The sequence below is a fragment of the Salvia miltiorrhiza genome, chromosome 4 (assembly GCF_028751815.1).
Source record: "Salvia miltiorrhiza cultivar Shanhuang (shh) chromosome 4, IMPLAD_Smil_shh, whole genome shotgun sequence".
NCBI lineage: Eukaryota > Viridiplantae > Streptophyta > Magnoliopsida > Lamiales > Lamiaceae > Salvia > Salvia miltiorrhiza.
In genome coordinates this window covers 28439059-28580290 of record NC_080390.1, presented here as the reverse complement: position 1 = coordinate 28580290, position 141232 = coordinate 28439059, and the positions used below count along the sequence as shown (strand labels likewise).

The 141232-nt window shown below is 37.8% G+C and overlaps 14 protein-coding genes and 2 long non-coding RNA genes across 22 annotated transcripts; 5 read left to right on the top strand and 11 right to left on the bottom strand.

Moving 5' to 3' along the window:
• Positions 1-3580: 3580 nt before the first annotated feature.
• Positions 3581-7031, top strand: LOC131019615 (TPR repeat-containing thioredoxin TDX). The gene is made up of 10 exons (XM_057948205.1): positions 3581-3810; positions 3919-3952; positions 4831-4986; positions 5054-5141; positions 5229-5309; positions 5407-5471; positions 5577-5717; positions 5845-5949; positions 6167-6197; positions 6561-7031. The coding sequence occupies exons 1-10, from the start codon at positions 3701-3703 to the stop codon at positions 6884-6886; spliced, it is 1137 nt and encodes a 378-aa protein (XP_057804188.1). The 5' UTR covers positions 3581-3700; the 3' UTR covers positions 6887-7031.
• A 6332-nt stretch (positions 7032-13363) lies between these two features.
• On the bottom strand, positions 13364-17050 carry LOC131019614 (uncharacterized). The gene has a single exon (XM_057948204.1). The coding sequence runs from the start codon at positions 15707-15709 to the stop codon at positions 14846-14848; it is 864 nt and encodes a 287-aa protein (XP_057804187.1). The 5' UTR covers positions 15710-17050; the 3' UTR covers positions 13364-14845.
• Positions 17051-19316: 2266 nt separating this feature from the next.
• Positions 19317-22120, top strand: LOC131019613 (TPR repeat-containing thioredoxin TDX-like). The gene is made up of 10 exons (XM_057948203.1): positions 19317-19617; positions 19947-20104; positions 20203-20376; positions 20452-20539; positions 20627-20707; positions 20788-20852; positions 20980-21120; positions 21210-21317; positions 21556-21592; positions 21695-22120. Exons 3-10 carry the CDS (start codon positions 20230-20232, stop codon positions 22021-22023), a joined length of 996 nt encoding a protein of 331 aa, XP_057804186.1. The 5' UTR covers positions 19317-19617; positions 19947-20104; positions 20203-20229; the 3' UTR covers positions 22024-22120.
• A 73-nt stretch (positions 22121-22193) lies between these two features.
• On the bottom strand, positions 22194-25131 carry LOC131019612 (ABC transporter G family member STR-like). The gene is made up of 4 exons (XM_057948201.1): positions 24530-25131; positions 24273-24452; positions 23917-24185; positions 22194-23832 (listed from the first exon to the last, which is right to left on the bottom strand). The coding sequence occupies exons 1-4, from the start codon at positions 24866-24868 to the stop codon at positions 22194-22196; spliced, it is 2427 nt and encodes an 808-aa protein (XP_057804184.1). The 5' UTR covers positions 24869-25131.
• Positions 25132-25403: 272 nt separating this feature from the next.
• LOC131019609 (CBBY-like protein) lies at positions 25404-55997 on the top strand. Of its 3 annotated transcripts, XM_057948195.1 has the most exons (9): positions 25524-25954; positions 26364-26434; positions 26681-26839; positions 26989-27055; positions 27286-27381; positions 27458-27504; positions 27584-27664; positions 27738-27889; positions 27925-27996. In XM_057948195.1, exons 1-8 carry the CDS (start codon positions 25577-25579, stop codon positions 27859-27861), a joined length of 1023 nt encoding a protein of 340 aa, XP_057804178.1. In that variant the 5' UTR covers positions 25524-25576; the 3' UTR covers positions 27862-27889; positions 27925-27996. The 3 variants fall into 3 exon arrangements, with proteins under 3 accessions (XP_057804179.1, XP_057804178.1, XP_057804180.1); XM_057948196.1 differs by having other exon boundaries at positions 25404-25954; positions 27738-27996; XM_057948197.1 differs by lacking the exons at positions 27458-27504; positions 27584-27664; positions 27738-27889; positions 27925-27996 and adding exons at positions 55520-55566; positions 55646-55997.
• Positions 44846-49343, bottom strand: LOC131019611 (ADP-ribosylation factor-like protein 2). 3 transcript variants are annotated; one of them, XM_057948200.1, is made up of 8 exons: positions 48933-49285; positions 48657-48784; positions 46922-47132; positions 46708-46818; positions 46401-46563; positions 45783-45863; positions 45626-45690; positions 44846-45228 (listed from the first exon to the last, which is right to left on the bottom strand). In XM_057948200.1, the coding sequence occupies exons 3-8, from the start codon at positions 46984-46986 to the stop codon at positions 45222-45224; spliced, it is 492 nt and encodes a 163-aa protein (XP_057804183.1). In that variant the 5' UTR covers positions 46987-47132; positions 48657-48784; positions 48933-49285; the 3' UTR covers positions 44846-45221. The 3 variants fall into 3 exon arrangements, with proteins under 3 accessions (XP_057804183.1, XP_057804181.1, XP_057804182.1); XM_057948198.1 differs by lacking the exon at positions 45626-45690 and having other exon boundaries at positions 48933-49343; XM_057948199.1 differs by lacking the exon at positions 45626-45690 and having other exon boundaries at positions 48693-48784.
• A 4373-nt stretch (positions 55998-60370) lies between the features above and the next one.
• Positions 60371-61674, bottom strand: LOC131019608 (uncharacterized). The gene has a single exon (XM_057948194.1). The coding sequence runs from the start codon at positions 61363-61365 to the stop codon at positions 60574-60576; it is 792 nt and encodes a 263-aa protein (XP_057804177.1). The 5' UTR covers positions 61366-61674; the 3' UTR covers positions 60371-60573.
• A 4153-nt stretch (positions 61675-65827) lies between these two features.
• On the top strand, positions 65828-67555 carry LOC131019607 (protein FAR1-RELATED SEQUENCE 4-like). The gene is made up of 2 exons (XM_057948193.1): positions 65828-66960; positions 67033-67555. The coding sequence occupies exons 1-2, from the start codon at positions 65882-65884 to the stop codon at positions 67538-67540; spliced, it is 1587 nt and encodes a 528-aa protein (XP_057804176.1). The 5' UTR covers positions 65828-65881; the 3' UTR covers positions 67541-67555.
• A 3548-nt stretch (positions 67556-71103) lies between these two features.
• Positions 71104-75116, bottom strand: LOC131023239 (uncharacterized). The gene is made up of 7 exons (XM_057952780.1): positions 75030-75116; positions 73495-74331; positions 72851-73414; positions 72041-72793; positions 71874-71969; positions 71627-71791; positions 71104-71543 (listed from the first exon to the last, which is right to left on the bottom strand). The coding sequence occupies exons 1-7, from the start codon at positions 75114-75116 to the stop codon at positions 71118-71120; spliced, it is 2928 nt and encodes a 975-aa protein (XP_057808763.1). The 3' UTR covers positions 71104-71117.
• A 1453-nt stretch (positions 75117-76569) lies between these two features.
• On the bottom strand, positions 76570-83288 carry LOC131019606 (uncharacterized). Of its 3 annotated transcripts, none has more exons than XR_009100353.1 (13): positions 82940-83288; positions 81825-82044; positions 81134-81226; positions 80961-81062; positions 80247-80414; positions 80069-80157; positions 79752-79873; positions 79480-79661; positions 78990-79274; positions 78389-78536; positions 77941-78313; positions 77064-77740; positions 76570-76799 (listed from the first exon to the last, which is right to left on the bottom strand). XR_009100353.1 is itself a non-coding variant. In XM_057948192.1 (13 exons), exons 1-12 carry the CDS (start codon positions 83116-83118, stop codon positions 77952-77954), a joined length of 1884 nt encoding a protein of 627 aa, XP_057804175.1. In that variant the 5' UTR covers positions 83119-83288; the 3' UTR covers positions 76865-77740; positions 77941-77951. The 3 variants fall into 3 exon arrangements, 2 of the variants coding, with proteins under 2 accessions (XP_057804175.1, XP_057804174.1); XM_057948192.1 differs by lacking the exon at positions 76570-76799 and having other exon boundaries at positions 76865-77740; positions 77941-78088; positions 78155-78313; XM_057948191.1 differs by lacking the exon at positions 76570-76799 and having other exon boundaries at positions 76865-77740.
• A 2257-nt stretch (positions 83289-85545) lies between these two features.
• Positions 85546-86916, bottom strand: LOC131023238 (uncharacterized). Its single transcript, XM_057952779.1, has 3 exons — positions 86788-86916; positions 86354-86617; positions 85546-86280 (listed from the first exon to the last, which is right to left on the bottom strand). Exons 1-3 carry the CDS (start codon positions 86914-86916, stop codon positions 85546-85548), a joined length of 1128 nt encoding a protein of 375 aa, XP_057808762.1.
• A 205-nt stretch (positions 86917-87121) lies between these two features.
• LOC131023237 (uncharacterized protein At2g29880-like) lies at positions 87122-91009 on the bottom strand. The gene is made up of 3 exons (XM_057952778.1): positions 90779-91009; positions 87830-87910; positions 87122-87745 (listed from the first exon to the last, which is right to left on the bottom strand). The coding sequence occupies exons 1-3, from the start codon at positions 91007-91009 to the stop codon at positions 87122-87124; spliced, it is 936 nt and encodes a 311-aa protein (XP_057808761.1).
• A 5679-nt stretch (positions 91010-96688) lies between these two features.
• LOC131023236 (uncharacterized) lies at positions 96689-97819 on the top strand. The gene has a single exon (XM_057952777.1). The coding sequence runs from the start codon at positions 96689-96691 to the stop codon at positions 97817-97819; it is 1131 nt and encodes a 376-aa protein (XP_057808760.1).
• A 418-nt stretch (positions 97820-98237) lies between these two features.
• On the bottom strand, positions 98238-102623 carry LOC131019605 (MA3 DOMAIN-CONTAINING TRANSLATION REGULATORY FACTOR 1). Its single transcript, XM_057948190.1, has 4 exons — positions 102209-102623; positions 101811-102098; positions 100361-100455; positions 98238-100234 (listed from the first exon to the last, which is right to left on the bottom strand). Exons 2-4 carry the CDS (start codon positions 102073-102075, stop codon positions 98456-98458), a joined length of 2139 nt encoding a protein of 712 aa, XP_057804173.1. The 5' UTR covers positions 102076-102098; positions 102209-102623; the 3' UTR covers positions 98238-98455.
• A 19273-nt stretch (positions 102624-121896) lies between these two features.
• On the bottom strand, positions 121897-124793 carry LOC131019604 (uncharacterized). The gene is made up of 3 exons (XR_009100352.1): positions 124636-124793; positions 122814-122893; positions 121897-122209 (listed from the first exon to the last, which is right to left on the bottom strand). It is a non-coding gene; the product is annotated as an uncharacterized LOC131019604 (long non-coding RNA).
• Positions 124794-131290: 6497 nt separating this feature from the next.
• LOC131019603 (uncharacterized) lies at positions 131291-134207 on the bottom strand. The gene is made up of 3 exons (XR_009100351.1): positions 134052-134207; positions 132221-132300; positions 131291-131621 (listed from the first exon to the last, which is right to left on the bottom strand). It is a non-coding gene; the product is annotated as an uncharacterized LOC131019603 (long non-coding RNA).
• Between the last annotated feature and the right edge of the window lie 7025 nt (positions 134208-141232).

Below are 141232 nucleotides of genomic sequence, written 5' to 3'. Positions count from 1 at the left end.
TGGATGCCACACAGGTACTCATATATGCCTACATTATAAATGCTTTCGAAGCTGTTGATCAATGAAGTGTTAACCAATTGTATTTGCATGTGCATGTCATTATGCCTATATTGATAGACGACCGTTTCATTACCTGTAGAGTGGATATGCTCACGGGTAACTATGACGTCTTCGACGCTCAGTGGTTCAAAACGTTGGCGCAACCGCGCCGGACCCAGCTGATCCAACTGAAGCCGCTGCAATGCCTTTTTAGTAGGCTGCTTGACGTGGCTTACTGGTTTGAGAGGACGAGGATTGTCCATAACCCAATAGAGAACCTCAGCTGGCGTAAATTGAACATCCGCTACGCCGATATGACTGAAGTGTTTCACCAGCCTGACCAGTGCAGCTCTGGTGTCTATGCGTGCATGTCTGTGGAGCATTTGATTTCAGGGTCGCCGAGCATTACGTGGGGCGATCAGCATGCCACTGACTATAGGCGCAAGATAGGCAGTAGCATCTACGAGTTTTGCATACCATTAGATAGTTGATTATGTAGTTTTGACATTTTTATGACTATTTTATGAAAAAACAATCCTAGTTGCATGATATTTGAATATCTGTAATTCAATATTTCATTTCACTTTTTTTATCAATTGCATCTTACATAAAACTGAAAAATAAGCTTAAAACACCAACAAGCCTCCCAAAAATGAAGGTCCGGAGGCATAAGCCGTTGACCAAAACGTCAAAGGCTTTTAGCGCCGGCTTATCATTTTTGGGAGGCTGGTGGGTTTTTCAGCTTATTTTTCAGTTTTATGCATGACAAAGGCTTCTTAAGTTATATTATGTCATGTACTCAACTTTTATTCTAAACATTATATGTTTGTCAAATTTCTCAGTCATAATTACAACTCATAGTTGCCATGACATGTCAATGGTGGTCATAACTATAGAAGTCTAATTTCTATTTACAATCTGTAAAATCTGAGAGTTGAAAAACTTCTAAAACATCATAAAAACTCCAAAACTCCAACAAGCCTCCCAAACATTTGTGTTTGCGATCACTAGCCGCCCGTAAAATTATGAACGACTTTTGCTCGTGCACTCAACTTTTTGGGAGGCTTGTTCAAGTTTTATAGTTTTTATGTTCCCTTACATATGTTGCAATTGCTGATCCAAAAGAAAACCATTTATTATTATCCTTCATGAACATATCAATTAATCCAATAAGTGTGAATATCTGTAATGTTATTTTTCACTTGGGTATCAATTGAATCCTATATAAAACATGTAATTAATATGAATTAACCAACAAGCCTCCCATAAATGAAGGTCCTTCGGCACAAGCCGTGAACCAAAAAAGACAAAGGCTTGTTCTTAAGTACTATCATTTTTGGGAGGCTTGTTGGTTAATTCATATTAATTCCATGTCTTACACATAATAAAGGTGTAATAAGGTATTTTTAATCCAAATGAATAACATTTATCGTACTTAATAATATCAACATGAACTAAATACAATAGGAAATTTATCTACTCATCGCCAACCGTACCCTTGCATGCTCTACGTGTGTGACCAGACTTGTTTAATATCTTCATAAAATACTTTTATTATTAAAATAATAACTTATTTCATAAATATAATGTAAAAATAACGATACATATGTTATAAAATATCAATACGAAGGCAAAAAAAATATTTATGTATATTGTGAACAAAAATAAAATTACAAAGACAACAGAGTAACAAGCTTCCCATAAACCCTAGCCTCTTGCAAAAATAACCCGCGGCTTATGCAGGAGGCTAGGGTTTATGGGAGGCTTGTTACTCATTTGGCTTTAGAATATTTTTTTTTCACAATATACATAAATAGGAAGAATATGAGATAATCACCATGAATATAATGTAAAACATGCTATTTTCATTAAAACCAACATACAATCAAACATGAAAACGATAATTTATACGAAGAATATGAGATAATCACCTTTTGAGGCAGAAATTCAACAAAAATTGCACCACCTCTCGCAAAAAACCACTTCTCAAATCTTTAGGGATCTATTCTTCAATTTCTTCTCTAAACTCACGAAAATCTATGAGTATTTGAATTTATGTTTTCTCATTCACACATGCAGCCTTTATAAGGACTAATATTAGATTCCTTAATACAAATTCACGTGAAATGTATTGTTCATTTAGTACAATTCAACCTATTATTTCATGTGTAATGGAATGCATGCATAAAGTGAGCATTAAAGCCCCACTACCATCCAACCTTTTGCAGAGTCACCTTCTCTTACATTTCATGTCAGCATGTACTTTTTTCCTGAAAAATTAACAAAAAAAAATACAAATACAAAATAAGGATATGTATGTTACGATGAAACATTCGTGACAATGGGAAAAATTACAAAATAATATATATTGTGAAACTAAAAAATATTTCCTACCTAGCAGACCAACAAGCCTCCCAAAAATCGTTCGCCGGAATCACTAGCCTCCGGTGAATTTACACGAGGCTAGTGACGCCGGCTAATAGTTTTTGGGAGGCTTATTACATTTTTAGCTAGATAACATTATATTGGTTCAGAATATATGAGGTTGGATATTTTTAATTGATAATTTCCTATTATTTTATGTGCAATTCTATAATTTTATGTGTAATTTTATTATTTTATGTGCAATCAAATCATAGATAAATTGAGTATTATTACCCCCACTATAATACAAATTTTGGCAGATTCACTCTCTCTCATGTTTCACATCTATGTGTACTTTTTGTACTATAAAAAAAATGAAACTTAAAATTTATAAAAACAATGATACATATGTTATAAAATATCAATACGAAGGCCAAAAAAATAATATTTATGTATATTGTGAACAAAAACAAATTTACAAAGGCAACAGAGTAACAAGTCTCCCATAAACCCTAGCCTCCTGCAAAAGCCGCGCGTGAAAATACCTCGCGGCTTATGCAGGCGGCTAGGGTTTATGGGAGGCTTGTTACTCCATTGGCTTTAGAATATTTTTTGTTCACAATATACCTAAATTTGAAACTTTTTTCCTGCGTATTGATATTACGTAGCCTATTTTGTCAAATTTTTCAAACCTACAGTACATGAAAGTGACGTGAGTTAGCAATTAATGTCATTTTCTCAGATTTTGAACAATTCTTAACTACCTATCTTACACAATTGTACTTGTGTAAGAAAGGTGTAAGAACTTTTGCAAAATTCAATGCCTACCTATCAACATCAATTGTACTTTGGGTATTTTTCATAGACATATTATATGGGTGGGTAGTTTCCATAGACATTTTTTAATATATAATTGAAGTTTTCAAAATACTTCATCTGCTTGTCTAAAGAAAATTATCCGCATGAGATAAGTCATCTTTTCGTCACCAAATTTTGTATATCGAGATATTTTATGAAAAAATTTGAATGTTTGAAATTTTTTAAGAAATAAAAAAATTCGGAACATTTTAAAGAAAACGATGAAAATTTGGGACATAAATCAAAAATTTGTCAAGGCCTGGCCCAATTGGTAAATATCCAATGGCCCCAATTCGGACAACCCGACGACCCGCTTTACGCGAATACTTCTAGAACTGGAGCATTTATTCTAGTTCTACAATTTAAACATTTTGAACAAGAAAAAGATGCTCATAGAATAGACTCATAGTAAACGCAAACAATCAGAGGGGGAAAGAAAATGGACGCGGAAAAGGTTGAAGGATTGAAGGGTTTTGTGGAGTATTGCAAACAAAACCCATCTGTGTTGCACTCTCCATCTCTTGCATTTTTCAAGAATTTTCTGCAAAGGTGCAAGCTTTTTTTTTTTTGTCTTATTATTTTAATAAATGGTTTTTTACTTTAATTTTTCTGGAGAAAGATGAAGTTTTAATGGGTTTATTTTTACTTTGTTTTCAGTCTGGGAGCTCGAATTCCGGCTTTTGGAGAATCGGTGAGCTACCCTCATGAGCAGCATCTTGTTTTTCTGTATTGATTATGCTGGAGTTAATTATTCCCATCTGAAAATTCTTGATTTTGTGTGCGCGTGTTAAGGTTCAAAAATGGAAAATTGTTTGTTGGTTTTGGATGTGGAGTTGTTTGGTTGGATCTTGGAGTGAGTTTAGTTTGATTGTGAATTTGAGCTTCGATGTTAGAAGTATTTGAATTGCTAAGGTGATTTGGAATGAACTGCATTAGCTTATTATGCCTGGCTTTGATAGTTTGAAACTAGTTGCAAAGGGATGCCATTAACAGAGTGGTTGATTGTTGCGGAAATTGGAAGTCGGATGAACTCTTTAATACTGAGCATTATTGACACTGCCTCTATAATTTCATCATTGGTTACTTCCGATTTCTTGAATCTCTGAGCATCAACTGTTACAAGTTTAGTAAAACAATTGAGTAGTAGTTATTCTATTCATCAGATTGAAAATGGCACGAGGTTTATGTACTAACTTGATTTTAAGTTGGTTAGAAGGTGGAAGTGCCTCCCGGAAAAAAATATGAAATCAGTTACCCAGCTAAACAGCGGCTCACACTTTGAATGCTGGAAGACTGAGTTTATAATCGAACATGTTTTGTATTCATTCACTCGCTGTTGGTCACGTTTCTTGGGCTTTCATTGATGATCTTTGCGGGTTTGTGTATTTCTGCTATTAAAGGCTAAACAGAAACATAAGAGAGGAACTATTTCATTTTCGAAAATGCCAAGTCATATAATTTTGCATTATGCCGAAAAATATTGTCATAGAACAGAAAAATAGTTTTATAGTTTGGAAGGCCACTCTTTAACATTACTGCAATTCACCGACGACCCCAAACCTGATGCAGGGCAAAGATGGCGAGGATCATGAAGATACAAAGCCATTTGAATCTAGGAAGCCCGACGTATCAATGGATGATATCTCAAATGACGACATTGTTGAATCTGATGTTGAGTTGGATAATTCAGACGCTGTTGAGCCTGACAATGATCCTCCACAGAAAGTCGGTAGCTCAAAAAACTCTGTTACCATATGCCCCTTTTACATGTTTGCTTACGTTATTATTACAGATGGGGGACCCTTCTGCTGAAGTAACAGAAGAAAATCAAGAAGCTGCTCAGTTATCGAAAGCAAAAGCTATGGAAGCAATTGCTGATGGTATGCAATTTATAAAATTTCTTATATTGAATAAGTAAATATTTATTGATAGTCTAATTGTTGCAAATGCTATTGTACCAAATTCAGGCAAGTTTAGTGAGGCCATAGATTACCTAACCGAAGCAATCTTGTTAAATCCAAAGTCGGCAATATTATATGGAAATAGAGGTAATTCTCATGCTTGTGAACTGTACAAATTTTCGTAGGAGATATTATGTTTAGACTGTATTGACATTCTGATATTGGTCTGAGATTCCCTCTTCAGCAAGTATCTTTATAAAATTGAAGAAACCAAATGCTGCAATCCGAGATGCTGATGCTGCTTTACAAGTATGTGTGATCTCTACTTATGTATTGGTTTCGAGCTTGACCTGTTTATGCTTTAAGGGTTAATCAACTCACCGTTTAAGAAGATTATTTCTGTGGTTTGTATAGATCAACCCAGACTCGGCTAAAGGATATAAAGCGCGAGGGATGGCAAGAGCAATGTTGGGCTCATGGGATGAAGCAGCTCGTGATTTGCATGTGGCGGCAAAGTTGGATTTTGACGAGGAGATAGGACTGGTGCTCAAGAAGGTTAATTATCCCTCATATCTCGATGGCATTGCTTTCTAGTTTTTTAGGCTTCATTTTCCTTTCTCGATTGCTATCTAGCAAGTTAAAGCTGAGTTGACTTTGATAATTTTTGCTTAAAACTTTTCAGGTTGAACCCAATGCAAAGAAAATTGAAGAGCACAACCGGAAATATGAACGCTTGCGCAAGGAGAAGGAGCTGAGAAGAATCGAGCTTGAGAGGAAGAGGCGTCAAGTGAGTCCCAGCCCTTTTGGTTATCGTAGCATTTATTTATACATAAGCGAGTACTAAACATAATACATTCGTCAAGTTATATCTAATCATACAAATTTTATGGTTGCATTTTTACTGGTAGCATCTGCAGCTCTATCTTTACATATACTCTCCAGATCTCGTTCGTCGTATTCTCTAGTTCTAAATAGATAATTCCCTTCTTTTGATCTTGTTGCAGGATGCTGAAGCTGCTTCTGTTTTAAAAGATGGTATATCTACATATGCTCTTGTCTTATATTTCAAATGCATGTATTTATGTGTCGGCTATTGATCAATGAAAAGGTTTTCGTCTCAGTAGATCTCATGCTAATCTCCATATCTATTACTATTGCATAGATATATTATAATTTCAGGTTATAAGAATCAACCTTTTTGTCTCGTAAATTGCAGGATGATTGCTGATTTGTTTGTATCTTGTTTCGTCTTCTTATACTCGTATGTGACCGAACTTTAGGCGTCCGAATTAGTTGCATTAGGTTCCATTTTTCAAGTTCTTTTACGGTCTAAAGCTCAAGATCTTTAGTGTGCTAAAATTCTAAACCTTGACACGTGTTCGTCTCGTTTGGTTGCAGGAGAAATCATCGCGATTCATTCTGGTAGCGAGTTGAAGGATAAACTCAATGCTGCTTCAAAGACATCGCGCCTCTCAGTTCTTTACTTCACTGCAACATGGTGTGGCCCCTGCCGTTACGTCTCCCCTGTTTTCACGAGCTTAGCAGCAAAGTACCCTAAAGTTGTTTTCTTGAAAGTTGACATCGACGAGGCTAGAGATGCTGCTGCTGAATGGGGCATCAGCAGTGTCCCGGCCTTCTTCTTCGTCAAAAACGGTAAAGAGGTGGATCAAGTCGTCGGGGCCGACAAAAACGCGCTCGAGCAGAAGATTGCTCAGCATGCTTGATAGTCTTGATTTCTTGATGCGATGTCTACAATAGAAAAAATGTGATTGTGATTTCCCTTTTTAGCATGCTTGATCTTTTTCCCCTTTAGGATGATTGCAACTACATTTATGAAATCTGGCTATTGCAAATAGTTTGCCTTTGTTACGTTGCTGCATAGTTAATACATGTAAAATATATATTGATGATGTGCGATTTAGTTCATAGTTAGAATGTAAGGAATATCTTCTAGGTCGAGCCCATCGTAAAGAGCTTGCAAGTGAGGCCAATTTCTCTATTAGTGCGTTTTCTTTGACTGTTAATTTATCATGAGAAAATGAAGGATAAACAAAATTTCACCCTTTAAATTCTTCCTTTTTTTCCTCACATTTTCTATTTGACCCTTACTCATTCCTCATTTACACTACAAAGGAGAGTGATAATATTATCCTCTTTTGTAGTATAAATGAAGAATGAGTAAGGGTCATGTGGAAAAAGAAATGAAGGATTTAAAGGGTGAAATTTTGTTTATCCTTCATTTTCCCATGATAAATTTACAACCAAAGAGAACGCATCCTAAGTTTTTAGACTATCACATTGCATATGAATGCATGTAATGTATACTAATAGAAAAAGAGCTTATGGCAGTCTAAGGCACAACTTGTGGATTGTCTATTTTACTCTTGTTACATATTTTATTTTAAGGTTATTTTACATATTATATATTTATGAGAATATATTAATTCATTAGATATTACACTAAATCGATGTGATATATATTTATAGCTATTGATAAGGCTTATAAATATATCCAATAAATAATCTAATAAAAGTAATGAATTAATAGATTTTCTAAAATAATAGATTATTAAATAAAATAACATTAATTACACATACAACATACGTTCTTTCTGCTAATATATCTAAAAGTAGCAGCTACATCACTTATTTTGACATTTGTAATGTATCTAAGCTATTGTTGCACATGTGCGGTCCTCTGTGAATCTTGAAGGGTTAAGTATCAATACATCTTTAACATCAATATCCTTTTTACGTTGAGCACCCTATATTAGACTTAGGTTGTGTTTGTTTTTTATCCCTCTAAATGGAGAGATAATATAAATAGATGCAGCAATCTCTTGGTTGTCGACTGCCCATCGCTTACATGCAGCAACGCCACCAGCTTCTTCACCGCCCCGCACAACAGCATCTCCTCCAACACCTTAACCTTTTAGACTTATCTTATGATATTAATTGTGTATATATTTATCTATATAATATATATTTAAATTTTATTTATTTATTTTTGAATAATTATTAAAACTCTAGATAATAATTACTCCCTCCGTCCCTAAAATAACTTCCTCTTCTTCCATTTTGGGACGTCCCCCAAATAACTTCCTCTTTCTTTCTTTCAATTTTTGGAAACCTACCCCACCACTAATAATACTTTATTTATTCTTACTTTTCACTTTTCACCACTCTCAATACTAATTATAACACTTTTCACAACTTTCAATAATAATTATATCACTTTTTATCCACTATCAATACACTTTACAACTTTTTATTAAAACCCGTGCCGTCCCCAAAGAGGAAGCCAATTCAGGGACGGAGGGAGTATGATTTTATTTTTGGTTAATTTAATATTCGTAAATTTATTTTAAAAGAGAAAAAAGAATGGATCCGGGTCGGGACTCGAGACCCTGTGAATCTAATGGATCTGGACATGAATCTCATTTTTTTGAACCTAATGAATTTGGACCGGATCCTGACCTAAGTAAAAAAATACGGATATGAATTTGGACCAAGTAGGATTCGATCTAGGTCCACATTTGAAGTTGGTGATGCTGCTGCATGTCGGCGGTAAGCAGTCGACGATCAAGAGATTGAGCGTGTGCGAGCTGACAAAGTGTAAGTTGGAGTCGATGAGTACGGGGAGCAGTTAAGTTGATGCCAGAGGTGGGTACCAGGGGTTGCTGAAATTAAAAAAAAAAAAAAATTAAGGTGCAAGGTGCAATTAAACCCAAACGTTAACGGACACTTAACGGCGTTAGGTCAGAGGGGGGAATTTGCACCCTTTTCTCGGAGTTCAGGGGTTTAGTTGCACACACAGTGAGTAAGAGGGGTTATACGCTATAAGGGCTACTACTTCGGGGGCCAATCTGCACCTTTTCCCTAGATATAAATTAATCTCTTCAAGTGGGAGCTACATATTTTATATCTTGTTTGGTTTGAATGATAATACATTTATCTCTCCCTTTATATGTGGTATAAAATTATACCACTCTTTCTTAGGTATAAAATTATCCTTTTCCCAAGGGATAAGGGGCTGCTCGAAAAATTATACCACCTGCCCAAATTTTTTCATACATCAAAGCAAACGAGGTATAAGGTGGTAAATGTAGCTTATCCCTCTCTTATACCTCAAAGTGAACGCACCCTTAGAGTTCAATTAACCCCTTAATGTTTTAAATTGGGTTCAATTAACACATGCACCCTAACGACTGTCAAATGCCGTTTGTTTAATTTTATATTATTTTATAAAAGGTGGGACATTTACGCGGCTATCAAAATTCCGAAAGAATAATTTGTATTGTACTCCCTCTGTCCCACGAATCTTGACACGTTTGGTTTTGACACGAAAATTAAGGAGTTGTAGATTAGTGTTTTAAGTGTGTAGTTAATAAAGTATAGAAGTGATAAAGTAGGCGAGAAGGTAATAAAAGTGATAAAGTAGGAGAGAGAATGTAATAATTATTACCTTATTTGGAAATGTGTCAAGATTCGTGGGACGATCCAAAAAGAAAAACGTGTCAAGATTCGTGGGACGGAGGGAGTATAATTTAGTAAAAGAGAAAAACATATAGTGAATTATGAATGTCAACTCAAGAGAGCAGCAGCTTGTCCTTGTTCCATTCCAGTAATGGTATCATATCATACAACGGCCGCTCTCGCAACAAAAATGCAAGAGTTTCCCCTGTGATCCCGCAAACCCCAAACACCAGAAACAGTATCCGTTCTCCCATGACCACCACCCCAACTGCACCACCAGCTGTCGGGAACAACTCCACCGTGTAGATAAACAACAAGTTATAAGTCCCTACCATCTCAAATATCCGAAGAATTCCACACACCATCCGAATCTTCCCTCGACAAGGCAGAAGGCGCCGCTAAACCACTGCGTCCCGATGCTCAGTGGCTTCCGCCCGAACTTGTCAAGCAGAAACATCGGCATCTCCGCCACCCTGTTCAGGTGGAGGTTGGTGCCTAGGTTCACCACGTAGTAGCCGACAGAGCAGAAGAAGTTCATCGCCACCGCCAGGAACAGACGGATGCGGGTGAGAGGGCAAAAAGACTACCTTTTATAAAATAAAATAAAATTAAAATTAAAAACATACGGCGTTTGATAGCCGTAGGGCAGAGGGGTTAATTCAACTCAAGTCTAGTATAGGGCGTTGGATGTGAAAAGGGTGTGTATTTGATACTTACTCCAAAATATTACTCTCTTCGTCGCTAAAAATTGTGATCCAATAGAGATGGCACAAGTTTTAAGAAAAAATGTGGTAGTTGTCTTTGAGTGGAGATTGGGTCTCACACTTTTTTGTAAATAGTGAGAGAGGAAATTTGTGAGATCATTTTCAAATAAAGAAATATCACAATTTTCAAAGACGTATCGATATAGTAATAAAATCACAAATTTCCTCCTTAAAAAAATAAGGTCACAATTTTTAGGGATAGAGGGAGTAGTAAATAATGCACTTCTTTTTTACTAAGATAATTAATCTTGAAAAGTAAAAATAATTGATATAAAGATGGACAATCAAATAAACTTTTTGATAAGTCAAATAAATTTATTTTGTACTTAGTTACAATTCCTTCCTAAAATAATACTCCATCCAGCTTTTAGTATCCATCTTTCATTTTTTGGTTGTCCCACATTTTGGTATTCATTTCTATTTTTAATAAAAGTATGTGAGATATTTGCTCCACTTTAATTATTTTAACACTCATACCCTTATTCCACTCACAACACACTCAATCATTTTATTAAAATTCGAGTCACTCTCAGATGTATACTAAAAACTGAAACGGAGGGAATAATGCTTAAAATCATAAATTATTAATTTGAATTATAAAAGTTTAAATAATGAGAACAAACAACAATGTAGATACCCTAGATTCAAAAGACTTAGTACATAATTTTGAAATATTAATAAACACATAACGTCCACATCGGTTAAGTATTGTTGAGCGGTGTAGTTTATAGTTTGTAACATTTTAGGCACCATCTCCTCAATAGCCTGGTTTTTGAGGATAAATAATTAAGTTCTACTTAAGGTATTATAACAGTTGTTTGGTTGAATTTGCATAAATATTGGGCCAAAGTTATGGAGATTGAGCTTGAAAAGATTGAAGTAAATCTCAATAGGATTTCGTAGGTAATTACGGTTTGAAAATCGAACATGAAACGAGAAAGAACGACCTGAAAAAAAAATTGTGCAAACTAGAATTTGTACGCGGCCAAAACACGAGCACGTTTTTCTAGGGCGGAGGATGCATGGGACAGACAGAATTGGAGGCTTTTGGGGTCTTATTTTGAGCCAGACACTTAGAAACCTAATGTTTATCAACTTCGAGCCTCTTAACCTCAATCCACAACTATAAATACCCCCTCAAGCTCTTTAGAAAAGATCTTGTTTCATATTTTTATAACTTTATTTTGTTGAGATTTTGGAGGAGATGAGAAGATCAAGGATGATCAAGTCGGAGGTTTTCAAGACCTAGGAATTTTTTTTGCTTGTTTATGATTTAATTTTTCTTTGGTCATAGTTTACTAGTTTATATGTCTACGTAATATTCGTGTATCCTAGAGTTAGAGAGTAGATGGATGATAGTTTTTTAACGTGATTTTTATTAACTGATTATGACGAAAGTATCATATTTTCCGTGTACGTGGTGAGAATATTATTCCCTTCGTTCTGGCTATCTTGAGATCTTTTTTTTGGGCACGGAAATTAACAAAGTAGTGTTTTATATGTAGGTGAAAAAGTAAATAAAGGATAAACTTTTTCCAAATAAAGAAATGTCTAAAAACATGTAAAACGCCCAAAATGAAAATTGTTTCTGTAACACCCCATATTTTTACCCTATGAGTGATAGTATTGAGACTCTATTATGAGCATCGAGATATTAGCAGTAGCTTAAGACCGAGATGAAGTTTCTCAATAGATTGAGATATGAGTATTCTAGAATTCCGACAATGGAGCTAGTGAGTGAATTACTTTGAGAGAATGAGTTTTTATAGAGATGTTGATTGAATTAAGAAGAGATCATAGTTTCTGTTTCCGATTAAGGAAGCGAAATTATTATTTTGAGATGGTTTAAAAAGCTAAGATTTTCTATGAGACTTGACTAGAAATAGAGTGGAGGTGAGCGAGTAAGAAGCACTAGGGAGATAGAGTCAGAGATGTGAAACGATTAGATTGATGTGAGAATTTGAATGATTGTGATGTTACGTCTTGAATGAGATTTATTTGATTGACTGTTACATGACTACTTGATAAATGTGTGGTAATTGAGTAATTTATATTTTCTTGAGCTTTATGACAAATGAGATTGATTATAAAATTTTCAACCAATGAGATTAGTTTTAATCGGAGAATAGTAAAGTTACTATCGAATAATTTCTCCTAAGGGAGTTTCTCGGATATTATTTTCCTGCTATATATGTCAAGTGGATTATGTGAGCTCTAATTACTTTATAATTATTTTGGCCACACAATTATATGAGATTGATTAATGAATTTATTAAGGAACTATTTCTTTTCCCTAATCTATTTTACTCTATATTTTGATACATGATTTTTCTTTGAGATAACATCTCCTATACTCTAATTAGAAACAACATTTTTATAATATTAAAGTTGGGATATTTACTTAGCAAGTGGCCAAATGGGAGCTTTGTTAATTATTTTATTAGAGGAAACTTAGTGGGCAAGCTTACGAGATAAACAAAACACATTTCTCTCTCTTCTCTCTCCCCTCATTTTCGCCCCCTCTCACTCTCTCTTCTCCCTCTCTCTTTTCTCTTTCTACCACCATTGATGAGCAATCCTTAAGCTCCTTAGATTATCTCTACACCAAAATCCTCCATAGAAATCAAGCTTTAACCATCTATATACTTGAAATCAATCACTAAGTTGAAGGCTTTGCAAGCTTGAAGTCAAGAGAAGAGATTTTCATTTTCTATTCAAGAATCTTTGAGTAAGTACTAGATCTATTTAGATCTAAGCTTGATTGATTCATATATGTGTGTAAATGGATAGATCTAGCAAGAGAACATCATTTTTCTTCCTCTTGAAATTTTCAAAAATTAGGGCTTTGTACCCTTCAAAAAAAAATTCTCTTCCTTTTCTTAAATTGGAGTGATATTTATGCTATTTGAGGTCTAATGAGATTATTTCTATGTGTAAAGCATGGATTAAAAAGGAGCTGATCCTCTTCCTCGCTCTCATCCTCATCGATCAAATGCATGACTCTCTTATTTTTACCTAAGTTACATTCAATATAAGTATATATGAAGAGAATAAGAATAATAATAAATTTTCATATTCACTTGAACTTAATAATTAAATTTTACCTTTTGAATTTGTGCTCTTCTTTCTCTTCTGACTTGTCCTTGATGAAGATGCATTTTCCTTAGTCATTTTCATTTGTGTAATTGCACTTGCACCCATATTAATTGGAGGATTTTCATTTGCCTCATCCTCTCCACCAACATACCATTCATCATCCGAAGCCAAATTATCAACTTCCAATGGGTCTATCTCTTCACCCCTACTTGTCAATTTGACGTATTTTCCTCTCAACCTCCTATTATACATGATGTACACCAAGGAGTTGAGCTTTTGTGTAGTCAAACGATTTCGCTTCTTCGTGTGAACCTATAAAATTAGAATTATATAATTATTAATTAAAATAAATAATTTTCAGATTTTTAACAGAATTACTAAAAAAGAAAATAGTAATAAAAATAATACCTGGTTGAACATACTCCAATTACGTTCACACGCTGAAGCTGAACATGTCAAACTCAATACTTTGACAGCAAAACTTTGTAGCTCAGGGGTCTCATCTCCATATTGAGTCCACCAATTTCCTATTAGGAAGAATAAAGATCCTCAAAATACACTAGAGTGATATAATAGAATTTTAAGGCTAGCATAATATACAAAAGTAATACACGTAAATTAAAATTTAAAAAGAAAAGAAAAGAATACACCGAATTTTAAGGCTAGCATATATTAGTGATTTGTGATACTTGGTAGGTTATATACTTGGCAGGTTAGTGATTAGTGATCATGCACACATAAGTTTACATCATCGTGTGCACATACATAAGTTTACATCATTACTACTTTCCAGCCCCAAATGTACTTAACTTGAAATTCCCTTAGTTAACAATTAACTAGTCGAGCTTCCAGAAAATAAATTGACTTTGTGATACTTGGCTGGTCAAAAGTAACATACGAAAATTTGAAAAAAAAAAAAACTTACTGGGGGTTCTTGTTTTGAAACTTGCCAATGCTGCGTACGTATCGTCCAAAAAGCCCAGAACACGATCTAAAATTATCCAATTGAAGATCATCTTGCAATTGATCGGCAGGTGGAATTAATTTCTCCATGCAACAAAATAAACCCTTCTTAATTTTAGGATGTTTGGAGAAATTTTCACCATATTGAAAACAAGGATTTAGAAAGTATGCCGCAGCGTGTAAATCATGATGCAATTGATTATCCCATTTGGCATCAATTATATCCCATATCTCTTTATAATCCCCAAGCTGACCCCCCACATTTTTGGCAATTTCCTCCTTCGCTGTGTCCATGGCACCATAGATAAATCCCATTGCAGGCATTTGTTCACCGTCCATCATTCTTAAGCCCTTCACCAATGGCCTTGTAGTATTTAAGGCATATTAAACAGCACGCCAAAATCGCTGATCACTTAAGATTATCTTTTTAATCTCTTTTCCATCATTTTTCTTGGCCCATGTAGTCCTTTCCCAATCAGCAGATGTAAACATAGCTTGTAGAGGTTGCCTCAACTCCATCATACTCTCCAATGCCAAAAAAGTAGTAGCAAATCTCGTCGTTGCCGGACGAATAAGCTCTCTATCCGTGTGTTTTCTCATCATTGCCAACACCAATCCATGATTGTAGATGAAGTTGCTCACTTTCCTTGCCTTCATCAATGCATTCTTGTGTTGAGGTAGCTCTCCTAGCTTCTCAAACATCAAATCGATACAGTGCGCAACACATGGTGTCCAATAAAGACTCTTCCTCTTCTCCATCAATAGTTTTCCGGCAGCCTTATAGTTGCTAGCATTATCAGTCACAACTTGAACCACTAGTTCCTCTCCAATTTCCTCCACAATCCCATCTAAAAGCTGAAATAGCAAATTGGCATCTTTGACGGCGTCTGAAGCATCAATAGACCTTAAAAACACAGTACTATGGGGGTTGTTGACTAGGAAATTGATCAAGCTTCTCCCTCTCATGTCTTTCCATCCATCAGATAATATGGATACACCTGTTTGTATCCAAGATCTTTTGATATCATCAACAATCACGTCCGTTGTCTTGACTTCTTCCTTCAAAATCCACGTACTCAACTTATGTTTAGAAGAAACCTTCAAACCTTTTCCATACAATCCGATGGACCTACACATGCTGACAAATGATAGAGACTCGATACAATTGAACGAAATCCCATTTTCAAAGAAAAATCGTCCAATATCCATTGCCACGTGATTTCTTGCTTCTTTGACATGGAGAGACATATCCTATGGCAGATTTGCAGCCTGCTTATCTGGACACCCATCAGTGTCATCATCCACATGCACAAGAAACTTATCCATCGACCCTCTTATGCTTCTTGTGTCATCGGTAACTTCATATGCAGGATTTGAATTGCCACGGAAATATGCTCCAGAATCAACCATATCATCAAATTTTTCCTGTCGCTTTTCCTTAGCTGTCGTCCCCCTCTTCAAATAATCCAAAATTTCCTGTTTGACTTCATCAGGAACTTTTGGGCAAGCTTTCACATTCCTATGGGTCCAAGTAAGGTGATCCTTCATTCTTGCAACGCCACCTTTAATATGTTGTTTGCAAAAATTGCATTCAAAATACTTATGTGGTTTTCCAGTTGGATTTGGAATTTCTGTCCCATACTTCTAGGTTGGATCCTTTCGACTCATGATTGAAATTCCTAACAAAATTGATATAATCAAGTTAATATCAATATTTATTAAATCTGATTTAAAATAATAACATGCTCCGATTAATAAAACTAACACGATGATAAAAAAAATTAGTAACAATAATTTGCATGCTTCATGAACTCGTATTTAATGGAATATTTAACTAGCTTTACATGCTCCGATTAATGAAACTAACATGATAAAAAATAAAAATAGTAACAATAATTTGCATGCTTCGTGAACTCGTGTTTAATGAAAAAATTTATTAACTTTGCATGCTTGTTAACGAAACTAACATAAGGATAAAAAAAATAGTAATAATAATTTGCATGCTTCGTGCACTAGTGTTGAACAGAAAATTTAATTAATTTTGAATGCTTGTTAAATTATATGTTGAATGGTGAATTTAATAATATATCATGCTTCATAGTAGTAATAATAAAAATTGAACTTACACTTCAATTTTCAGCCGCCAAATTCTGATGTTGAACAATGAGGAAACTGACTGCTGCTGCTCTAGTTTGCTGCTGTTTGTCAAGTGCTTGTATCTCAAGAATATTCTTATTTATACTTTCAATACATTAGGGTTAAACTATAATATTTTTAAGGCCCACTTAGATAAAGTTGCGGCTGATATAGAACTTGGAAATAAGAGAATAAAAGAGGTCAATAATTGCGGCTGTGATAGGTTAAAAGTTGACTTATTTATTACCGCCGCATTCATAATTTGATTCCTTGAGGCGGCGCCTCAATTGCACTAAGGCGCTAATTTGTAAAATATGCATAAAGGCGTATGTGCGGTGCGGGTTTATCACCGCCTCGCCTTGAGGCGCGCCTCAAGGCGGCCGCCTCATTCGATTTTCACAACATTGATATTGATCATGATAAAAATAATAATTTGTGATTAATTTGATTTATTATTAAGAATGCCTAAAATTGATTAAGTTTAGTTTACTAATATTTAGGGATTTTTTATTAATGAGATCATTACTTGAATTGATAATGTTTATATGCTAATTGGGCTTAATAAAGGATAATAGAATAATTGAATTGATTATTGATGATGAGATATGAAAACTTTCCGAGTTTAGTTTGCGTGCTTTATAGAGATCTTGTATATGAGATGAGTTATGAGATGAAAGTGTCTATATGTGACTTATTAAGGATAAATTGAGTCTATATGTGAAAGATGAGACGAAACGAATCATTCCCTAGAAATCTAGGAAGTGATCGAAAATGATGAGAAAATGGGAAGCCGAGTTTGATTTTTCTTGAGTCGTATGATCGTATAATCGTGCTATTGTGTATTATGTGAGCTTAAATTGAATTTTTGAGAATTAATTTTGGATAATTGGTTTAAGAATGTTTCATGTTATGTATTTGGCTTTCTAAAATAAATTTTTGGGAATTTTTCTCCAACTAAAAATGTTTTTCGATTTTCACAAAAAGTTTTTAAGTATGTTTGCTATGATGTAAATGAACTTGATTAATACTTCTACGTGCTAACTTGAGACTTATATCGCTTTGTGTGTGTGCATATTTATGTGTTTGCTTGATGATGTAGTATAGTATAGTTCTATGTGAGTATTGAGTCGAGAGTAAGATAGCGATTACTTAGTAAGAGCTTCGATATGAGATCGAGATAGACAAAGAGTAATGATGAGGAGTGATAGAATAGTACTAAGACAGGAATGATATTCTTAGTCATGAAGTTTCTGAATAATTTCTTTTATTCTTATCATGAACTACTCCGATGTGACGGCATATGAAGATACGAGCAGAGGACGAAAGTGAGTCCACCCGAGTGCTACAAAAGTAAGCTAAGATTTTCACATGGGCATTATTTTTACTACGTATATAGAGATCCCCTACGTGTCGTAGGCCTCTTATACGAAATGAAATGAATAATATGATTTAACTTTTAAGTTTCAGTTTGATGAAAATTATAAAATGATGAATGATATGAGATAAATTGATGACTAAAACCTTGACTTGCCAACTTTTGATGATGATAAGCTTGTATGTCACCCTCTACTGATGAGACGAATTCGGTCCTGCCACAAGCGGGATTTTGTGCACAGAGGTGACTGTGAGCCGTCTATCGGGTCGGCCAGTCACGGTACTTGAGCGGGAGGCCTACTCCTCAGTATCTTTGATGATGATGAGTTGTAGATGTGGTACATACATGATGAGTATTTTGACTGCATCGTTTATTTATGATATTCGTGATTGATATTTTGCATGCACATGTTCGTTTATACTAAAAACCCTGTGTAATGCTGAAATGTGGTAAGTTCAATTTATAGCTCTAAGAGCAAGCTTTCTTTTGTTTTTCGGCACATGTCTACTGAGTATTCTGTACTCATGCCTTGCATGTATTTCTAAACGTGCAGGATAAGCGATGAAGGAGATTGGACTGGTGCTGGTGTGGTCCATGTTTCAAATGACGTTTTCCTTACCATACTTCTGTTTCCTACGGTAGTATCATGACGATGAAGTTTATTTTGGATTTGATCGAGAAATATACTCTCAGTTATATGTCTTCACACATATAGTCTGTTTACCTTTTGCTGCGATGCTCTGCGTTTTATGAACCTTCGTGACTTTTAGCTATACCCACTTTGTAAATGTTGTCAAGAATCCTGATACTTTTGAAATTATGAAGCCGATGATGTTATTGTTGTTTGCCTTAGCACGTTTCATTGTTAGCTTCCGCTTGATGATTTGTTTAGTTTCTCTTTCTTTACTTCTTTATTTTATTAGTCGTATCGATACCCGATCTACGCTATCACTGGCTAGGCGTCAGGCTGCGACAGTTTCAACATAGGTGAGAGGCAGATGGGATCCTATGTCCCAAAATATACTGTGTACCACGTGTACCACTCTTCATTTCTTTATTTCATAAATTGTTTTTTATAAAAATAAAAATTATTATTATATTATAAACTATAATTAATATTTATCATTAAAAAATTATATACCCTAACTTTGAATTAATGAACCCAAATAATCTATTATTAATTCAAATGAATATAAAAAAATAATTATAAACCCTAAATAGATAAGTGAACCCTTGTTAATTATCTTTATATTATATAATAGCATAATAAATTAAAATTGAATAAAAATTAATTAAAAATTATAACATAATAAGAGTGGTACACGGTGATACACACTATATTTTGGGACAGATGATCCCATTTGGGTGAGAGGGATGGGTACTTTTTAACTTTCCAAATTGTGTTGATCAAATTGTACAATTGGCGCAAGAAAGCGGTTTCCGTTTAAGAAGCACGACTTTTGCAAGGACTTTGCCCCATCATAACAACCGTATAGCGTACGCGCTACTTTTTAAAAGTTGGTTGCGGTTGGAAGAGGCGGCAACATTTGGAATTGAAAATTAAATCCTCTCTCTCTTTCTTCGCCTGTACGATTGCTGGATCAATTCGAAGATCACACTGATTTTAGTCTGGAAATCAGTTCAGGTAACATGATTTACTTCCGTTAATGTGGATTGAAGCTTAATTATGAATCCATCAAAACAATCTCATAATTAATTTAAGCATATTAGGAAACAATTAGAATAGTCACGTCAGAGGTGAAAAATTGGTAGGTAACATTAGCCTCAGTGATCCTTTGCAAGCTGCAATCGTTCATTTAACTTGTTTCTCTTTCTAGACCATTTTGATTTAGTTGAAAGGGAGTAGATTTCAATCGGATTATGACGTTACATTGAATTTTTTACAAAAGCTACCGGGATTCCTGTAATCCTGTCCATTTTGATTCCGAGCTATTCGAATCTTATCATGTTCAGGTTAGTATGACAAGTGTCCGCGAGCAATCAATGGACATTTTGGAGAATTCGTATGTAGTTTAGGGTTAGGTTGCGCGCATATTTCTTCGTGAAATCATAGGAAATAACGCTTCGCCTGCTGCTGCTGCTGCCGCTGCTTGTAGATTTTGGCTTGCGTGGTAAGACCACAAATTTTTCATTTTTTTTATGTGATTGATGTTGCTTTAGGTTTGTCCTAAGTTTTTTAATAAGAATTTATGCACATTATTTTTGCAAGGAATGAAATTATTGATCCAGGGAAAAAATGTTGAGATCTACCTATCTGAAGACTGTTGAATCCAACATAGACAGAGCGCTGCTTTATGATTCATTGGAGGTGGAAATTGTCGAGTCTGATCTTGAATTAGATAATTCTGATGTTGTGGAGCCTGACTATGACTCCCCACCTGAGGTTGGCGAATTAAATCCATTTTAAATATTTAATGGTTGTTTAATCACGAAATTACATTTATCGTTGTTGTTCTAGATGGGCGATCCTTCAGTTGAAGTGACTGAAGAAGCTCGAGAAGCTGCACTAGTACAAAAATCAATGGCCATGGATGCAATCCTTGAAGGTAGGTGCCTTTCCAAATTCAATGTAGTTATTATGCTCAGATCTATTACAAAATTAATGTTTGAACCTTCATGCTTTGCAAAATTAGGTAATCTCGATAAGGCCATAATTCTTCTAACAGAAGCAATCATATTGAATCCAAAGTCATCAATGTTGTATGCTAGCAGAGGTACCTCTCAAAATGTTAAACTCTGTTTTATGTGACTGATCATATGTTGTTGCATTGTCTGAAAAGGTTTCTTTTTTCAGCTAGTGTGTTTGTTAAACTGAAGAAACCAAATGCTGCAACCCGTGATGCTGATGCTGCGTTGAAGGTATATCTATTGTTTTTATACTCAATCAGGGGGATAGAGGGATTGGATAAAGTATTTAAGCTTGATTTCTTAGGGGTAATTTGTTCTAATTTAGAATGAAGATTTACTTTATTCGATGTTATGCTAGATCAATGATGAATTAGGTAAAGGATATAAAGCTCGAGGTATGGCAAAAGTGATGTTGGGCTTATGGGAAGATGCTGCAAGAGATTTGCATATGGCTTCCAAGTTAGATTTTGATGAGGAGGCTACTGTGATGCTTAAAAAGGTGATTTGCATAATCTAGCATTTTTTTTATAATCTCAAGGTATATGAAGTTGAAATACTGTAAAAATACTGTTGCTTACAACTTTTCAGGTTGAATCCAATGTCAAGAAGATTGTAGAACACCGGCAAAAATACGAAAAGCTTCACAAAGCAAAGGAGCAGAGGAAGGCTGAGCTTGAAAGGCTGAGAAAAATGCAGGTATTTATACTGATTGCAGCATCCGGACTATCCAGTTGCTACATATCAAAATATATTATCTGTTGATTAAATTCAGCATATAAGATTGATTCTTGCTCTGTTAACACAAATTATCTGTGGTTGAGGAGTGAAAAATGGAATATTGCGTGGCTAATCTATTATTTTTATCGTAGATTTTCTTTCTCGTGGCTGTAAGAGCTTCCAATTGACTAATTTCTCTCTTTGGATGTTGTTGCAGGAAGCTCAAAATGAATTTGGTTCATTCTTGAAGGATGGTAAGTTTACTCGTTTATTTCGTGTATAATTATGTAGAAGCAAATTACAAACTATTTTTTACTCTAATGATGCTTGATTTCCAATAAACTGTTGTGTTATAGGACAAGTAATTCCGGTGGAATCTGCCAAGGACCTGAAAATGAGGCTGAATGCTGCTTCAAAGATGTCTCGGCTTGCAATCGTGTACTTCACTGCAGCATGGTGCGGCCCCTGCGTCCACATTGGTCCGATATATACAAAGCTAGCTTCAAAATATCCCAAGGCGGTGTTCTTGAAAGTCGACATTGATGAGGTGCGCGAAGCAGCAGCAGAGTGGAGAATCCCAAGCATTCCAAGCTTCTACTTGTCCAAAGATGGAAGCGTGGTCGATGAAGAACTCCAGATCAGCATGAACTCACTTGAAAAGAAAATTCTTGAGCACACTGCATAGATCTGAATTTTGGATATTGTTTGGTTTTTACTATGCATTTTAAGGACTCAGTGATGCTTCTTATTACATTTATATATGCAAGAACTTCATTCCAAAATCATCCAATCGTTTTAGGAAGTAAAATAGCTTTTTATAGAAATTTTACAGGAAGAACAAATGCAGATCACTCTTCATTTCCTCTCATTCTTGGAGTAGAATCTGAGCACGACGTAGAAGAAAAGGCGGTACAGCACGCCCCAGGCGAGGAGGATGCCGATGTCAGTCCATATACTCTCAATGTGATCGATATCCATGGTGAAGAGCACGTCTTCTCCGATCAACATGAGCTCTTGATCACGAGTGGTGCAGTTGATCCCTCGAGTTATGTTGTGGAGCTCGCTGATCCTGATCTCTCCGAGGGGGCCGGGCTGGAGCTCCCCGCCGAAGCCATGGTAGCACCTTGTGCCCTTGAACTCGTTGATCAGCAGCGCCTCGAAAGGGTACTTGATGGCAGAGATGTAGTGCAGCCATTTCCAGTAGATTGGGATTTGAGACGACTTCAAGAAGAAGCCGCAGGTGAGGAAGAAGAGAGCCGTGGTGGCTATGACCACAGCGTAGCCGGTGATGTAGCTCGGCACCACCGCGCTCACCAGCATCACGTAGGCGTTTGTGGTGATGAGCGACGCGTAGAGGATGAGCCAGAAGGGGATGATGCCGCCGTGGAGGCGGAGTATGTATTTGGTGATGGCCGCGAATGTGAAGCCTTGGATGGCGAAGAACGGGAGGTAGACGATGAGCGAGGAGACGACGTAGGAGGAGGCTCGGTAGGCGTTGTGGGAGGTCTCGCGGATGAAGATGAACCTCTCTTGGATGAAGGTGGGGACGGCGTCGTTGGAGGAGAAGAAGACGAGGCAGATGGCGAAGATGTAGAAGTTGAGGAGGCGGTTGATGCTTAGGAACTCGGTTCCGTGGAGGTTCTTGAAGAGGGAGGCGAGGACGAGAGCCATCACGGTGAGGACTATCTCTCGAGATAGGAAGAGCTCCGGTGTTCGTATCACGTTGAGGGCCGTGCGCCATGAGAGCACGGCCACCTCGCGCAGCCACGGGTTGGCGAACTTGTGCCTGTGCTCGGGCTCGTCCAGCACTTGCTCTTCCTCGACGTCGAATTCTTGGTAAGAAGTTGTGTATGAGTCAAAAGAAGTGGTAAAGACTGGTGTTTTTGGAGGTGGGGCATGGCTGTTGTACGTGTGGCTTCTTGAGCTCGACATTGGCGTTTGGCCCGGGGTGCGAGCCGGGGTCCACGTGGGAGGGCGTCGGGGAGTCCCCTTGACGCCCTGGTAGATCCACACGGAGAAGTCCTTGTAGAAATGTGAGGCCAGCCGTGGATAGGCTCCACTTTGCATGCTTAGTGGCGTTTGAGGCATTACTCTGCTCTTCCTCTCTAATGAGGCGTCGAAGTTTTCTTCGTCATCATCGTGATTGCTGCTGTAATCAAACGGCCCTGATCTAGGAGTCATGGCTCCTCCTCCTCCGTGATGGGAGAACTGGCTGCTCTGCAGGCTGATGTGCTTCGACCACGAGCTCTTCCCACGGGGCGTTGCCTGTGGAGTCTTGAGCCTCTTCGGGAGTGGGGTTGTGGCCACTTGCTCCGGCTTGATCCCATCGCGCTGGTACAGAACGAGAGGGTCGAGCCCTACAGTTGATTCGTCGTACTCCTTGATCACGTCGAGGAGGTACTCAATGCTGTTTTCGCCTTCTGGGACGGGGCGTTGGAAGCCGGCAAGGTAGGGAGGTAGTGCAGTTGGGCTTCCCATGTATACTAGCCTTCCCCTGCAGCAGTATCATTGTTTTCATCATGGGAAATGAAGCTCGAATTCTTTAAAAGAGAAGAAGGAATTAAGATATGTGCATTACCTAGCAAGGACTGTGATTCTGTCTAGCAGCATCTGGATTCTGAAGGAAGGCTGGTGGATTGTCATGAGCACTATGCTGCCTCCTCTGGCTATGTCCTTCACCTTCTCGACGACACTGTAGGCGCTCGTCGAGTCGAGGCCGGAGGTGGGCTCATCAAGAAACAGCAGTGATGGCTTGTGGATTATGTCAACACCAATAGACACCCTTCTCTTCTCTCCACCAGAAACCCCTCTTGTCCCTTCATTCCCAATGTAAGTATGCATTGCACTCTGCCAAGAAAAAAATGTGTTGTTTGTCTTTGTTTTTTTTCTTCTATTGTGATGTGAGAGAAAGAGAAAGGCAAACTAACTACTTACAGTTAAACCAAGCTGATTGACAAGCTCAACAACTCTCTTCTTCTTCTCAGCAGTGGAGATTGATGGTGGAAGCCTCACTTCTGCAGCAAACATGAATGTCTCGAAAACAGTCAGCATGGGAAACAGCTGATCATCTTGCATCACATAAGATGAGATCATTTTCATGTAGCTGGCTGTCACCTGCAAACACACAACACAATGATGAAGACAAATTCATGGTTGTTTCGTATGAATATGTACACAAGACAGGGGCTTACTGCTTTGCCATCCATCCTGACATGGCCTTCGAGGCTCCCCTGTGCAATCCGGCCGGCTAAGGCATCAAGAAACGTAGATTTCCCGGCCCCGCTGGGCCCCATGATGGCCATGATCTCGCCCTTCATGGCCTGCCCGGAGATGTCGTTGAGCAGGTAGGTCTCCTTGGTGATCCACACACCATCTTTCTTCTGTTTCTTGAGCACGCTGTATGATAGGTTTGTGAACTCGAGGCCGTGGCCCGGGATGAGCTTCCGTGTGGCCTGCCTCGTCATGTTCTTTTTGGTCTTGTCCAAGTCCAGCAACGTCTCGAGCCTCCTATTCGAGTCTTGACGCGCCATCTGCTTGGAAGGGAGGTTCCTAGCTTGGAGGAGATGTGGAGTTTGCTATAAATGGGAGGTGGAAAACTAGGACGATGAAATTGAAAGAAATGGTTTTTGGAAGCTTGCAAGGGAAGCATGATGGCGAGTTTGTCATTGCCAACGACATTGGAGTTTCCGAAGGCCTACTTTGATGTTGCAGAAAGATGCATTCTTCAATTGTTTGTTTCTGCAACAAAAGACAGTTTTTGGTGTCTTTTTCTTGATTGCGTTTCAAATCACTTCTTGTTTTAATTAACTTATTAGTGCACAGAACAACTATTGCTCCATGATTTTCTTTTCTTTTACTTTTATGGGCTAAATACGTTTAAAAATATGGATTTCATTAAATGAATTTTGACACCATGTGCTTGAAATCGGCAATGATGTGAAAAAACAAAACTGAAAGTTTATGTATTTCAAGGTATATTTTTTAATTCCTTTGAAAAATTAATTTCATTTAGTTGCATTTTGGTGATTAACTATAAAGAGACTGGAAAGGTAGAGATTTAGTTTTGGACCAACAAAAATTCAAAATAGTAATGCAGCAAATACATCAATATGTGAAAGGTCCAATATACCCTTCAACTTCTCCAATCCAATGAAGAAGGAAAATCTTGGTTGGTTTTTGTGTGTTTATGAGCTCAAGCATGAGGAGAGGATAACTCTTGGGGACAAAAAACAAAAGAAATGGCCGTTAAATCTCAACCAACATCATTCATTAGATTAAAAAAAAAACGAAAAAGGAAGGGAGAAATTGCAATGGCAACTAACGCCATCTGTTCTCCTCCACTCACAACTTCAGTCTCATCATCTTCATCGAAAAATCTCATCTTTGCAAAAAAGACTCTAGTTTTATCATCATCATCATGCTCTGGAATGGGAGCTTCAAAATTGGGCAAGTTATCAATCAAGAAAAGAAGCGGCGAGAGATTCGGAGTGGTGAAATGCATGGCATCTGCTGCGCCTTCTGTTCTTCCAAAAGCCCTCTTGTTCGATTGCGATGGCGTGTTGGTTGATACTGAGAAAGATGGGCATCGCGTTTCTTTCAACGACACTTTTGCTGAAGTACTGCTATAACACTTTCTCCATTTCTACTTGCATTATTTGTGTGTGTGAGATAGAGAGAGAGAGATAGAGGTTTTGTTATTTGTTTGTGAAGATTTCTTGGTGGTGACTTTTTCTCAAGGTGAGGTGAATTGGGATTCTTTTGGCTCAATTGATTGAGAAGTAGTACATTTTTTTTGTAGTTGAACCTAAATGGGGCTTTCCCAATTTTAGGGAAAAATAGTGATAAAATGTGGTATTGTTTCATAGAATTTGATATCAGTGTGTGAAAGATCAACTGAACTTCACTGTTTTCTTGGTAGTTAGGTTAGCCTGTATTTGTGTCTGTTTCATTTGGATACTTCCATTGTTGATGAAATAAGATTTGAAATTAGTATGTGGGATTGAGATGAATTACTTGATTATGCAGAAAGAGTTGGGAGTTACATGGGACGTCGATTTGTATGGTGAGTTGCTGAAAATTGGGGGAGGAAAAGAGAGGTACATTCACTATTTTCTGTAAAGTTTATATCCACTCACTTGTTTGAGGTTGTAATATTGTTGTTTTGATTGATGCATTATCTATGCTTTTCAACTGTTTAGTTGGTCTAGCAGTGTAGTAGAAGCAGATACACCATTTCAAGATTGTAATTCACCAATTCAGATCCACCTTGTAGCTCGTGAGGATATTCGTTTCACGAAGCTTTCTGGCTGAAGAAACTCATTTTTCTTGTTCTTGAACTCCAGGATGACGGCCTACTTCAATAAGGTCGGGTGGCCAGACAAGGCGCCAACGTCTGAACAAGAGAGGAAGGAGTTCATAGCATCTCTTCACAAGCGAAAGACTGAGCTGTTTATGGCGCTGATCGAGAAGAAACTGCTGCCTCTTCGACCTGGTGTTGCAAAGTAAGATCCCTTTATTATTAGGTCACTCCTTCCCCACGTGTGAAGTTGCACTCGTTTCTGTGAAAGTTTGTGGCTCAAAAACCATTTGAGTTTGGAGCATTTTGGTTGCCAACTTTTTCATGCGCGTTGCTGAACTGAAAAATTGACAGGCTAATAGACCAGGCACTCGGAAGTGGAGTGAAAGTTGCTGTGTGCAGCACTTCAAATGAGAAGGCGGTATGCACTATCAGGTTCTTCAGTTTTCTGTTTCATTTGTGAGGATGATCCTCTCTCTTTCTCTCTGTCTCAATATGATATCCATGTTTATAAACATTCAACAGTTTCAACCAACATTTTTCTTGATAATCAGATAGCAGAAAATGTGATGGATTCAAACAGATTTTGCTTACAACTAATTTTGTCATGACTAATGACCAAGAATCTCTATATACTATGGTGAGTTTCAGGTGTCTGCTGTAGTTTCCTTCTTATTAGGAGCTGAGCGAGCAGAACAGATTCAGATATACGCTGGAGACGTGGTTCCTCGTAAGAAGCCCGACCCAGTAAGCCTCTCGAGCATCACACATGTTTTGCAGCATCATGTGTGTTGTAGGTCTTAAGTGATGATGTTTCTTACAGGCAATCTACCTGTTAGCTGCAGAAACATTGGGCGTCGAACCTTCAAGGTAAAAACAACCACTCTTAAACGTTGTCGTCTCATAGCTAAGATGAGCCATGAAATTTTTGAATTTGGTGGTGTTGTAGCTGTGTTGTGATCGAAGACAGTGGGATTGGCCTTGCAGCTGCCAAAGCTGCAGGAATGAAGTGTATCGTGACAAAGAGCGGGTAAGCTCCATTCTTGTTTAGGGTTTAGGGTTTAGGATTCGTGTACGGTATAACACTCGGTGTACTTGTTTAGGTACACGGGTGACGAGGATTTTGAAAAGGCGGATGCCGTTTTCGACTTCATCGGAGACCCGCCGGAGGAACGGTTCGACTTGGCATTCTGTGGAAGCCTCCTTGAGAAACAATATGTTGGTTAAAGAGAACTCAATTGTACCATTTCTTGAGGTTTTATTCCCTCTTCTTACATAAACATGCTCGAGTTTCTAAGTTACTCACATTCTTGTATAAATTGTTTGAGTCGAAGCAATGGAGTTAAAACATCTTTTTTGGCCCTTGTAAGTTGTAACTAAATCTTTAAATCTAGGGAAATTACAAGTTGAATCCCCTTCAACAATTGAATGATCCTAACCTCAAAACCCACCCGGCCCGATTTTGGCAAATTCTTCATATAGGCCCGGTCCAACAGAATAACATGTCTTGGGCTACGTCGAAATGGGCTATGCCTTTTAAGAGCACACATTTTCAGACCCAACACTTTAATTGCTCTACGCCTAATCGAGTAGGTTAATGTTTCAAGATTAAAATTTGATTAACCTTAAAAGCTTATTTGAATAAATTAATTAAACTTAAAGTGGCATATACTCCCTCCGTTCATAAAAAAAATAGTTATAAAAGGAACGATACGAGTTTTAATAAAAATAATTTAATTTATTGTAAGTGGAGAAAAAATTTCAAATGTGATGTTAATTAATAATAATAATCAATTGTAATTGTATTGTGGGTGAAGAAAATGATTCAGTATGTGATAGAAATTAATTTTTGTGGATATTTTAAAATAATAAAAGCAATTATTTTTATGGTTGAAGGAAGTAAATTAAACAAATGGGTTGACTTTGAAGAATTAAATGTGGAAAGCAGAAGGAAAGCATATACCGACATCGAATTTCCAACTGGCCATCTGGATAAGTTGGCATTAAAAGGGAATTTGATTATTGGCAATGATAATGAACCATGTTACCTCCACCTCCTTCATTCAATACATATACATAAATAATCTATGTAAAATTATTTAAAGTAGATAATGAAATATTTATAGAAGTTAGTTATTTAATTCAACTTTTGGTGTTACTTATGAAATTCTACACTTAGCCCTCAAATTTATGAAGATAATCTTATGTGCTACTATATTTGTTTTACGCAAAGTAATTACCGTTATCATCACATAATGACATAATTAATGAAAACATGTTTGCAATCTAAATATGTGGGCCGATTTCATTTTGCCTAGTGTCGTATTATTCTCTAGTATTACTCCCGTTGTGCGATGCACGGTGATATTTATTTAATTAAAATAGTAAAACAAAATTATATGAAGCCATCTTATAGTTGGTGATAACTAGGGCTGTAAACGAGCCGAGCCGAGCCGAATACAAGCAGGCTCGAACTCGGCTCGTTTAAATATTCGGGTGTTCGAGCTCGCCTCGAGCTCGATTCGAGCTTTTATCTTGATGATCGAGCTCGGCTCGTCACCCACATACTAAGCTCGAGCTCGGTTCGAGTTCGGCTCGGGTGATGCTCGATAATGTCGAATTCGAGCTTGAGCTCGAGCTCGGCTCGTTAGATGTTCGTATATATGATATTCAAGCTCGAATTTGTTATAAATTTAAGAAAATATTCTTAATTAATATGTTATTCGAGTTCGAGTTCGACTCGTTTAAGGCTCGTGTACTAACTCGATTAAAGGCTCGACTGAAGGTTCGTGAACAGGCTCGCGAACATGTTCGCGAACAATCGAATTCGAACATGTTCGCGAGCTCAACGAGCCGAGCACTGTCAGGCTCGAGCTCGGCTCGATAAAAATTTCGAGCTCGAAATCAGGCTCGAGCTTGGCTCGTTTATTATCGAATCGAGCTCCGAACGAGTTTTTTTCGAGCCGAATCTCGAATAGCTCGCGAGTAGCTCTGTTCATTTACAGCCCTAGTGATAACAAAAAAATTATATTTTAAAATATTATATTTAGAATGAAGATGGTGCCTTAAAATAAAAATGAAATCATCTTATAATTGTAGGCGTATCAAATGAATGATCAAGAACTTGGCAAAACCTTTTTATCTAATGATTATTATTATCTATTTAAAATTTCCACCAAAATATCTAGATATTTTTCTTTCAAATTTTCTATTGGTCTTGAAAGGGTTTTTGGAACTTTTAATTACTTTTGACTGATTTTCATTTTACAACATATTTTTTTGAGGCGTTAATTGATTGTAAATTCAAAAATTATTAGTGAATTTTGATATATTTTTTAGCTATATAAAGTTCTAGTATAAATACATAAACATTAGCTCATTTCAGAATTTGCTCTGAATTTTAATTTCGTCCAAATCAAAACATACATGAAAAAATTTAAGATGATATAATATATACACATTATATTAAAGGGTTAATATGTAAAAACACCCCTAACGTTACCACCCCAACTACACTTAAGCCCCTAACATAACGTTGATAGCAACTAACACCCCAAAGTTCATTAAGTACTACAATTAAACCCATAAACAAAATTTCTTTCACAAAATTAAGAAATTTATTTTTTTTAAATTTATATAATATATAAAAGGAGAGTTTTCTCCCTCCATTTTTTCTCTTTCTTCTCCCATCAATTTTTTCATATAAATAAATATTTGTATACACAGACAAAAATAAAAGAATTGTAAAATTTTAACAAAGAGAAAAAAAATAGAATATTTTAAAATTTTAGTAATTTTTAATAATTTTTATACCATATTAAATATTTTGTTACAAATTTAAACATAAGATGCTTATTAAATATTTCTTCATAAATTAAATTTGATATTATTTAAAAAAGTATTAAAATTGTAAAAGAAAAAAGAGATGAAAAATAATGAAAATTTTATGAGAGAGAAAAAATGATGGGGAAAAATGGAGGGAGAAAACTCCTCTTTTATATATTATATAGATGTGGAATTCCTGTCCCTTTTCTCTCTCTCTAAAACAAATTCCAGTCTCTATTCTACCCGTGATAGTGGGTGGGTGAAGGTGGTCCAATAGATGAATTAATTTTAATATTCTCTATTATATTTAAAAGTTAATTCAATATTCAGAAGCAGCCGTTGTTATTGTAAACATCGTTTTTTCATGACTTTTTCGAATAAATCCAAATCCATCAATTGTCACACCATGCTGATGCCGTCTTCAAATAATAATCAAATGTAAAATAAAATACTACTCCCTCCGTCCCAATAATGTTGTCCCCTTTCTTTTGGACACGGAGATTAAGGAGTGTAAAATTAATGTTGTAAAATAGAAGGTCCCACATGTTTAAGAAAAAGTAAGTATAGCTTAACTCCCTCCCCAAACATGTCTCTCTCTCTCAGCACTCTCTCCCTCATCATACATTATGCAGTCGCCGCGCCACCGGCGACACCATGTTTAACTCCGGCGACGGCAACAGTAGGCGGAGCCATACCTGCGTGCAAGATCAAGTCCAACAACTCCACCTCTTCGCCTGATTTCTCTCCTCTTCGCTGCCTCATCTCTCCCCCTAGTTCAGCCCCAAGTTCTCTGTGTCTTTCAACAATTCCACGAAACCCTCAGCCCCCTAATTTTTCTTAAACAAAATTCTGCGAATGCAAAATTCACCCAACTACAAAGGTGAGATTTCAGCGAATGCAAAATTCACCCTTAGCAAATTTCAGCGAGATGCGAGAGGGCAGAGGTGAGATTTACAAAGGGGGAAAGGGGGAGACGGTGCCGGCGGAACAGAGGGGGAAGGGGGAGGTGGCGCCTGTGAAGTTACAGAGGAGGAAGAGGGAATTTACAGAGGGGGAAGAGGGAGGAGGAGCCGGTAGAACAGAGGTGAAGGGAGAGGCGACACTTGTGAAGTTATAGAGGGGGAAGAGGGGAGCGGATTTACAGAGGGGGAAGAGGGAGGCGACGCCGGCAGAATAGAGGTGAAGGGAGCGCGCGGCGCCGGTGGAGCGAATTCAGAGAGGGGGAAGAAGGTCAGTGGGAAGGCGGTGGAGGCGGCGAGAGGCCAGAGGGATGGAGATGGGAGGGCGGCGGAGGCGAGAGGACGGAGGTGGGAGGGCGGCGAAGGTCAGTGGGAAGGCGGTGGAGGCGGCGAGAGGCCAGAGGGATGGAGATGGGAGGGCGGCGAAGGTTAGTGGGAAGGTGGCGAAGGCGAGAGGACGGAGGTAGGGGGCGGCGAAGGGTAGAGAAGAGGGGGAGGCGAGAGAGTGTGGAGAGAGAGATAAATTAGGGTTTAGAGGGGGGGAATTAATTAGGATAGTGTTTAATTAGAAATTAATTAGTTCCTAAAATTTTCCTAAAAAGGAAATGAGACAAGATTATTGGGACAACCCAAAAAGGAAAGTGGGACAAGATTATTGGGACGGAGGGAGTATTATCATTAAGCAAGAAACATCGGTGTTATGCAAGAAATTCTCGTACTAATTGCATATTTTGTTTCATATATAATAATACAAACAACTAGCATATATGTTCTCGGTGTCTGGTCTCATCGGTGTTATGCAAGAGCAACTCAAACAAATTAAATTAATTACACAACTAGTAAGTGACCCGTCGAAATTCGACGGGGTCTATTAAAATATAAATTTATGAAATTATGAATGCATTTTTTATTTCGTAAATTATTTTTCACAAAAATAGAGAATTTAATAAAATTATTTTAAAGTAAAAAAGTTATAATATTTAGGGAAAATTGCACCTAAATACACAAACTTTGCCAAAAATCCATATTTGACGCGAAGTTAGGATTTTACATTTTAATACACCAACTTTCGTTGTTGTCCAAATTTGACACGACTTAATTCTTAAAAATTCAAAAAACAACCCCTTTTTGTAAATAATTATACAAAAACCCACTTATGTTATAATTTGGGACATTTAAACCAAAACAAGATATTTCCTTATGATGTTTTCTTTTAAACCATATTTGGCGCGGATCAAATATTAAAAGAAAACATCATAAGGAAATATCTTGTTTTGGTTTAAATGTCTCAAATAATAACATAAGTGGCTCTTTGTATAATTATTTACAAAAAGGGGTTGTTTTTTGAATTTTAAGAATTAAGTCGTGTCAAATTTGGACAACAACGAAAGTTGGTGTATTAAAATGTAAAATCCTAACTTCGCGTCAAATATGGATTTTTGGCAAAGTTTGTGTATTTTCACGCAATTATCCCTAATATTTATTTGAAATTGACCTAATTTAAATGTCTTATAAAATTTATATGTAACCAGAGTTTCGATCAAAAAAATATTAAAAGAGAAATTGGAACAATTATTTGAAACATACAATAATTACAAAATAAGAAAAAAATAAATTAAATAATATCATTAAGGGTTAATTTGGTTTAAATACACAAACTTTGGACTAATTTTGAAATTTAACATAAAACTTTGAAAGTTTGGTATAAATACATAAACTTTAAAGTTGGTTGGAATTTGACATCAACCAAGTTTTTAATATTCAAAAGCTGACCCCATTTTATAAGTTATTATACAAATACCCCAATTTGTCTTTAAATTGCTAAATGCCTTATGTTATGATCCTTTAATTTTGATTACACCCACGCACTCGTCAGAAATGGTATCAGAGCGGGTTTTTATGGAGGAATTCTATTATATTTAATTTATTTTATAATTAACCAATGTGGGAGGAGACTCCATTAAAAATTTATGGATCCGGACGAGTGTCCGAGATGTCTCGTATACAGGATTTCTCTCCAACATTTGGAGAGAGAAAGCAGTCGCATATTAGGCGAATTACGAGTGTATTGGCGAACCTTAGTGGTTCACATCACCGACGACGAGGAGACGGTTCGTGAAATCATCACGTACATCAGGGGATATCTTGATGCCCTACTGGAAAATGTCGAGGCCAAATCGGCAAATGAACGAGCCAGAGCCAACCTCCATCAACAACATATTTGATGGAGCAAAAGGACAAGGCGGGGGTAGCTTATCCTAGCTACCAAAAGATTGAGCCAAACTCTTCCGACAACGTCAACCTGCAGGAGATCCAGAGAACGGTAGAATATTATGGCATCAAGCTACATAATCTACCAAAGGAGATGAGCCAAATATCACTAAAACAAGAGGAAATTCTAAGACTCTTGCGTGATATTCAGAAGGACGTGGAGGATATCAAAAGGCGGAAACCATATTCCGGAAAAATTCGGAATGCCTGGTCTAAAGACCCGACGTATCCACTACCACTTAATGCAGCGCCCAAGGAGTTGCAGCCGAAAGGACATAATCCGAATCGTGAAAGGAAAAAATCATGAATAACCTTGATCGAATCGGGCTAGAAGATTTACAAGAGTTAGCGGAATCATTTGCTAACCTCAATATGGTTGATCTAAAGATGAACCAAGAAGGAGAGGTGCCCAAGACTGAGCATCCACAAGCAGAATCGTCTAAGAGGGATGGGGCTCAAGAAGATTCGAGCCAATATCAACGAACCAGACGACGCCGGCCTCAGATGCGGGACACTCCTGTAGGAAAGGCCACACTTGAACCAATCCATCCATACGGATTGATTCTCAACCTTGATGAAGCCAGCTTCAAAGATTGGGAAAGTCTCATCGATGAATGGGCTTCGGCAATGAAAATCGTAATTGCCACAATAGAATATGACAAAGATGAATTTGTCAAAATCTTCGAGGCAAGTTTTGCCGGCATGGCAAAACAATTATGGGATAAAGCGGCAACAAAGGAGAAGAATGAGTTGTTTACCAAAACATCAACTCTTGAAATCCTTGAAGTGGCTACCCATCAGATTAAAATCTATTTTCTTGGAATGGGTTTTTTCGAAGGATCGGCAGAAGAAAAGCGCAAAAAATATCGACAGGCACTTTACAATCTAAGATTGGTGGTGCTGGAGCCAAAAGCTCTAGATGAATTTCTGCGCCTGTACGCCCTATATACCCATATGGGGGTAGTTGATGATCAGACCGCCAATGATCTCTTTTTCACAAAGTTTCCGAGTCCATGGAGGGAGATGCTCATCAACGAGTACGTATCACCAGGAGATTATCCACTTGATAGTGCATCAAGAAGGATGTCATATGTCCATAGGAAGCTGTCTAAATGGTGCCAAAAGGCAGCGGACCAGAGAAATCTCAAGAAATTGAGGAGGCTCAACAAAAGATCTCCATTGATGTGCGACAATATTGATCTTCCAACAGAGATTGGAGCTGAATTGCTGTATCAACGGAAGAGCAGAAAGAAACATAGGTACCAACCCTATGAAAAAAGAAGGAAGAGTTCTTGGAAGCCAAGAACTATGTGGACCAGACAGAAGGCACGTTCCTACAAATCTGACCAACGGAGCGGACCATCAAGGAACCGGTTTTCATCTCAAAAACGAATCCCGGCGAAGAAAACTTTCAGGCGTACTCAAGCCAAAACAAATGAAAGTTTCAAAGGTTGCAACTGCTGGACCTGCGGTGCAAATGGGCATATTTCTATCAATTGCCCCGACAACGAGAAAATAGGGATTAGGAAATTCAAATCCACACCGGACATCGAAGACGCTCTCTACAACCAGAAATTGATACCCGTGTATCAATTCGAAGATATATCCTCTGACGAGAGTATATACGAGCAAGAAGAAGTCTTTAGTTCTGAAGATTCAGACATGACAGATGTATCATCCGGAGACGAGTCAGACTAAAGAAGAGAACGAGGTCTTTCACTCTCAACAGGAGGATCAGAAAGGATTTACCAGCCATTTTTTGATTCCACAAGAAGAAGTGGTGAAGAAGCTCGTGAAAAAACTCAAGAAGGAAACCATGGAGGTACAAACATACCAAGGGTTTTCAAGTGGGAGAATGAATCAAGTTCTACATAGCTTGAGTCCATTCAAAAGAAGGCATCATGTCTTCTTCGGAGTTACCAATCGGGAGTTGGCACTTCCAATTGAGATAACAGGCAACCAGGTGGAGATCCAATTCGTTCCAGCCAAAGATATACGGCGGGATCTCGCAAGAATGAAGCCAGAGGTCGCCAGTACGATGAAATGGATTCATATTGGAGCGCTTCAGTTGGTAATCAAATCTGCCCTCTCACCTGGGACAGACACACCAATTGATATTGCGATCTGCGACAAGAGAATCAGAGATTCAAAAGATTCAGTTCTGGGAGCCTTCTCAGGCAATCTTTATGCCAAGAAGATTATAACCGAATTATACCCACAAATCGCTTATAATCTTCAGGATTCATCCTTCAGCCGAGCCCTGACACTCTATCAGGACTACAAGAGGAAGGATCTATTGACGGGAGGAAATAGGCCATACTCGATTACATATCAAGTATCGTATGCCCTATCAAATTCCCACCACACAGATTTATTTCTGGAAAAAGAATTTATTGAGATACCAGAAATATTTAAAGAAGTAGCCAAGGCAGTCAATCCGAATCGAGTAGAAATTCCCCAGATAAGGGAAATTGATATCGAAATAGGAGACAAGCAGGTGCTAAACCACGATCAAAGTCTCAGATTGGGAGCACCAAGGCTATCATTCCAAGGAGATAAGCTGACTTCAAGGCCTTTAGAAAGAAGTTTCTCTCATTCTTATGAGAGAAGGGCGATTCAGGAAATACCAGTTCCAGACATGAAGGTAAAACTCAAATGTCCTGAAGGATGGAGAAGGGTTTCCACAAGATTTGATACAACCGAAAGGAAAAATCAATTTCCTTGCAATACGTTGTATTATTTGGCGAATCCAGAAAGCAACCAATATATCGGAACACTGGAGGTCGGAGGCTTTGAAATCCAAGTCGAAGGCCAAGCCGGATAAGAAGCTGATGTCCTGATCTTAGGACGCAATTTCCTTGACAAATATCAGCCATGGTCATGGAAAGCAAGTGGAATGGAGATCACAATTGGAAACAAGAGATTGATGATCTAATGACAAGTCCATTCTCGATATACATCTCTGTAGGGATGTTATACGAAAAATTCAAAGCAGAATATTTTGCTGCTTATGTGGATTCAGGAGCAGGAATCTGTACAGCAAAACGAGGAGTCTTTCCAACAGAGGTTGAAGAAGAACTACCTCGAATTACGGGAAGGGATTTATCCAAGAAAATTTTTCTCTTATCAACGGGAGTAAAACAAACTGAAATATTGATCGGCGGAGCAGGACAGACACCTTGGTACAAGGTGAAAACTCCACCTATCTATTTTCATGATACTGGAGCAGATATATTGTTCGGAAACAATTTTCTGCAAACCTTCAAGAGGTACACGCAGGACAATGAAGCTAGAAGGCTGGTGTTCACAACCAATTGTGACCACAAGATCATTGTGCAAAGGCTCGAAGGAGCTTTTAATAGGTCGATGCCAGTCAAATTCCGCAGCAAACGTGGTGATGATGGCAGACTCCGGAGACCACAGATGAAAGATCAACGGAGATTCAGAGATGTTCTGCTCAAATGCAGAACCGAGGGATTCTCAGATCTCTCCGAGGAAGAAACACAAATCCTCAAGGTTTCTTTGATATCACACAAAGATATTAGGGAAGATGAACAGGTATCCATAGCCGACGTCAAAAGGAGAATCCAGAAGTGTTATCACGAGGACCCTTTGGCATGGTGGGACAAGAACCAGCTCAAAGCAACCTTGAAAGTTAAAACTGGAAAGGAGCATGAGTTCGTAAGGTTCAGACATATCCTGATGAACACCCAAGATCAAAAGGATATGAGGAATATAATCAAGAAACATCTTGATTTAAAGTTGATCGAACCAGGGAATTCGCCTTACAGTAGTCCTGGATTTCTGGTAAGAAATCATGGGGAGATCAAGCGAGGAAAGCCAAGATTGGTCATTAATTACAAAGGGATTAATGACATCCTTGAGTTCGATGGATATTTTATCCCAAGCAGAGAACATCTTATCAACTGCATCAGGAGTGCAAAGGTATTCTCAAAGTTTGATTGCAAATCACGGTTCTACCAGATTCACATGGAGGAATGAAGTAAGAAGTTCACAGCCTTCTCAACTCCACAAGGACATTATGTCTGGAATGTCATGCCAATGGGGCTAGCCAATGCGCCCCAGATATTCCAAAGGAAGATGGATAATCTTTTCAAAGATTATTCTTCATTCATGTTTGTTTATATTGATGATATTCTTATTGCATCAAAAACCATTCATGAACATGTCAGGCATCTGGAGATCTTTGCGGAGGTTTGTCAACAAGAAGGACCGGTGCTGTCTGAAAAGAAGGCAGTCATGGCTACCCAGAAGATGGAGTTTCTGGGAATAGAGATCGATGAGTCTGGAATTATTCTACAAGATCATATTGTGGAAAAGGTCCAAAATTTTCCAGAAGATCTCAAGGAAAAGAAGCAGCTCCAAAGTTTTTTGGGAGTTGTTAACTTTGCAGGGATGTTTATCAAAAATCTTGCAGAACACAGAAAAATCTTCAGTCCACTTCTGAAGAAAGATGTTCCATTCATCTGGAAGGAAGAGCATCGTGAGGGTATGAAGAAGCTAAAAGAGATTTGCAAAAATCTCTCAAAACTTTCCATACCACAAGATGAGGACGACTTAGTCCTATATACAGATGCGAGTGATTCTTGGTGGGCAGTCGTGCTCACTAAAATTACTCCCTATGGAGAAGAACCATGCAGATACTGTAGCGGTCTATTTTTCGACAGTGAGGCCGTGCGATGGCACATCAACGAGAAAGAATTCTACGCAGTTAGAAAGGCGTTCAAAAAATGGCCGTTATTTCTACTTGCTAAAAATTTCATTTTGAAAGTCGATAACACTAATGTTAAGGCTTTCTTAACCAAGAAAATAGAATCTAAACCTGAAAAGGCTAGATTGCTTAGATAGCAAGCAGAATGCCAATATTATGATTTTGATATTGTCATTCTGAAATCTGATGATAATATTCTTGCAGATTTCTTAACAAGAGATGGAGCCAACAGAGGTTGACACCATCATAATAAACCAGAGGCAGCTCCATGAAGATATGGAGATGCTACAACAAGAGTGGCAATAGTGTGTACTCCATGCCAAACAAGCTGGGAGGATGCAGACGGCTGATGAAGCCAAAGTATCTAACCGTATACAAGAATGTATTAAGAAGATGACATATCTTCATGATGCAATCCACAAGCCGCTCCTGCGCGGGATAAGGGCTCCCTTAATCAAAGCAGGCATTACCGTACCGGCCGGATTACCGGTAGCAGGGGATTCAAGTACCCAGTTCTGAGGCTAAGGTGTCAAAACCGGATCCTCAAGAAAAAGATGTTGCTAAGGCTTCACCGCCCGAACCAACATGTCAACCTTCCACCTCTGGGGTAAAAGAGGAAGAGATCAATCTTAGGCCGCTGACTGGCAAATCTAAGGTTGATATTAATACTATTGAAATTTCTCCTGTTTGGCAGTTATACCAATCCAGATGGGAGAAGCTCAATATCAGGAAGGGTATTAATCCGGGATATAGCCGGGTTGATGTTGCAGGAAAATATCCTCGTGTTTGGATAACCACCGGAGCCAATCCACAGGAGGTCAAGGAGTGGTATGAATTCGGGGCACTAGCCTCAGTTTATACCGTATCGCCAGCATTCAGCGAGATCAAGGGTCTGCCAAGATGGATCCAAGAGACCGTTTATGATGCTTGGTCGAACAACCCATCCCTTAACAGGGGAGATGTTCTGGAACTGTATTTTCTTAGTGCGGCACCAGAACCAGCAGGAAAGGGGAATCACGAAGCTTTTCATTTTATTAAGCTTCGGAGACCCGATACGGAAGCCTTGAACTGGATTAAGGCACCAGATCATCAAGTCTCTATCGTCACTACCTTTTCGGAGGATCAGATCTATACAAGGCGTGCATGGGGACTATGGGTCTGTCTCACGGAGATGGACAAAGTAAAGTTTAAGTTCAAGTTCTCTCATAATTCAGGACTTGGAACGTTCTTGTTGAATACCATGACAGGAACAACCACAAGCTTCGCCGAGAAGGCCTTTGAAGAAAAAAGGCAAACACTCTGGCATAACAAGATAGCGGGGAGCAAAGAAACTCGTCGCAAGTTCTGTAATATGGCTCATCTAGGCCATTGGAATGATCACATCTGCGCAGAATGTCCGGTCCGACGAGTATGAGGAGCACAGGACTCCACGTGGAAGAGCACCTCGGGCACCAAAAAAGTAAGATGCCCGACAAAGAAAAGAGAGTCATGTGACTCAAAACAGGAGGACCACCCACTGAAGGAAAAACGACGAAAGTGGGGGGAAAATAATACAGGCCAACTACCCACTGACAGAAGTGGGTAATTCTACAGGAGCTCCACTCATCAAAAGAAGACAAAGGATGGTGGAAAAGTTGCAGGCCCCTCCACAACATTATCAGTTAAATAATGGAGTGAGGGACCACAAATAAATGTGAAAGCACTAAAAGAGGTCGGCAATAATGGTCGACAAAAGAGGATGGCTTTCACTATCAAGATGAGCTGGTCCACACCAACAATAAAAGGAAGGTTCGGCTCCATGTGAAGGCACCAACTAGTTTCGGCAATCATGATCGACAAAAGACAGTGACTGTCACCATTCAAGCTAGCTGGCCACGAGAAAGAATTCAAGGCCAACTACCAAACAATTATAGAGGGCATCAAACCTCTATAAAAGAGCAAGCTCTGGGGAGAAAGAATCAAGCGAAAAATCACAACACATTCACACAACACTCTCTCTTCCGAAAATTATCTTTGTATTTTAAATTTTTCGTTTTAAAATAGTTTTAGTTTTAAAGTTTTCAGTTTTTTTTATGTATACAAGTATTAGCTACCAATGAGTAGCTAAACAAGTTTGTCTTCTCCCTTAGGGAGATATTATGAAATAAATTATATATTTTAGAATTCCTCTATAAACACTTATTTTGCCCAATTTTCCGGGTTAGTAAAAAAAATTTCTATCATTTATTTACAAAGTATCCAACGTCGGAACATAGTGAAGGAGGAAGGTTGCAACCATCTCTTGCGAGTGCGTGGTTGGACGGAGCCTGGAGGGCAGAGGGTCCGTAAAACGCGACAAAGAATGACTCCTGAAGATGACCATCCGGCGGAAGGTATAATGTTAATCTATGTTTAGAATTATTTTGAAGTGTTACGGAAGCATGTTGGGCCATGATCTGATTTTTGTTATATAAGGAACTCAACATGGTAATTTTAGCTTAAAATATTTGGTTTTGGGATATTTGTAAACATTTGTAAACATATATGCTTATTTTGGGGCTGAATTGCAATTAATCAAAACTAGCATGTTAAAAACCAGATACAACCCAAAGTTGATGTATTTACACCAAAATCTTGAAGTTTATGTCAAAAACCAAAAATTGGGTAAAGTTTGTGGATTTAAAACAAATTAACCCTATCATTAATAACTTAAACTTTGAATAAATTATTAAATTTGTAATTACCTCATAATCTATCGAAAATTTTATCATATAACACGTTAGTTGTTGCGTCTTGTATATGACCTCTTTTTTTAGTGACTTTTGAGATTGACTCGTAGAATTGTCCATAACTAAGAATAGGTTTCGGCGGGTATAATCCTACATTTGAAAGAGATTGTCCATGACTTTTATTTATTGTCGACACAACAAAACAAACACTCATAGGGAATTGTCTTCTGTAGAACCGAATTGAAAATTTAGCGAAATGCGATGAAATCGTAATAATTCTAGCTATAGAAAACTTATTGTGCTTATTTTTTCCTGAAATGAGATAATAATAATAATAATAATAATAATAATAATAATAATAATAATAATAATAATAATTATTATTATTATTATTATTATTATTATTATTAGTTTAGGGGAGACTAATTACATAAGTAATGGTGGAATAAGGTGGGCCCAATAGGTAAAGTGTAGTAATTTTAAAAGTAAGGGAGAGTATATATGTTCAAAAAGGAGAGTGGGAACTTGTTTTGTGGACAAAAATTTAGATGCAAGTGGGAACTTGTTTCGTGGACGGAGGGAGTACATTTTAAATTGAAATTGCAAAGTTGGATATCATAAAATATAATATTACAATAATCATTACAACCTCAAAATTACAAAGACTTATGTATTTTATATTTTTCGTGTAAGGATATAAATAAAATTTTATTGATAAGTGGAATATTAGTATAATGTTTTTTAGATATTCAATAGTTTTTAGATATTTAATAGGTTTTGGATATGAAAAATGATTAAAAATTAAAAAAAATAAGATTGAATGAGTGAGGAAAATTAAAATGTAGTGATTATACGACGCCACGTATGATAGAATTTATTTTGTTGAAGTATTTATATAATGATTTTTTAGATATTTAGTTTTTAAATATATCATGACTTTTAATTTTTTAATAGTTTTGAAATATAAAAATTGATTAAAATTTAGAAAAAAAAAATAAGAATGAAAGAGAATTGAAGAAAATTAGAATGGAGTGATGGTATAGGATATGATTTATTTTGGTTTAATATATAGATTCTGAATTCTTTGCCTCTCTACACTCTCGGTCCCGCCCCAATCTCGTCTCTGAGCTCTCGCTCGCTATCTCCGCCGCCTCCCGGTCTCCACTGCAGGCCTACAATCCCCCAGCGCAGCATCGACAGCTCGAGCGCCGCACCATCTGCGCCTCTCCCCTCCCCGGCGCCCTCCACCTTTCAGTCTCAGCTGCTGTGCCTTCCCATCGACGCCGGCGCGCCGCTCCTTCAGGCTGCTAGGTTCGAATTTCTCTGTATTCGTCGAATTCTTATTTTTCCGATTTCGATGTATGTATTGCATCATTGCCGGTGATGAAATTGAAATCAGTTATCAAATTAGAGGGTGTTTACTACTTATGATTAAGTATTTTTATCTTAGGAGTAGGATTTCTCAAAACTAGCTTAAATGATAGAAATAATTAATGGCATTGAGATATCCTAAAGTTTCAATTCATCTAAGTAAACAAGGGATTAGCCTTACTATGTTTATCTATCAAGGCTAATCCTTCAAAGTAAATGACCCCTTGGTTTCTTAGACTTTCCTGTACTGACATTGTAATTCTCTTAAATGAATGATTTTTGGTGATCAATGCATGCTCATTGCTCATCACTTCAGTGAAACCCATTTTGTTGTGTTTTTAGTGAATTGTTTTACTTTAGTTTATACTTTCCTTTGTTGTTTTTATTTCATCTGGTTTTGTGATTCTGATTCATAATGTTGATTATGAATTACACATGTAGCATGAAATGGGATTAGAAATAACATAACTATATATTTTGATTTGTTCTTCCAAGATTTGAAGCATGTTTCTTGAAAAAAACACTAAACTAGCAAGAAACAGAGCAAGCAAAATCAGGTATTACGGGTACCCGAATACCCAACTAGCAAGATCAGGTCAGATCGAGTTGTGGATTTTTGGTGTAATCGAGATTGGTAACCAACTTTTTTGCTTGTACCGAATAGATACCCTGTTTTCAATTTGTCATCTAAAATGGAAGTGGCAAATTATTTTTTTCGTAACATGTGACGACTTGAACTAATTCTAATAGTGGGAGTCTTCGCATGACAATCCAACAAATCATAATTCGAGCCTATGTATTATATAAAACACCAATAAAATTATAGACAATTTTATACAAAAGGTTTAAAATTCTTATAGAATTATATTTGCAATATTTTAAATCCTCTGTCCTTTTGTTATAACTTATAATCTACTTCATGCGTCCAACTCTAATACGCTCATTTATTTTGGACATGAAAATTAAAAACTTATTTTTTAGGAGAAAAGTGGTGTAGTTCACACCAATTAAATATATTTTTATTGAAAATGGAAAATAATTATATTCTAGTAGAACATTCCAAAAAGGAAAAGGAGTATGTGAAAGTGGACCAGAGGGAGTACTCTCCAGCCTGACTTTGATGTACACATTGTTACTTGAGCTTCTGTTTTCAGTCCAAAATTGCATTATATCAAGAATAACTTTAGAGCAACTCCAATGCTTGTTGCTTAGAGGGGTGTCTTAGGAGTGGCCCCACCTAAGACACACCCCTCTCCAATGCATTGTGTCTTAGGTGGGTGCTTAGATCCCCATTTCCACAAAATTCATATTTCTACACTTTTATTTTTAAAATTCAAATTTTATTAAAATTAAAATTCTACATTACAATAATTTAAATAAAATTAAAAACATAATGTAGAAGAGATTGTGAAAATGGAGCAAACCCCATCATTGGAAGCCTCGATCCGCCTTGTTGCTCGAGGTATTCATCGAATTCACGATCCATCTTTGGAAATGTAGAAGAGAGAATTGTTGTTGGGAGAGAATTGTAGTTGAAGATATTGGTGAATTTGAAAGGGTGGAAGAGTGGTATTCATAGAAGGGGAAAAAAAATTCAAAATAGCCGTTATTATCAACGGACGAATTTTATATAAAAAAAAATAACCAACGGTCGAATTTATAAAAAATTAACGGTTTTTGATTTTTTTTTTTAAATTGGGCGCGTCCTTCGGACGCGCCATACTCCCTCATGCCTCGCCCCGGGTCCAGCCTTCGACCTCGCCTCGCACCTGGCCGCGTCTCCAGCGCATGCCCGTCTCCTTCGACGCGGATCGACGCGTCCTTCGACCTCTGCGCCGCTGGAGGTGCTCTTATTCGTTCTAGGAGTGAGCATTATTTTCTTATATGAAGTGAAATATCACAAAATTAACCTTAATATTTGGCATCCAATATGTATTTTGGTATGAACACATAAAATCCAAATTGTAAGGATTAAATTTAACTAAAATTTCAATCACTGAGATACCGACGTTTCATTTTACTACAATCCCAGTCCAAAACCTCAAGGTTGCATCGAGTAAACGACATGAAAAACGTCCCTCTCTTAAGTAATACTCCCTCCGTCTCACAAAAACATGAACGTTTTTCTATTTTGGGGCGTCTCACAAAAACATAAACATTTCCATTTTAGTACATCATGGCCCACCATTACTTTTCCTTAATTAATTCATTACTCTCACAACACCTTTTAAAGTGGGACCCATTTTCCACTTACTTTAACTCTCAACTAATATTTCTTAAAACCCGTGCATTTCTCTTTGTTCATGTTTTTGTGAGACGGAGGGAGTAGTATATATGTTTGGTACTTGACACAAACACGATCTCCAAATTCGGATAAACCACTTTTAAAGTTTCCAATCCCAAAACGATACCAAATTCTGCAGCAATTCTTCTCAATTTGCATTACAACAAACAACAAGAAGCAACCTCCATCCACTTCAAAGTGCAAGTCTCTGATCTCATCTGAGATTTCAGTTTCTTGCAATGAGGAGAACTCTGAGGCCGCATTCCACACGAGTTACAAATAGGCTAGAGGTAGATGCAATTGCCTTTAATCAAGCATGTAAATTCTCGAGGCTATGTCTTGAACCATCCAATCGAACCCTTCGAGCAGCCCTTCCCCAGTAAATGCACTACATCCAACGATTTTCCAGTGCCGGCTTTTATCCATGGCATCTAAGTTCAGAACCTGAATGAAGTGATGCAATCTAAGTCAAATCAGAAAAGAAACTAGAGATAAACACCAGGGCTAGACAAAACAAGAAATATAGTATTTCTAGCAAAAATCAAGCCGTTTGATGTCCTCCCTCAAGAAAATAGCAATAAAACATATCAATAGATGCTCATTTTTTTTGCAAAGCCAAAAAGTTAATCATGTGTAGATCCCCGGCCTAATAACCTATTGCTTGACCAAAAGATTAAAACGACTATGTACAAAACATAATGAAGTTTATCAATAGGCTACCATTTCACGGGAAAAGCACTGAACAAAATATTATCCCCACCAAGATATAATCAAATCTAATGTGAATACCTGTGTTGAGGAAAATAAAATACTCCTTAATTTTCCGGTAATGTACACTTACTGCTTAAGGGAGTAAGAAGTGATCAGAAATATTCTTCCACAAGTACTACCTGAACCAAGCCCCCCCTTCGTGACAAAAGCATACATACATACTCGGTTACAAAATCATCAAACCTTAAGACAAATGGATTAAAATTCAAAAGACACAAATCCCTTACTTTAGCTATCTCATCAGGTGACAGTGAACCTTGTATGTCCTGCTTATTTGCAAAAATCAACAATGACGCTCCTGATAATCGCTGTAAAAATATGATAAATACCACAATTAAATATAACCAACTGGACAAACAACATAATAGGGAGCATAACTTTGTTTTCTGAAACAAAATTTACCAAGATAAACAAGGTTCAAGATTCATTTTGTTAAAGGGCATAAAACATGATAAAAGGCATGTTCACGAAATGCGTGTTCTAATTTTATGTTCAGTATTTTGGCTTTATATCCTATGGAAGAAGAAGATGAGATCACATAGCATGGACAACTTTGTAAGGATCAATAAAGAAGTGATACGGATATACTTAGAGACGCCATAGTGCTAGCACAAGCACCTTATTGAGCAAACGGCATCCATGGACTTAAGAAGCAAGTTATTCCTATATAACATATTCCAGATTCAAGGGGATTCAGAAATAACTCAGTGGACAAATAACAAACCATAGAAAGGCTTAAAACTATAAAATGAACAAAACTCCATGGAGGAACAAGTTGACAAAGAGATGCTAGAGGAACATCATATTACAACAGAATTGATTGGCCAATAAAAGAGAATATACACCTCTTCTTTGAGAAGATTATCCAACTCGTATTTGCAATCATCCAGCCTCCTCAGATCTGAACTATCCACCACCCAGACCAACCCATCAGTTTGCTCGAAATAGTTTCTCCAATAAGACCTTATGGTTCTCTGCCCTCCAACATCCCATATGTTCAAAGTGTACCTATGAAGAATTGAAGATTATGCCATACATTCATAATCACATGTATCTTGAATAAAAGCTACTTGATTATCCCCATATTACCTTCATATTTATGTTTTTATAAAAGCACAACAACAAAATAGCGTGGAAGGGAAGAAAGCATACTTTTGGTAAGCCATGGTTTTGATGTTGAATCCAAGTGTGGGGCTGATTACACTAGTGTCTTCACCATTAATCTTCATCACTATTGTAGTCTTTCCAGAATTATCAAGACCCCTTTAATAGAAATTAAGATAATACATGAACTACAGTGTTAGAATCCAAGTCTATACTTTCTTGACAATGAACATAGAAAAGTGCACGGGATAAAGGTCATTACACCATAAGAATACGCATCTCCTTTTCTTTGCGCTTAATTTTCCGGATTATGCTGAGAAGTCCCATTCTTATTGCTTATCAGAGTCTCGAGGGAAGGGCAGAAAATGTGGGATTCCTTTACTTCACCTTACCTCCAAACAAGTTCTGTAAACTCCCAAACGAAAACTTTTCGTGCCCTTGTGGGCATGATTCTTTTGCTGTCTGCCTACCAGCTGAAAGATGAGGGAGACGAAATCAAGGAATCACAGATCAATCATATGGAAATGAAGTGGAGACAAATTTAAAATTGAGAACAATCAATATGGCTATAGCAATAGAGACAAGTTGTACATCTAAGATAAAAATGCTCAATATGATCAAAATTGGAGTCAGCGGCAAGAAACCATCAAGTGAGAGTAATGTACTCCCTCGGTCCACAAAAAATTTGCCCATTATGAATGGCACGGGTTTTTATAAAATGTGAGTGAAGTTGTTAGTGGAGTAAGGGTCAGACTTTAAATGTGAGTGAAGTGTGTGGATCCTACTGCTAAAATGGAAGTGGCAAATTTTTTGTGGACGGACCAAAAAGAAAATTATGGAAAATTTCTCGTGGACGGAGGGGGTACAACTTATGGATACAGAGAATCTCTGAGCTTGGCATGACTACATTGGATTCAACAAGAAGCTATAAAAACTACATAATATCATCACACTGCAATAGAAAATTTAGACGCAAAAACTTCTTGATTTGCATTATAATTGTCGATAAGTGAACAATTCATTTGGGCTAAAGAAGAAGCAATTGCACAAATGTCAGATGACAAATTGAAAACAGGGTATCTATTCGGTACAAGCAAAAAAGTTGGTTACCAATCTCGATTACACCAAAAACCCACAACTCGATCTGACCTGATCTTGCTAGTTGGGTATTCGGGTACCCGTAATACCTGATTTTGCTTGCTCTGTTTCTTGCTAGTTTAGTGTTTTTTCAAGAAACATGCTTCGAATCTTGGAAGAACAAATCAAAATATATAGTTATGTTAATTTCTAATCCCATTTCATGCTACATGTGTAATTCATAATCAACATTATGAATCAGAATCACAAAACCAGATGAAATAAAAACAACAAAGGAAAGTATAAACTAAAGTAAAACAATTCACTAAAAACACAACAAAATGGGTTTCACTGAAGTGATGAGCAATGAGCATGCATTGACCACCAAAAATCATTCATTTAAGAGAATTAGAATGTCAGTACAGGAAAGTCTAAGAAACCAAGGGGTCATTTACTTTGAAGGATTAGCCTTGATAGATAAACATAGTAAGGCTAATCCCTTGTTTACTTAGATGAATTGAAACTTTAGGATATCTCAATGCCATTAATTATTTCTATCATTTAAGCTAGTTTTGAGAAATCCTACTCCTAAGATAAAAATACTTAATCATAAGTAGTAAACACCCTCTAATTTGATAACTGATTTCAATTTCATCACCGGCAATGAGGCAATACATAAAATAATTTACGAAATAAAAAATGCATTCATAATTTCATAAATTTATATTTTAATAGACCCCGTCGAATTTCGACGGGTCACTTACTAGTTGTGTAATTAATTTAATTTGTTTGAGCTGCTCTTGCATAACACCGATGAGACCAGACACCGAGAACATATATGCTAGTTGTTTGTATAATCATATATGAAACAAAATATGCAATTAGTACGAGAATTTCGAAAAGAGAACTCCTCCACACACCTTTTTTTCTTCTTTTCTTCGACAACAGGGGCGCACCTTCTTTTCTTCGACAGCAGGGGCAGTTGCAGCGGCACCTGTAGCACCGCCAATAGGAGCGCAACTGCGACGAGAGCAGCAACTACAACGACCTGTGATTTTGAAGGTGCGAGGGGCGGCGAGATGGTGGTCACAGCAGCGACAATCAATTAGGGAGTGAAGGGAGTTTGGGTGTTAAGGATTTCAAGTTTTAGGTTTTTTAAATTAGCATTGTAATTGAATAAAATTGAGATAGCAAACCTCGGGTAGCAAAACGAGAGGTAGCAAGGCCGAAAATTACAGATGGAAGGCGTGGAGATGGTGACTGCGGCGGCGGCGTAGCGACAGATGGAAGGCATGTGCAGCCTCGCCGTGCGCGCTGAGTGATAGAAGGGGGTAGACAGGGAGCGAGAGGTGAGACGGAGGAGATGCCTGTGGCGTAGGTGGTCGAAGACGGCGCCCTTCGCCGGAGGAGGAAGCGGTGGGGGATGTGTGTGCGTATCTGTGAGATTGAGAGAGAGTGAGAGATACGAGGAGAGAGAGGAGACCGATTGTATATGAGAGAGAGAAAAGAGAGAGTTTTTTGTTTGGGCTTGATTTTACTTATCAAAGTTGGGCCATTTTTTTTAATTTGAGACATGGTCTTTAAAAAAAAAAAACAATGTTGAATTGTTGATGAAGAAAAAAAAACAATGCAGTTGAATAAATAAGAAAAGAGGAAGAAGCGACGGTGACTTATTGTTTATTTATTTTTGTTTGTAATCTAAAAGAATTATTTGTTAAATGTAATTAATTTTATAAAATATTGGATATTGGTTTGTGTAAGTTTGGGCTTCTTTTTTTTTTTTAATAAATAGTTTGGACTTAATTTTTTTTTTTGTTTATTACCAACAATAATTTACTCTTTCGACTTATTTAATTCAATTAAAGATTAAAAAATAATCATGTATGCTTACAAGTCATTTAATCCAATTAAAGATTAAAAATTATCATGTCAAATATTGATTGTTGATTCCTAAAAAGAAAACAGATAAATATTAAATTAACCATTTTGCTTATTGATTATGAACACAATAATAAAAATATAATAATTTTAGCCATTATTATTATTTAAAATTCCATTTCATAAATATATCTATATATGTATATATATTTAATATTAACAAAAAAATCTAAAAGTTTGAAAGATTTTAAAAATCTAAAATTAGTCTTTAACAAAAGTTTAAAATTTGTTATACCAATGAAAACCCTAAAAAACCTCCCCGGCCTTAAACTTTCGTCAATGTTATTGTACTGCTTCTCGCTCTCATCACCGCATCTTCTTCAAGTTGAGTCACCGTCTTGGGCTATCACACCCGATCGCGATTTGCCGCTGCATAGCTCCTCACTCATGCCATAATCACCTTAGATTTGTTGTTTGCAATATGATTATTTTTGGGGTTACTGGTGTTTGTGTTCATTTTCTTTTTTAGTTTTGGAGAAGAATAAAAATAAAAAGGAGCACGAAAAATTAAACAAACAAGAAGAAACTGATAGTAGAAAAAGAAGAAGAAGAAACGGATGGAAAATTTTCACTGAACCAAGTATTACTTTTAGATTTATGCGATTCTCTCCAGATTCACATATCCAATAATTCGATAATTATATTGGATTACAAATAAACATATTTAACTTAAAAATCCAATCAACTTTTTAGCAATCAAATCGTCAAACTTCATGTAACACAAAGCTCTTCCGAATAAAGGGGAAAAAAACTTTAGAATTTCTTCAGCCTTTTTACTTGGTAGAAACAGATGGGGGAAGAAGAAGAAGAAACTGAACATGAAGAAAGAAAGAAGGGAAAAAATCGAACAAAAGCAAAAAAGAAATGAAAAAAATTGAACAGAAAAAAAAAATATGAATAGGATATAGTATTTTTTATATTTTAATTATGTTTTGCAATTTTATATATATAATTCGAAAATCAATAAAAAATTGGAAAATTAATTGGAAGGGTAGAATTGTCTCTTTTCAATAAAATTAAGTATAATTGGTATATTTTTATTCTTATGGCTAAACTTAGCTTTTTGCTAAGTAAAATGGTTATTTAGAGGTATTAACATAAAAAGAATACGAGTTACTTAAAATTATGTATTAATCATATACTTCTATTAATTTTGTTTCTTATTATATTATAGTTAATTTTATTTATTATAACTATGGTTGATTTCATAATAATAATAATAATAATAATAATAATAATAATAATAATAATAATAATAATAATAATAATAATTGCATACATTAAATTAAATTAAATTAAAAGGTTTTTTGAGTGCTAAGATGTAATTTAAAAAATATATAAAGATAATTGAAAAAATATGAAAGTTGTATAATAAGGAATATAGGGAGTATTTTTTAAAATGACGGATTATAATTGCAAATAAAATATACAAATTCCTTTATTAGCGAAGGTACAGATACCTATTAATAATACTATGTGTTTTGAGAAAGTAGTTTTGTTTTGTTTTTATTTTTATTTTTTATTTTTTAGAGGGTTTTAAGAAAGTAGTAATGTAAATCAAAATTCATTTACTTAATCAATATATCAATTATTTTTGTACAAGATATCTGATGATTCATCTTCACTTACTTATAATAATATTAGTAAAATAAACAATTACAAATATATAAACCATAGAAAAAAAATGATTTGATTCAAAAAAGCAAACTATAAAATTTGAATTAAATAAAAAGGGTGCATGAATGATAATTTTTTTTATAGTTTTACAACTTAATTATTTATTAGTTAAAAAGGATTGGATTCCAATTTTAGAAATAAACAAACAATTCATGAGTTAACTAAATAATTTAATGAAAAAAATAATTCATGGTTCCAAATATTTAGAGAAACATGAGAGATGAGTATAGAAAATTTAGGGTGTTTAATAATGTGGTGGGTGTCCTTTCAAAAAAAAAAAAATATGGTGGGTGTCGCTGCAGAAAAATATGATTTTCTTCTAAAAATAAAGAGTTTTGTATTTGTTGTGTATAACTATTAGGCTGTGTTCTCTATGATTGTAAATTTATCATGAGAAAATGAGGGATAAACAAAATTTTACCCTTTAAATTCTTCTTTTCTTTTCCCTCATTTCCTACAAAATAGAATTTGACTCTTACTTATTCCTCATTTTCACTACAAATGAGGGATAATATTATCATATCAAAAATGGAAGAATAATATTGTCCCTCATTTGTAGTTGAAAGAAGGAATAAGTAATGGTCAAATTCTATTTTGTAGAGATGAGGAAAAAGAAAGGAAGAATTTAAATGGTGAAATTTTGTTTATTCCTCATTTTACCATGATAAATTTACAACCAAAGAGAACGCAGCCTTAGAGCATAACTCCTGTCAAGCCTCTATCACCATACGAACCGTGGCTTGGGGTGTCACCTCGATTTGACCCGCCGTTGCCTTGCCCCGCTCCGTCCAATTCATTTATATAATATAAATCACACTTAAACTAACAAAAAATAATGCTTTCATCAACAACAAATTATATTTTTATCAATAAAAGATGGCACCATATATTTAAAGCATAATGCAAAACGATACTTTTCTTTTTTCTTTTAAACAAAAATTACTACTTTTCTTAAATACAAACTATACTTTTTATAATAGCAAATGACACATTTTATAAAGTATAATTTGGTGTTATTTATAAAAATATCATTTGTTGTTAGTAAAAGTGTCATTTACATAATAGTATAACACTATATATGGAACATAGTGGGGCGAGACGACGGCGGATTGACGAGTGGAGCTCTGGTCTACACGATGAGGGAGGTTCAACAAGAGAGTTTGTGTAACTATTTTTTAAATGTATTTTTGGTGGTTTATTGGTTTATTTAATTTTCAAATGTTAAAAATTACATGTTTTATTTTTTTAGAAGTTGATGGTGTTTAATAAATTTTATAAGGTTAGGTCAGCTTTGATTTTGGCTTTGTATGATGTGTTATTAAAATACCAAGAGATTTTGCTCAATTATTCTGGAGATTCGTTATTTGAAATAATGTCAAACACTTATCCACTATATGCCGATGATGGTTCATACTTACATGATAAAGCTATACTTGCTGCTATGTTGGATGTAGCTGATATGATATTCAAAATTATTTAAGTTCATATAGTGCATGTAAATTTGATTAAAGTAGCACATTGTTGGATGAAATTTATCTAGCTGAGTTTTTAAATGAAATTAGGTCTTCAGATACACCTAATCATCAATTATTTTACAAAATTGAAACTCCTGTTATGTTATTAAAAAACTTATATCGTTGTAATGGAATCAAATGGATTATTATTGGTCTACAAGTTCTCAATGAAATATTGTTGAGCAGACATAATGTTGGGTATGGAATTTTAATACATCAATTATCGTTAACGCCATCAGATCTAATATTACCATTCAAGTTCCAATGTTGATCCAATTTTCATTAGTTATGTCTTATGTAATGATGATTAATAAAAGTTTTGGTCAATATGTATCATGGGTTACTAATTGTCGAGGTTTGAAAATTCTAATATATAGAGACGAGGATTAAAATTGTACGTATACTAAGAATGTTTTTCATAGGGAAGTCTTCCAACACGTTAGATGTAAGTATTTTAGATAAATTACAAAAAAAAATCCAACCATTTAAAACAACAATTTTGATGGGTCCTTTATCCGCTAAAATTATTAATTATTAAAACACATGCTTTCAAATTGCACTGTAATTTTCATGAATACAAAGAGTATTTTATTATATATACATAATATGTTTTTTACATCATTATATATATATATATATACATATATTTATATATTGATTATTTGTGTATACAAAATTTTATATATTTACAGACTGTGCATCGCACGAGTACAATAAAATCTCGAGAGGTGTCGACAATCAAGAACGCACGTCCCACCAAATAGGATGAACGAGACCACCAAGTCTCCCACAAAACCAGTGAACCCAAACGAACTTAGAAGGCTCGAGGTGGAGAAACACAACAAACGAATGCACAGGTGCTCGAGAACTCATCAGAAAGGCGAGCACCAAGACTAAGAAAATGGGTCGATATCCAACAAACATAGGCAACATGAGAACAGGTCGGAAAAGGGGTCGATATCCAATAAAATGGATGTTTTATTCAATTCACAGTCAATATTCACAACAAAACACTACTATTTAACGCATCAACTTTGTTTTGTCTCCTTTTCCATTCAATTTTAGAGGATCTCTCTCTCTCTCTCTCTCTCTCTCTTTCCCCTTTATATATATCTCGCTATAATTTATTAAAACTTATGTCTCAAACTACACTGTAATTTTTGTGAATGAAAAGATTATTTTATTATGTATGTATATATATATACATATATATTGTATTTATCTTTTTATATTATTTATATTTTTATGTATTAATTATTCATATATGCAAAGTTTTATATATTTACATACCGTGCGAAGCACGGGTATAACACTAGTGATGTAAAATGTATAGTTATTTTTTGTTCAATCTTTATTTTACATATGAATTAAAAAATATATTTTTAAACACACAATTTTTTAATTATTTTATTTATACCATAATTAATACTATTTAAAATAATGTTGAAATAGACACCTAGAATGGTATACTACAATTTAACTAGCTATCATAATATTAATTTATCACGGTAAAATTATTTATTTTTATTTTAAAAAATTGTGATCTCATTATCATATTGATACATCCTTGAAAATTGTAATATTTCTTTATTTGAATTAACTCCACAAAATTTTTATTCACAATTTATAAAAAGGTATAAGGCTCCATCTCCACTCAAAATATAATTATATATATATTTTTTTTAAAATTTGTGTCATCTCCTTTAAACCACAATTTTTAGGGACGAAAATAAGTATTTCTTATATTATCTAAATTATACATTTATTTCTTTTTTGATATGTCCATAAACATACATACTCACTACGTCCATGATATTATTTTCACTTTTATCATTTTAGTTCGTCCATAATATTATTTTCACTTTCATTTATAACAGTAAAGTCTACATAACACTTTATTTTCTTCCACACATTTATCATCTATTATCCACCATTTTCTTAAAATCAGTATCGTCTATAATGTGAAAACGATATCGTGCACGACAAAAATATATTTTATATTTTTAAACAATACTCCATACAACAATTTTAACCTTATAATTTGCTATAATTATTTATCTATCATGAATTTAATACTATTTTTAGGGGACTTTTATTTTGCATGATTAATAAATTGCATGATTGAATATTTTTATGATCAATAATAGAATTTATTCAATATAATATGAAACAAAAATAATTTAAATAATAAAATAATTAAAGTTTTAGAAATATTCAAAAATTCAATTTATCTAAATAGAAAAGAGATTGATTTGGTTCATTGTTTTTATTTATTAAAAATAGTTCAGCAAAATAAACGTTCATTTAATATCAAACACTTTTTTCACTATTAATACACTCAATAATTTTTTATTAAAATTTATGTTAAAAATTCTTGATAATCAGATAGCAGAAAATGTGATGGATTCAAACAGATTTTGCTTAAAACTAATTTTGTCATGACTAATGACCAAGAATCTCTATATGCTATGGTGAGTTTCAGGTGTCTGCTGTAGTTTCCTTCTTATTAGGAGCTGAGCGAGCAGAACAGATTCAAATATACGCTGGAGACGTGGTTCCTCGTAAGAAGCCCGACCCAGTAAGCCTCTCGAGCATCACACATGTTTTGCAGCATCATGTGTGTTGTAGGTCTTAAGTGATGATGTTTCTTACAGGCAATCTACCTCTTAGCTGCAGAAACATTGGGCGTCGAACCTTCAAGGTAAAAACAACCACTCTTAAACGTTGTCGTCTCATAGCTAAGATGAGCCATGAAATTTTTGAATTTGGTGGTGTTGTAGCTGTGTTGTGATCGAAGACAGTGGGATTGGCCTTGCAGCTGCCAAAGCTGCAGGAATGAAGTGTATCGTGACAAAGAGCGGGTAAGCTCCATTCTTGTTTAGGGTTTAGGGTTTAGGATTCGTGTACGGTATAACACTCGGTGTACTTGTTTAGGTACGCGGGTGACGAGGATTTTGAAAAGGCGGATGCCGTTTTCGACTCCATCGGAGACCCGCAGGAGGAACGGTTCGACTTGGCATTCTGTGGAAGCCTCCTTGAGAAACAATATGTTGGTTAAAGAGAACTCAATTGTACCATTTCTTGAGGTTTTATTCCCTCTTCTTACATAAACATGCTCGAGTTTCCAAGTTACTCACATTCTTTATAAATTGTTTGAGTCGAAGCAATGGAGTTAAAACATCTTTTTTGGCCCTTGTAAGTTGTAACTAAATCTTTAAATCTAGGGAAATTACAACAATTGAATGATCCTAACGTTATTAATTGAGATCTCAAAACCCACCCGGCCCGATTTTGGCAAATTCTTCATATAGGCCCGGTCCGGCCTGGTCCAACAGAATAACATGTCTTGGGCTTTACATCGAAATAGGCTATGCCTTTTAAGACCGGGTAATTTTATACATAGCCCCGAAATATCTTATTATAGCCTTACGAGTAATTTTATAATTAAAATGTTAATACATATACATTTTTACCCCTCCAGTAATGTATAACCCCCTTTCCCTAAAATATATATAACCCCTAAACTTAAATAGAAGAAGCAAAAATAGTTCAACAAGATTTAGAACACCGCAAGCGGAGCTCGAGAGGTGGAGGTAGCGCCACTAGCACGGAGAAGGAGGATAGCAGCGTTTGCTTCTCCAATACTGTAGAGGGTTCATGTAATTTTAGTTCTATTTCATTGTCGACGACAATGATTCAATAATTACAATTTTGTTTATGGCTTAGAGAATCGGAAGATGAGGCCGTGGAATATTGACAAGCTTCATCCACTGATCATTCTTTTAATTGAATTTTAGTATTTTACCAATTGAAGAGTCGAAAGGTGAAATATTAAATATAAATCTCATATTATTTTTTTTCTTGTTCATCCCTCTAATCTAATTTTTGAATTCCCCCAATTTTGAGGAAATGGGTGATGATTGCACGGTTGTTTCCAGAATACACTCAAGTTTTAATTTATGATGGACTTTTTGGCAATCTTGTTTTGATTTGCAAAATTTACATTTCTTTTTCGACAGCCTCTCCTAGATATTGTAGTTTTGATTGGCAAACCTTGTTTTGATTTACTTCTTTTTTGGCTCTTTACTTCTCTACCTCTGTGGTAGATAGAGTAACAATGGTGTTTTATTTTGCAAAAATTACTTCTCTTTTTTGATAGCCTATATTAGAGAGTGTTATATATTGTGCTAAAAGGGGCTATACATAACCGTTAAAGTTAGCGTAATATTTTTAGGATTAATTATAAAAAATTTATATTTAAAACTACAGGGGTAAAAATGTAAATTTATTAATATATTAATCAGATTTTTTAATAAGAGGCTATAGTGAGAAATTTGGGGGCTACATATAAAATTACCCCAACAGTTTAATTGCTCTACGCCTAATCGAGTAGGTTAATGTTTGAAGATTAAAATTTGATTAACCTTAAAAGCTTATTTGAATAAATTAATTAAACTTAAAGTGGCATATACTCCCTCCGTCCATAAAAAATAGTTATAAAAGGTGTTATATGTTGGCGTAATTTCCACGTTTGCATAAAGGAGTTATGAGCAATTAACTATTGTTCAGGGACTGTTTTGCAAAGATGCATAAAGAGTCTGTTAAACCGATTCTAGAAGATCTTATGCAGCTGAGGGTTTTTTCTTCTATTGTTTTCAGTATATATACATGTATTCTAGTCTTGTATAGGTTGCTGAGAGTTTTGATTGACATATACACTAGAGAGAAGAGTTTCATTGCGAGAGGAAAGATCTGGAGAGGATTTCTTGTAGTGTTTCATCTTCGTGGTGTATTGTGTAGCTTGATCAGGAAAGATTCAATCTAATAAAAGTGTGGCTCTGTCGTGGACGTAGGCATTCTTGCCGAACCACGTATATCTTGTCTCTTTAGCTTGATAGGGTTTATTTCTCGTTTGTTCGTTGATTGCTTGAGCCAAGAATCGGCATCTGTTCTCAATAAAAGGAAAGATACGAGTTTTAATAAAAATAATTTAATTTATTGTAAGTGGAGAAAAGATTTCACTTGAAAGGTGATGTTAATAATAATAATCAATTGTAATTATATTGCGAGTGAAGAAAATGATCCAGTATGTGATAAAAAATCTCTAAAAGTGAAAAGAAATTAATTTTTGTAGATATTTTAAAATAATAAAAGCAATTATTTTTATGGTTGAAGGAAGTAAATTAAACAAATGGGTTGACTTTGAAGAATTAAATGTGGAAGGCAGAAGGAAAGCATATACCGACATCGAATTTCCAACTGGCCATCTGGATAAGTTGGCATTAAAAGGGAATTTGATTATTGGCAATGATAATGAACCATGTTACCTCCACCTCCTTCATTCAATACATATACATAAATAATCTATGTAAAATTATTTAAAGTAGATAATGAAATATTTATAGAAGTTAGTTATTTAATTCAACTTTTGGTGTTACTTATGGAATTCTACACTTAGCCCTTAAATTTATGAAGCTAGGGATTAGCTAAGGAAGATAATCTTATGTGCTACGATATTTGTTTTACGCAAAGTAATTACCCTTATCATCACATAATGACATAAATAAAACATCTTTGCAATCTAAATGTGTGGGCCGATTTCATTTTGCCTAGTGTCCTACAGTATTATTCTCATGTGGAATTCCTGTCCCTTTTCTCTCTCTCTAAAAGCAAATATAAAAAAGAAATTCCAGTCTCTATTCTACCCGTGATAGTGGGTGGGTGAAGGTGGTCCAATAGATGAATTAATTTTAATATTCTCTATTATATTTAAAAGTTAATTCAATATTCAAAAGCAGCCGTTGTTATTGTAAACATCGGTTTTTCATGACTTTTTCGAATAAATCCAAATCCATCAATTGTCACAGCATGCCGTCAGCCGTCTTGAAATAATAATCAAATGTAAAATAAAAAAATGTTATTTTGTTTAAATGTATAGTTATTTTTTGTTCAATCTTTATTTTACATATGAATTAAAAAATACTCCCTCCGTCCATGAAAGAACTTTCTAGGAGGGAGTGACACGGGATTTAAGAAAAAATATTGTTGAGTGTATTGAGAGTGGATAAAAAGGTAATTGAGTGTATTGAGAATGGTGAAAAGGTGTTATAATTAATATTGGGAGTTGTGAAAAGTGAAAAGTAAGAGGAATATAAGTGGTGGGGTATAGTCCAAAAATAGGTAGGAAGTTCTTTTGTGGACGTCCCAAAAAGGAAAGATAGGAAGTTCTTTCGTGGACGGAGGGAGTACATTTTTAAACACACAATTTTTTAATTATTTTATTTACACTATAATTAATACTATTTAAAATAATGTTGAAATAGACACCTAGAATGGTATACTACGATTTAACTAGTATTAATTTATCACGGTAAAATTATTTATTTTCATTTTTAAAAATTGTGATCTCATTATCATATTGATACATCCTTGAAAATTGTAATATTTCTTTATTTGAATTAACTCCACAAAATTTTTATTCACTATTTATAAAAAGGTATAAGGCTCAATCTCCACTCAAAATATAATTATATATTTTTTTTCTTAAAATTTGTGTCATCTCCTTTAAACCAGCATTTTTAGGGACGAAAATAAATACTATATTCTCTAAATTATACATTTATTTCTTTTTTGATATGTCCATAAACATACATACTCACTATGTCCATGATATTATTTTCACTTTTATCATTTTGGTTCATCCATAATATTATTTTCACTTTCATTTATAACAGTAGAGTCTACATAACACTTTATTTTCTTCCACATATTTATAATGAGACTCAAACTCCACTCAAATCCACACCCACTATTATCATCTATTATCCACCATTTTCTTAAAATCAGTATCGTATACAATGTGAAAACAATATCGTGCACGAAAAAAGTATATTTTATATTTTTAAACAATACTCCATGCAACAATTTTAACCTTATAATTTGCTATAATTATTTATCTATAATGAATTTAATACTATTTTTAGGGGACTTTTATTTTGCATGATTAATAAATTACATGATTGAATATTTTTACGATCAATAATAGAATTTATTCAATATCATATAAAACAAAAATATTTAAATAATAAAATAATCAAAGTTTTAGAAATATTCAAAAATTCAATGTATCTAAATAGAAAAGAGATTGATTTGGTTCATTGTTTTTATCTATTAAAAATAGTTGAGCAAAATAAACGTTCATTTAATATCAAACACTTTTTTCACTATTAATACACTCAATAATTTTTTATTAAAATTTATGTTAAAAATTCTGTGCATATATTTAGGGATAGGAGAAAGCATAAAAAAACCAAACTAATTAAAAATACATTTTTCGATACATTTTTTTTAATTTATATAGAATTAGAATTAAATTGAAAGTCTGTTCATTTAAATGTAATTGCTTCTTAATATATTCCTAAAGCTGTATTCTTTAAAATTAAACTTAGATAAAATAAGATAATGAGATTTTGATCAAGAGAAGAGCAAGAACAAGAAGAATCACCTGACTCAAACATTCATATATATCCTTCTTTAGCAATAGAAATTTAGAATTCCACCTTGTTGATACAACAACCGTGTAAAAATTTGAAAGAATTGAAGATCATCAACGTCGAAGAAAAAGGCCTTGTCCGTAATCACAAAAGAATCAGAAATTTTGAAAAATAAATAAATTGAAAAATCAAAATCGAAAGAGAGAATTAAATTTTCAATTCCTATTCTTCCTAAACACCACCTCCGTATCCAATCCAAATCCATCAATGCTTCTCACCTCAATCAGCTCCGAATTTTTGAACATCTCCTCCAACGGCTTCACGCTGTACAAATCGTTGGCGGAATACTTATCCGCCCGCCGCGAAAGCAGCACGTGCAGCACGCACACGCCGCCGCGCCTCAGCGTGCGCTCGATCTCGCCGACGAATCGCCATGGGTAGAGCGCGTGGTCGAACACGTTCGAGAATTCGAAATCGAATTGGCCGTCGCCGAACGGCTGGTGGTGGAAATCGCCTTTAATCACGAGGGGCGGGTAGGGCACCAGATCGATCCCCACCGAATCCTCCACGCCGACCCGCTTCAGCGCGGCGACCTCCTGTCCGACCCGGGCGCCGATGCAGAGGGATCTGGAGGCGTTAGAGAGGAGGTCGCGGCGCTTGAGATCGGCGAAGAATTGGGCGAATTTGTCGACCTTGCGGTCCCAATCGCGGGTGGTCCATATCTCGCGGAGCTTGGGGTTGAGGGTTTTGTTGAGCTGGCGCTGGAGGTAGCCGTCGTAGGAGGAGTAGCCGGGGCGGATCTTGAGATCGGAGGGGAGGGCGGCGTCCGGTGGGGGCTGGGGTGGGCGGGTGGTTTGGAGAGAGAGGAAGGCGAAGAGGGAGAGAGAGAGGAGGATGAAGAGGATGAAAGGTTTGAGGATGATGAAGCTTAGTTTTTGAAAATCCGTTTTCATGTCTGCATTAGTGATTGCTGGATTTCGATTTTGAGTGGTTTTCTGCTTCTGCATGCAATTCTCAATACAAATATGCGTTTATATGGAAAATCTCTGTGGTTTTTCTTTTTTGTGTGTGTATTTTGCGTGTCTGTGTGAAAACTCTATATTTGTTATCACAGTGTGTGTGTGTGTGAGAGAGAGAGAGAGAGAGTAACTGTGTGTGTGTGGAAGTGGGGAGAAGACGGAGAGGAATACATGGAATTAAGAAAAACGGGTAAGGTATGAAACTAGAATAGGGCAAATAAAAAAAAGTGATAGAAATGGGCCCGATTGCAATTGCGTGAAGAATCGTATATACTAGTGGTGTATTATTTTACAAGCTTCTCGAATTTCAGGAGAAGTTCAGTTTAAATCTTTTTTAAGTTAGTAAACGCGTCCAGCTCCAATCTGAATTATAATTTGATTTGAGAAGAATTTATTCTTGAGGATTACTTTAGATAAATTAAACATAAGTTAAACTTTTATTCAATAAAATAGATTTTTTGAAACTTTAAATTAATTTAAATTTATTTGATTTTATATTCCATTAAAAAATAAAATTAGATCAAATTTAGTATACAAAATTAATATTCAATTATATACAATAAGCGATTTGAATTAAATTTACTAATTTTATAATCAAAAGTACCCAAATTGTACCAAGATTTAAGAGAAAAGGGATAAATAAAGTAAGTCCATGGGTTGAGGATTTTGACTTTGTAGAGTATTATTTCTAATCGATTCCACATGGAAGCAAACTTTAAAAAATCATTAACAAAAGGCTAAAATCATTTATGTAATTAGGTTGAATCATATAGAGCAAACACAATTATTATTCAAGATTAAGAAAGTCTTCACATGGCATACAACATGATTTTATGCAGCCAGCTGTATACACAACTTGCCACCTCTTTTAATGCCCATTTTCTTCAATTAAATCCTATTACTAAATTTTCCTTTTATTGTTGGGTGGGGTTGGGAGGTGAATAATTTAATTTTTCATGTACTTTATTTACCAGAGTTGCAAATGGTGTTTGTGCCCCTTTATTCTAGGGTTAATCGTAGTTTATGGCCCGAATTTTGGAGTATTTGTCAATATGATTTAAACTTTTTTTTAAAAAAAGAAACTCTTTAAACTTTGAAATTATTTGCAAAAATAACCTAAACTTTGAAAAATATAAAAAAATAGCCTGAATTTTGAAATCATTTGTAAAAATTGCCTGAACTTTGAAGTCATTTGTAAAAATGACATTAACTTTAAAAAATACAAAAAAAATGACATGAACTTTGAAGTCATTTGTAAAACGTCACGAATTTTATTAATACAAAAAATAACTCAATTTTTATCAAATGTATAAAAATGGCATGAGCTTACACTTTTGGATTCGAATTATGATAACGTGGAAAGTCTGACATTGACGTGAAAATTATATGAAAATTATAAATTCACTTGAAATATTTATAATAAAGTATGATAATTAATTCTCTTATCATAAGAATTTTAATCTCGTACAAATAATTTTTCTCTTGTAAAATATTATTGACAATACGAATTTTTTATATTTTTTTTAAGTTCAGACCATTTTTACAAATTTTCGAAGTTCAAATTATTTTTGTATTTTTTTAAAATTCGTGTTATTTTTACTAATGACTTTAAACTTTGGCTATTTTTACAAATGACTACAAAGTTCATGTCATTTTTTGTATTTTTTAAAGTTGATGTCATTTTTACAAATGACTCTGAAGTTCAGGCCATTTTTATAAATGACTACAAAGTTCATGCCATTTTTCTGTTATTTTTAAAATTCAGACCATTTTTACAAATGAATTCAAAATTCACGCCATTTTTTGTATTTTTTAAAGTTCGGGCTATATTTACAAATAACTCAAAAGTTCATGACATATTTACAAATAGCTCAAAAGTTCGGGCCATAAACTACAATTAACCCTTTATTCTATTCTGTCAAATCAAATGTTTCGAGATTTTCTTTTGGTTAAATTCGTATGTTTTGTTACTAGTGTTATTAGATCTGAAATTCATCACAAGTCGGAATTAAAATATGATTCTAAAATTCATGTTTATTTTTACCCTGAGGGTGTGTTATCTTTGGTTGTAAATTTATCATGGAAAAATGAAGGATAAATAAAATTTCACCATTTAAATCCTTCATTTCTTTTCCCACATTTCATACTTGGCCCTAACCCATTCTTTATTTACACTAGAAACAAAAATGGTGTAATAATATTATCCCTCCTTTGTAGTGTAAATGAGGAATGAGTAAAGGTCAAGTAGAAAATGTGGGAAAAGAAATGAAGGATTTGAATGATGAAATTTTATTTATTCTTTATTTTTCCATGATCATTTTAGAGGAAACTAATAAACAAATACCAAAAAATAAAAAAGATAACTTTTTTAGCTCCTCTTTAAAACTAACTCTTTTGTATACCAAAATCTGTGAAAGGACTAAAATACCCCTTACGTTGCCCACCACTTGAAGCCAAAGTCAAACCCGTGTCCACGATGGCGGACACGATGGCGACGATCGTGGACACGACCGTCGTCCATCGTGATCACGATGGTGTCGCCGACCATCGTGTACACGCGAGCCGTCGTGTCCAACGTGGGCACGATGGTGGACACGACCATCGTGCCCATCGTGGGCACGCGAGCCATCGTGCCCACCCCGTCCATCGTGTTCACCTCGGACGACGCCCCCATCGTGCCCACGCCGGACGACGAGGCCCCCGACGTGCCCACCCCGCGAGCGCGCAGTCGTGCCCACGACGGTCGAGGCCAATTGCCCGTGGGCACGATGGCCACGACGGGCCGAGGGGACGATGGCCACGACGGGCCGAGGGGACGATGGAAGCTCACGATAAATGGCTCGAACGTGGTCACGACGCCGTGAACTCCGGAATGTCATTAATGAAGTGCAGATTTGGTGAATCTTTTCGGTTGAGACTAGGAATAACTTTGGTGATGAAGAGGTTGTTGGTGATAATAATTGTGGAAGCTTGTAGTTGTTGTAAGAACGAAAGAAATCCAAAACCACGAATTAAAACCAAAGAACGAAACAAAAAGAACCACGAATTAAAACCTAAACCCTAATCAAAGAAATCCAAAGATCAACCATAAAGGAAGAAGAAAACAACAAGAGGCGACGTTCCTTCGTTCATCTCGCTTCATATAAAGGTATGTATGTTTTGTTCCTCCGTCTACTACTCACAAGCATGAAATATGAAAAAAAAACGTGAAAAAACATTCTAAAAACGGCTTTTATGATTGTTTCGTTGTTTGAACGTTTTGATCTCATGGAAGTATATATGTTGATCATGAATATTGTTTATTTTGTTTCAAATAGGTCACACATTAGAGTTTATGTTTCGACGTCATGTTATTAGGGTTTAGGGTTTAGCCCACATATTCGAAGCACACCATCGTCATCACGATGGCACTCACGATCGTGGCCACGATCGTGTCCACGATCGTGAGTGCCATCGTGATCATGATGGTGTGCTGCGATCGTGGGGTTGACAGTCCATGTTTTAAGGTACTTTTAATGGTTTTCTGACTGTTTATATTACATTTTGTTAATTTCAGATGTCGGGGCGACGTATTATGATACATCATGGCGGTCGTTGGGAGCGATCAACATATATAGATGGGGAATTCTTTGTTGCGTATATCGATTCCGGTACAATTAATCGTGCTAACCTCGTGGATCTTATTAGAGAGGGTTTGGGATATCGAAATGAGACCGAATATACGTTATGGTACGTCACAAACATCAATGGTATTAAAGCAAAAGTTCTATTGAGGGGAGATATGGAGTTGCTTCGATGGTTAGCAGATCCTAGAGAGGATCCAAAAGTTTATGTGATTGAGAAAGGCGGTTCTTCCGGCCTCGATAGTAATGTGAGCCGCAACACTATGAGAGGATGTACCTCGGCTGTACATCATGATCAAAGAATGCCGTATCATGAGGAAGATGATGAAGAGGTATTCGATGAGGATTATGAGGAAGATGAAGCAGAGTCTACATCTGAAGACGATGTGGAAGATCGTCGCAATGAGTTGCGACATTTTTCATCGGATTATCAGACTGCAAGCTATGTTGAGCATGAACATGGCTCGCGCGATTGGGATATTCCATTTCCGCACATTGAAAGTATATTACAGTTGGGGTGGGAAGAGTATCATCCAATAGCCTACGGACTGCTCGAGGTAGGGGCCATATTTCGATCCAAAGTAGAGTTGAGGATAGCTATAGGAATTTATCATTTGGAGCACTATCTAGAGTTTGCAACCGATCGTTCTACAGATTCTCGTGCAGTGTACATATGCAAGAGTGGTAGGAAGAACTGCACTTTTAGATTATGTGCAGTAGAGGCTGCAACTCTTTGGAGAATTACTAAGTTGACATTGGATCACACATGTCAGGCGGATTTGAATCGTGCTACTACATCACGGTCTGTGAGTGGCGAGGTGGCTGCATATTATTTTGCCAAAAAATTAATCGATGAGAAGGTTGTTTTGAGGCCAAAGGAGATGATTGCTGAGATGCGTAGTAAGTATGGCGTTCAAATGCTATATTGCTTCGCAGTCAGAACTAGGCAGCAGGCGATAGAGAGAACGTATGGTGACTTCAATATGTCATATGTGAGGCTTCCATCGTATCTTTATCTATTGAAACAACGTAATCCAGGGACTGTTTATGATTTGCAGACGACTCGTGAGGGAGTGTTCTGCCACATGTTTGTTGCCCTCGGGCAAAGTATTCGGGCTTTTGAGCAGTATCTTCGACCGGTGATTGTAATAGACGGAACCCACTTGAAGGGAAAGAACAGAGGAGTGTTATTTGTTGCTGTGACAAAGGATGGGAACGATCAAGTGTTTCCTCTAGCAATTGGCCTCGGACCAATAGAGAACGATGAGTCGTGGACTTATTTTCTCTACAATCTACGGCGGTGTTACAATCCTCCAGAAGATTTATTAATTGTGAGTGACCAACATAAAAGCATTCGGAATGCAGTTCAAGCCGTGTATCCAAATGCATTCCATGGACTGTGTTATCACCATCTGTTGAAGAATCTAACGCCCTATGGGAAGACAGTGGTCACGGTCTTCTATGAAGCAGCATATTCTTATCGTCACGAAGTGTTCGAAAATTTTTTTTCATTGCTGCACGACGCTAGTCCGGATGGAGCTCACCGACGACTTTCTCAAATTGGACCGGAGAGGTGGGCTAGGTCAAAGTGTCCGGTGCAACGCTATGGATTTATGACGTCTAATGCAGCGGAATCGTTTAACTCTCGGTTGTGGTGGGCTAGGCGTTTACCAGTGTGCTCTTTACTTGAATCGTTTCGCACACTTTTGGAGGATTGGTTTGACGAGCGACGTACATCGTCTGAATCGAGAGATCATGTGTTAACGGTGTCTACGTTCAACAAGCTATCTAATTCTGTGCAAGCAAGTCTCTCTCTTACTGTTCGAGCCACCACCGGACTTGTGTATAAAGTTGAAGAGGATGATCAACAATATCAAGTCGATCTTCAGAATTGGACTTGTGAGTGTCGAGAGTTTGATGAGGATAAAATTCCATGCAAGCATGCGGTTGCCGCTATAAGGTATGTAAAATTTATTTACTTTTTAATTACATTTTAATTTGTTTTTAAGCCGAAATTATATTGTTTTATTAGGTGGGCGGGCAATGGTTTGAATGTGTACGATTTCGTACACAAATATTTCAAACAATATGAGTTGACACAAACTTATGCCGAACATGTTAGTCCAATACCACATCCGAGTGAATGGAATGTGCCAGGAGATGTCTTATCAATCTATTGTAGTCCACCCGATCCGGAGACTCTACGTCAGTCTGGGCGTCCAAAGATGAGTCGTACTCGGTCAACAGTTGAAGGACTACCCTCACGACGGCGTCAAGTGTGCTCTAGGTGTAATGGAACGGGACACAATAGAAAAAAATGCACAATATCTATCCCTGTGGGTGGGGTGGATTTGAATGTTCCATTTCAAGAAGCAGAGTTTGAGGAAACTTCTCAGGATCCTTCTCATGCCACAGATGAACCATCTCATGATACGGAGGAAGCACAACCGACCCAGAGACGTCGGAAGAAAAAAAGATGTAGCAATTGTGGAGAAGAGGGTCATGATATTAGAGCATGTCCAATGCCCCTCCGTGAATAAATGTAAGTTGTTAAACTTTTTGTCACTTCTTAGAAGGAACTTTGTGTCCAATATCTATTTTAATGTTCATTTAGTTTGAATTTAATCCGTTTTTTGTATCAATTGAGTTTTTGATAGTGGATGTTGGTGTTTTTAACACAGTCTGCCGTGATCACGATGGCAGCCTCCCATCGTGATCACGATGGGAGGCTGCCATCGTGATCACGATAGGAGCCTCCCACCGTGATCACGATGGGAGGCTGCCATCGTGATCACGATGGGAGGCTGCCATCGTGATCACGATGGGAGGCTGCCATCCTGATCACGGTTTTGTTATCATTACAATTTACAACAACAAAAACATCAATTTACAACAACAAAAACAACACAAACAAACATCAATCTACAACTAAAAAGATTTAATCGTCCTGACGATAAAAAACTCCACGGAGTAAGAAAAAAATGGGTCTCCGTGGAATCGGTACGCAGCATACCTTTGATCAACCTACAACAACAAAAAGCAAAAACGTTTTACTTAAAATTATGTAAACTTATTAGAAATAACGATATGTAATACAATAATAGAGAAATCATACCGAACATAAGTAGGTAAAGTCCTCGTCGCTTATTCGAATGTCGTTATGCAAAGGATCCCATTTCACATTTTCATCCTTAATGAGTTGCCGAAATAAAAGATATCGGGACCTCAGCGTGTGAATCTTAACGGCGTAAAAATGTCTACTATGATTCACATCAAAGTAGGTATTCATTTTTTCAGTAAGGCGACGAGCGCGGTCGATTTCCAAATGCTGTGGACTACCATCCCAAACCTCATTGTCAACCATCCTCATCAGCTTTAGTAGGAAGTAATACTCCATATCCTGGGTCCATTCGTTCCTTGGATCATCGGTGAACCACATTTCACGTTGAAGCCAATCTAGAGTGTTTAGATAATTCATTTTGTGCGGAAAAAAAAAGTTATGAAAATAACTTAAAAGGTTTAGTGATATGAGGAGTGGGGGTTTGATCCCATTAAATAGAGAGTAATACTATGCACCCGTGATCATTGTAGGCACGATGGTAGCCATCGTGGGCACGAGGGACACGATCGTGGGCACGATCGTGCACACGATCGTGGGCCACGATCGTACCATCGTGGGACACGATGGACACGATCGTGGGCACAATCGTGGCCCACGATGGCAATCCATGTGTGCCCATGGTGGTCACGGGCGCAATAGTGTTTAACTATTTTGAATGACAACTAGTCACGGGTGCATTTTTTGGAAAATGTGTTCAAACTCAGGGGAAAGCATAATTAATGAGACGAATCAATTATGTCCCACATGTTTTTCGAATAAAGTGTACGATTTCACGACGTCAAAGATCGTGGACACGGTCGCTGCCATCGTGGAGCACCATTGTGTTCACGGCATGACCCCACGATCGTGCCATCGTGAGCACGATGGACACGATCGTGGGCACGATCGTGGTCCACGATGGCAAGGGACCCATGCCACTCACGAGTGCAATAGTGTATAATTTTTTGGAATGACAACTCGAAAGTCACGGGTGCAATTGTATATAACTCATTCTCGTACTCTATTTAAGGGATGAGGGGATGAGGAGGTCTCATATCACAAAGCATTTTGAGTTAATTTCATAACTTCGTTTTGTTACAAAATGAATTATCTCAATACCATAGATTTCCTTCAACGTGAGATGTGGTACCCCGCCGATAGGGGTGATTACAAGTGGACGGCTCAAATAGAGTACAAATTTCTCACACGGCTATTGAAGATGGTCGACTGCGGACAGTGGGATGGCAATCCCGAACATCTGCAAGATGGTCGACAACGCAGACTTTGTGAAGGTCTGAACTGTGAATTTGATATACATCACCAGCTTAATTTTTACCAGGCTAAGATAAACCAGTTGAGGGACCGATTTTTCAAATTTGGAAACCTCATTGAGGATCCCAGTATGAAATGGGATCCCATGCATAACACAATGGAAATCAGCGTCGAACAGTTGCAGGCGTATAGTGCGGTATGATACAAACATTGTATTACATATACTAATTTCTATAATTTCACATAATGTTAAGTAAACCTTTTTTGTTGTAGGCTGATGGAGGTTATCTTGCGTACCAGTGGCACGGAGAACCGATGTTTTTCTTGCTCCGTGGAATTTTTTATATTGAAGAGGATGATTAAATTATTTTAGAATTATTGGTAGGATTGGAATAAAGAATGTATGGTGTGTTAGCATAATGAATGCCGATCGTGTTAGCATAATTCTATTGTTTGTGTAAAATGTGTTATCAAACTATAATACATTCTATGAAATCTTATAAGTATTTTCAAACTAGATATTTTGTAGATCTCAATGTATATAACCTCAAATAGTTTAATTTTGATTAGAAACAAAGGTTGAGTGATAAAATATGATTTTAAACATAATATAATACACTAACAAGTCAATAATCGTATTTAAATTCGAAATTGAATGATTTTAATAACCACACGATGACTACCACAAGCCATCGTGTCCATGGTCGTGAGTAAGACATCGTGTGCACGATCGTGGGCGCGTTCGTGGCCGACCATCGTGCCCACGACGGTTGGACACGATAGCCATCGTGTCCAACCATCGTGGGCACGAAGGTCGGCCACGAACGTGGCCACGACATTTTTTTTATCGTGTGATGTTTATTTCTTGAAATTTATGATGTTATATTCGATTATTTAACATTCAACATGATATATATCTTCTAAAAAACATTTTAATACATAGTTTATTGAAAATTTTATCGTAAAACACATAATTCTATTGTTTGTGTAAAATGTGTTATCAAATAATACATTCTATGAAATCTTATAAGTATTTTCAAACTAGATATTTGTAGATCTCAATGTATATAACCTCAGATAGTTTAATTTTGATTAGAAACAAAGGTTGAGTGATAAAATATGATTTTAAACATAATATAATACACTAAACAAGTCAGTAATCGTATTTAAATTAGAAATTGAATGATTTTAATAACCACACGATGACTACCACAAGCCATCGTGGCCATAGTCGTGAGTAAGACATCGTGGGCACGATCGTGGCAACCTTCGTGTCCAACCATCGTGATCACGATGGTTGCCCACGATGGCCATCGTGTCTGCACGATCGTGGGCATGATGGTTGGACACGAAGGTGGCCGTCGTGGGCACGGTCGTTTGGGCAGGGGAAGTGGAACACGACGGGAGGGCAGGACACGATGGGAAGGACACGACGGGAGGGTCACGACGGGAGGGAAGAACACGATGGGAAGGACACGACGGGAGGGTCACGACGGGAGGGAAGGACACGACGGGACGGTGACGACGGGAGGGCAGGACACGATGGGAGCTTCCCATCGTGCTCACGATGGGAAGCCCCCATCGTGATCACGGCAGCCCATCTCACCTTCACGGTAGCCACCATTACCAACAACATACGATGGCAATATACAAAAATCAACATCAAAAAGTGAACAACATACCAAATTAAAAGCAAATAACATGAAATATGTCTCAATAAATCTCAAAATAAGTCTCAATATGTTTCAAATTTGAGTGAGACAAAATATTCTAGATCCTACAATCCACCTATACTTCTTGATATATTTTTCGTTGATTTGTTCCGAATGTCTCAGCTTTTTGTCAGGAGTGGCAACTAAACGATCAAGATACATGCAAGCGAAAGGGCCGCAACTGTGGTTGTCGACCTGGGCGAACTGGGCACTACTCGGCATCTTACGAAGCTCCATCTCGTCTTCTCTCTTTATCCGAGTTGTGTTCTCCCAATAACCGGAGAGCTCTAATAGACGAGGCATGAGACGAGTAATGGGCTTCATCTCATCGTCGCGCACAGAAGCCTTGCCTTCATCAAACAGGTGTGACAATGAGTCATACAACTCGACCTTGCAATCAACAAGTCGAATTCGCACAGTGACCCAGTGATTTTTGCCCACAAGACAAATTGCAACAATCTGTTGAAAAAAAAAATATAACTTATAGTTTAATAAACCAATAAGAATACCAAATGCAAATTACACTAGTATACTATACTTACAAAATCTACATTCCACCACGGAGTTGAATTTGTCGTATCTAGCCCTTTAACCAAGCGTTCGAGTCCTTCAGGTAAAGTCCATTTGGGATATGTTGGCTTTCCCTTCACCTTCTTAAAATTGGGATCCTTTGGATGCAGTCGGGTAAGCTCGGCATGCAATACAACCTACAAAAAGTTGCAAGATACAAGTTCAATAATAATGATAGGAAAACAAGAATCACAAATGAAGGATCATAGTAAAACTTACATAAAAATCAGTGCCGATGACTAAAGTAGTAGACATGCTTTTTTCTTTGGCTATCCCAAGACGTGTGCGAATAAAAAGCACGTATTGGTCTATGACCTGTGAAGCATAAACTTTGAGGTTAGTTAAGGATGTACATAACACAATACAAATTATGAATTAAAACTTACATCTTGGGTGAAGTCCATGTCAGTATTCTCAAGATCATCGAAGAACTCTTGATTTAAAGGAGCTTCTGTCGCAGTCACAACTGCAATGGAATTAGGTCCACTAATTCTGAATTTTCTGTACTGAGTCCTCAATACCTCAGCAGTAGACGGACTTTGACCCTTAAAAGGAGTCCGAACAGCAGCAGACGGTCTACGCTCTCGAGGCCCCAAACTCTTATCGCCCGTGTCCTCATCCTCATCCTCCCCAAACTCCTCGAGATCATCCAAATCAACACTAGGCTCAGATGTTTGTACCTTATCATGTGGCTTAGACGCTTTCTTGGCCTTGTCAGGAGAATGTAAGGTACAAACCTTATCATATGGGATATAGGTCTGGTAAGAGGCTCCCTTGATAGGAGAGTGCGACACAGGTACCACAGACTTGAAGAGGTTGGTAAACTGTTGCAAAGCAGTAGCCTCATCGGCGGGGGCATGCTGGGGCTGCAAAGGAGTACCGGCCTCGTTGGGGACGTGCTGAGGCTCCCAAGAAGCACTGGTCTCGGTGGGTATGTCCTGAGGCTGAAAAGCAGTAACCTCCTCGGTGGGTATGTCCTGAGGCTGAAAAACAATAGCCTCATCGGCGGGGGCATGCTGGGGCTGCAAAGGAGTACCGGCCTCGTTGGGGACGTGCTGAGGCTCCCAAGAAGCACTGGTCTCGGTGGGTATGTGCTGAGGCTGAAAAGCAGTAACCTCCTCGATGGGTATGTCCTGAGGCTGAAAAACAATAGCCTCCTCGGTGGGGGCATGCTGAGGCTACAAAGAAGTACCGACCTCGGTGGGGACGTGCTGAGGCTGCAAAGAAAAGGCCTCATCGGCAGCGACATGCTGAGGCTGTGGCTGGCGGGAGCGACTCTGAGAGTGGTGGGAGATAACATCCTCTTCCCGGAAGAGTGGAGGACTCCTAGAACGCCTCCGGCCGGAAACTGCCCTCAATCTGTCATCGATAACTGCTCTCAATACAGCAAGAAAGCCTGTATCAGAATCATCAGTCAAAACTGCCCGCAATCTATCATCGATAACTGCCCTCAATCTGTCCTCGATATCATGCCCCCTGTCAGTGCCCCCTTCGTTGTCTGGGCAAGGCCGTCCGTGCACACAACACACTCTAGCTCTCTCTCCCCCCTCTGTTGGAGTGAGAAGTGGAGTGCTCTGTCGGGGGCGCTTCGTCCCGCGTCGTGCTTTCTGTACAGGCGCCTTCAATGTTGTCTCATATCTTGAGGCAACGCGTACAGGAGCCTCGAAACGAACATCAAACATATCCCCATTGTCGAAGCTCATCATATAGTACTCATCTAACTCACTAGATGTAGCTTCCAACACAGGATATACCGGCCGCTACAAAACAATATAACATGCACAATATTAGAATTCGAATTTTAATATAAAAAATTATATAATAAAAAGATAAAACGTACCCGCTTCTCTAAAAAAGTTGCAAAATCAATCTTCCTCATCTGTCGAGTGCTCCATCTCAAACAACGAGGCAATATCTCCTCGCGCTCTCGAAAGCCACATTGGCTTCCCAAATCTGGAACGGCCTCGTACGACCAAATTTGTAAGGCCCAAACCGGACCATAAAAGTGGTAATCTTTTTCAGCTTGGTCCGGGGCAATCCCAACAGTGTCTATGTAGTAAGACAATGCGCCATACGTGTATGAGCCCCATGGAAAGGCATCCCAACGCTCAAAATCCTCAACTAATGTCCATGCCCAATCCTCGATCACTGGATTATCCCGACATAGGAGGAATAGATAGTACACCAAAAGATTGGCAGCCTTCAAATAGTCTTCCACATCCTTGCCAAGGCTCTTCTCATTGAATCTCTTGCGCAACACATGCACCTTCGTGGATACACCATTGAAGAATCGATTGAATATACCATTCCGTGGAGGCTTGTGTTTTGCATATGGATCAAAATCACTGTTGCCAAAGTGAAGTCCCGTGACAAGGGCATACTCCGTCGGCCTAAATCGAATGGTCTGTCCACCAACTTGAAACCAAGACTCGTCACATGGTATATCGCTACCTTTCAATTGACGAGCTAGCAAGTGATGTAGAGCATTACTTGCACTATGGTTTCTCTTGATATCAATCAACCGTCCTACTACGCCTTCTTTAAATCTCTTTAGAGCCAACGGACTGCCATTATCAAGTAAAACATTCTTGACCTCCTTCAATATATCGGTCCTCATATAAAGATTAACTCCACGGGTCACGTAGATCAATGTAGGCCTTTTCCAATCACAATTAATCTACAAAATCAATGTATTAAAAACAAATTAGAAAGATAATCATGTATTTGAAACAAATAATACAACAATAAAAAAAAAAAAAACGAAGCGGGGTAGGCGGACTGTCGAGATCACGATGGGAGGCTCCCGTCGTGACCACGATGGACGCCATCGTGGGCCATCGTCGTGACCTCGACGGCGCCATCGTGCCCACGATGGGGAGCCTGCCATCGTGAATCCGACGACGAGACCCCCGTCGTGCCTACCCCGCCCCAAACCCCCGTCGTGCCCACCCCGCCCCAAGCCCCCGTCGTGACCACGATGGACGCCATCGTGGGCCATCGTCGTGACCTCGACGGCGCCATCGTGCCCACGATGGGGAGCCTGCCATCGTGAATCCGACGACGAGACCCACGTCGTGCCTACCCCGCCACAAGCCCCCTTCGTGCCCACCCCGCCTCAGGCCCCTGTCGTCGTGCCCACCCTGCCCCAACCCCCGTCGTGTCCATCCACGATCTTTCCCCCAATTTCAGCCGAAAAATTCACAAAAAACACCAAAATTCTCAAGTTGTTTTCAACAAATCTCAACAAACTCTAGCTATTTACCAACTAAACATGATTCTCAAAGCATTATAACACATATACATGCATTTAACAATGAATTTAGGCTCCAATTTTTCAAGGGAGGCAAAATTGGGCGAAAATTAGGGCTCACTCACCGGAGGAGTAAGATGTGCGAGACGCTCCTCCTCTTCGGAGCTTGTCGCCGACACCGAGTCGTCGTCGTTCCGGTCGCGGTCGCCCATCTCGACGTCGTGCCTGGAATTCGATCGTGAGGTGGCGCCGGTCGTGAGCGTGTCGTGAGTTGGGAGAGAGAGAGAGAATTTGAATTTGGGGGTGGAGGGAGGAGAGAGGAGGGGCCGATGACTTCTCTCTTTTTTTTTTTTTTTGCTTTTCTTTAATGATATAATGTAAGGGTCTTTTAGTCTTTTAACTGATTTTGGTATACAAAAGAGTTGTTTTTAAGTTGAGGCTAAAAGAGTTATCTTTTTTAATTTTTGGTATTTAAAAACTCGGGCCCCATAATTTTACAACCAAAGAGAACGCACCCTAAAATAACATTGATTATCAAACGAGTTTTCAACCGTACTTTTTAAAAAAAGGGAAAATTGCACCTAAATACACAAACTTTGCCAAAAATCCATACTTGACGCGAAGTTAGGATTTTACATTTTAATACACCAACTTTCGTTGTTGTCCAAATTTGACACGACTTAATTCTTAAAAATTCAAAAAACAACCCCTTTTTGTAAATAATTATACAAAAACCCACTTATGTTATAATTTGGGACATTTAAACCAAAACAAGATATTTCCTTATGATGTTTTCTTTTAAACCATTTTAGGCGCGGATCAAAGATTAAAAGAAAACATCATAAGAAAATATCTTGTTTTGGTTTAAATGTCCCAAATAATAACATAAGTGAGTCTTTGTATAATTATTTACAAAAGGGGGTTGTTTTTTGAATTTTTAAGAATTAAGTCGTGTCAAATTTGGACAACAACGAAAGTTGATGTATTAAAATGTAAAATCCTAACTTCGCGTCAAATATGGATTTTTAGCAAAGTTTGTGTATTTTCACGCAATTATCCCTTTAAAAAAAAAAATACAAGATACATACTCCCTCCGTCCCGCCCAGGATGCTACATATTCCTTTTCGGGCTGTCCCAACGAAGATGCTACATTTCTATATTTGGCAAAAATAAGGAATTTTAAACACTTAATTAACACTAATTAAGTATTTCTTTATTACCTTCTCTCTCCTACTTTTATCACTTTATTACCTTCTCTTTCTTATTTTATCACTTTATTATTTTCTATCTCCTACTTTATCACTTTATTATTACACACTTAAAACATTAATCTATAACTCCTTAAATCCCGTGCCGAAAAGCAAATGTAACGTCTTGGCCGGGACGAAGGGAATATTATATTTACATTAATGAATTAATCAAATAATAATTATACTATTACAAGCTAATTAAATATTCAAACAAATACAATTCAATATTCAAATAAACATATATCATTCGATGAAATTTGAACTAATGATCTTTTAAAAAAAAGTAACGTTGAGCCTCGGGCTAAACCTCTTCCATAGTTTTCAGCCGTACTTCATGTATGGAAACAGATGAAAACACAATTTTCATTGATATTATTATTATTATTATTATTATTATTATTATCACACGAGGAAAGGATGGTAATGTGAGCTTTATTTACGTTTAATATAGTAGCCGTAGTTTGCAACTGGGGAAGGCACATCTTTTGGCTTGGGTTAAGTAAATAATACTTGCTTTTAATAATTGGTTTATGTCCAATTGCAGTTAAGCAGCAATAGAATGTGCCCTTTATCTGGTCATCCAACCAAAGTTGGAAATTTAGCATTTGTTGGGCCCACAAAATTAGGAATTAGGAAATAGTCCTCCTGAAATAGAACAATAACTTCATATCTCAGCAATCAATAACTTCATGTCTGCAGAATTCAAGACAGAATCAATAATAATAGCCAGTGTTTGTTTCTTGAAAACGAAAGGTTTTAATCCATCCACCAATCAAATGAAATGCATAACTTATAATTAGAGAACTAAATGCAAAAAGATGCAATTCAAGATTCATAATTTGAGAATAGTTTCATGAATGCAGTCCTGAATGCTAAGAGCATACAATTGTAGCAGCCAACTGAAAATACCTCGTTTTTGGTGTGTGTTCTTCGTTTTATCTGCCGAGGATCAACCATTTTGCCTCTTCGACCAGTTTGAAGTTCGAACACTTGAATTAAGTGGCATACTTCACTTCGAGACTGATATACGATGGCAGCTCTCTTGGAGACGAACCCCAGGCCAGTCGGACTTGAGCACAATATGACACAGAGCAGTTCTACTACTCATTCGGCTTCCCATCTTGGCACTGTTTGGAGGAGGAGGAGGATTGCATGCATAGTAATCTTTTTCCTCCAGAATTCACTACATCTCCGACTGCAGCAGCATCCCAACTGAAACATTGTTCCTTTCCTCATGTCAATACACTTCCTTGAGCAACACTTCCATGTCTTCATTCCAGAAGCAGTTGGTGCAGCTTAAGCTAGGGCATGAACTCGAAGTTGTACTGATTATTGGAAGATCTGAATAGACCAACAATGCAGACGGAACATATCCTTGACAGAAAGTGAGGCAAATATTGCAGAAGATAGAATGGCAGGTAGCTAACCCATTTGAAGCTGCCCTGAATAGTGATTTGTGTATGGTCGCATAAATGATTAATGGCTCGATGATGGCAAGATAAAGTCACATGCTTGATGTGCACAAACAAAAAGGTCCGAACTTCGTGGTTGCTGGTCATTTATGAGGATCACCAACTCCATATCACCTGGCATCAAGAGAAGCTTTATTAAGAGGAATCCGGGGAAAGTAGAATTTTACAAATTTATTCATAATTAAAGGATTCACAAGTAATGACAATGCAATTATCTCTTGCTAAATGAAGATTCAATCAACCAACGGCACATGCCTGACTTATCACATTGTTGCAGTATATTGATGCCAGGCAATTGATAGATAGTACATTACCTAATCAAATATCAAGCTGAATGCAAGCTCATATCCCTTCTAGACAAGGTAGCCACCTTAATTATGTTAGATTTAGCAGCATCCAAAAATGGATCTGATTCAATAGCCTTGTTGAAACAGAACTTAGCTTCTTCGAAGTGATCCTCAGCTATGAACACAAGACCGAGATTATTATACGCTGGAGCATAACCAGGCCGCAGTTCAAGAGCCTTACTGAACATTGCTTTTGCGCTTTCATATTTTCTCATCTGGCGATAAAAGTTCCCGAGGTTGGAAAATATAGCAGGTGCTTGTTGAGCTGTAGCTAATGATAGGGCATGTTTATACACTTCTTCAGCTTGTGAAGATTCCTCAAGAAGCTGAAGAGAGATACCTAATACAAAGGAAGGAAGAATTAATCGATTAAAATCAGAATTCTATGGAGGCAAAAGCTAGAAGTCACGATTACCAAGATTTGACCATGTATAGACACAGTCATTAAGACGAGCGACTGCGGACTTGAAGTACGTCTGAGACATTTTAAGCTGCTGTGTACAAAGACAATGAAGGCCAATTTGGTTCCACTGTAAAGCATCATCTGGATCTTCTCCTATTGCCTGATTAATAGACATGAAAATAGATATTAGCATTGTATTCTTTCTATAGTAGCCCAAGTATTTAAAAACCAAAGAATTAAGTTCCATAAGGAATGTAACTTACAACTAGGTCAACCTATTTTTCATAACCTACTTTCATTTTTTAATCAACAACAGTATAAGAAAGTTAAGGTAAATTGTTCTATTTTCATCAGGTAATCCATTTGAACAGAGGATATCAACTCTTATTAGCTTTTCCAGACATGCTTAACAGAACAATTTGGCGAAAGGTACGGAGGATCCACTACGAATTCTAATTACATTAAGTTTCCTGCCTATCTACATGTAACAGAATTCTCCTTTTTGTTTTGAAGAAGATTCTGAGAATTTTCCATTTTTCCTCGTTCATTTTTCTAATATCGCATTCATATAGAGACATTAAAACCACCAATGGGTTAGGGTGCAAATAACAACCTGTTTTAGACTGCACATGGCACGATCTTTTACTTCCAACAATTCCTTGGGATCAATTTCAAATACTGCTGCAATCTCATGCTGAGCCTTGTGGACCAGAGCAAGACCTGCCCATGCTATTGGAGGTTCAATGAGGACAGGATCTCCTTCTCTTAATACTGAAGCCATCTCATTTCCTGCCCATGTAAGCTGTTCATTAGGATTTTGGGATCTTTCAGCATCTCTGATTCGGTGAACTCCAACAGCATATCGTGTGGCCAAACAATTTGGATCCAATTTTCCAGCCTAGAGTAAGAAGGACAGCCATAGCATGTGTAGGATTGTCAAAATAAGGTCATATAGCTCTATTGACAATCATGATGCACTAAACAAAACATCCGAAGAAAAGGAGACACTATATCATCCAGCATCTAATATCCAAAACTATGAGAAACCAAGCAATAGAATCTTTTTCCTTAGAAGACCATTGTAAAATCTGAGCTAAAAGTACCTTTTCTAAGCATTTTCCAGAAGTTATATGATCACCAATCAAATGATAAGCATTGGCCAGATTTGTCCAAATATGAGCTGCTCTGGGGTCAGATTTTGCTCCTGCTAATAAACAATCCTTAGCAATGCAGACTGCTGAAACATGATCCATAGAAGTTTGAGCATCAGCATTAGCACCAGCACCTATCATAGTAGAGGAATAATTAATATTTCCTTAGGTCAAGGTTGTGATAAAAAAGTGCTGATTTTAAGTTAAAATTTTCGAAGTGATACCTGCGATAACTGAACCATATTTAATTAGAAGAAGGGCAGCATAGTTCAGTAAGGCTGCAGGATGATTTTGATCCTTCAAAACCAAATCTTGGAGACACTTCTCTGAAAGTTCCAAATACCCACTGCAGGACACATTATGAAAAATTTTGTATCAGCAAATTGGATGAATTCATGTGCACATATGACCCCTGTTGACTTTGGTGATCACGGAAAGAAGTAGAAAAACAACTATAATAACACCATCAGGTAGTATTGGTATATTGCATATTTGTAATATACACCACAGACAATAGAATATCGCAATATATCCTTCTTACCCTTGAAGATATGCGATTCCAAGGTTTCCGAGCCCATCCAAGTAGTCAGGGACAATCTCCAACAAAGAAGAAAACACAGATATAGCACTCTAGGAAGACCACAAGTCATGTTAGATATATAAGGCCATTATGTTCAAATACACATCCCATTTGACAAACAGTATATCACAATTTGCACCTGCAAGCGACCAGTTCTAAGAAGTATTAAACCTAACGTGTTCCAAACAGATGCCTGCCTAACATCTGATTCAATGGACTCCCTCAGCTTGGAGCAAATTTCTTCAAGTTCATGAGGTTCAAGTTCTTTATCTGAACTAGGATGCTCCAGGCTCTCTAGAAGTATACACTGCGCATGCAGCAAGAAAATAAATAAATATCAGCAAAGAGAAAAGGAATCAAACTCAAAGAATGTGACACCTTGAACTACGAAATTTGCAATCTTGTATTATGTTATTCCCTGCGTCCCATAAGAGTGCATTTTTGCCATTTTGGTACATTTTATAAGAGGATGCATTTTCCATTGTTGAACACAATCCTAACACAAACCCTTATTTTTTACCCCCACTTTATCAACTTATTCACAACTTTACCACACATGGCCCACCAAAAACCCCTTACTTTTTTTTATCTCACTATCATAACACTACAAAAAAAAAGGTCCCTTCCTCCACTCACAACACACTTACCTAACATTTATTAAAACCCGTGCCACTAAACGTGATGCACACTCTTGTGGGACGGAGGGAGTATTATATTTCATACAAAAACCAAAACAATACACTCCAAAAAATCTCAAGCTGTAATGTGAAGTCAATCACATATTCAAAGTTACTAGGTGACAGGAATAATACATGATGCTCATTGTATATTCATCAAAAGAATCTTTAGTCACCTGAGCATGGTGAAGCTGAACCACAGAAAGCAACTCCGGTCTATCAATTTCTTCTTCAGAACGAAGTAATATCTCTGCGGCTTTTTCATACGCCAAAATAGCCTGTGAAAGTGACGGAAGTGAATATAAAATAAATACAACCAACTGAAAGAGTGGACATAACCAATCAGTACCTTTAGAGGTTGACCCATCCTTTGATACATCAAGCCAAGTATGAAATGAGCATGCATATTCTTTGTCATCTTCCGAGCAACATGCACCAGCCCCTGAAAACTTATAAGCTTATCAAGATGCATTATAGTCATGCAAGAGCCACTTCTACTTTGTTAAAAGATTTTTATTTGTCAGAAAAAAGACAACCGAAGCCGTGAAGTCCCCCGTCTTAGGCTCTTTTTTAAGGAAGAGATGAAGGGACTTCGTGAACTCATTAAAGGTGCTTCATGGTAGAACCACATGAATAAACAGATATTTATCAACAAATGTTATATTAATGTATAGATTGTCAACAAAACCTGAGTCTTCTTAAATGTGATAGTGATACATAACAGTTTTGAGTTCCTCAATGTAGTTCAGCTTCTCTGTATCTTGTATCTTGCAATCTAATAGACTATAGACAATAGCTTTTAAAGTAAAATACTAGATTAGGAACTCAGACATTTATTTCAGGGCATCTAATATAGGAGCTTCTAGTTATGCAGAAAGATAGAGAAATCCTGGGTCAGGAAACCTTCAATTACTATAATGGACGTTCCAATTTCAAAGATAGAATTCAACAACTTGATCTTCAGGTGTTTTATTTTCTGCAATTCCTTTTCTCTTAGGAGGCGAGGCATTCACCTTAATAAGGATGAGGAAAGAACTTACAGTTTTAAGGCTGCTAACTTTTTCCTCACGAGTGGTGACCCCTTGACCACTTTGGTCAGCATCTGTGTCGGCTACACCAAAATCAGGAAGATACTCCACCTTAATATTTTTTGTGCGGCTTCTCCCAACTTTCTTCGACAGGGAAGTCTCCATGTCCAATGCCTCAGCATCTTTGGGCATAAAGGCAAGTTTTTCTGCAACCGTCTCATCAATAGTTATCCTAGAAACCCAAAGAACCATCAGTTGGAATCAATAGAAGATGGGAAAATTTTCGAATAACTGACACAAAGTTGATGCCGTTATTTATTCTTCTTTCATTTTATCATCTGACATGTCCACCTATTTAGACAGTGCCTTAGACATAAGATAATAGTAAACGCTAATAAAGCTTCAAAGAGCATATGTCTTTTTTCTTGTGGATGAAGGATACCGTTATATAAGAACCTACTTAAAGCACACTCTTGGCAATCAGGGACAAAAGACACTTTTCCTCAACCAAGTTCATTGTTCACTGATCATAAGTCCATATAATTTCAGTAATGCTTCTAGAATCTATTGGGGTAGCACAAGCACAACAATCCAAGGCATATATCACTAAACAGATCACACTGCATCAGATTACAGCGAATACATGAACCATAATCAGATTACGACCAAGTAAGCTTACAAAATTCAAGCCAGATCCCCAATCTTACCATAAGATAAGCCGTCAGGAGCAAAATTTAAACATGAAGAGCCACCGGAAAGGTACCTTTCCCAACCTCCTCATAAAATAAACAGTCAGGAGCCAAAATTGAACATGAAGAGACACCACAAAGGTACCTTTCTCAATCCTTTCGTTCGTAATTAACTCTACCAATCATTATCTCTATTAGTGACACTTGCACGGATTTACGTAGGCAATGCATCAAAGAGGCGAAATAACCAAAACATAGACACAATGAAATTGTTACTTTGAAACACGTACATAAATACAAACCTACAACAGCAATCTCAAAAGATAACTATGTGTGCAACACAGCTCAATTGTACTCACAAACACAACTCGAAATAAGTTTTAAGTGGAGACGAAAATCGAAGAAACGAAAACAACTTCAGAAGCGCTAAAGTGAGACCTTGAAATAGGAAGTGAAGACGAAGAGGAAGCGAAAGCGTAGTTTTCAGAGTCCGGCGGGTCAACGTTGAGGTCAGCCAAAACAATCGGTCTCTGCGGCGGTGGCTTCATGGAGGCATCGGCGGCGAGAGTTTGAGTCTCGGAAGTAAGGGCAGCGGCCGGCGGGTTATGCCGAGACATTGTCGAGGTGTTCGGAAATTTGGAGACAGCTGAATTTTCGTTGACGGAAGAAATAGGTTTCGGTTTGGGCGAAAGGGCTATTTAGACCTTTGCAATTTTTGTTTTTAATTTATCTCTATATATCTACTTCCATGTCTTTATTCCAGAAGCAGTTGGTGCAGCTTGAGTCCATCTCGAGCCGAGCTTAGGGGGGTGTATTCGTTGTGGATTTCCACAGACTTTAAAAAGTCCATGGAATTTAAATTCCATGGAATACACATATATTTCAGACGACTTTCAAAGAATTCGTGGTTAGATTTCAGCCCGATTTTCACTGATTTTCGAAGACTTTAGGGGATAATTCTGGAATTGAAATCCATGAAAACCAACGCCCGCTGCGTCCCAGCACCGCTGGAAACCCAGCGACCGCTGGGAATCCAGCGAGCGCTGGGAATAAGTGCTATATAAAGGCTCAGCAGGCGCTGGTGCCCTAATTTTTTCAGACTTCTCAACCTCTCCCAAACCTTGCGCCGCTCCAGAACCTCCCACCCAAAAAATCACCTTCAACTACAGTTCTTCCATACCACCACCCTCTAAAATCACCTTCAACGATATAATGGTCCGAACGAAGAACGCAAACGTCCGTAGAGGCGAGGAGGAGCAAACTTTGAGCAAAAGGTATGAATGTCCATTTGAATTGCAAAGCGAATTAGAGGGAGAAATACTTAAGAAATTCAACTTGAACTGCATTACTCCTCCGCATTACTTGAATTGGGACTTGATTACTTATTTGAAACTTAAGCGGCAAGTTGGTTTGTATTTGAAGAATCTAGGGATGAAAGAGTATGCTAAAAATATTGAATTTTCTGGGTATGATCCTCTATGTTATGAATTCATGACTACTGTGGAAATGAGTGGTGATATAAAATGGATTAAAGCTAGGATGTATGAGCGAGAGTATAAAATTAGTTTGGCTAGAATGAAAGCTATTTTTGATTTCAGTATTGGTGGATTATCTGATAAAACTCGGGGATGGAATGTTAATCAAGTATGGAATCGATTGACTGGCTGTGATAATTGGGATAGTTCGGGTATGCCTAGTGGGTACATTAAGGATCCGGCGTTGGCTATTGTTCATAAATTTCTTGCATATAATGTGTCTGGAAAGGAGCAGGCGAATAAAGTGAATGCATATGAGGTATTTTTGCTGGAGTGTGCTTTAGATGGCACAAAAGTGTGCATCTCACAGTTTATTTGGGCTGCTATGATTCGGGCGAAGAAGCGCCCTACTGCCCATGCTTCTTTCGCTACTATTATCACTGGTTTGGCACACAAGTTTGGAGTTCTTGCTGCGACAGAGGGACCTCAGCATGGTCAGGATGAGCTGCATGGTGAGTACATTGATTATAGTGAGCTCAAAGGAGCTCAATTGATTTCTGACCGATTCACGCTGTTTCTTCATGAGAATAGGAGTTGTGTAGTTAACTACATACACTCCGAGATTGCAGTTGGTCGTCGCCCCCGCAATGATCCTGGTGCCGGTCCATCTGGGACCGCCGGTGATGATGAAGAAGAGGATAACGAAGAAGAAACTGAAGAGGAAGCCGAAGAGGCAGAGGAAGAAGACGAGGGGAATGGAGATCGAGCAGCTGGTGGTTCAATGTCGAGAGACTACTATCAGCAGGTTCAGAATAATCTCACATCATTCCGTGCACACTTTGATTCATCCATGGGAGCATTCCGAGCTCATTTTGACTCCTCGATGACATCAATGAGGGATGATATTAATGCTCGCTTTGATGCACAAGACCAGCAGATTGCCGAGTTGCAGCGCCAGTGGGATTCTTGGAGACCACGTTTCTAAGTTTTTATATTAATGTTGACATTGTTTTATGAGTTTGGATAATTTTATCTTTTGAATTTGGTTGATGTTTTGGATTTGAACAATGATTAATGTTTGTTTTCATGAATTATGTTTGCATTTGATTCATGAGTTTCATGTTTTCATTACATTTTAATCATGTTATTATGTTTTTATGATCATACAATTTTACATAAATATAACGAATGATGAAATGAAAATAAAAAAATATACACAAATTTGTAACATAAGCAACCCCAAAAAATATAAATTAGGGGATGTATTTGTTTGGGATTTGAGTAAATCCCCAGATTTCGAGCATTCTGACTTGGGCTTCCAGCGGCCGCTGGAAGCCCAAGTCAGAATGCTCGAATTCTGTAAATCCCAAACAAATACCCCCTAATTCATGCTCAATTCCGTGCATTTCATCAAATCCCCAACTAACACACCCCTAAATTATATAATTCATGCTCAATAAAATCAACCAATATCCATTTAAAAAAATTCTAAAAATAACGTCAACATCCATAAAACATCCAACATTGAAAAAAAAATGTTAATTCAACCACATCCAGCAAAACACCGCCCTAAATATTATCTTCGGTCTCCGCCTGACCGTCTTGATCGGTTTCAGATATTTGTCTATTTTGCCACATAGCATTAGCAATATTTGTTCTCCATATATTCGCTTCATTTCGCTGGGACAGTTGGCTTTGAGAAAGATATTCCAAAATGTCTGTATCGTTCTCAACATCTGGTGCAATATTTCCTTCTTCAACCTCGACTGGAAATTCATCAGAACGACACTCATTTCGGAGAAAGTTATGCAATCCAGCACAAGCCAAAACTAACTCTGCTTGTGTTTGAAATGGGAACGGATGAGCTGTTTTGAAAATTGTGAAACGTGATTTGAAGATTCCAAAAATTCGTTCAATCACGTTTCGCAATGATGCGTGTCGAAGATTGAACAACTCATCTGCATTTCTTGGATGAGGACCGTCACCACCGAAATCTTTGAGATGATATCGAACGCCACGTAACGGAGCCAAAAACTGACGACGATTAGCAAATCCACAATCTACTAGAAAATATTTAACTTGCGCCACGTGGAATCCATTTGGTCTAGACAATGCATCACTTAAAATTTTGGAATCATGGGCTGAGCCTTCCCATCCACTAAGCACATAGATGAACTGCAAATCAAAGTTGCAAGCTGCCAAAACATTTTGCGAATTCACCCCATGACGGTTACGATAACAGCTCACGTCTTTACCTCTTATCATGGCCGGGATATGAGTGCCATCTATAGCCCCGATATAATCCTAAAATAATAGGTGAATGTGTTATACAAAAATAAAAAATATTTAATATAATACAAGAGCAGAAATATTATACCTTGAAGTAAGGATAAAATCTGGTACTTTCTCGAATTTTAGCGGGTATTGCGCCAGTCGGCTTAACCATCATGTCCGGTGCTATGGTATTCAATGCTCTCAAGATTTTGTTGAAGTTCTGACTAGCAGCAAAATGCGAACGACCAAACCTTTCACGAACGTTACAATAACGATCGTTGTGCCCTACAATGATGAGGAATGTTGCCAACATTTCTTCAACAGTTGTGTATCGTGTATCATCCACATGGGCTTTCTCCTTAATGATCTGGCATAATTTGATAAAGACGCCAGGATACATTCTATACAACTGTCGAAACTGGCTCGGATCTCCATCCATCATGGCTCGAATCCTTCCCTAGTCTTTGGTCGTCGCATCAGAGCGTTGTCAGCAGTCGGATGTAGCGTCATAATATTTTCCAATAGAGTGAAAACTACCTTAGCTGCTTCCATCAGTTGCCTAACAAGATCAGAAAGTTCAATCTCCATCTCTGTTTCGATTTCATCCTCAAGTTCTTCATCTATGTCTTCTTCAATTGCAATGTTAATTTTATCTTCATAATTCATGATGCCATTTAAAACAATGAAACAATAATTGAAATAAGAATAAAAGGGACTCACAAAAAATAGCCTTTTAAAAATACTCATAAAAATTATTCATTAATCAACAAAATAAAGTATTAAAACATAAAACCAACAAAACAATGTACTCATAAAAAGATGGTGAAACAAAAATAAAAACATAGTTCAAAAAACATGACTAAACTATACTCTATTTCCTAGTCTTGGATTCTATCAATCTTTTGCGTTCAGGAACAGTCATTTTCATAAATCCATATTTTTGTGACTTTGTAACATGCAAGTCAAATGCTGTCATGCGGGCATCGTCACTCAAATCATGAATTTCTTTGATAGCATCCCAAGTTGTATAACCTTTTTCTTTTTCTCTTCTCTCCAGCATAGTATCTCGTTTCACGAAGAGGCTTTCAACTCGATCCATTGTGCTAGTAACTTTTTTAATTTCTACCATGAGCTCCTGATGCAAACTATTTTCAGTGTGGCCTGAATTTGTCTCAAACTGGCCTCTGCTTCTTTTGGCGGGAGCTCTTCTCTGAGTGGACTCCACAGGCACTTCAGTGGACTCCAAAGGTGATTTGGAGCCGGATAATGGTGGATCATCTTCACCCAGTACTACAAACGCCTCATTAGCAGCATCGTAATTCAACTCCTCTATGAGCGGACCTCTACTTTCATCAACTCCTATTGTCCTAGCATCAGTAGCATTGCCCACTCCAATTGCGTTTCTTCCTACAGCCACACCGTTTCCAACAGCAAGCCTCAAGTCATCAAAATCCGAAAAACGTTCAGTGCGTAAGTATGCATCTTTTGGGTGAGCCTAAAATAATAAATAAGAAAATTATTAATTAACTATATTATTTAAATAACATTGTGTTTAAAAAATAATTGATAACAAATTTACCTCTATATACGCATCCCATACTTCATCTGGGGCCGTGAATTTTTTGGTGTCGTTGTCATAACCAAAACCAGAGTTAAACTTCTAGAGTGTTGAATACGCATTCCAACGGCTCTTAAACCATTTGATACGACTTTGGTAGTGATTATAATTTTTATTGCACCTAAGTTTTTCATTCAGAACAGGCAATATCCTTTCCTCTACTGTGGCTTTGCTAAATATACCACTATTATCGCGTCATCCCCTAATTGCAGATTCAACCAGAATTCCTAACAAGGCATCACTTTGTTCCTTTGTCCATGCTTCATACACTGCCCTTTTTTTGGAATCTTTTGGTTGAGAGTCTCCCATAATAATATTACTAGACACCGAAAATAAATACAGATACAGTTCTATATCAATGAATAAAAATAAAAATAAAAAACATCAACAAAAAACTAAAATCAACTCACATGCAATAGAAACACAACATACAGTTGCTAACAACTTATAAAGGTACAACATTCATGCTATAGAAAAATTGCATAATTAAAATAATATGAAGATATAAAATTTATGAAAAAATACCTGGCTAAAAGCTAATATAAAACCCTAAACTTGTCTTCTTTTTTGAAGGGGGGTGTAGCGTCTGTGGAATGTGGAATGAGAGGGGAAAAAATCGAAGAGGGGTATTTAAAAAGCGTTGCTGGGCTGGGCTGCCTAGGCCCAGCGACCGCTGCAACCCAGCGGCCGCTGGGAACCCAGCGCCCGCTCAAATCCAGCGTATGCTGGACTCTCTCAACGGTGGCTGAGTTCCAGCGCTCGCTGGCTTCTTGGCCGCGGGCGCTGGAACTCAGCGCTCGCTTAAAACTTCATGGATTTCAATTCTCGTGGTTCTTGGCCGGATTTCGTCGTGTGTATTTTTTGGATGAAATCCATGAAAGTCATTCCGGATTTTAAGTCAATGGAATAACGAATACACCTAGATTTGTATGGATTTTAAAAAGTCTGAAACGAATACACCCAGATTTATATGGACTTTTAAAAGTCTGGAACGAATACACCCAGATTTCTGCAGACTTTTAAAAGTCTGGAACGAATACACCCAGACTTTTAAAATCCATAGAAATCCATTAAATTCCAGAACGAATACACCCCCCTTAAGCACGTAAATATTTAAAGCCGTGCTTAAGCACGTAAATATTTAAGAGGTAATTGTCTGTAAATTCCTAACGTTTACACGGAATTGGTTTTTGCACCTATTTTTATTTTTTTTCTTTTAAATACCTAACCTTTCGTTTTTGTCTTAAATTTATCCGGTCACTGGTTTTTTCTTACGCCGGCGCCGGAAATGCCGCTGTGGCAGCCGGAAATTGACACATAGTCTATTCATGACATGTGGAATTAAAAAAAAATAATAAAAAATCTATGTCATCATCTTCCCCACCCCACCCATCGTCTTCCCCTTTCCCCACCCGGCTCTGCCACCCTCTGTCGCCGCTGCCGCCACCACCGCCCCCAGCCACACACCACCGGCGATTTGCGCGCCACCGGCGAGCTCAGTCTCAGCCGCACCCTCCACCGGCGATTCCCTCACCTCTGCGAAACATAGCTCCCACCTCTGCCGCCGCTGTCGCCACCACCGCCCCCAGCCACACACCACCGGCGATTCGCGTGCCACCGGCGAGCTCAGTCTCAGCTGCACCCTCCACCGGCGATTCTCTCACCTCTACGAAACATAGCTCCCAGATTCATCCATCAATTGAGCGCCCGGATCCCTTTTCACCCATCAATTGAACACTACGAGGCGGCGGCGCCGCCCCCTCCATCAATTGAGCACCCAGATCCACCCATCGTCTTTCCCTTTCTCTTCCCCACCCCCAAACCCTAGTTTTATGAAATTTCACGAAATTGTGTGGGGGGAAGTGGCGGCGTCGCGCGACTCCACGAGGCCAAGGCGCAGCGCCTCCGTGACGGCCTCCAGCACGGCTGCCTTGGTCGGCTCTGGGATGGAGAGGGTGGTGGTGGCGGCAGGGGGCGACGCTAGTGGTGGTGGCGCCGGCGTGTGGTGGTGGCAGGGGGAGAGGAAGAAGATGAGGGGGTGGGATTTTACTTTTTTATTTTATTTTATTTTTTTTTAATTTTTTGCCACGTGTCAATGAATAGGTTATGTGTCAATTTCCGGCTACCAAATCAGAGATTCCGGCTGCCACAGTGGCATTTTCGGTGCCGGCGTAAGAAAAAACCGGTGATCGACAAATTTGAGACAAAAACGAAAGGTTAGGTATTTAAAAGAAGAAAAATAAAAATAGGTGCAAAAACCAATCCCGTGTAAACGTTAGGAATTTACAGGCAATTAGCCCAATATTTAAATGAGTCGAGTTCGAACAAATTAGTATTCAGCTCGACTCATTCACAGCCTCATCATTGACTGTTTTGAAGCAAGCAATCCTTAACTGTCCACTTGAAACAATTAATTACTTCCCAAAAATTCCATGTAATTAAAATCTTCTATTTTATGCGGCGTTGTATAATTATTTTAGGGAAAAGGTGCAGATTGGCCCCGAAGTAGTAGCTCATATAGCGTATAACCCCTCTTACTCACTGTGTGTGCAACTAAACCCCTGAACTCCGAGAAAAGGGTGCAAATTCCCCCCTCTGACCTAACGTCGTTAACGACCGTTAGTTAACTTTTTTTTTTATTTAATTATCTCTCATCTATCTTTTCTCTCAAAAAGTCACGCACAAAAAAACAGGGAGCCCTCCTCCTCCAAAATCTGATCGCCGCCGCCGCTAATTCAAGCTCCGGCGAGGCCAGGCGAGGCTGGCCGAGGGCGCCACCCCTTTCTTTCTCTCCTGGGCCCTATACCCCGGAGCTCTCTCGGCTGCACATGCTCATCGTCAAGGGCGAGCCCTAATTTTCCCCTTCCGTCCGAAATCGCCGCCGCGATATCTGGCAAACCGGCCACCTACCGCCAACGACACCCACCGCATGCTCTCTCTCTCAATCTGTGACAGATCGTGAGCCCTAGCTTTTCTCGATGAGGAGTCGCCTCTTTCTCTCAAATACGGCGAAATCGTCACCACCACTGCTAAAAGGCCGACAAGCAGCCAATCCTTGGCTCCAGTGCAGCCACACCCGGCCGGAGAGCCGCTTCCTGCTCGATTCTCCTCTGAAGAGGACGAAGGATTGAACCTTAGCATCGGTCTGCCTCCACCGCTCAAATTTCGAACGAAGAGCGCCGCGCACGCTCCCCATCACCACCGGCTGCTCTCTCTCAAACTTGCGGTCGTCCTCTATGCTTTGCTTCAACAAAAGACAACGCGAAGGTCGCCCCCAAATCACGCCGCAGAAGCAAGCCAGCCGCCTCGAAGCTTCGTGAGTTTGTGATGTTTGGCAAGGCGTCTGCGCCGTCGCCAAATTTGACGCCTCTCACAATGTAACGATCATAACCTTCTTATTTTCGCTATTTCTATATAATGTCGATTTGATTGGAATTGGAATTGGATTAATCGTTTGTGTTGCTGATAAAAGATGATCCAACAACTTGGTGATTCAACCACCGTTAGCGGCGGTGCAGTGGCCGAGAGAGAAAGAGGGACGAGTGAGAGGGATGAGAGTTAATTAAAAAAAAAGAGTTGACTAACGGCTGTTAACGACGTTAGGTCAGATGGGAGAATTTGCACCATTTTCTCGGAGTTCAAGGGTTTAGTTGCACATACAGTGATTAAGGGGGTTTTACGCTATAGGGGCTACTACTTCGAGGGCTAATCTGCACCTTTTCCATTATTTTATTCTAATTTTTTTAAATTAATGTCCTTTTTTAAATTTCTAATCAATCTTCATATCTAATGAAACTCCACTCATTAAAAAATTTATAAATATATATATATATATATATATATATATATATTGGTATGATCAATATAATTTATAATTGTTATTACAATTAATAACAACTAATATTTCGTAATTAAGTTTTTCAATTGTTATTTAATTGTTTCATCTGATTTATGATTGTTATCACAATTAATAACAAACTAAGATTCATGATTAAAATTTTCAATTATTATTTAATATATTCCCCACATAAAAGAAGAGAGTAAATCCAAATTAAAATTAACCAATTCTAGCATCAATAAAAAAAAATACACACACTTTCAATTATCTAATAATGAAATATAACCAATTGAGAGAGAGAACTGAAATACAAATTTTCTAATGATGAAATACTGACACAACATATATTGGCAAACCATACATATTGTCATCATCATTCACTAGAGGTAAGCGATACATGATTCAAGATTACCAAGATTTAAAATGAAGCTTAATGAACTTATAAACTGAAGAAAGGAAAATTGTTTAGCGAATACAATGCACGTAAGCTATTATCTTATATTTTTAGGGTGAATTTTATTTATTTAGATCACTAATATCATTTTTCAACTTATATATAGTATAAATACTTTCACTTATTAAATTTATGATATTTAATTTGATTCACACAGTAAATAGTTGCAACCGTTGAATTTCAAAAGTGAGGGATCCTTCATGCTCACATCGTTGTTTTTATAAAATGTGATGCTCAACATCACTTTATAGAGAATATAAATGATTTTATATGTGTTGAACTTCCAAAGAAGGAAGTCAATCCTGAACTATATCAAGCTATCGCAGAATGTATGATCTATGGTCCTTGCGGACCAGAAAAAATAAATTCACCTTGCATGATGAATTCAAAGTGCTAAAAAAGATACCAAAAATATTATGTTGATATCATCCTAGGATGTTATTGAATCACGTAACATCGAATCACGTCAAAGGCGCAACGTGTTATAGTGATTTCAGAATGGTGAATGGCGACCTGAGCAAAAGTTACAAGGAAGTATGTTGCGCAATGGATTTGCTAGACGATGACAAAGAGTATATTGAATGAATTATTAAAGCAAGTTCTTGAGAAACATGACAATACATAAGACGCCACATCACGACGTTACTAATTTAGAATAGTATGTCAAATCCAGAGGAAATGCAGAAGCAAACTTGACAAAACATGTCAGACGATATCCCGCACACAAAGCGGAAGACTTTTCAAAATCCACGTAATTTAATTTATGGAATAAATAATTATATTTAATAATACTTAATATTAAATTAATGCAAAAGAAATTAGCATATATTACTTTTGTAAAAAAAAACTGTAATTTGAGATATAATGATTAACTAACCAAAGATAAAGGCTTTTCTTTTTTATGTATTTAATCAAATATTTTTCGGGAACTAATGTATTATTCATATGTAATTTATAAAATTTTAACACAAACTCAAAAATATTAAACCCCTTATTGCACATACAAGCTGAGATGTCATTGATGTAAGAAACAGACGTGAATGTTATGCATGTTATGCTTTGCATAAGTCTGTCTAATAATACGTTCAGGAGAATCTCAAATTTATCCATTAATTTATTTATAAAATGTGTAAACCTTTCTGCATGTACATTCCGTTTGTTAATTATGATCATATATTGATGTAATGACTTTTTTTTTTCAATATATTTACAGTTGACATATGACCGATTAAAAGCTTTGGTTGAAATTGAGAAGTTGCTTAATGCTTATTGCTAATTCCACTAATTTAATCAATTTTTCGGGCATGTCGCTATCAAATGAAATTGTCATATCTAATTCAGAAAATCTACTGATATTAGAAGCGATGTCTTACAACATAGAAAAAATGAAAGAAGAGCACGCTAAGTTATATTCCTCTTTGAAAGATGAACAAATGACGGTTTATGAAAAACTAATGACGGTTGTTGAGGCGATGGAAGATTTTTTTTTTAGCGAGAAGATTTTTCTTTTTGACGAGGAGTAAACTGTGTAACCAATGAGATCATGACACATGGAATGGCAGGGCTGAGGGTCGGAGCGGACTATATCAGCGCTGAGGGTAATAAAGTAATTTCCACCAAAAAGAACGGGCGGAGAACATCATGGGATGACAGGGTTGTGGTGCAGGAATGAAATAGGTGTGACCGTGTGTGCGGATTGACAGGGCTGTCTATGGTCACCATTGACTTCAGTCATCGCTGGAGAAGACAACAAAAAGCCCGACAAGCACTAATGATTACTGACACATAGGTTTTTCGGAGGCCATTAGCTAGTACATAAAGGACGCGTGTTTTATTAGGAAAAGACTGGAATGCCCCCGATATGATCCTCTATATATATGTCGTCCATTTGTATCTCACGATTTACGCAATCATAATCAATATAATACTTCACTTTTCTCTTTCAGATACTTGCAAGGTGATCATCTCGATTCCAAACCGTAGGATTTAAGTTTATTATTTTTGAACCCATCACTTTTTATATGGATATGATGGTACCTGAAAGACATATATCTAGAAATTTTTATGCTCGGCCACACATGGGAGGGGCGATATAGTACTCTCGGAAGCCTCGAGTGGTATAACCTCGCTACCTGCTGCCTAGGGGCACGACTACACACTCTAAATTTTATATACTATTGGACTATCACAAAAACTCCACATGCAGCAAGATCAACCTAGATAATGATTTAACTAGACTCCTTGAGAGCACAAAGCTTATTATTTTGGATGAGGCACCAATGTCGCACATATATTGCTTTGAGGCGCTCGATGGAAGCTTAAGGGATGTTATGAGATTCTGATAGGGCTGAAAAATCTTTTTGAGATTTGGTGGTTGTTTTAAGAGGTGATTTTCGAAAGATACTCTCAGTGATCCCTAAGGGAAGTCGGCATGACATTGTATATGCCTTCATAAGTTCATCTTAATTTTGGAATACATGTCAAGTTCTCAAGTTAACTAAGAACATGAGGTTACATATATTTTACTCTTAATCTCAATATATAATTTAATAAATTATATTAGCATCCAAAATTTATTCATATTATTTTTATCCTAATAAACTTAGTATCATTTTAGTATTAAGTAGAGGTCAAGTGTTTTTTTTTACCTATGAATTTTGAAATTAAAAAAGTGCACCAAGAAAATAGCAAGATGAATTCGAGTATATTAACTACAAGAATTAAATCTTTGTAAAATTAATAATATTATATTTAAATAAAATTAATTGTTTAATCATCAGATAAATGTACATTTTGGTTTTAAAAATACATACTCCCTATGTCTACGATATCGTTTCCACTTAGTAGACGACACGAATTTTAAGAAAGTGGTGGATAGTAGTGAGTATTGTTGTGAGTGGAGATTGAGTTCTACTATTATTGTCTGTGGAGTTTGTGGACCATACTACACATGTTTGAGATTATAATTAGCAATAAAATACTCCCTCCGTCCATTAATTCAAGGCCTACTTGCCTTTTTGGTCCGTCCACCAATTCAAAGCCTGTCTATTTTTAGTAAGTTTTTATTCATATTTTAATAAAAAAAGTCAACTTTCTCTACTTAACAAATAAAAATTTAATAAAATGTGGGTCCCTTTCTTCACTCAACTAATAAAAATACATTTTTTCTTAAAATCGGTATTTCCTCTCCTATGCCTTGAATTAGTGGACGGAGGGAGTAACTTTTAAGTGGCTTGGAACAGGTACATATATATATTCTAGACGAGTTTGGGTGGTTGATCTCTATCATTTTTATTCTAATTAACTAATTGATATTTTATATAATTTTACAAATTGGATATCATAAATAATCTAAATCTTACATGTACTTTTATTTATACTATTTAATTTTAATATTAAAATATTTGAGTTTATTGAGACTGATAACCAAGTATTTACAATAACTTATTTGTATAAATTCAAATAAGTTTGAAAAGTCAACGAGATTATTATACGACTTGAGATGAGAATTCAGCAAATGAAAATGAAATGATAGTATTTATATTTTACAACCAAAAAATTTAGCTTATATTATTTCAATAAAAATTTCACAATTATTTGACAGAGTAATTGACATTAATACTCCATTCGTCCCACGAAGCATGACCAAGTTCCTTTTTTGGTTTGTCCCACGAATCTTGACCAGTTTCCTTATATGGCAAAAAAATTACCTTTATTCACATTTTCACTTTTACACTTACCACACTTAACACACAAAATACCAATTTCTTAAAATTCGTGTCGAAAAAAACTTGGTCATGCTTCATAGGACGGAAGGAGTATTAGTCAAACTACCATGTCAATTTAATTATGTTACCAAATAAACAGGGAGTAGTTATCTATATAATATATAAACGAGGAGTTTTCTCCCTCCATTTTTTTTCTCTCTTCTCCCATCATTTTCTTTTTTACTATTTTTTTTCTCTTTTTTTATAATTTTAATTTTTTTTAAATATCGTCAAATTTGATTTATGAAGAAATATTCAATATGCATCTTAAGTTTAAGTTCATAACAAGATCTTCAATATGGTATAAAAATCATCAAAAGTGAATTTAAAACGAATAGGTAATTAAAATATTAAAATATATTATTTTCTTTCTCTTTGTTAAAATTTTACAAGTTTTTCATTTTGTCCATGTATGAAATTTTTGTTTATTTATTATTATGTGGAATACTCTATAATAATAATGTGTATAGTAATTTTCATTATCAAATAATATAGTAATAAACAGTAAAATAATTATTATATATTAAATTCGGATGTATCACTTTAATATAAAAATTATTTCATTTATTATAATTATAAACACAATTAAATTAATTATCCATAAAACATTTGAAGAAAATAAGTATATTTTACTTTTCAATAATTACCTCCATTTCAAAATCACGTATTATTGGTATCTATTATCTCCGTCCACAAAAAAAATATTTATTTTTGTCATTTTGAGATGTCCACAAAAATTAGGCATTTTTTCTAGTTGGGATATGGAGAAAGTGTTGACTCTGGTTAACCATAGTGATGGCTGGAAAATCTTATCGCAGTTGCATGGGAATCCGAATGATGAAGATAAACCCTTTTGGCCCTATGGCAAATTCAATTCCTTTTCGGTGAAATCGGGATATTGGTTGGCTTCTGATTTGAAAAGACGTTCTGAACCCTCGGCGTCAAATTCCTCTCGGGATTTATGGAGGTGGATTTGGGGGCTGGATGTGATTCCAAAGATTAAGTTTTTCATGTGGAAATGCTTAGCGGATGCTCTCCCAACCAGCTCTGCGTTAAGAGGAAGATCAATTGACATTGATCCGATTTGCAGGAGATGTGGAGAGTGTGACGAAGATATGGAACATGCATTACGGGATTGTACATGGACTCAAGCTCTTTGGGCGGTTTCCCCTCTTAGACTCCAACCGATTCCGATTGATGATATATGTACTATTCCCGAGTGGTTTGAGCGGATCCGGCGATTACCCCAGAAGGAGAGTCATGCGATCTTTGCTTCCCTTGCTTGGTCCTCCTGGTATGCTAGAAATATGTTGATTTTCCAAGGTAAAATGATAAGCCATGTTGAGTGTCTCCAAATTGCCCAACGTGCTAGTTGGCCGAAGAAGATTTGCTCGCCCACCAATCAAATGACGCCTCGTAAGATTCTCTGCTTGAGGTCGGGTCAGCTGAAGATCTCATGTGACGCTGCTGTTGTGAACGATGTTGGGATTGGTGTGGAGGGTGTTTTGCAGAATGGTGACGGTGAGATCGTTGGGTGTCGCTATGGAGCTAGGCGAGGAGTCTTCTCTTGCCTGGAGGGGGAAGCTTTGGCTGTTCTGGAGGGGCTGCGGCTGTGCACGGAGAAGGAGGTGGGGGATGTGATTGTGGAGACTGATAGCCAGATTCTGTATTGGTGTTTGGTGAAGAGGGAGCCAGATCTTTCCTATCTTGGGGACACTCTTGATGAGATCTTTAGAGTGATGGACTCGCTGCATGAGGTTGCGCTCAGCTGGACTCCACGGGAGGGTAATTATATAGCTGATAGGCTTGCTAGTTTTGCACTTTCTAATTTCTCGCCTTTTATTTCCCAAGGGTCTCTTCCCTTTGTTCTGAACTCTTCCTCTACTGAGTAATGAAAGTTTAGCTCTTGTTCTCAAATAAATAAATAAAAAAAGGGCATTTTTTCATATTTGAAAACTATCTATTACATGATAAGCTCTATTCTCCACTCACAAAATAATTATCATTATAGATACATTTTAAGTTAAATATTTTCTCCACTCATAATATAATAATTATTTTTATTAAAATCTATATCATCTTTTGCTAGGGCTATAATAATTAATAAATTATTTTTATTAAAACATGTGAATCTTTTAGGACTATTTATTATCTTGATTGGGCGTGCAACTTTGCTTTGTTGCGGAATTCCCAACTTGGATAACAAATTTTAGTGGCACTAAAAATGTGAATCATCATTTCATCAGCGTATGGATTATAACCTGTGGCTCACAGACTCAAAACATGCAACATAAAGTATGTAACTAATCATACAAGCAAAACAAAGAAATCTAAATTTATACACCAAGATTCTTCAAAGATGTCACAGAAAATGTAAGAGAAAACATATCAGGAGGGATCAAGCATCACATCATCATCCATCCAGTACAGAAAAGGGAAGAAAAAAGGCAACAACATGCAGAAAGAAACAAGACTAGAATGTGTGTTTCTTCTCAAGAAAATGCAGCAGAGACACCTGCGCTACAGGGTCAAACGAAAGACGGAAGGAGCCAGCTGTGCTCCTTCGCGTGTTCCACGTAAAACTTGAACTTATCCTTCGCATTTGGGATGTCAAGAGCCAGATCGTCAAGTCCCTCTTTGATCCTGTTGAAACCTTTGGTCATCTGGTTAATGGTGATCAGGCCCTCGCCGAAGCATTCTTGAAGCAGTTGCAGCATCCTGTCATTCTTTTTCTCCATCGCCATCACTAGTGCTTTCTTCACCACCTCATGATTGAAGAAAGGCATGCCCAGATCACGAATGCACTGGCACGCTTCGCTTACAACTCCACCACTTTCATATTCTTCGAGGAGCTTCTGAATCTTGTCCTTCGCATCCTCCACAGCCCAGCCAGTGCCACCACCCCAGCACCTGAGGATCCTCTCGCCAGCATGGCGTGCTGCTATGAGCGACCTAGCCATGCGCACGGTGTCACTGCCACTGCACTTTGGTGGCAGCAAATTGGTGATCTCTTCCAAGTTCAAGGGAGCGAGAACATCATCTATGACAGCTCTTGCCAGGAAAAAGGCAAGTTCGTTCGATGCATCTATAATGTCGAGCGCAGTGTCTTCTGCTGACTCCAACAGCATCACAAAACCATTTACCATGTCTTCTGTTGTAAATATCTCTATATGAAGTGCAGAGAGCAGAACTGATGCCATTTCTTTCTCTCTGTTCTTCCTGTCCATGGCCAAGGTGATGAGCCTCTTGAGGAAAACTGGGTTATATTCAGGCATCCCCAGATCTTCCAGACTCCGAATTAGTTCGGGAATATCATCCGAGTGGAAGTATTCGTGAATTATGGACACAACTTCTTTCTTGTAACGCCTCAATTTCTCGTCATTTTTATCCGGTTTATCCCCTTCATCAGCTGAAGATTTTAGGAAAGATGCATCAAGCCATCCTTCAGATATGGCACGGGGAACAAGGGACTGGAATATTTTCTTGGCAGAAGGAATGTCAAGGGCAAGATCATCAAGGCTCTCAGCTAATCGACTAAAACCTTTTGCCATCTGGCTTGAACTTATTAGTCCCTCATCTGCAGCTTCCTTGAGCAGATTTAGAATGAGAGATTCTGCACTCTGATTCTCCATAGCTATAACTAGGGATCTTTTGACAACTTCATGATGGAAAAATGAAACACCTAATTGTCTAATACATCTACAGGCTTCAGAAGTATCTCCACTTTCAACATATTCTCGTAAGAGATCAGCAATCTTTTTCTTCACCTCATCCGCAGTGCAATGAGTACTACCTCCCCATCGTCTTTCAACAAGTTCTGCATGATGTGGAGCTGATAGGTAGCTCTTCTCAGCTGTTTGTAGCACTTGATATCCCTTGGAGCTCTCCTGGAGCAGTCTTCTGGCCTTAGTGATGAAAGCTGGGGGTAGAATATCGTCTACCACCGCTCGAGCAATGAATAAAGCGAGGACATCAACAGCATCCAAGATGTCTACAGTCAGATCATCAGCTGATTCAAGCAGCATGAAAAACCCCTGACTAATCTGGGCTGAATTTATAACATCAGCATACAGGGCTGAAAGCAAAACTGAAGCCATCTCTTTCTCTTTGTTATTTCTATCCATGGCCAAGGAAACAAGACGCTTGATAAAGTACGGATGATACTCGCTTGATCCGAGTTCTCTAAGATCTGAAGCAGCTACATCTACATCGCCAGTGCTAAAATATTCCTCAACAAGGGAAACTACAGCTTTCTTGTACTCATCCAGAGGATCAGAAACAGTCGACCCAACAAGCTCATAAGGCTCCTGTTCAAGTCACAAGATACCAAGATTGTTAAAATAAAGCTGTGAACATTCTTTCAAGGCTAAGCCTCATAGCAGAAATAAAAACTGAATACCCAAAGAATAGAAAACCAGCAGAAAAATTATTACCTCCCCACTGTCGTAGTTGGGATCGTTCCTATCAAGGAAAGACTCACCATCAGTGTCAAGCAACTTTCCCCAGGTTCCTTTACCGCCAGCACCATCTGTTGTCCACAATCAGATTAGTTAAGCATGTCTAAAATAAAGAGCAACAGAGAGAGCATTAAAAAAGCAGGAAAGAAAAAGAGTTTCGGCTCAGGGGAAATAGAGGATTAGGAATGAAAAATATCGTTATTAGGCATTAGGTACAAGGCATAAACCCTGGAGGGAGGTGGTGATGAAGAAATAACTGAAGCACATTCCACAACATTATGAAACAAAACAAACAGAGACTACTGTGTCCCAAGCATATAAAACAAGCAACTTGAGGGAGCTTGGTTCAGTTCATTCATTCATAATAGTATGGCATGTGGCTGGTATTGACGGCATCATCTACTATATTTTGATGTTTCACTGCCTAGTAGGCCTACAAAAGCTTACTTATTATATACTCTTTGGATCATCATTTCCTATAAACTTCATAGCACCATTGATTATGCTAAAGTTAAATTTTTCTGTCTGTCTGAGGGACATGTAAAAAACTAAAGTTGATGATGTAGATATGAAAGAAATACTAACCGACCCTTCAAATGCTCAAAACTCAAAAGCTTAACAACATACTGCAGTCAACACATGCATTAGCAGACTGAAATTAAGCAGAAAACAGCTGTGGCATCCTCAAAACCGTGAAGCAAAAATATGAAGCTTAACCCCATGAACATAAGGAGTACCCTTCTAGTTAAGGTTGACCCATGACTTTCCAGTCACGGTTCACTTTCATGTGGATATAAGATATTGCAGATAGAATTCACCCTTCTAGCATTGCCTATGACCCTCTCTTAACAACTAGTTAGCAGACATAACATCCCTGTGATGCCCCCATACAAATGCCAATCTTCCAAAGTAAATAGCACAAGCTGAATAATCATCATCATAATAATAATAGTAATAGCAATAATAATTATGAGGAAAACTCAATCTGCTTTAAAAGCCTCTTCCAGGGATTATAAAACCCAAATAGTCTTTAGACTTCACAAAATCATTCTAACATCCAGTCCGTTTCGATATTAGAGTAGTTCAAAAGATGATGATGCAAATCCTTCAGCAAAAATTTACAAAATCAAGCAAGAGCTGAAGCATCATTTTCAGTGCCCCAAAAGCCTACTTCAATTCTTATGCCCTGGTAATTAATTAAGCATGAGAAGAAATTCCTTCAAAGCATATAACCAGCCTTGTTCATACCAACCAATCCAAGTCCCTCGTCACTAATAATACCATTTCCTTATAGCTCCAATAAGCATATAAGAATGTTTAACTAACCAAACCACGAAATATAAACTCAAAGTCCAACAAATCCATCAACAACAACATACAAAAGGCAAGAAAACTAACACTGAACGAAAAACACACAAATACATACCCTTCTTGACTCTAACAAGCTTCCCAGAGTGCGAACGACGCACGTGCCTCACCGCCACGCCTCCCCCTGCGGCAGAGTGTCCTCCTCCAGGCGCCTTGACATGGTTGTGCTCGAACAGCAGAGACGAGTTCTGACCGGGCGACCTCGGGCCAGGAGATTTAGGCGACGACGCCAGAGACAATGACGACATCACCTCCGCATTCTGCGACGCTATTTTCAGCATCTCCCTCTGCTCCTCCGTCAGAAATCCCTCGCGGCTAGCCATTTCCTCCTCTCCTCAGCAAAACCCTATCCACACAACACATCAACAATAGCGCGAGAAACAGTTCATTTCAAATTGAAAATCCGAAACTTCATTCATTGAATACGCAGCTCAAAAAGATTTCGCGATCTCTTACCTCTCGCGAGTCGACCAAAATTCCTCTGTTCTTGGCTCGGATCTCGAGCCAAGAGAGGAGATAGCAACTTGAGAAGCAATCGAGACTCCGATCTTGAAACGCGCAGAAACACACGCCACTGCGTGCACGAGCGTGCGTGCGTATTTCCGGTTGAATCACTGTGTGCAGGGAACTGTATCTGTATCTATTTGTCTGTGCCGAGAGAGAAACTGCAGTGAGAGAAAGAGAGAGGGGAAGTGGATGAGAACGAAGTGAATAAATAGGGAGGCTACGGTTACATGTACACGTCATCACCTAATGAGGCGTCCACGTGGCTTTGGCGCTTTAAGCGGGTTTTTTCGTAGCCTCCCTTCGGTACCGTTCTCTGCTTTTCTCTACGATTTATTCGACAATCGCGTTGGGGTTTAGGATGTGAGTTGCGGTGAGCGATTGGTGCGGTTAGGGTTTTTGGGGGTTGTGAATCGGCCGAAATTACTGGGGTGGCCCTGGCGCCATGGAGCTTGGTAAAATATTTTATCGAACCCGATGGAGCTTGGTAATTAAGTAATGATTAATGGAATGTAATCGTGATTAGTACGAAGATTATTAACAATATGGAAAACTGCTGTAATTAGCTGCTGATTTTTCTTTTGACATTCTTGGAGGAGAAGAAAAAAAATTATTAAATTATTTATGTATCTATATATATAATTGTCCCCAAAAAATTTGTCCTAATTCTTTTTGAAGCGTCTCCAACAAATTTGCTTCAATCTTTTACTTTTTATTTTTGTATATGATCTCATAATTAATTTTATAATTACAATCTTTTAAACACTATTTTTTGTACATGGCTCCACCATTAAATAACATACTACAATTTTTGTACATGACTTTTTACTAACTTTTATTACAATTTGTGTTGTTCTCATTGGAGTAAACTTTTGAGGGACGAATGACGTATAAAATAAGAATTTTCTATCTTTAAATTTTTTCACCCTTTTCATTTCTTCACTCCAAAATTTCTCTTTTTATTTTCTATTTTAATTCGTTTTAAAAAATCATTAACTTCGATTTATTGAAAATATTCAAGACGGAAACATTTATGAAAGAATAACCCCGCAAATGTCGAACTAACCTCTTGGCTTAACTCAAGTTATTCGAGTGGTCTTCATAGCATTTTGTTCTCTGACCATGGCTTCTTCAACCTGGTAACTTGTAAGATCTAGTGATGTCGCCGGTTCCGGGCCCGAACCGACGGTTCAGGATCGAAAAATCATGAACCATAACTTGGCTGACTGTTTTGCTGAAGGATCGGTTTTTGGGCCCTGAACCGTCGGTTCAGGGTCGAAAAATCATGAACCATAACTGGCCCGGATGTTCTGCTGAACGGTTTTCGATTTTTTATCCTTCTTTTTTTGTATTCTTTTTTATGAAATTAAATGATTTGTGTTGAAATTTCGAAATTTTTTACTTTACAAGTGTTGAAAATTTTAAAATTACTCAACTTAATAACTTATAGTAATTTATAAATATATGTTGTGTTTTTTAAATTTTAAAATTATTCAACTTAAATAATTTTGAAATTACTCAACTAAAAAATCTTAAATAATATAATAACTTACAAGTGACAATCAAAATAATTCTTTATGTGTTGAAATTTATAATAAGTCGTAAACTTGTAATACTTTTTATGTCATTTTAAAAAAAAAAATTAAATGACTTGTGTTGAAATAGTGAAAATTGAAATACGATAAAGGAATAATAATTCTAACACATTGACAATCAAAATAATACATAAAAATTGATATCTTTATTGAATTTATTTTATGTACAAAAAAAATATTACAAGGATACGAATACAATCTTCAAAATTGAATAAGTAAACTAACTAATATTAACTAAATAACTAATTCACAATACTAATTGGAAAATAAAGTTGTTTTATTAGGGGGGGGGAATTAAGGGTTTGAGCTCAATTTTAATATAAATATTAAAATTGAGTGGCCTACGTATCTTCATTGAATAATGAAGAATCAAAGCCCACGTAGTTCTCTTACCTTAACTTACCTAATCGTAGGCCTCCTCGGCGTTGGATCTTTCGGACTCAGTGAATTCATTGTTTGGGCTCTCGTCGGCTTGATTCCATTGGTTCTCTTGAGCTCGCAACTCGACTTTGGACCAATCATCAAGCAACATGGTGGTCTCCATGTTTCGAGGATCCATGTTGCTTATTCTTTCATCCAAGGCAAGTCCACCAACACTAAATACTTGCTTCATGGAGACCGTGGAGGCCGGAACCGCGAATAACTCCTTTGCCATGGTGGCGAGTATGAGATATTCCCTCTCGTGCAAGGACCATCATTAGAAGACGTCGAATTGTTCACCACCTACATTTTTGAAAGCAAATGTACTAGACAAATATATATCTAATTCGTTAGTAGTATAGCTCCTTTGTGTTTGCATAAATGAATAAGCGGCTTGAGCCCATTGGTTCGAATCAAAATCACTTCCTAAGGAGGAGCCAAATTGACTTTGTGAACTACTAGTACCTACACTTGAAGAGTATGATGGGTTTACTAGCATATATTTTTGTTCATATTCATTAAATAAGACTCTAATTGTGCTATCTATTCTAACTTTAATAGCATCTAATTCGGGAAGTTACGATTCTATTTCTTGATTATTTGCTAATCTTTGCTCATAAAAAGGCATTTCCATAAAGGCACCATAATAAATTTCTAACATGCGATAAACACCGGCAAGTTTCATTGTAGGATCTAAAATCTCAGCAACTAAAAAAACATTGGGAATTTCAATAAAATATTTAAGCCACTTAAGGACCATTTCATATGATATGTCGTACAAATCTTTATTTTTACTACGAGCATTTAAAGCAATAGCAATATACATGTAATGTTCTACAACTTTGATACTAGTGCAATAATAAACACCAGATAAATCCGTAGTTGCATTTTGAAAAATCTTTAAAAGTTGAAATAAACTACCACATTTTGTCCAATAAGAGGGCAATTAAACCAAGTTAGCCTCGGGAGTTTGTTTTAAAAAAATCACATAAATGCTCAATATGATTCATGGTAGATGCAAGCATGTCATATGTTGAATTCCAATGTGTAAAAACATCTTTAACAAAATTCGTATATCAATTTTTTTTTACGACAATATTTTTGCCATTTTTTTCCAATACTCGCTTTTCTATGCAAAATATTAGCGGCTTGTCTAATGGGATCAACACTATCATTAATAAGAGTACAAGCATCTTGTACACATCGGTTTAAACTATGACAAATACATCGAGCATGAAAATACTTACCATTAAAAGAGGGTGTGCATGTGGCAACTAACTCGGGAATGGAGGCGGTGTTGGCGGATGCATTATTAAATCCAATAGAAAATATCTTATTTAACAATCGATACTCATTTAAAACGGAAATAATCAATTGAGCAATGTTAGTAGCATTATGTGTTTTATTAAAATCTCTAAATGCAATTAAACGTTTTTGAAGTAACCAACTTTCATCAACCCAATGACAAGCAACATTCATATAAGATTTTTTTTATATAAGAATCACTCTATATGTCAGAACATATATAATTTTTTTTATATTTAAACGGTTAAAATATTTCGTTAAATCACGTTTTTTTTTCTTCGGCTTGTCGCCTAATACGCTTGCATATAGTAGTTCTACCAATTTTTTTGGCGGCGAGATTATAAGAATTTCTCATAGAATGTTCAAAAGTCATTTTGTCGGCAAACATAAAAGGCAAATGCTCCATAGCGCAATAACGAGCCATTACATTTTGAGGATTTACATGATCATATTTCCATAAAACATTACCTTGTTCTTTTACCTTGGGCTTGGAAGGCTTTGGGATGTAGTTGAGTATGAGTTGTATGGATTCCCATCTCGGGTTTATGCTTATTCTCCATGTGCCTATGAAGGGTGTCATAACCACCTCCCGTTTGTCATTTGTAAGTATCCTCACAATAGTTACAATAGGTAATAAACCTCTCGGGAGCATCGGGACCTTCATTTGGATTTCTAGGAACGGGGACTTTCCTAAAATGTTTAAGGAAAATGTTAGAAGTAAGTGATTCAGCTTTACCTTTATCCTTAACTCTAGCAGGGGGGAGGGGGGGTTTCCTCCTCCACATTATGTCGTGCTTGATCGAATTCCTCCTCCGCCTCTTGGCTATGCAAAGTATGTGCATAGGCTTCATCCTCCTCTTCTTGAAGTTGTCTAGCATATTGTTCACCCAACAAATCGGCAGCCTCCCGGCGTCCGGCGTAAGGTCCTCGTGAAACGGGCGCTTTTTTCCTAGAGGATGATGATGGAACTTGAACATTTTGAGAATAGGTGGGAGTGTCATTGCTACCAATATCTTCGTTGTATTCGACATTGATAGACTTGCCACGGTTACCACGACCTTGAGACATGATAACAAATAAACAAGTAGATAAGAGTATAAAGATAATAGATATTAGAGAGTAACAATTAATATAAAGCAAGAGTATGTATAGTGCTAGTGTAATTGAAATATATAGTAATATATAGTAGATAGATACTAGATACTCCCTCCGTCCGCCAAGATTATGTAAAATTGTTTGGGCACAAGATTTAATAAAATTGGTGATAATTTTGATGTAGTGGAGAAAGGGTCTCACCACTTTATGAGATGTGTGGTTGAGATTGAATTTGGGGTGGTTTTTTGTAAATAAATAGTGTTAGTAAGGATAAAATATTAAAGAGGATGGTGGGACCATTGCCTTAAAAGGAAAATGACATAATCTTGGTGGACGCCCGATATACTAATTTTTACATAATCTTGGCGGACGGAGGGAGTAGTATTTAGTACTTAGTAAGTTAGTAGTTAGTAATGTAATGTAAGCAAGAGCAATAAAGTAAAACAAGTGTGTGTGGTGCTAGTGTAATTGAAATATATTAGTAGTTAGTTAGTAGTTAGTAGTAATATAATGTAAGTAAGAACAATAAAGTAAAGCAAGAGAGTAAGAGTAAGTGAGTAACAATATAGAGCAAGAATAATTTAGTAAGAGCAATTTAACTTTAACACATAAAGAATAGAGGAGAATTAGAAGTAGAAGAAAAGAGAGTGTATAATTATTAACATAATGGAATGATTTTGAAGGTTGAAGAATGGGGTATTTATAGATAAAATTGGGTGGGATAAATTTGAATTTGAATTTGAAAAAAAAATTAAAAATTCAGCTGAAATTGCCGGTTTTAGGCGGAAACCACTGGTTAACCGCCCAAAACCGGCAGTTTCAGCCTCGCCTAGCCTTGTCGCTTACGCCTGCCGCCCTGCCACCTCATCTGCCGCGCTCGAACCGCCGGTTTTCGGGCCGAACCGGCGGACCGCAGGCTGCCACAACTTGAACCTGAACTAGCCTTTGGTTGTTGGCAGTTCCGAACTGGAACTGGCCCGTGGTCAACGGTCCGGGCCGAAACTGTTGACCCAGGGCCGGTTCTGGTTAGCCTATGGCATCACTAGTGAGATCATGATGCTTAACTCTCCTAAATGTTGTATAAGCTTCCCTTGTTACTCTGCACCACTGTAATCCTCTCTCAACCTCCCTTGTATTTTCTCAATTTTCTGTTCTTTTGGGGCATTTTTGTGCTACCATGTTATGTAAAGCTATGAAATAATACAAGGGTGGGTGCGTGAGTTAGGGGGCCTGCGCTAGGCCCATTGGAATACTTTGACTTGTAACCTTTGGACCCGTATCGCCACTCCTTAGTTTTGCTTTTACAAATTTTATGACAAAAAGATGCAAAAGAAAGAACTTTCACTATGAGGAATTTATAGGCCGTACTTGACCTAAAAGGTAGGGTACTATTGGGAACTTAATGAAATATCCTAATCCTTGTTTTGATGATACCAAAATCAATAGGTTTCTTCTGTAATAGACTAGAACTGCTTGAACTCAAGTGTTAGAGTTCTTTTTCTACTTTAGCTTGCTGTTATGAAGACTGAAGAACGAAGGACTGAAGACTGAAGACTGAAGTTGCCGACTGAAGCAACAGTCGAAGAATCAGTTTTGAACTGATTACTTAATGCGTTCCATGTAGCGGACTGATACTAAAGTCAAGTATCAGTTAAACATTCTTCCTCAGACTGAACTTCCAATGTTCAAAGGAAGCCACGCACTCCAGAAGTACAACCACATTAAATGCAGAGATCTCAGGATCGTCCTTTCTCTGCAGAGGTCATTCCTCTTTGGTGATTACTTTTTCAGAGATGTCGCATCTCATGCTCTTCAACATAGCCGTTCTCACCAAACAAGGAACCTCGAAGATTGAAGCCTCAGCCCAAGTTCAAATTACTCTATAACGGAAGAAATCTTGAAGACCTTCTCCGCCAATGGATCTATTCAAGACTTCTCCTATAAATAGCGCTCGAGGATCACTTCAATCTTCACCGATTCATCAACATAAGCTGAAACTCTGCCGAAATTGTTTCTCAGCTAAGCCCAAACTCTACAAAGTTTGAATCGAAGAAGAGAATCCCAAAGCCAAAAATCAGTCACTGCTGATTACATAAATTCTCTTAGACCTTAGGCAAACCTTTGTTTACCCAAAGCCTAGGTCAAACTAACTGCAAAGAACTTGTTCTTTGGAGTTTAGTTGGCAAGTTTTCAAACCCCCCTTCGACCGACAAAATCGAGTGTTTGAGTTGTAAAGGAGTTCAGGAAGGTACTCTGTCTCCGTGAGATCCTAGTTCCCAGTGCGTGCTAGGAGTGAGAAATCCAACAAGGTGTGTTAGTACTGAAGATTGGATCTTTAGTTGTTTCGGTTGTGTGCACCCGCAAGCACACGTTCATGTTTGGTGTGTACCCGTAAGCACGAGCATCGGTTTGCAGTGCACCCGTAAGCATTTGCAGAGTGAAGTTGTTGGTCTGATCAACCGACCATGGATGTAGGAAGTGTTTTCCGAACCACGTAAAAATCTCTGTGTTATTTACAGCTTTCAGTATTTACTTTCTTACTTGTGCTCTTTCTTTCATAAACTGAAAACTGATTAATTGCAAAGAGAAACTTAAGACTAATAACGTGCTCAACTCAAAGGCTATTTCGAAACAAAAGTTTTCAGCTGCGTGTGTTATCAGTTTGACTGATCTATCTTCTGATAGTCAGTAAGATTTATAACATCTCTGTTTATCAAAATCGACTGAAGCCTTACGTGCATCAGTTAAGTTCTTGTGACTTAACTGATAACTCCTTACTGAAGAGCTTTCAGTATCAGTCGTCAACCCTGTTTTGGTCAAAACTCTTTTCAGTAAACAGGTGTCTGAGTTTGTGTTTAAAGTTTCATTTTGATCTCTATGTAAAGATCGAAAAATAGCCTGTAGGTGTATTTTCCCCCATAACCTATTCGAGACCCTCCGGACCTAACAGGTACCCCCACTAAAAACTTTACACACACTTCTTTGATTGGAAAATGAGTATTTGCTTACTATCAGTTTCACTATCTTTAGCGAAAATACTCAAAATAAAATGTTCCCATTTATACTTTAAAATAGACGAAATCAATACTTGAACTGCCTCTAATTAAGCTTTGTATTCTGTTCTATCGACTATCTTTAATTAAAAGTGTAAGTTGCAGATTTTGTACACATTTCATACTTGGGTATGCCCAAGAATATTAAGTATGTAATTCTGCTACCTTACTTAAGGTGCTTTGTGGTTGTCTTCCCCCATGGGTATGCCCAAGGTTATTTAGTTTGTAATTTTTCTTTTCTTTTATTTATTGTAATACAACGTAGGGCTGTAAACAAGTCGAATCGAGCCGAGCTGAATACTAGAAGGCTCGAGCTCGGCTTCTTTAAATATTCGGGTGTTCGAGCTCGGCTCGAGCTTTTATCTTGTTGTTCGAGCTTGGCTCGTCATTCACTTACCGAGCTCGAGCTCGGCTCGTGTGATACTAGATAATGTTGAATTCGAGCTTGAGCTCGAACTCGGCTCGTTAAATGTTTTTATACATGATGTTCGAGGTCGAAATCGTTAATTTTTTTTGGAAAAACTTCATAATTAATACTATGTTACTTGAGCGCGAGCTCTAGCTCGTCTCGTTTAAGGCTCGTGTACTAACTCGATTGAAGGCTCGATTCAAGGTTCGTGAAGAGGCTCAAAATATGTTCGCGAATAATCGAATTCGAACATGTTTGCAAGCTTAACAAGCCGAGTGTTGTCAGGCTCGAGCTCGGCTTGATAAAATTATCGAGCTTGAAATTAGGCTCGAGCTCGGGTAGTTTGCTATCGAATCGAACTCCGAATGAGCTTTTTTCGAGTCGAATCTCGAATATCTTGCGAGTAGTTCTGTTCATTTACAACCCTAATAAAATGCAGTATTTTCTATCGAAATAAAAAAAAACAAGTAGCTATTACTATGTGAGTTTGGGACTAGAACAAATAGAAAATTAGTTTTTTATCGTGTTTGGGATAGATACAATTATACAAATTCTAACGAGTTTCATAGATTGTATGATTTTCATTAATTTATTTTCAATCTTTTGTTATTTATATAGTTTATTATTGGGTTAATTGCCGCAAAAATAATATACTTTTTCGATTTTTGATTTTTTTCCATGACAAAAAAAATATGCACAGAAATTCATGAATTGGAAAATTAATTGCAATTTTCCCCCGCGTCCATTTTTTCCCCAAATTGAATCCGAGATGGCAATCGGATTTCCAGCGTGTCATCGCCGGGAATTGAACGAGACGACGCCGTTTTAATTATAATTAAACGACGCCGTTTTATGGTTTTTTGACAATTGAATTACAAAATTTGAAGCTTAGGGTTCGTCGAAGCTTAGGGTTTGTCGAGCAAAATGTCCCAAAACCTAACTGGAAGCTCGAATTCAGGAGCTTTGCAACCGCTTGCACAATGTGGATGTGGAATACCAGCCGTCCTTTGTGTATCTCATACCGAGAAAAATCCATTTCGGCTATTCCTTTGTAGATCTTAATGGCTCGAAATCTGGAAATGGAATGACACCAAAAATCTGCTCAAAATGTAGTTCTTAATGCATAGCAAAAATCTAGTTCTTAACTTGACCATGCCTTTTAAAAAATTTGGAAATGGAATGCTCAAAAAATGGTAGCCAGAGCTGACCAAAGGCAGCTCTGGTTGTTTTGGGCTGCCAGAGCTGACCAAGGCCACTAGAGCTGACAGAGCTGACAACTCGGCAGAGTAGATTAAGGCTTCTATGACGGTTTTGGGTTGAGGTGAGGTGGAAAATTAGGGGTTTAGGTGAGGTGGAAAATTAAGGTAATGTGGTTGCCATGTCATGATTTTATTTTAACACTTGGAATCAATTAAGCCACGTTGGATCGGAGCTCCATCGGAGATCGCCGGAAAATAGACGCGGGGAAAAATTGCAAGTAATTTTCCAATTCATGGATTTCTGTTCAGATTTTTTTTGTCATGGAAAAAAACCAAAAATCGAAAAAGTATATGGTTTTTGCGGCAATTAACCCTTTATTATTAGTGTTTGCCTTGTGATTTCAAGGGGTGATTATGACCTATAGCCAATTATTGTTTTAAATTTTATTTGATTATATAAATATTTTATGAATTTAAACCAGTTCAAGGAATTAGTGGTATTATTGTTGAGAAGACGATTTGAATTATACCAAAACCCCTTATTGATGTTGATGTCATGCTGTTATTTATCATTGATATCACTAACATCTATCAATTTTAAAAATATACAGCGAGTACTAGAAAGGATAAACTGATTGAACTAAGCTTAACCTTGCTGATGTGAATCCAAACTGATAATACTTCCTTCGTCTCACAAAAAAATGTGAACAATTGGGAGTGGCACGGGTCTTAAGAAATGTTAGTTGAGAGTTATTTTGAGTGGAAAATGGGTCACACTTTATAAAGTGTTGTGAGAGTAATGAGTTAATTGAAGAAAAATAGTGATGATTTTTTTTTGTGAATAAGAGCATCCGCAATGGGGTTACATGATAGCTTACATGATAGCCTACTTTATGATGGGGGGACCACATGGTGTAAAGATGCTGCAGTGGGGTTACATGATAGCTTACATGATAGAATTAGTTTTGATTTTTTCATTTTTCATTTAAGTTTAATTTCATAAATTTAAATTACACAATTTACTTCAAATTTAAATTGCATTAATTTTTAAATTCCTAAAAATTACATAAAATTTAATAAAATAAAATAAAAACAAATACTACAAATAACTATTCCGGCCCTAGAGGTCCGAAACGTGCCCAAACATGCTCCATCAAATCATATTGGAGCGCGGCGTGCAACTGCCTATCTCGGAGAAGGACATCTCTTTGGACATATTCCTCGAATGAAACGGGGGTTGCTCGACCACTCTCCGTCGAGTCACTGTTAGACGCCCCATGTCCCGCGTCGTCATCTCTCCAATTGGTTGCTCCTTCACCTTCGTGCTCCACAATCATGTTGTGGAGAATGATGCAACACAACATGATGTCCCGGAGGTGCTCCAAGTACCAATTCCGCGCGAGACTGCGAATTATTCCCCACCGTGCTTGAAGGACTCCAAAGGCACGTTCAACATCCTTCCGTGCCGATTCTTGCATCTTCTTGAACCTCGCCTCCTTCTGATTTGTCGCCATCGGTGGACTCTTGACGAAGCAACGCCACTCTGGATATATGCCGTCGCACAAGTAGTAGCCCATCTGGTAGTAGCGTTGGTTCGCCTGAAAGAGCACAGGCGGGGCAGTTCCATCCAACACGTCGGCGAAGAGAGGCGACTGGTTGAGAACGTTGATGTCGTTGTTCGAACCAGCGACACCAAAAAAGGCATGCCAAATCCACAGATCGTGGGATGCAACAGCCTCCAATATCAAGGTGGGCTCTCCCTGATCCCCGCGTGTGTAGGCGCCGTGCCACGCCTTTGGGCAATTCTTCCACCCCCAATGCATACAATCAAGACTCCCGAGCATCCCGGGAAATCCGTGTCGCACCTCGTGCATCTGGGTAAGGCATGTGATGTCCTCCGGCGTTGGACGGCGTAGATAATGGGCTCCAAAAGCCCGGATGACCGCCTTGCAGAACTTCTTGAGGCATACACGCCCGGTGGAGTCGGCGACTCTGAGATACTCGTCAAAAGTATCCGCAGAGAGCCCGGTGGCTAACTGGCGGATAGCCGACGTGCATTTCTACAACGGGGAAAGAGAGTCCCGACCTATTGCATCAGTGGTCATGTGGAAGAAAGTATCTACACCTTGAACAGCCTCCACGATGCGCAAGAAAAGCTCCTTCTGCATTCGAAAACGCCGCCGGAAAAATGTAGGTCCGTACGTCGGATTATCGTGGAAGTAGTCTTGCATAAGACGTAGGTGGGCTTCCTCTCTATCACCTTGGACGTAAGATCGGGGACGTTTCACACGTCCCGCCTCCGGAGCCGGCTGGCCATAGATGTGAGCAAGCAGTTGTTTCTGCAACTCTATCTCCTCCATGATCGCATTAGCTACACCGTCGGATGAATCAGACGAAGAACCGTGGTCGGATTCCGCCATTGTCGGAAGAAATAAGATGAAAGCGCTTGAAAGAGGAACAAGAATGAAAGAAATTGAAAGAAGAAAGAGAATTGTAGAGTGAAAGTGAGGAAGAGGAAGGAGGAAGATGTAGTTACAAAGAGAAGAAAAATTGAAAAAAAAAAAAAAAAATTCAAACGGTCAAATTTTGGCACACAAACCGAGGAGTCAAAGCCTACAAATTTTGATTTAAAATTCGAATTTCCATTTTTTTTTTAAAGAGGCGCGTGTTTTACCGTTTAAAGGGCTACACGATAGAACGTGTAGCCCTCGTGTAAACCTCTCCCGCAACGGTTACACGATAGCTCATTTACACGATAGCCCTATCGTGTAATGGCTATCGTGTAACCATTGTGGATGCTCTAAGTATGAAAATGTGGGATAAAAAAAATAAGGGGATAATGTACAAAAATGAAAATGTTCATGTTTTTGTGAGATGGAGGGAGTATTTTACAGCAAGGTAGATACTTTCTCACTGCCAAAGACTGAAGATGTCAAGAGACTCTCAGAGCAATTTAGAGCACTCAAGTTAAGAGATACGACATTTAATGAAGATCTGACCTTTTCAGTAGAAAATGACAACAAGGTACGAGGAATAATGCAACACGTCTACATCACCTTGTATAGATCTGCAGAATGCCGTTAAGCGTCTACTCTCAGAATTCGACGGAATTATTTTTCAAAGCCAACTACCACTCTTTTGAAGACGTTCTCCTCCAGTGAAACTATTTCGAAGATGGTCAATATTTACCCCAAGAGGATTTAGATGAGAAGTGTCACGACCGCACTTGCTAAGGATAGCAAATTCGGGGAAACCGCGACTAAGGGAGGGGATTTAGGAGCGGGATTTAGAAAGGGGCATATTCGGTTTCTTGATGACTTGACTTGTATAAGGAAATCAATCGAAATATCTAGATATCAACGAAGGAAGGGACCGTACATAATAATATCCCAAAACGGGATACTCAATGGGTTTTAGTACATTATTAAATAATACATATTGTTTGACAAATGACATAATATCTTAACGTAATCAGTGTTCGCAGCAGAATAATAATAACTTGAGTATATGTATGAAGACATATACTCCACTCTGAGGTTCTCGTCCTAAATTGACAAAAGCTTCGCTTGCACACTACATCCTCGATCACAGCTCAACCTGCACATTTAAAAATACATGCAGGGCTAAGTACAAAAGTACTTAGTGGACACTTGCCGAAATTTACATACATGCATAATATTTTATTGTCAAGCCTTTCAACAGTAGTAATATACGAGGGTTTTCCTTTAAAGACTCGTATTTACCAAACATAATATCATTTCTTTCATCAATAACCCGCGCAGGTATTTTATATCATTAATCACCATATCAGTAACTCGTGCCGAGAGGGAGGCCTCCCTCTACGGACACTATGATCGGCCAACCTGCTAGATGACTCACGATCACAAGGTTGTACACTAATTCCGAAGGGATTTGCGGTCCCATCCAGAATCCGAATTCGATTAACATCAGATAGGCAATTAATAATAAAACATAAAGCATTTAGGCATTGACAATATCATTTAAATTCATAAGCATAAAGTCTTAACAATTCTAATATATAATTTTAGTTTATACGTAGAAAGCCCACCTGAATAGCCGACTCACGGTTTAGCTCTAACTCTGGTGCTTGACCTTTAATCCGAGAAAATAAAATAAGATTCTAATTCTCGAAAAATCTCAATAAATGAGGATGCGTGAAATGATTATGCATGACTCATATTCCTTTAATTAAATTATGAGATGCTAATCCTATTTAAGGAATTAAAGCTCGTCTTATGAGGTCGGATTATTAATCTTTAATAATCTACTCATCTTAAAATAATCTAATTCACTTACTAATTAATAATTAGTAAGTCTTAAAATCTTCTCTAATTAAATTTAATAGAATAATTATGAAGACCCAATTAAAATAAAATAATCAAGGCCCAAAAGGAATTTAATTCGAGCCCAAAAGAATAAATTCGAAGCCCAGTGCATTAATAATAACTCGTTCTATTTATGTCATCAAGTCAAATATTCCGTCATTTAAAAACAAATCCTATAATATTACATAGATAAATTATATCATCATAGATCATGCTTTCTTATTTTTAAAATCATTTAATCATTTTCAAATAATCCATATTAATAAGTCATTTGAAAAGAATTAATATAAATGAGAGTTTAACTCAAAATATTTTATTTTATAATCCATTTATAAATACTTGAAATAAAGAACTCCATTTAAATAATTAATTTAAAGGTCAATATATAATTAAATTAATCAAGCTCAATTTAAATTAATAATTAAGAGCTCAAATAATTTAAATAGATATAAGCCCAAATTAATTAGATAAATTAAGTCTATCATGTTTTTCTTTGAATAAGGCCCAAACAATTAAATTAAAATAGGTCCAAATCCTTTAATTAAAAGAAGCCCATCAGATTTTATTTGTAAAGGGTCGAGCCCAAACATTTAAATCGAAGCCCATCTGTTAATTAAATAAGGGCCCAAACACTTATTAAAATCGGCCCAAGTCTCGGCCCAAACAATTAATAAAATCGGCCCAAACAATTTAATTAAATCGGCCCAAACAATTTAATTAAATCGGCCCAAACAATTTAATTAAATCGGCCCAAGAATTTAATTAAATCGGCCCAACATTTAAAAAAAAATCGGCCCAAACCCGGCCCAATTCCTAACCTAAATATACACACACAATTACACCTCCCAACACACACACATCAAAAACATGCGCCTTTCTCTCTCTATCTCTATCTCTCGGCTCTCTCTCCCTCTCTCTCTATAATTCCTCTTTTTTTTTCTCTCTCTCTCTCCTAATTATCAAGACTAAAACTGCTCATCATCTCTCTCTCTCGCTCGATCCAGCCGTCGCCGCCACGGAATTCGCCTGAGGAGCAGCGGCGATAGGCCGCGCCACCCTCGGCTCTCCCTTCACTCACCGAAACCCGGCGCCCCTGTAACGCCCCGAGCTCCACCATCTGCGACCGGTTCAGCGGGTACAGCGCCACCCCGAAGAGCGCCCGCAGCCGCCTGCACCGCCCCGGCCGCCATCTCCCTCCGGCGAACTGACAGCGGTAAGCCGCCGTGCCGTTTCAGAACCCAGACCCCAAACCACGACCGCTCTCTCTCAGCCCCCAAAGTCCAGATCGAAAATCCACCCCTCCCCTCTTCTCCTTCGGCCACCGCGACCAGCCACCAGGTGTCGCCACCCTCGACTCCCTCGCCTTTCTCTCTGGATCGACGGGCAGCCTAAGGTAAGCCCTAATTTCTTCCTTTTCTATTTTCCCCCTTTTTCCATTTTCTAAATTAAAAAATCTGAAATACTCATCTCTTTTTCCCTCTTTGGCAGATCGGAGACCACCTCGGCTCCGTCGCCGACCGTCGACCGCCGGCAGCCACCGCGGCTGCCGTCCCCTGACCTTGACTCACACACACAGTAGGTTCAAGCCACAATTCAGTTCACAAAAAAAAAACATAGGATTTTGAGCAAAAATCAAATACTGTAAATGCTTATTGAAATCTGAAATTCTTTTCTTGAAACTGAACTAGTCTGTAAATTTCAGTTCATATGTGCATATGTAAACATGTTGTGAAATATCAGAACAGCCGTATGAATTGGTATGAATTGGTGGTTCCCTGAGGGTGATGATACCTTGCGTAGGTGGATAATAGTCTCTTAAAATTGGCTGTGAAATTGGGCTGCAGTAGTTGAAAATGGTGGTGTGAGAATGGTGAAAGTGGCTGTGGTTTTAAAGAAAAATGGGGTGGTTTGGATGGATGAGGATCGTGGAATTTTTTTCAACTTACAGGTATGAACACTTCAGCTGGCATGTAAGACTGAAGAATTTCTTCAGCATGCGCTCAAAATTCTTCAGCATGCTTTAGGATTCAGCATGCTTAGGATTATAAATGTAATAAAATATCTAAGAGATTAATATATTAATTATATGGTTCTAAACTCATTTAAATACATTAAGACATATAAGCCTAATTCTTATTGAAGCATAAAAATCCATTTGAGCTTGCTTCTAACATAAATTAAATTACTCATGGGCTTAAGTAAACAATCGATAAAAGATTCATATTTAACACTTCAGTGTTAAATTCTCCACAATAAATTAATGGACTCAAAATATATTTTGAGTGCATCATCTATTGAAAATAAAAAAATAAATCATCACATATATAAATTATCAAATTCATATAAGTTCGTATTTTATTAATGGATGCTGAACTCTAATTACCATAATAAATCCTTAAATCAGTAATTAAAAGTATATAATCCTTAATAAAAAGTCGGGTCATTACATACTATCCCCCTTAAAAGAAATTTCGTCCCGAAATTTGCATACCTATGTGAAAAGTTCTGGGTATTTTTCTTTCATCTGGTCCTCAAGTTCCCACGTTGCTTCTTCCGGTCCATGGTGTCTCCACAGTATTTTGACTGACGCGATCGATTTATTCCTTAACTCTTGCACCTTTCGGTCCAAAATGGCTTCAGGTTTTTCCTCGTACGTCAAGTCTGGGTTAAGAATCATTTCATCTTGGTGAATCACGTGTTTGGGGTCAAACACGTACCGTCTCAGCTGTGACACGTGGAACACATTGTGGACGTTTCCAAAGCTAGGTGGCAGTGCCAACCTATACGCTACGGGACCTATTCTTTCAAGGATCTCATAAGGTCCTACAAAACGGGGTCTCAACTTACCCTTAACACCGAATCTAATGATCCCTTTCGAGGGTGATATTTTAAGGAAAACCTTGTCTCCAATCTGAAATTGTAGTTCAGTTCGTCGGGTATCAGCATAAGACTTCTGTCTGTCCTGAGCTTCTTTAATTCTTGCTCTAATCTGGCGGATGGTCTCGATCATCTCGCTTACTGCATCTGGCCCAAGGATTTTTCTTTCACCCACTTCATCCCAATAAAGTGGTGACCTACACTTCCTTCCATACAGCGCCTCATAAGGTGCCATATCAATGGTTGCCTGGTAACTATTGTTGTAGGCGAATTCGATCAATGGCAGCACTGATTCCCAACTTCCTCCTCGGTTTAGCACCACTGTCCTCAACATATCTTCAAGGGTCTGAATTGTCCTTTCTGATTGTCCATCTGTTTGAGGGTGAAAGGCGGTGCTAAAGTTTAATCTCGTTCCCAACTCTTTCTGTAAACTGATCCAAAATCTAGAAGTAAATTTTGAGTCTCTATCTGAAGTAATGGATATTGGTATTCCATGTAGCCGTACAATCTCACGAATGTACAGTTGGGCTAGTTTCTCCGATCCATGGGTAATTGGAATCGGTATAAAATGAGCGCTCTTTGTGAGACGGTCTACTATTACCCAAATAGATGTGTTGCCCCTATTTGTCTTGGGTAGACCCGTCACGAAATCCATCGCTATGTGCTCCCACTTCCATTCTGGAATTTCCAATGGCTGTAATTTCCCATATGGTCGTTGATGTAAAGCTTTCACTTGCTGGCATGCAAGGCAACGCTCTACAAACGAGGCTATATCTCGTTTCATCCCGTCCCACCAAAACTTCTGTTTTAGATCTTGGTACATTTTGGTACTTCCGGGATGAGCGGTATAGGGCGTGTCATGAGCTTCACTCATGATCTCGTTTCTCAGTTCCTCGTTATGGGGAACACACAATCTTCCTTCAAAAAGAACTGCGTTATCCGTTGCCTCTTGGTAGCCTCCTGGCGTGCCTGTTCGGATCTTGAGACGAACTTTTTCCAAGCTCTCATCCGCTCTCTGGGCACTGACGATCCTTTCTCTGAGGTCTGGGACGGCTACTAGAGTTGCAATAATTGCTCTTGATGTTGCCGGTGGCTGAACCACTTCTATCTTCAATTTGTCAAAATCCCTTACAAGCGTGTCCTCTTGAGTGAGAAGAAGTCCTAACTCGGATTGAGTTTTACGACTTAAAGCATCAGCTACTACATTAGCTTTTCCCGGGTGGTAGTTGATACCGCAGTCGTAATCCTTTACGAGTTCGAGCCATCTCCTCTGTCTCATATTCAAGTCTTTCTGCTCGAAAAAATACTTAAGGCTTTTGTGATCAGTGAAGATTTCACATCTAACTCCGTATAGATGGTGTCTCCAAATTTTCAAAGCATGCACAATTGCTGCCAGTTCCAGATCATGAGTAGGGTAGTTCAATTCATGTGGCCTTAGTTGTCGCGAGGCGTAGGCAATGACCTTTCCTTCTTGCATCAACACACAACCTAGCCCATTTTTGGACGCGTCCGTGAAGATCACGTATTCTTTATCGGCTGCTGGAACTGCTAGCACTGGTGCAGTTGTCAATTTCTTCTTCAGCTCTTGAAAGCTGGCTTCACACTCTTCGTTCCACTTATACTTGATTCCTTTGCGAAGTAATTGCGTCATTGGTCTCGCTATTTTAGAGAATCCTTCGATGAATCTCCGGTAGTATCCTGCCAAACCTAAGAAACTTCGGATTTCATTAGGTGTGGTTGGTGATTTCCACTAGCGCACTGCTTGCACCTTGGCGGGGTCCACCTTGATTCCATCTGCTGATACGATGTGCCCTAGAAACATTACTTCTTTCAACCAAAATTCGCACTTGCTGAATTTGGCGAACAACTTCTCCGTCTTTAATGTCTCCAGGATGATTCTTAAATGATTTTCATGTTCTTGGTCATTCTTAGAATAGATGAGGATATCATCTATAAATACTAAGACAAATTTGTCTAAGTATGGATGGAAAACTCGATTCATGAGGTCCATGAATACTGCCGGTGCATTGGTTAGACCAAATGGCATGACAACGAATTCATAGTGACCATATCTTGTGCGGAAAGCGGTCTTAGATATATCCTCTGGTCTGATCTTCAGTTGATGATACCCAGACCTTAAATCTATTTTTGAGAATACACTGGCTCCTTTGAGTTGATCGAACAAATCATCTATCCTTGGGAGAGGGTATTTGTTTTTAAGCGTCAGTTTGTTCAACTCTCGATAATCAATGCACATCCTCATGGTTCCATCTTTCTTCTTGACAAAGAGTACAGGCGCTCCCCAAGGCGAGACACTGGGTCTGATGAAACCCAAGTCCAAGAGTTCCTGTAGTTGCACCTTTAATTCTTGTAGTTCCTTTGGGGCCATCCTGTACGGTGCCTTTGATACTGGGGCAGATCCAGGTTCTAGATCAATGGTGAAATCTAGTTGTCTGTCTGGAGGTAGTCCCGGCAATATTTCAGGAAAAACTTCTGGAAAGTCTCGTACTATTGCCACATCTTCCACCCTCTTGTCTTCACTAGCTTCCCCGTTTAGGTAGACGAGATAAGCTGTGCTTCCTTCCTTCATCATCTCTTTTCTGGCTTGTAATGCGGATATCACTGGTACTCTTTTCTTCATACCGATGCCGTGAAATTTCGTCGGTTCCTTTCCAGGTGGTCGAAGAGAAATTTTTCGTTCACTACAAAGGATGGTGGCGTGATTCTCAGCTAGCCAGTCCATTCCTAAGATCATATCTACGTCCCACATGAGCAGAATATTAAGATTGTTCGCTACCATCTTAAGTTCTCCTATTTCAAATTCTACATTCGAGCAAACATGTGTGGTGGTAGATCTTTCTCCTGAGGGTGTAGTGATTCTTAAGGCACACTTAGCTCGTTCTGATTCGATTTCTACGGTATCTACGCAAGGGGCAGATATAAAAGAATGCGAGGCACCAGTATCGAACAGAATCATTATGGAAAAACCTTTAAGCTTGCCCATACCTGCCAGGTTTCCCTGGTTTTTCTCGGGCTGGTTTTGGGTGAGAGCAAAGGCTCTCGCCTGCTGCGGCAAAGGTTGCTGCCGCCTCTGTTGCTGTTGGCGCTGTTGGTGCTTGTGTTGGTATTGCTGCTGGTATGGCTGTTGTTGGCGGGGCTGGTATTGGTATTGCTGCTGGTATGGCTGTTGTTGGCGGGGCTGGTGTTGCCCTTGAACTGCTTGCAGGGGCTGGGCATAAGTGGCCCTGATTGCCGCGCCCTGCTGTTTGTTGGGGCATTGTGACGAGTAGTTGTCACAGCCCAATATACCAATGACGGGTTAACCGGGGTTATGACTTGGGGTGAACAATAAGAAATGGAATTGGACAATTACTAAACATTAAAGTATATGGAAATGTCACTTATAGATAAAATGCTAGGATCATATATGATTATTTGGATACTTATAAAACATACACATAAATGAGAACTGATTAAGGTGGGTTACCCAATAACATGTATCACAACTTCATAACATAGAACTATCCTAATCAAAGTGTTTTGCAGCGGAAAACGTGTGAGATATACATATGAAGATGTATACTCAAGGTTACATTTCTTGAAATGTCAAAGGAACACCCGCTCAACATCATTCCATTCCATCAGCTGCTCAACCTGCACATTTAGAAATACATGCAGGGCTGAGTATAAAAATACTCAGTGGGCACGTATGCCTAAGTATAAAATACATGCTTCAAAACTGTAAATTATCATGCCATCATAAACAGTACAGCAAGGGAGTTTTTCGCTAAAAAGGCCCAAGCTTACTAAATTCATTTGTGATTCTTAAAGTTCGTCTGCAGACTAAGTTCTCTTGTAATCTATCATATCTGGAACTTTGTGCCGGAGAGGTGGCCACCTCTCACGGTCACTTGACCGGCCAACCCGCTAGATGACTCACGGTCACTGGTGTACACTAGTCCTGGCAGGATAGCTATCAACTGCTCAAGACCCGAATTCGATTGCATCATTGGCAAAGCCAAAGCCAAAGCAGATAGATATCATACTAAAATTTAAACATTTTATGGCAAGACAATAGTTGAAATAACTTTAACTCAAAGATTTTGTCATTAAATAACTTGCTTGAACGTAACATTTAAACTCATTTGATATATATGAAACTGAAATTAACAGTTAGATCATCTCATGCATTCATTCGTATAAGAGGCCTACGACACGCAGGGGATCTCTATATACGTATAGTAAAAGTAATGCCCACCTGGATAGGCAAAGCCTGAAGATCATAATCACATAAACTCGTCTTGGGAAAGCAGCGCTAATCCCCTTGGTCCACAAAGCCTACAAAAATTTTATTCTTAATAGGTCTCGTGAAGCTAACTTAAAGTCTTAGTGGGTGCACTTAACTACTATGATTCCTCACGCCGGGTTTTCAAAAATTTAATGAATAAATAATTGAAAACTAAACTTCTTGAGTTAAGGACACCAACAATATCCTTACTCGATTTTCTTTAATAATTGGAATTATAATTAAAACCAATTAAATCATAAATACTTTTATTGCAAAATATAATGCAATTTCATGTCATGCTTAGCATATAATAAGTAATTTACTTAAAAATATGCACATAATAATAATTTAATATTATTATGCAATTTACTCTTTAAATAAATAAATTAAACTATTTAATAGTTCAATTAATTAATATAAGTATAGTCCATTTAATAAAATAATGCAGTCCATTTTATAAAAAAAAAATCTGCACAATCCAAGTAACAAGGCCCAGTTGTTTTAATTAAATAAACTGAGCCCAAGTTACTAAATAAAAAAATCAGCCCATCCAGTTAAAAATAGAAATTCAGCCCAACATAAACAAATAACCCAGCCCAACTCTCGGCCCAACACCCCAAGCCCAAACCTAACACTTCACCCCCCTTTTTCTCCCTCAACAGCCGCGCCTCCCCCTCTGTTTTTCAATCGGATCTCTATTTCCTCCCCAAAATGAAACACGCACACAGACACAAGCCCGATACAGGCGTCACTCCCTTCTTCTTCGGCGAAGCGCCGCCTATGTCACCGGCGAGAGCGCAGCCCCTCCGGAACCCTCGACTCTCATCCCCGTCCTCTCTTTTCACACTTTACAGAGCAGCGGCGCACGCCGCCTCCCACAAACTGAGGATGCCGTTGCCTCTCTCCGAAGTCCGGCGGTCACAGTGGCTAGCGGAGCTAACCACCGCCGCGTGCCCGGCCCCTGCCTCTCTTCCTCTCACTCTGTGTCGGACGGATGACAGCAACCATCCATCGCCGACCGCCTCTAATCCCCATCTTCAGTCTCTACCTACCTACACACAGCGGCAGTACCGCTCCCTTCACAGGAAAGAGCCGCCGCCGACCTCCCTCAACTCTCTCTCAAATCAGTCCGGCGACAGCAGCCACCACCACCGTTGCCAATCCAGCCCCTGTTCACAGATCTCTCTCTAACTCACAACCATGGTCAAGACTCACACACCCACAAATCGAAACGGTCACCGGGAACCATCTCCTTTCCCATCTCCCTCGATCTACCTTTCTTTCCACCTCCGGCACCAACGACTCCTCACCGCCGATGTGCCTGTACTCCCTCATCTCTCACCGCCTCTGTCTCCCTCTCGGATTCAGGCTCGCCGAGCCCCTGCTCAACTCACCGTCTGCACTCTCCGGCAACCGCAGCGGTGCCACGGCCGCCGCCCTCTTCCCCTGCCTAAATCAGCCACCACCGCCGTCCGTCGACCCTCTCCAGACCCGGCTTACACACCCAACAAACATATAGCATTCTTCTTCTTCTTCTCTTCTATTTACTAGTACAGTTTTTTTCTTTAAAAGCATTTATGTAAATGTAAAACTTGTGAAAAGTTATTCCAAAAATTCATGTATGTTTTTCTTTAACATGGGCTGATTTAGTAAAATATACATAAGCTTATATATATATATATATATATATGTATACACACACACGAACATATGAAAGATGAAAGCTAATATATCTGAAATTGTATTCTTATAGTTGGAATAAAAATCTGTGAAAAAATTAGTGGGGTAAAACCTTGAATCGGTGATTGTGGTGCTCTGAACTTGAACTCTATGTGCTCATGTTTGACTGGTTGGCTGATGAAGTTATGAAGCTTCAACTCTCTCTTTAAAAAAAATGAAAGTGTATTGGGTGATTGGTGTGAAGTGATGAATAACAAATTTGCTAAGTATAACTATGACGGATGAGCTTTGAGGGTAGGTGGGTGAGAGAGGGAGTAGGTGGATGTGTGTTAGGTGAGGGAGAGAAGTAGGTTGAAATAAAATAAAATAAAATAAAATAAAAAGTCTTTCGGGTTGTACTATGAAAACTGTAATAATCGTTCAGTGTTTGCTTAAATAAATAGCTCGTGTAGATGCTAAATGTTTAATGTTCAATTTAAATAAATATGAAATGCATAAGAATTTAAATGACTAACATTTACAAAAAGGATTTTGCAAATCGTTTGTTGGAATTAAAATAAATCGTTTTTATTTCTCCAGCATAATCATCCTAATCTAAGCTTGAAATAAATTCTAAACTTAATCGAAATGAGCGGGGTATTACATTCCTCCCGCCTTACAAAAATTTCGTCCTCGAAATTGCATACCTTGATAATCTAGCTGAGGATACTAGTCTTTTATTTCATCCTTCTCTTTTATGACCTTTTCCATCCTGTGATGGTTCCACTACATGACGAGAACAATATTATTGCCCCGTAAAACTTGAATCTTGCGATCAAGTATCTGGACTGATTTCTCTTCACAACTTAGGTACTGGCTATGACTACTTTATCTTGCTTAATCACATGCTTTCTTAATTGCGAGATGCTATATGTATTGTATACATCCACAATGCTTGGTGGCAGAGCCAACTTATAGGCTACAAAGGCCTAACTTATCTAGGATCTTAAAAGGTCCTATATAACGGGGTCGTAACTTGCCCCTCTTTCCGAAACGTATAACTCCCTTTGAGGGAGAGACTTTGAGGAAAACTCGATCCCCAACATTAAATTCTAATTCCGATCGGTGTTTATCGGCGTAAGACTTTTGTCTATTTTGAGTTTCTTTGATTCTTTGCTTGATGTGGTCTACTTTCTCAATCATCTGTTGGACCAGTTCAGGACCTAACAACATTCTTTCACCCACTTCATCTTAGTAAAGTGGTGAACTACCTTAATTGTTTCTTTCGTCCTAAGTCACCTTCTCAGATTTGACTAGGGAATTCTAACATCAAACTTTTCTCATTATCTTGGTAACTTTCACTTAAAGATTAATGGCACTCCTTCTGCCATGTGAACTCATTTTTTTCATTTCCAATTGATTATTTAATGGGGGTTTCTAAGTTTCCATTGTAGTGGCGTTCCAACTTTATTCTTGCTGTAGCTTCTGGCACTTTAGCCAAATCATTCACTCCCTTAGCTTAAGCATACTAACCTTGGGGTTGGTTTATACCTTAAGTTTAGTTCTAGTGCTTTCCTTCCATTTCTTTTTTTCTTTACCTCCATCTTGAGGTGGTGTACATATCTTGTTTGTGCGTGAACTTTTTCCTTCTCCAATTGTTGTAGTGACTCGGTGGTGAGAGTCTCGTTCATTGCTTGTTCCTTCATAATATCTCCCTAGTTTACTAGGGAAAATGAAAATCCCATGCCGCGATTCATTTACGAACTCCTTTACGCATTTCTCATTATTCATTTATAAATGACTTAAATAAGCATTTTAAACTCCATTAAAAAGGAATTGATTTAAAACATTTTAATCATTTTAAAATCCATACTCATAAAGCCTTAACTCATGTTCTATCTCATATTCCATCTCTTTACTCAACTCTATATAAACTCTCCACTCATCTCAAATCCTTAAGTTCAAGGATAGGTTTCAAGAAAATCATGGTACTAAGTCTCGATTTATCTCTCATATAAGGCTCGTCTAATCTCATTCAAACACATAGACAACACAATCACATAAGGCACATAAGAATCACAATCAAACATCATTAAAACATGCTCTGTTTTTACACTGACTCAACTTCAAAATCTAACTTGTTCTTACTCCGACACCTCCTGGACTCGAGACTCATATCAAAAGAAAGATCTTCGAGTCTATTTTCATATATAAAAAAAATAGTGTAAAAAAACTCCAAGTATTGTAGGAGATATGACTGTTTTACTACAGTCTACCATATTCGGCAGTTTTGAGCAATCGTAAACTTGGATTTTTGAAACAAAATAGTAAATGTTGTCAAACTGGACTCAATTTTTGTGGATATCTAGCTAACACAATAAGGTTAATACCATAAAATTTGGAAAGCTAGATCACACAGGAAGCTACTGAAATGAATGACTCTTTCCCCTGCTCTCTGAAACTCTCGGTAGTAATGTGCAGTTTCGGTTTTGTATTTTATAAAAATAGTAAACGAAGTCCAAATGACTTGAAATTTTACCGATGTTCTCAAGACTCATGTAGAGACTTGGTATAAAAGTTTCAAAGCTTTTTGACATTGAAAAACCATCGATCACAGTAGGTCAGTAGGCCTACTAAATTCACCAAAATCTCATCTCAAACTCTTAAAATACTCAACTCAACATTCCTTCAAGGAAACTCATCAAAGCTCATTTTAAACACATATAACACTCACAAACATTCAAGCACATTATAATGCTCATCATACTCAAATCTTGACTCTCTTCTTACATCATAACCTCAAATCTCTAGTAAAACGTTTCAATGAACGCATCATTAAAATTCTCTTTTCATTTTCATGCTCAAAATTACTCAAATACTCAAACACGATCTCATTCATCATATAAATCATTATATACATATAGATTCCGTTTTATCATGTACTAAACTCTAATGAAACTTCATGTATCATCATAAAACTTTTAATAAAACATGACAAACTTTCACATAATGGTCATAAAGCAATTAGACCTCGTTTTATCAATCATCGACTTCTCAAAATATGAAAACTCAAAAACTCATACAAACTAAACTAAGTCAAAAATTTCTTAGCCAACAAAAGACTTACTCAAACATAATTATACATTAATATCATGCTCAAATACATATATCTTAAGCCAAAATCACTTAAATAACACATAGGCAAAAAGTCCTAATTTTTATTAAACTGAACTCTTTTGAAAATATCACTAATCATGTATAACCTATTGATCAAATCATAGATCTAACATCCTAGGTTACCAATTAGCACAAATCAACATCATAAAACAAGATCACATATAGATACACATGTATGTCATCTTCTTCCTCAAACTAACACTTTTCATTTTTCACTTCTCAACCTCAAGCTTCAATCTCATCCATCATTAATCATCTAGATCATCTCATAAACTCAAATCCATCATCAATACATCAATTGATCCATAGGATCTCAACATCCCCATTTTAGGTAAACTAACCTAATAGAAATATCTATATTTCATGGCTAATCATCAAGATATTCATATATATTAACTCAATAATCATCAATCATCATATAACTCAAGCCAATTCGAGCAAACAAACAACAAAATTTCGTAGGGTTTCAAGCCCCTAATTTTCGAAAATTTCATAGAAATAAGTTGGGTGATTTTCTTGCTCAATCATGATCATATACTCACATATAACATCATACAATCTAGATCTATAAAAATAAGAATCTTTTACCCAAGATTAAACAAAGATCAAAGTTTTCCTTTCTCACTCTTCAAACCAAACCCCACGGTCCTCTTGAAATCTTCAAGAATTGAAAGGTGTTTATGTTGATTTGGTGGAGGATTTGATCTTGATGTGAACTTGGAAGCTTTGGTGATTCATCTATGGTGATCTTTTGGAGCAAAATCGGAAGAGAGAGAAATTGAGAGTGGCCGAATGGTGAAGAAAATGAGGGAAATGAAGTGAATGTGTCTTGCTTAGGAAGGATGATTGGAGACCAAACACTATTCACTCTTTAATACTTGTCCCCCCCTAAACCTACACACTAATCCCTTCCCTTCATCTTCATACCACACGTTCACTTCAAGTAAGGCTAAGGAAATTAATCACATGCTTATTAGATTAAAATAATCATATGTGTGTAAGGTTGTGTCGCCTAGAATAAATCATGTGTTAAGCTACATTAATAAAATCATAAAAGACTAATTACTAATTAATGCAATGCTATAATACAAAACTCTTGTGACCAATATTTAAAATAAATATGGTACTAATATTAGTGCACTCACTCAATTATAATATTCCTCATCATAGAAAAAATAATTTGAAAATATTTTGTTTGGAAAAATTTTCATAAACCGGCATTCTTTGATTTCTCGGTAAGAATAAACTGCACTTGCTTTGAAAATTTAATTAAAATTCCAAGTGCTAAAGTCATCAAATAAAAATCATAATAACTTGCTCACAATGACATACGTAACAAAACTCACATAATCAATCAGTCACGTAATTTCACATAATATCACGTCAAAGCAGTCGGCAAACACAGACAAACTAGACGTCTCTCCGACCGACTTTTTTTTTTTTTTTAGGGTTTTTCACTCTTTTTTTTTTTCGACTCTATTTCCAACTCATTATTCCTATTTTCTTAATAGGACAGTCAATCTCTCTGACATCTCAGTACTCTCAATAGTGTTAAGACACTATCTCACAACATAGGGAAAAGTATGGGGTGTTACATGTACTATCAAATTTAGATAAAATTCATGACTTCATGCATAATTTAAAATTCATGTGGCTCATATAAATACACTTAACTCACCAATTATAACTTATGCACCACATTTATAAAAAAAAAAAAAAATTTCCCTTTAACTAAGCACATTAAAACACATATATAACGATTAAATCACATCAGATAAATCAAACCAGTTTTTATTATTAATGGATGCCGAACCCTAATTATTAATAGTTAAGCCCTTAATCGGGGATTAAAAGTCGGGGTATGACATACTATCCACTTTAAAAGAAATTTCGTCACGAAATTTTGTACCACAGAAAATAATTCTGGGTACTTCTCCTTCATGCTAGAATCGAGTTCCCACATCGCCCCTTTTTTTTTTTTATGGTGCTTCCAAAGAACTATTACTAAGGGTATCGACTTATTCCTTAGTACTTTAACTTTCCGATCTAGAATAGATTCGGATCTCTCCTCATATCAATTGGATTCCCAATTCTAATTTATATACACGAGATTTACTTGAGAATAAGTTCCCTCGTTCTTTTGCGGCGGTTCATTGCTCCTACCTCATTCCAAGGGCTCATCTACGAGGTATTCTATTTTCCAAAGACCAAAATGGTCATCAACCCATATCTTGTTACCTACACATACACAACACTTTCCTATGAATCTATCTTAAAACTATCATAGACCAATTAACTTAAGTTCTCGTACTCGAACACTATATTACGGTCTTAACTTAAACTCTGAATTTCTATCATAATGAGTGGTCGATATCACTTAATAAGACAAAGACTAATCTCAACTAATCACAATGAGACACAATTATATGAAGCCATAGTTTGGGTAGTATACTGCATCGGTAGACTAACACTTCTTGGTCTTATCAAACAAGGGGATCTATTATGACAACTCACGAGTTGCAAGGCTTAAACTCAACACAACATCAAAACAAGGTGTTGTAGAAATTGTTCAGGAGAATCAAAAGAATGACCAGAGGGTATGAAATGATTAACTACTAGGTCGAACAGAATGACCTCGAGTATGAACCCATCTGGCTTTTCAACCGAAAGTTGAAACACATGGGTTTTCAACCCAAAAGACGTCTACTGAGATTTGGATCATGTGAACTGGCCAGGTCCAACATCATCACCTCCCAGTCACACGGGAAACATCATCCCGAACTTGAAGGGCCATGAACATACTATACATAACAAAACATAAGTTCATTATGACAACTAAACTTATCTTAAGGTTCCCTATCCTATTGATCTCAAACCCCAAACCTCTCTTAAGACATATACACACAGACATACGTACACAGGCAAAACACACTATTCATAAAATCTATCCTGTAGCAAAAGTCAATTTGATATTCCGTCGCACTTGAATATTCGAACGTAGAGACTATGGTTCAACCTTTGATGCAACGTTTAGCTTGAATTCGTCATTCTGTGCTTTTCCTTTACCTCGTACATATCTTTTCATTCCTCTTTGTAGTTCAAAAGAACCATCATTTTCTTAAGGGAGCTGAGACGTTCTAAGTTCTCTTTCATTATTCTAAATCATCACCTTAAGAATCTAGATTGTAGAGATATCCTACTAATCTAGTAGTCTATGTTCTTTTGAAATTGTGATCATGCATCTTATAGCAATCTATGTTCTCTGGGAAAACATATGTCACTTTTCTATCATTCATCTGATCATAACATCATAGACTGCGAAAATATGCCATGAAAGGCAAAACATTCAACATTTCATCATAACATGCTCTTCACATAAACATATTCATGAAGCATTTAGAACATTAACATCTTTAAAACGTTGAAACTGCAGTTACCTTCTTTCCTTGATTGAGCACGATGCAATGGAGTGTTGAGCGGTGCCATATGAACCCATGTAAGTATAAAGAATCAAACTAAACTCGACTCTTTAGAATAAGGTTTCTAGGCCAGAGCGAACGAACCGCTCTGATACCACTCTGTCACAGCCCAATATACCAATGACGGGTTAACCGGGGTTATGACTTGGGGTGAACAATAAGAAATGGAATTGGACAATTACTAAACATTAAAGTATATGGAAATGTCACTTATAGATAAAATGCTAGGATCATATATGATTATTTGGATACTTATAAAACATACACATAAATGAGAACTGATTAAGGTGGGTTACCCAATAACATGTATCACAACTTCATAACATAGAACTATCCTAATCAAAGTGTTTTGCAGCGGAAAACGTGTGAGATATACATATGAAGATGTATACTCAAGGTTACATTTCTTGAAATGTCAAAGGAACACCCGCTCAACATCATTCCATTCCATCAGCTGCTCAACCTGCACATTTAGAAATACATGCAGGGCTGAGTATAAAAATACTCAGTGGGCACGTATGCCTAAGTATAAAAATACATGCTTCAAAACTGTAAATTATCATGCCATCATAAACAGTACAGCAAGGGAGTTTTTCGCTAAAAAGGCCCAAGCTTACTAAATTCATTTGTGATTCTTAAAGTTCGTCTGCAGACTAAGTTCTCTTGTAATCTATCATATCTGGAACTTTGTGCCGGAGAGGTGGCCACCTCTCACGGTCACTTGACCGGCCAACCCGCTAGATGACTCACGGTCACTGGTGTACACTAGTCCTGGCAGGATAGCTATCAACTGCTCAAGACCCGAATTCGATTGCATCATTGGCAAAGCCAAAGCAGATAGATATCATACTAAAATTTAAACATTTTATGGCAAGACAATAGTTGAAATAACTTTAACTCAAAGATTTTGTCATTAAATAACTTGCTTGAACGTAACATTTAAACTCATTTGATATATATGAAACTGAAATTAACAGTTAGATCATCTCATGCATTCATTCGTATAAGAGGCCTACGACACGCAGGGGATCTCTATATACGTATAGTAAAAGTAATGCCCACCTGGATAGGCAAAGCCTGAAGATCATAATCACATAAACTCGTCTTGGGAAAGCAGCGCTAATCCCCTTGGTCCACAAAGCCTACAAAAATTTTATTCTTAATAGGTCTCGTGAAGCTAACTTAAAGTCTTAGTGGGTGCACTTAACTACTATGATTCCTCACGCCGGGTTTTCAAAAATTTAATGAATAAATAATTGAAAACTAAACTTCTTGAGTTAAGGACACCAACAATATCCTTACTCGATTTTCTTTAATAATTGGAATTATAATTAAAACCAATTAAATCATAAATACTTTTATTGCAAAATATAATGCAATTTCATGTCATGCTTAGCATATAATAAGTAATTTACTTAAAAATATGCACATAATAATAATTTAATATTATTATGCAATTTACTCTTTAAATAAATAAATTAAACTATTTAATAGTTCAATTAATTAATATAAGTATAGTCCATTTAATAAAATAATGCAGTCCATTTTATAAAAAAAAATCTGCACAATCCAAGTAACAAGGCCCAGTTGTTTTAATTAAATAAACTGAGCCCAAGTTACTAAATAAAAAAATCAGCCCATCCAGTTAAAAATAGAAATTCAGCCCAACATAAACAAATAACCCAGCCCAACTCTCGGCCCAACACCCCAAGCCCAAACCTAACACTTCACCCCCCTTTTTCTCCCTCAACAGCCGCGCCTCCCCCTCTGTTTTTCAATCGGATCTCTATTTCCTCCCCAAAATGAAACACGCACACAGACACAAGCCCGATACAGGCGTCACTCCCTTCTTCTTCGGCGAAGCGCCGCCTATGTCACCGGCGAGAGCGCAGCCCCTCCGGAACCCTCGACTCTCATCCCCGTCCTCTCTTTTCACACTTTACAGAGCAGCGGCGCACGCCGCCTCCCACAAACTGAGGATGCCGTTGCCTCTCTCCGAAGTCCGGCGGTCACAGTGGCTAGCGGAGCTAACCACCGCCGCGTGCCCGGCCCCTGCCTCTCTTCCTCTCACTCTGTGTCGGACGGATGACAGCAACCATCCATCGCCGACCGCCTCTAATCCCCATCTTCAGTCTCTACCTACCTACACACAGCGGCAGTACCGCTCCCTTCACAGGAAAGAGCCGCCGCCGACCTCCCTCAACTCTCTCTCAAATCAGTCCGGCGACAGCAGCCACCACCACCGTTGCCAATCCAGCCCCTGTTCACAGATCTCTCTCTAACTCACAACCATGGTCAAGACTCACACACCCACAAATCGAAACGGTCACCGGGAACCATCTCCTTTCCCATCTCCCTCGATCTACCTTTCTTTCCACCTCCGGCACCAACGACTCCTCACCGCCGATGTGCCTGTACTCCCTCATCTCTCACCGCCTCTGTCTCCCTCTCGGATTCAGGCTCGCCGAGCCCCTGCTCAACTCACCGTCTGCACTCTCCGGCAACCGCAGCGGTGCCACGGCCGCCGCCCTCTTCCCCTGCCTAAATCAGCCACCACCGCCGTCCGTCGACCCTCTCCAGACCCGGCTTACACACCCAACAAACATATAGCATTCTTCTTCTTCTTCTCTTCTATTTACTAGTACAGTTTTTTTCTTTAAAAGCATTTATGTAAATGTAAAACTTGTGAAAAGTTATTCCAAAAATTCATGTATGTTTTTCTTTAACATGGGCTGATTTAGTAAAATATACATAAGCTTATATATATATATATATATATATATATATATATGTATACACACACACGAACATATGAAAGATGAAAGCTAATATATCTGAAATTGTATTCTTATAGTTGGAATAAAAATCTGTGAAAAAATTAGTGGGGTAAAACCTTGAATCGGTGATTGTGGTGCTCTGAACTTGAACTCTATGTGCTCATGTTTGACTGGTTGGCTGATGAAGTTATGAAGCTTCAACTCTCTCTTTAAAAAAAATGAAAGTGTATTGGGTGATTGGTGTGAAGTGATGAATAACAAATTTGCTAAGTATAACTATGACGGATGAGCTTTGAGGGTAGGTGGGTGAGAGAGGGAGTAGGTGGATGTGTGTTAGGTGAGGGAGAGAAGTAGGTTGAAATAAAATAAAATAAAATAAAATAAAAAGTCTTTCGGGTTGTACTATGAAAACTGTAATAATCGTTCAGTGTTTGCTTAAATAAATAGCTCGTGTAGATGCTAAATGTTTAATGTTCAATTTAAATAAATATGAAATGCATAAGAATTTAAATGACTAACATTTACAAAAAGGATTTTGCAAATCGTTTGTTGGAATTAAAATAAATCGTTTTTATTTCTCCAGCATAATCATCCTAATCTAAGCTTGAAATAAATTCTAAACTTAATCGAAATGAGCGGGGTATTACAGTAGTGGCCCTTCTGGCCACACGTGTAGCAACTGTCAGTTCCAGCCTTACAGACACCACGATGTGGTTTGTGGCATTTTGGACAAAGGGGAACTTCATTTTGTCTTTGGCTGCCTCCAGCCGGGGCAGGACCCTGTTGCTTCCCTTGTCCTTGTTGCTGATATTGTCCCAACGACGCATTTCCTTGCCATGGCCTCTTGTTAGTCTGATTTTCATTTCCTCTATGGTCGTTCCAGTTGCGCTTCCCTTTAAAGTTCTGAGGGCGTGCAGGTGGGTTGGCTGGCGCTGAGGTCTGTGGCGGAGCCAACCTTTCTACTGGCATCGCAGCTTCGATGTCCAGTGCCCTGTTTAAAGACTCAGTGTATGAGAGTCCACCATGACTAGCTAGAGTCATCCGAATCTCGTGCCTCAGACCGGCACAAAATTTCTCCGCCATTTTCTCATCAGTATCCACCTGTTGCGGAGCATAACGCGATAGATCGCAGAACTCTCTGTCATACTCTGTCACCGTCTTCTTCCCTTGTTTCAGGCTATAGAACTCAGCCTCCTTCTTCTTTCTGTAGCTCTTGGGAATATACTTATCATATAATCCCGTCTTAAAGTCTTCCCAAGTGTATGCTGCCCATTGTTCGGGAGTCAGAGTCTTTCGGCGGGCTTCCCACCAAAAGTCAGCCGATCCGGCTAGTTGGAAAGACATACACGAGAGTCGCTCCTCTTCTGTGCAGTGTAGGAAGGTGAAGATACGCTCCAAGGCGCGTATCCAAGCTTCGGCCTCGGCTGGGTCGCCTGTCCCAGTGAATGTGGGCGGATTCTGTCGAAGAAACAGTTCTTCAGTCCTTCTAGCAGGGGGTGGAGGGGGTGGGGTAGGTTCCCTGTCGTTTCGCCGCCCTTCAGGTATTTCATCGCGATTTCCATCATTGTTAACGTTTCTCCTAGGGGGGCGACCTCGTTTAGGCGGCATTCTGCAAATTACAAACACCCTTTTTAATACATTCTATACAGGAATCTCTAAGGCAATTAATAAAGAACTGTTTGTTAAATTTAACTTATCATAACTCCAAAACTAATATATTAACAGGAACCGTTGCATACACAAGTCACATTATTCAAAGTTACTACATTCTTAACTGACTCGTGAAGAATAAAACCCGTAGAGAAACATAAAACATACACGAGATCGTCGTAGAAAACCCATGCTAGGGTCATTTATATCTCATGGAAAATTGTCTCATCGAGGGCTTTTACATTGTCAACCCAAAATGTAAGTAAAGTCTATCCAGTACTCCCTATGATGTACCGGCTTACTAGTTAAGCAATCACAAAAGGGTTTTTATTCGCGGAATGTCCTAGAGACCAACATTTCCGTACTAATGCTAGCTAGAAACAACATAAATAAAAACATAGTCATTGGAACGAATTATCGTTTCCGGAGTACATCTACAAGCTAAAACTATCAAATCTGTGAACTCTGAGTCGCGGTACGACTGTTCCTCGGTGACGCCAGGGGGTCCTCTTCTGGATCCTCCTCGAGGTCCTCCTCCTCATCCTCCTCGGGGTCTTCCTCCTCATCCTCGCCCGGCTCCCAGCTGGGCAATGGAGTCTCTCCCTGGCCCTCGTCTGTCTCCCGCATGATCTGGGCTGAGCGGAAGATATCGTCCACAATCTCACGGATCGGATCGTCTCTGGTGCTGATCCTGGCCGTGGCACGAGGCTTGATCGGAGCTGGAGTTGGCACGGGCTCGGGACGAGTAATTCTCATCGTACCATACTGTGCTGTATCGTCATCCTCCTGCATAGGGTATTTGCCCCTATCTAGAAACTCCCTCATGTTGGCCATGACCCTGTCGACATCTGCCATGGCAGCCTCAAACCTTGCGTCTATCGTAGGTATCAGTGGTGGTGGAGTAGCAGTAGCTCGGATCGCTGAGTCAGGAGGCGATGGGAAATCTCTACGAGCCCGCGGACGAGAAGGGCCTGCCTCGTCATCGTGCCTACCACGGCGCCCTAGAACTGAGGCACGTGGTGGATAATCTCGTGGCAAGGCCATCGGAGACTCAGGGGCAGTAGCGAGTGTCTCCGCTGGCAAAGGCGTCCCCACTTGTATGTAGTCTCCCGGAAGGATGTAGGGCCCTAGAGGGGCGCGGCCCCACAAAGTGAAACAGATCTGAAGCTCCGCAATAAAGCTAGGGAAGTCTCCCATGAGGTCGTGGTAATCTTCTCGGCGAAAGATGTAGTGGGCAGAAATCTGCCTAGCCCATCCCTGCCACTCGGAAGGTAACAGTAAGATCAACCTCTGGATACCGTCATACCCTGATACTCCATGTGCACTCGCCTCGACCCAGTGTCTGTGAAAACCTGCGAGGAACTGTCCGAGGTTATCCCCGTGACATGGAGCATAGGTGCGGTAGGACCGCTCGACCTCCTCTGGACTAGCCCATGGGGGCAGTGGTCGTCGTCGGGTGAAAACAGTCCTCGCCATCTAACAAAGGAAGTTCTATCGTCAAAAGTAGCACACGACAAGTAACTTAAGGCGATAAGGTTCTAAATATCTAAAATCGGAAAACAAGTTCGGTTCAATAACCATAACGTGCAAAAACACTTCATCATCTAAATCTAGCATTTACACAAGTCATACAGGTTCTTAATACTTAATCACAGATTACCTAATTCGACTATCATATAGTTCTAGTGTCGTTGTTTACCGGACTTAGGGCTTGTTATGTGATGATGATATTTTCTTAAATCTAGCAACGAGCACTAAAAGTTTCAACAAAATAAGTTCAAAAGGCCAAGCTAATTCGAGATCTCATCGTAGAAAAACACTCGAATATTTAAGCTATGCCCATGCCATCAACGTACTATTGGCGTTCGTTATGCTGCTCAATCTTCATGCTCGTGGTTTCATCATGCGACCCCTCGTGTAATTCTTCTTTCTCTATTTCGACCATCATTGTCGATGTCATCGTAACATGAAGAAAAATTAAGGCATCTCCCTAAGTTCTCTTCTATGTTCCGTCGTGAGAGTGAGCATATATAACTTAACAGTTCTAAGTTCTTGTGATTCATACCATAGTCATACTTATTCATGCTTCATACATTTCAAGAAATTAACTTAATTAAAACTTGAAAGTACTTACCATAACCTCCGTTGAGCGTGACGAGATGTAGTGCCAAGCTTTTGTCAACTAGTTCAAAGTGTATTTACTTACTTAATCTAGACTCAACTTAGAAGAAATGAGTAGTACTCAGAGCAAAAGAAATGCTCTGATACCATTCTGTCACGACCGCACTTGCTAAGGATAGCAAATTCGGGGAAACCGCGACTAAGGGAGGGGATTTAGGAGCGGGATTTAGAAAGGGGCATATTCGGTTTCTTGATGACTTGACTTGTATAAGGAAATCAATCGAAATATCTAGATATCAACGAAGGAAGGGACCGTACATAATAATATCCCAAAACGGGATACTCAATGGGTTTTAGTACATTATTAAATAATACATATTGTTTGACAAATGACATAATATCTTAACGTAATCAGTGTTCGCAGCGGAATAATAATAACTTGAGTATATGTATGAAGACATATACTCCACTCTGAGGTTCTCGTCCTAAATTGACAAAAGCTTCGCTTGCACACTACATCCTCGATCACAGCTCAACCTACACATTTAAAAATACATGCAGGGCTAAGTACAAAAGTACTTAGTGGACACTTGCCGAAATTTACATACATGCATAATATTTTATTGTCAAGCCTTTCAACAGTAGTAATATACGAGGGTTTTCCTTTAAAGACTCGTATTTACCAAACATAATATCATTTCTTTCATCAATAACCCGCGCAGGTATTTTATATCATTAATCACCATATCAGTAACTCGTGCCGAGAGGGAGGCCTCCCTCTACGGACACTATGATCGGCCAACCCGCTAGATGACTCACGATCACAAGGTTGTACACTAATTCCGAAGGGATTTGCGGTCCCATCCAGAATCCGAATTCGATTAACATCAGATAGGCAATTAATAATAAAACATAAAGCATTTAGGCATTGACAATATCATTTAAATTCATAAGCATAAAGTCTTAACAATTCTAATATATAATTTTAGTTTATACGTAGAAAGCCCACCTGAATAGCCGACTCACGGTTTAGCTCTAACTCTGGTGCTTGACCTTTAATCCGAGAAAATAAAATAAGATTCTAATTCTCGAAAAATCTCAATAAATGAGGATGCGTGAAATGATTATGCATGACTCATATTCCTTTAATTAAATTATGAGATGCTAATCCTATTTAAGGAATTAAAGCTCGTCTTATGAGGTCGGATTATTAATCTTTAATAATCTACTCATCTTAAAATAATCTAATTCACTTACTAATTAATAATTAGTAAGTCTTAAAATCTTCTCTAATTAAATTTAATAGAATAATTATGAAGACCCAATTAAAATAAAATAATCAAGGCCCAAAAGGAATTTAATTCGAGCCCAAAAGAATAAATTCGAAGCTCAGTGCATTAATAATAACTCGTTCTATTTATGTCATCAAGTCAAATATTCCGTCATTTAAAAACAAATCCTATAATATTACATAGATAAATTATATCATCATAGATCATGCTTTCTTATTTTTAAAATCATTTAATCATTTTCAAATAATCCATATTAATAAGTCATTTGAAAAGAATTAATATAAATGAGAGTTTAACTCAAAATATTTTATTTTATAATCCATTTATAAATACTTGAAATAAAGAACTCCATTTAAATAATTAATTTCAAGGTCAATATATAATTAAATTAATCAAGCTCAATTTAAATTAATAATTAAGAGCTCAAATAATTTAAATAGATATAAGCCCAAATTAATTAGATAAATTAAGTCTATCATGTTTTTCTTTGAATAAGGCCCAAACAATTAAATTAAAATAGGTCCAAATCCTTTAATTAAAAGAAGCCCATCAGATTTTATTTGTAAAGGGCCGAGCCCAAACATTTAAATCGAAGCCCATCTGTTAATTAAATAAGGGCCCAAACACTTATTAAAATCGGCCCAAGTCTCGGCCCAAACAATTAATAAAATCGGCCCAAACAATTTAATTAAATCGGCCCAAACAATTTAATTAAATCGGCCCAAGAATTTAATTAAATCGGCCCAACATTTAAAAAAAAATCGGCCCAAACCCGGCCCAATTCCTAACCTAAATATACACACACAATTACACCTCCCAACACACACACATCAAAAACATGCGCCTCTCTCTCTCTATCTCTATCTCTCGGCTCTCTCTCCCTCTCTCTCTATAATTCCTCTTTTTTTTTCTCTCTCTCTCTCCTAATTATCAAGACTAAAACTGCTCATCATCTCTCTCTCTCGCTCGATCCAGCCGTCGCCGCCACGGAATTCGCCTGAGGAGCAGCGGCGATAGGCCGCGCCACCCTCGGCTCTCCCTTCACTCACCGAAACCCGGCGCCCCTGTAACGCCCCGAGCTCCACCATCTGCGACCGGTTCAGCGGGTACAGCGCCACCCCGAAGAGCGCCCGCAGCCGCCTGCACCGCCCCGGCCGCCATCTCCCTCCGGCGAACTGACAGCGGTAAGCCGCCGTGCCGTTTCAGAACCCAGACCCCAAACCACGACCGCTCTCTCTCAGCCCCCAAAGTCCAGATCGAAAATCCACCCCTCCCCTCTTCTCCTTCGGCCACCGCGACCAGCCACCAGGTGTCGCCACCCTCGACTCCCTCGCCTTTCTCTCTGGATCGACGGGCAGCCTAAGGTAAGCCCTAATTTCTTCCTTTTCTATTTTCCCCCTTTTTCCATTTTCTAAATTAAAAAATCTGAAATACTCATCTCTTTTTCCCTCTTTGGCAGATCGGAGACCACCTCGGCTCCGTCGCCGACCGTCGACCGCCGGCAGCCACCGCGGCTGCCGTCCCCTGACCTTGACTCACACACACAGTAGGTTCAAGCCACAATTCAGTTCACAAAAAAAAAACATAGGATTTTGAGCAAAAATCAAATACTGTAAATGCTTATTGAAATCTGAAATTCTTTTCTTGAAACTGAACTAGTCTGTAAATTTCAGTTCATATGTGCATATGTAAACATGTTGTGAAATATCAGAACAGCCGTATGAATTGGTATGAATTGGTGGTTCCCTGAGGGTGATGATACCTTGCGTAGGTGGATAATAGTCTCTTAAAATTGGCTGTGAAATTGGGCTGCAGTAGTTGAAAATGGTGGTGTGAGAATGGTGAAAGTGGCTGTGGTTTTAAAGAAAAATGGGGTGGTTTGGATGGATGAGGATCGTGGAATTTTTTTCAACTTACAGGTATGAACACTTCAGCTGGCATGTAAGACTGAAGAATTTCTTCAGCATGCGCTCAAAATTCTTCAGCATGCTTTAGGATTCAGCATGCTTAGGATTATAAATGTAATAAAATATCTAAGAGATTAATATATTAATTATATGGTTCTAAACTCATTTAAATACATTAAGACATATAAGCCTAATTCTTATTGAAGCATAAAAATCCATTTGAGCTTGCTTCTAACATAAATTAAATTACTCATGGGCTTAAGTAAACAATCGATAAAAGATTCATATTTAACACTTCAGTGTTAAATTCTCCACAATAAATTAATG

What these genes read in the sequence shown, in the direction of transcription:
- LOC131019608 (XM_057948194.1), bottom strand. Translation starts at nt 61,365, where the DNA reads ATGCAGAAGCAGAAAACCACTCAAAATCGAAATCCAGCAATCACTAAT.
- LOC131019607 (XM_057948193.1), top strand. Translation starts at nt 65,882, where the DNA reads ATGATTGCTGAGATGCGTAGTAAGTATGGCGTTCAAATGCTATATTGC. An exon ending in CATGCGGTTGCCGCTATAAG is followed by an intron (nt 66,961 to 67,032) that starts GTATGTAAAATT and finishes TTGTTTTATTAG; the next exon opens with GTGGGCGGGCAATGGTTTGA.
- LOC131023237 (XM_057952778.1), bottom strand. Translation starts at nt 91,009, where the DNA reads ATGCTAAGGTTCAATCCTTCGTCCTCTTCAGAGGAGAATCGAGCAGGA. An exon ending in TGCGGTGGGTGTCGTTGGCG is followed by an intron (nt 87,911 to 90,778) that starts GTAGGTGGCCGG and finishes TCAACACTCTAG; the next exon opens with AAGTTTAACTCTGGTTTTGG. An exon ending in TATGGGATGCGTATATAGAG is followed by an intron (nt 87,746 to 87,829) that starts GTAAATTTGTTA and finishes TTATTATTTTAG; the next exon opens with GCTCACCCAAAAGATGCATA.
- LOC131023238 (XM_057952779.1), bottom strand. Translation starts at nt 86,916, where the DNA reads ATGAATTATGAAGATAAAATTAACATTGCAATTGAAGAAGACATAGAT. An exon ending in AACTGATGGAAGCAGCTAAG is followed by an intron (nt 86,618 to 86,787) that starts GTAGTTTTCACT and finishes AAATTATGCCAG; the next exon opens with ATCATTAAGGAGAAAGCCCA. An exon ending in GATTTTATCCTTACTTCAAG is followed by an intron (nt 86,281 to 86,353) that starts GTATAATATTTC and finishes CTATTATTTTAG; the next exon opens with GATTATATCGGGGCTATAGA.
- LOC131019609 (XM_057948196.1), top strand. Translation starts at nt 25,577, where the DNA reads ATGGCCGTTAAATCTCAACCAACATCATTCATTAGATTAAAAAAAAAA. An exon ending in CTTCGACCTGGTGTTGCAAA is followed by an intron (nt 26,840 to 26,988) that starts GTAAGATCCCTT and finishes AAAAATTGACAG; the next exon opens with GCTAATAGACCAGGCACTCG. An exon ending in GCACTTCAAATGAGAAGGCG is followed by an intron (nt 27,056 to 27,285) that starts GTATGCACTATC and finishes GGTGAGTTTCAG; the next exon opens with GTGTCTGCTGTAGTTTCCTT.
- LOC131023239 (XM_057952780.1), bottom strand. Translation starts at nt 75,116, where the DNA reads ATGGGCGACCGCGACCGGAACGACGACGACTCGGTGTCGGCGACAAGC. An exon ending in CTCAGCACGTCCCCACCGAG is followed by an intron (nt 72,794 to 72,850) that starts GTCGGTACTTCT and finishes ATTGTTTTTCAG; the next exon opens with CCTCAGGACATACCCATCGA. An exon ending in ACATGGACTTCACCCAAGAT is followed by an intron (nt 71,970 to 72,040) that starts GTAAGTTTTAAT and finishes TATGCTTCACAG; the next exon opens with GTCATAGACCAATACGTGCT.
- LOC131019613 (XM_057948203.1), top strand. Translation starts at nt 20,230, where the DNA reads ATGTTGAGATCTACCTATCTGAAGACTGTTGAATCCAACATAGACAGA. An exon ending in CATGGATGCAATCCTTGAAG is followed by an intron (nt 20,540 to 20,626) that starts GTAGGTGCCTTT and finishes TTGCAAAATTAG; the next exon opens with GTAATCTCGATAAGGCCATA. An exon ending in ATGCTGATGCTGCGTTGAAG is followed by an intron (nt 20,853 to 20,979) that starts GTATATCTATTG and finishes ATGTTATGCTAG; the next exon opens with ATCAATGATGAATTAGGTAA.
- LOC131019605 (XM_057948190.1), bottom strand. Translation starts at nt 102,075, where the DNA reads ATGGCTAGCCGCGAGGGATTTCTGACGGAGGAGCAGAGGGAGATGCTG. An exon ending in GCTTGTTAGAGTCAAGAAGG is followed by an intron (nt 100,456 to 101,810) that starts GTATGTATTTGT and finishes TGTGGACAACAG; the next exon opens with ATGGTGCTGGCGGTAAAGGA. An exon ending in CCAACTACGACAGTGGGGAG is followed by an intron (nt 100,235 to 100,360) that starts GTAATAATTTTT and finishes TGACTTGAACAG; the next exon opens with GAGCCTTATGAGCTTGTTGG.
- LOC131019615 (XM_057948205.1), top strand. Translation starts at nt 3,701, where the DNA reads ATGGACGCGGAAAAGGTTGAAGGATTGAAGGGTTTTGTGGAGTATTGC. An exon ending in TTCAAGAATTTTCTGCAAAG is followed by an intron (nt 3,811 to 3,918) that starts GTGCAAGCTTTT and finishes CTTTGTTTTCAG; the next exon opens with TCTGGGAGCTCGAATTCCGG. An exon ending in TGCTTCTGTTTTAAAAGATG is followed by an intron (nt 6,198 to 6,560) that starts GTATATCTACAT and finishes GTTTGGTTGCAG; the next exon opens with GAGAAATCATCGCGATTCAT.
- LOC131019614 (XM_057948204.1), bottom strand. Translation starts at nt 15,709, where the DNA reads ATGTCTCTCCATGTCAAAGAAGCAAGAAATCACGTGGCAATGGATATT.
- LOC131023236 (XM_057952777.1), top strand. Translation starts at nt 96,689, where the DNA reads ATGGAGAAAGTGTTGACTCTGGTTAACCATAGTGATGGCTGGAAAATC.
- LOC131019611 (XM_057948198.1), bottom strand. Translation starts at nt 46,986, where the DNA reads ATGGGACTTCTCAGCATAATCCGGAAAATTAAGCGCAAAGAAAAGGAG. An exon ending in AAAACCATGGCTTACCAAAA is followed by an intron (nt 46,564 to 46,707) that starts GTATGCTTTCTT and finishes AATTCTTCATAG; the next exon opens with GTACACTTTGAACATATGGG. An exon ending in CACCTGATGAGATAGCTAAA is followed by an intron (nt 45,229 to 45,782) that starts GTAAGGGATTTG and finishes CACTTCATTCAG; the next exon opens with GTTCTGAACTTAGATGCCAT.
- LOC131019612 (XM_057948201.1), bottom strand. Translation starts at nt 24,868, where the DNA reads ATGGCGCGTCAAGACTCGAATAGGAGGCTCGAGACGTTGCTGGACTTG. An exon ending in TCAGGATGGATGGCAAAGCA is followed by an intron (nt 24,453 to 24,529) that starts GTAAGCCCCTGT and finishes GTGTGTTTGCAG; the next exon opens with GTGACAGCCAGCTACATGAA. An exon ending in TCAATCAGCTTGGTTTAACT is followed by an intron (nt 24,186 to 24,272) that starts GTAAGTAGTTAG and finishes TTTTCTTGGCAG; the next exon opens with AGTGCAATGCATACTTACAT.
- LOC131019606 (XM_057948191.1), bottom strand. Translation starts at nt 83,118, where the DNA reads ATGTCTCGGCATAACCCGCCGGCCGCTGCCCTTACTTCCGAGACTCAA. An exon ending in TTAGAACTGGTCGCTTGCAG is followed by an intron (nt 80,158 to 80,246) that starts GTGCAAATTGTG and finishes TGGTCTTCCTAG; the next exon opens with AGTGCTATATCTGTGTTTTC. An exon ending in GGAATCGCATATCTTCAAGG is followed by an intron (nt 79,874 to 80,068) that starts GTAAGAAGGATA and finishes TGTGTCCTGCAG; the next exon opens with TGGGTATTTGGAACTTTCAG.